Below are 112,136 nucleotides of genomic sequence, written 5' to 3' on the forward strand. Positions count from 1 at the left end.
GAGTCCCCCTGCCCTAGACTGTTTAATGGAGCTGGAGCGAATGGACTGTTGCCTGTGTGATTGGTGATCTCTGCACTGTTTGGGGAAGAACCAGGTAACAATGGGTAGTGCTACATTACGGGGGTAACGCTACATTAAGATGAACTCCTGGCCGATATACAAAACACACATTAAGGTAAGGTGTATTCATTATTACATCATTAAAGAAGAAGTCCAGGTATGGATATTTTTATGTAGTTACATTGTTCCAGCATGTAACTATGTATATACCATATATAAAGATACAGTGGAACCTTGGATTATGAGCATAATCCGTTCCAGAAGAATGCTTGCAATCCAAAGCACTTGCATATCAAAGCGAGTTTCCCCATAGAAGTCAATAGAAATTAAGATAATTCATTCCGCATTGACTTCTATTGCATGCAATACCGCATGTGGCCAGAGGTGGGGGGGTGCAGGAGAGCCTTGGAAATACTCGGGGATAGCTCGGCTGAACTCGGAAAGCCTTGGAAAGGCTCGGAAACACTCGGGAACTGAGTATTTCCGTGTTATTCCAAATATTTCCGAAATATTTCCATTAGCTTGAATTCTGCTTGTTTTGCGAGGCAACCGAGTCAGGATTTTTTTTTAAAAAGTTGCTCGTCTTTCAAAACGCTCATTAACTGCGTTACTCGTAAACCAAGGTTCCACTGTATAGTTTTTTGTGCTTTTGCTTTAAGAGAACTGTCAATGTTAAACAGTAAAACCAAAATTCAGTAATAAATGATTAATATAGTGAGAAAAACATGTAACAAGAATAGTCCATATAAGATGAATGTGCCGAGTAGAAACTGTATACACACTTGGCCACTTCAGTGCTTCCACCACCATAGCAATAAAAGCTTCTAACCGGAAGCTTAAGACCTCACAAACAAAAGGTCGTAAGCTCACATGAAACATCCTGAGGGTCCAATGGATCAACCACTGCACACTATGGATAATTACCTCTGTATGGTCCAATGCACAAACCACCGCACAGTAAGGATGAACATCTCCTCAGCAATATAACAAACAAGCCATGGAAAAGGTGAGGAGAGAACCCATAGTGTGAACTGGTATGGATAATGTTTATTAAGCAAAACAAAACGAAGGCCACACACAAAACAGAAGAGAAGTATACAGCATGTAAACTCAGAGACGCTGCCCGCTGGCATGCGTGATGACGTCAGCCTGTTAAGCTCCGCCTAACGTATTTCGTCAAGTGGGGACGTCAGCCTGTTAAGCTCTGCCTAACGTATTTCGTCAAGTGGGGATGACGTGAAAGGTCGGTGCATGACAGTAGTGCCAACAGTCGTGCAATGGCCTTTGATGATGATCCCTTGCTATGAAATGGTTGGTGGAACTTAGCAGGCTGACATCATCACACATGGCGAGTTTACATGCTGTATGCTTCTCTTCTGTTTTGTGAATACAGTTACTAAAACAGCCACTCTCAACCAGAGTTTCATGGTTTCTCCAGAAGTTGCTAGTGATTCCTTGAGCTGTGGTTGATTGACCATGCATTTGATGGTGCCTACATAGTTTGGGGGCCAACGCCACTTGGCAGAGCCAGTTGCATGAAGCCAATGATCTTTTTAGCTTTCTACAGGGGTTGCATTTTGACCACCACTGTAAGGGTTGCACTCTTTCCACTGACCATCAATTTACAAAGTATATAGCCTGGAAATGGTTCATCTTGCGGGGTTAGGATAAAGTAAATGAGTATCCAGTGGGTCTGGCCAGTCTTTTTGAGATACATTTTTTGATTTTGGAACTTATATACAGTAAGATCTCACTTTCAGAAAAAAACGAAAGGATCATTGGCTAAAAATTTTAATTTTGCTTGGGCCGGGGTTGATGACAGTGGTTGTTCGGTGGCAATGTTGGTTAGTGTTCTGATATCGTGAATGCCTTCATGTGCCAAATTTTGAGAATGGGTAGGCTTATAGATTGAGGAAGGTTAGCATTCTGCTTGAGTGAAAGAAAAAGATTTTTTCGAAATGTATAGAGTGTGCATTTTATCCCAGACAAGCCAGTTAGTATACAAGAGAGGATTCAGGCACATCTCCAGAGGAAAAAGCTGTTTATAAAGATGCAGAGCACATATTAAGGTGGCGTGTGGTAGCATACTTTGGTGAAGTCATGTATCAATATACACTATATTGTCAAAAGTATTGGGACACCTGCCTTTACACGCACATGAACTTTAATGACATCCCAGTCTTAGTCCGTAGGGTTCAATATTGAGTTGGCCCACCCTTTGCTGCTATAACAGCTTCAACTCTTCTGGGAAGGCTGTCCACAAGGTTTAGGAGTGGGCAGCACAGTGGTGTAGTGGATAGCACTTTCGCCTAGCAGTAAGAAGGGTTGCTGGTTCGAATCCCAACCACGACACTACCTGCCTGGAGTTTGCATGTTCTCCCTGTGCCTGTGTGGGTTTCCTCCAGGTACTCCGGTTTCCTCCCACACTCCAAAGACATGCTGGTAGGCTAATTGGATCCTGTCTAAATTGTCCCTAGTATGTATGAAGTTAGGGACCTTAGATTGTAAGCTCCTTGAGGGTAGGGACTGATGTGAATGTACAATGTATATGTAAAGCGCTGTGTAAATTGACAGCACTATATAAGTACCTGAAATAAATAAAAAAATAGGAGTGTGTCTATGGGAATTTTTGACCATTCTTCCAGAAATGCATTTGTGAGGTCAGGCACTGATGTTGGACGAGAAGGCCTAGCCCACAATCTCCACTGCATTCTATCGGGTTGAGGGCAGGACTCTGTGCAGGCCAGTCAAGTTCCTCCACCCCAAATTCGCTCATCCATGTCTTGATGGACTTTGCTTTGTGCAGCGGTGCGCAGTCATGTTGGAACAGGAAGGGGCCAAACTGTTCCCACAAAGTTGGGAGCATGAAATTGTCCAAAATGTCTTGGTATGCTGACGCCTTAAGAGTTCCCTTCACTGGAACTAGGGGGCCAAGCCCAGCACCTGAAAAACAACCCCCGAACCATAATCCCCACTCCACCAAATGATTTTGGACCGGTGCACAAAGCAAGGATCATAAAGACATGGATGAGGTTTGGGGTGGAGGAACTTGACTGGCCTGCTCAAAGCCCTGACCTCAGCTCAATAGAACACCTGTGGGATGAATTGGAGCGGAGATTGTGAGCCAGGCCTTCTCGTCCAATATCAGTGCCTGACCTCACAAATGCGCTTCTGGAAGAATGGTCAAACATTCCCATAGACACACTCCTAAAGACACAGTCCTAAACCTTGTGGACAGCCTTCCCAGAAGAGTTGAAGCTGTTATAGCTGCAAAGGGCGGGCCAACTCAATATTAAACCCTACGGACTAAGACTGGGATGCCATTAAAGTTCATGTGCGTGTAAAGGCAGGTGCCCCAAAACTTTTGACAATATAGTGTATGTTGAGGTGCTATGAATCCAATCCCTTTTACAGTATATCTACTAAGGGAAGTTAAATTAAGCAAGTCAATATCAGGCATATTAAACTCAACAACCAGATATGTAATTTCTTGCTAATTGCTGGTTCTTGGTGTGGTGATAGGATAGCCTATCTATCAGCTAGATCTTGGGCTAATCACATCCCAAAATGAGAACCACTGCACCAGAATGTTGCCATTATTTTCTCTCTATGTTACTGGCGTGGTTGGTCTATGCAAAGATTGTTATAACAGTCACTAAGTAATGTCTTCATTTTTGTTCCCTCCATTAGGAGACCATTATAAGACCATAATATGATAAAGATTTTTTTTTTTTTTTATCTCTATAGTATGTCCCCCTATGTTTGGCATACTAAGTTGTTACTAAACAGTCACTACTTACTGTATATGTCAAATTACAAACCAGCACTGGATGTGCCTCATCCCCCACTCTTGTGTTCCACATCTGTTGGGTGTTCTCCTGAATTCCAGAAGCTGAGTAGATTGAGGGTTATGAGGACGTGCCCTGCCTTTTTCATATTGTTTGTTATGACAGTACTGAAAACACAAACGAACCCTATTACGTATTTATATTATATTGCACAAACTTTCAGGATAACAATGGCATACCCTTAGTCCTTCTGTTCTTGGCTTTGTTCCTCCAACAAAGCAAACTGTAGACATATGTCATTATAAGATAAAGAACTTTTTTTTATTTTTATGATCTCCTCCATAGCGTGTCTCTACATGTTTCACACACTTGTCACCGAACAGTCACTACTTTAATGTCTAAGTAGAAGCCAGTGCTTAATGGGCCTCATATCTCACTCTTGTGCCACCTCCGTTGGGTGCACCCTTGAGTTCCTGAAACTGAGCAGATTGAGGGTTACGTGCTCTACCGTCTTCTCATTGTTTATTTTGACAGTGTTGAAAACACAGGCAAACCCTCATACATATTTCTATTTATTATATTGCACATACTTTCAGGATAACATTGGCCTTTTTCTGTTCTTGCCTTTTTTCCTCCAACACAGCAAACTGTAGACATATGTTTGATATTGGAGAGATGCGTAATAGTAGATAATAGGATTAAGACAACACCTGATGTTGCTCATACTGGCCGAAAGGATGTAGGTGAAATTCAGAGAGCCATCGCCGTTTTTAAACATCCTCAAGCAGTAAGTGAAAAAGATGACGTTGGTTGGGCCAAAGGAGAGGGCGAATACGAAAAGTACAACGGCGGTCAGGTAGACGGCTCGGGATTTCCAATGTGCACGGTCAACGTTGGCCAGACAGAGGCTGCAGATGATTCCGACGTAACACCACGTTATAATGAACAAAGGTAGGACAAAGAAAACTAAGCGGTAAGTAATGAAATAGTAAAAATGAAAGCCTTCAAAATTGTTAGAGTCCTGCACATCAAAACAAGTTGTGATATTTAGTGCAGTAAGGGGGAAGGTAAGTGTGTGTGTAAGAAGAGGCATGGTGCCAGCCAATGAGATGACCCAGATGACACCACATGCCAGCCAGGCTCGGGTTTCTGTGCGCAAAGAAAGAGACCGTACTGGATAGACTACCGACAAGAAGCGGTCCACGCTGATACTTGTCATGAACAGGATGGAGCAGTACTTGTTGCAGTAAAATGATGCCGTGACAAAGCGACACATCCCTTCCCCCATGAGCCAATCGTTTCCCATGAATCGATAGACAATACGGAAAGGCAGGATGCAAACGAAGAGGACATCTGCAGTGGCGAGGTTAAGCATGTAGACCACTGCTGGCTTCTTGACCTTCATCTTGACCAGGAACATGACGATCGCCATGAGATCGAGGGGAAGAGCCACAAGGAATACAACAGTATGGACCATTGGCACGAACCTGGTCAGCCACCAACTTCTGAGGGAAATGTCATCATTTTTTGAAAATAATTTGTTTTCCCCATAAGATGAGTTCTGAAAATTCATGGTCCATATAGGATGCACACCTGAAAAATGAAAAACAAAATATTAGTATAAATAACAGAATAAAATGAAATTATTCTCAGTCCTTACATGATTAAAATTGATATTTCACAGAAGTTCTGGAGAGAAGGATTTTGAAAAACAGGGATTGGAAACATTTGTCCCTTAACCACTGAAAGGGCTTTCAGAACACGCAGAACATCACTTAAATAACAGAAACGGTGGTTGCATCTTGCCTAGCATGACCAAAAGTCGGAATCTGTGGCTGATCAGATGGTTTCTTTGGAGATGGATCAGGGGCGTTGCTATGTGGGAAAAAGACCAAATTCTTCAGCCTGAAGTCCGAGCCCGATGCCGGGGTGGGGGGGGGGTGGGGGGGGTGTTGTGTGGCGGGGGGGGGGGGTAAGCTGCCTGGCTTACCAGTGCCCATCAATGCTGACCACTAAAAACTGACCTACCTGACCATTACACTGACCTACCTGACCCACACTGTCCTACCTGACCCACACTGACCTACCTGACACACTGACCTACCTGACCCACACTGACCTACCTGACCCACACTGACCTACCCGACCATTACACTGACCTACCTGACACACACTCACCTACCCGACCCACACTGACCAACCTGACCCACACTGACCATTACACTGACCTACCTGACACACACTGACCCACACTGGCCTACCTGACCATTACACTGACCTACCTGAATCACATTGACCTACCTGACCCACACAGACCTACCTGACACATACTGACCCACACTGACCTACCTGATGCACACACTGACCTACCTGACGCACACTGACCATTACACTGACCCACACTGACCTACCTGACCCACACTGACCTACCTGACATACACTGACCTACCTGACGCACACTGACCTATACACTGACTGACCCACACTGAGCTACCTGACACACACTGACCTACCTGACACACACTGACCTACCTGACGCACGCTGACCATTACACTGACTGACCCGCACTGACCTACCTGGCGTACACTGACCTACCTGACATACACTGACCTACCTGACAACATACACTGACCTACCTGACATCATACACTGACCTACCTGACATACACTGATCATTACACTGACCCAGACCCACACTGACCTACCTGACCCACATAGACCTACCTGACACACACTGACCTACCTGACACACACTGACATGCACTGACCATTACACGTGACGTCAGACTTCAGGTGACCATGACCTCAGGCTCCTCCTGCAGCTCAGCCATAGTGTGCGGCGCTGGCGCGCCCATCCCATGAGACAACAGGCAGCCAGAGAAGGAGAGGACAGAAGAGCCATCCGCCCGAGTGCCGAGAGGGGATCTTTTCATAGTGACGCGGCCGCATTGTAATTCCCACCTCCTGGAGCCTGCAGCGCCTATGATGGACGTCACATGTCCCGTGGTCCCGGCATTGGACCAGTGGGACGTCCATCATAGGCGCTGCAGGCTCCAGAAGGCGGGATCTGCTATGTCACTCGGTCGCGCTCAGAGTCAGATCGGTCCCCGCTTGGGCTCGGGGCTAATAAGACATTTGTGAATGCCCAAGACCTGGGGCTTTTTGGGTGCCCACTCGGGGCTCCAGCCCCCCTTAGCCCCCCTTCCCGATGCCACTGAGATGGATGTTTGAAGTTTATTAGTGATTCGCAACATTCTAAGTTGCATCATTTTGCTGTCATGCATGCATTTATTGCGACATTGGTGGTCCTCCTTACTATTTCCTCCTCAGAAACAGCTCTTGCACCATCTGCTGTAGCCTCTAGCCAATCAGCAGTGGTGAAGGGGTTGAACATATCAAACCTAAGGCTGCCATGGCACACTGTTTGGAAAGGGATGGGAGAGGGTAGTAGCTGCTTCCAGTGATGCATTTGTTTTCAGTGGTAGTTCTGTCCTCGAGAGCAAAATACTAGCCCAATTCTACCTCAAACAACACCTCATGTAATGCTAACACTAACCCTCTCAGTAACCCTAATACTAACTCTCACTATAATCCTACCACTAACCTTCCCTAAGTTTAACGTTCTCTGTAACCCTAGCACTAACCTTCCATGTAACCCTAAGGGCTCATTTACAGTACACTTGCTTCAAATTTTGGCATTTAACACACTTTTTTAAGCACTCTGTATGCCAATCAAAGCCCTGTCACTAAAAAAATGGTTACCTTACAGTCCTGGTCACCTGTTGTGTTTGCTTTGCTTGAAAACTTATACCCCATGTCGCTTTCTTGGTGCTTCAAAGCGTCCCCAAAGCCTCCATAGAAGTCTATGACAACGCTTGCTAGCAACGCCTGCAGCTTTTGAGAGGCTTTTATTAAGCTTTAGCTTCACTTTGTTTTGGAGGTATTGCAGGTATCACTGGGAAAACGAACCGGAAAGACGTCATCAGCAGTCACTTCCAGGTTCATATGTATATATTGTGGAAGTGTCTATTGCAGACATCACATCTGGTGTCATGTGCAGTGTGGAGCAGCAGGAAGGTAAGCGAGGTCCAGACTAGAGTGGAGCAACTAGCAGACGGCACGCGTAGTGTGTAATATGGGAATGCTATAGCAGAAAGTGATAGGGGATTGGAGAGAGAGGACTGAGGGGCAGAGGATCAACAGAGCTAGGTGACTGGAGCAGGAGAAACTAGCAATGTCACATGTGGTGCGCAGAATAGAAAGAGAGAAGAATCAGCAAACCAGAGGATCAGCAGAGCTGGGGGTTACTACTGAGTGGGGGATCCGCAGAACTGGGGGTTACTACTGAGTGAGGGATCAGTAAGACTGATGATTCCACTGAGTGGGGTATCAGCAAAGCTGGGAGTGCTACTGAACAGGGGATCTACTGAATGAGGGTACTAATAAGCTGAGGATCTGCTGAACGAGGGTACCAATGAGCTGGGGATCTGCTGAACAGGGGTACTAATGAGCTGATGATCTGCTGAGTGGGGCACTACTGAGTTGGGGTTGTACTGGGCCCCTTTAAAACAACACACACAGGGCATTTGCCAAGTTTCATTAAAGCTTCCAAAAAGCACCACCAAAGCATCATCGCAGCATCAAAAACGCACCAAAAAACATGTTGAAGCGGTACGCACTTTAATGTATTGTAAAGTCGAAACAAGTGTAAGAGAGAAACCAGAACAACAACCCTCTTTGCAACTATAGCGCCACCCCTGAAGAATTCTTAGGCTCTCTGTACTGTGTCTTGACTCTGAAACCCTTAGCCCCTCTGGCACACATAGTTGAATGGAAATCACCAAAAACCACCTAAACAACAAAGATACTTTTGACTGGGTAGTAAGCTAATACTAGGAACAAATAAACATACAGAAGATACCACAAGACTGAAATTTACAGCAAGATCAGTAGTAGACAGTGAATATAAACATTAACTGTGTTATGAATAAGGATATTGCAACTACTTGGGTGCACCCAAAGAAAATGACTAAGCCCTGTGTGATAGCCCTGGGTTATACCTCTGCACTAAGCAACTAGCAAAGGTCTCTATGTGGAAACTGCAACTGGGCAGTCTTTAGCCCTGGATCTTCAGCCGGCTAACATTGGGGCCCAGTTAAACCATTGGTGTACATGAGAACAGCCTCAGTAAGGCCTGCAGGCAGTAATGGGCTATTGGACAGCTGTGTGATCAATTCCTAAGGGCTCAGTCTTTCTAGTGGCTGTAGGTCCTGGCTGCAAAGCCCCTTACCAAACCCAGTGACCCAGCCTGGAAATCTCGCTATGTGGAAAGGAATCCTCTGCCCTGGTTCAGTGTGGCTCTGGACCTTGGCTCAACGGCTTTAGTGTAGGTGCAACGCTAAGCTCTTGGTAGTGGTAACACAGCCCCAGTCTCCGGGCTCTCCAATGCTCTCTCTCTGTGGTCTTACAGTGGTATGCCTGAGGCCTCATCTCTAGCTATAACTAACCCTCCTGGTAACAATAACCCTCCCAGTAAACGTATCCCTCCTAACTCCTGGAGAACTCTGTAGCAGCAGATTTGCTGGTATGTTATACTGATCAGCATATGGGCAAAACTGTTTGCTACTTTCAAAAAGCTGTTCATTAAGCATCCATTGCATACCTCACATGTACATGGTCCACCCTTGGGTCCAGTATACCTCACGTGCACATCTTCCAACCCAGGTCCAGTATACCTCACATGTACACGTTTTACCCCCCCAGGTCCAGTATACCTCACATGTACATATTCCACCCTCAGGTCCATTATACCTCACATGTACACCTTCCACCCCCAGGTCCAATATACCTCACATGTACATATTCCATCCCCAGGTTCAGTATACCTCACATGTACATATTCCACTCCCAGGTCCAGTATACCTCATATGTACATGTTTCACCTCCAGGTCTAATATGCCTCACACATGTACATATTCCAGCCCCAGGACCAGGACCCAGTTTTTTCACCCCAGGACCAGGTCCAAAATCACTAAGCCTCACTAATGTAAAAACAAAAAGACTAAACTAAAAGTTGCGAAAAACTCCCCATTTCATACAATGCAGCAAGTATTCTTAAAAGGAGAGTTATACAATGGTAGCCTTTTATTCTCTCACAAGAGATTCCCACTTCAATAACCAGGTGATGTTCCTCCAACGGAAATTAGATCATGTTTTTGGGTTCCGCTAAAACTAAACAAGTGAAGATGTGAGAAGGAGCCCGGGGCTAAACTTCCTGGATAGAAAGAGGTACACGTGAATCATTTCATTTTACAATCTATTAAGAAATATTGAGGAGGAAAGAAAGAAAGAAATGAAGGAAGGAAGAACAGTGCCCAAAATATCACAATGCCTATAGTGGCTTGCCATCTTCCCATACTGGATCCTGGTGTCATCTTTCCCCAGGTAAGCAACGCACACCCCTGGCCATCCATATGATGTAAAAGAAATCATAACTCATCAGACAAGGCCACCTTCTTCCATTGCTCCGTAGTCCAGTTCTGATGCTCACGTGACCATTGTAGACGTTTTTGGCCGTGGACACAAGTCAGCATGGGCACCCTGACCGCTCTGCAGCTATGCAGTCCCATAGACAACCTGCCATGCCCATTTTTTTCTGCTTTCGAAAGATCAACTTCAGGGACAACATGTTCACTTGCTGCCCAATATATACCACCCATTTCCAGATGTCATTCTAATGAGATAATTAATGATCAGCGATCTTATTGTTATGGCTGATCGGTGTAATGTCAAAGGGTGGCTCCTATATAAAGCTGAAGTTTCATGGTAAATGTAACTACACACCAAATTCTATTACAGCCTGAGTGATCAGCTCTGACCATCTGCTTAAAGCACATAATGGTTCACAGCCCTGACCATCTGCTTACAACACATGATGGTTCACAGCCCTGACCATTTGCTTACAACACATGATGGTTCACAGTCCTGACCATTTGCTCACAACACAGGATGGTTCTATCGGGTTGAGGTCAGGACTCTGTGCAGGCCAGTCAAGTTCCTCCACCCCAAACTCACTCACCCATGTCTTTATGGACCTTGCTTTGTGCACCCAAAAAAATGACTAAGCCCTGTGTAATACCCCTGGGTTATACTTCTGCACTAAGCAACTAGCAAAGGTCTCTATGTGGAAACTGTAATTGGGCAGTCTTTAGTTCTGGATGTTCAGCCGGCTAACATTGGGGCCCAGATAAACCATTGATGTACATGAGAACAGCCACAGTAATGCCTACAGGCAGGAATGGACTATAGGACAGCTGTGTGATCCAGGAATGTGTTCAGTATCGCTTCCCGCAGCAAAAGACTGCACATTTCAAAGAACAGCCCTGGAAGATACCGTTTTCCCCGCCTCCCTAGTCTCAACCTCTTCTGGAAGATGTAGTCCATTGGGTAATGAGGACCCACAATAAGTCTCCCTGTCTGGACTTCAATTCCTATCATCCATAATGGCCAGCTTAACAATCCATTTGGGTGCTGCCAGCACTCCCACTCCCCCTGCTGATGATAGTCAGTAGCGCATTGAAGTCCAGATTGTCTGTCTTTATGGACCTTGCTTTGTGCACTGGTCCAAATCATTTGGTGGAGGGGGGATTATGATGTGGGGTTGTTTTTCAGGGGTTGGGATTGGCCCCTTAGTTCTAGTAACGGGAATTCTTAAGGCATCAACATACCAAGACATTTTGGACAATTTCCTGCTCCCAACTTTGTGGGAACAGTTTGGGGATGGCCCCTTCCTGTTCCAACATGACTGCGCACCAGTGCACAAATAGAAGAGAACAAGAAGACCTGGACAGCCGCACACCGGAATGGATAAATCCATCTTTTTATTCAAAATACAGGATCATGGGGTGCACAAAACACGACTGTGGGGTGGTACAAGAATAGCTGATGCGTTTCGCACTTACACCAAGTGCTTACTCATAGCTGAGTAACACCAGTGCACAAAGCAAGGTCCATAAAGACATGGATGAGCGAGTTTGGGGTGGAGGAACTTGACTGACTTCAACCCGATAGAACACCCTTGGGATGAATTAGAGCGGAGACTGCGAGCCAGGCCTTCTCATCCAACATCAGTGCCTGACCTCAGAAATGCACTTCTGGAAGAATGGTCAAACATTCCGATAGACACACTCCTAAACCTTGTGGACAGCCTTCCCAGAAGAGTTGAAGCTGTTATAGCTGCAAAGGGTGGGCCAACTCAAAATTGAACCCTACGGGACTAAGACTGGGATGTCATTAAAGTTCATGTGTGTGTGTGTAAATGCAGGTGTCCCAATACTTTTGACTATATATATATATATATATATATATATATATATATATATATATATATATATATATATATATATATATATATATATACACATATATACACACATATATATATATACACACAGGCGGTCCCCTAGTTGCAAACATCCGACTTACAAATGACTCCTACTTACAAACGGAGGGAGACAACAGGAAGTGGGAGGAAATCTACCCCTAGGAAGGGAAATTTTCTCTTGTAAGAGCTATTATTGGAAAAAGGTACCTCCACTGGTGCTTTTTTAACCAAGGTTTGTTTCTACAACAACCCAAAATTTTCAAAATCCAATTGTCATTGGGACAGAAAGTGAAGTGAAGAGGTGCACAGACAGCAAAACATTTTTTTTTTGTCTGGAGCTACACTTAAAAAATGTACCTGTTCCAAATTACAAACAGATTCAACTTAAGAACAAACCTACAGACCCCATTTTGTTTGTAACCCGGGTACCACCTGTATATATATATATATATATATATATATATATATATATATATATATATATATATATATCATATCATATCATACAAAAATTGCTATAAATGCCATTTTGCGGTTTGCGGCTATTTAAAAAAAAATCCCTTTCAATTTCAATTTGTAGCCGCTGTAATTTTCTAAAACTTTTTGTCATTGGTGAACAACCCCAGAAATGTAATTTCCTGCTTTTGTGATCGAATCAATGGGGTGGATTTACTAACGACAAATAGACTGTGAACTTTACTCATGCATTTGCTCCAGAGCTTAGTAATTTAGGGGAAGCTTCATTTTGAAAACAATACCCAATCACATGCAAGGAAAATATAAACAAAACAAAAAAAAAAACAAAAAAACAGCATTTTTGCTTGCACATGATTGGATGATGGAGGTCAGCAGAGCTTCCCCTCATTTACTAAGCTCTGCTGCAACTGTGCTTGCAAAGGGCACAGTCTATTTTACCTTTAATAAATCCACCCCATTGATTTTCTCAGATGTCTGCATTAAGATACAAGTAACATTTTAGGCATCCTCTGTAATAGGAGTTTCATCTTTGGTAAGCGACCCTTTGAAGGTTAAATATTTCTAAAGGGATGCAGACACTGAAACTTTCCTTATTTTATTGGGATTTTATGTGATAGACTAACACAAAGTGGCACATAATTGTGAAGTGAAAGGAAAATTATTAATGGTTTTCAATTTTTTTAACAAATAAATAGGTTAAAAGTGTGGGGTGCATTTGTTTAGCGCCCCCTTTATTCTGATACCCCTAACTAAAATCTAGTGGAACCAATTGCCTTCAGAAGTCATCTAAGTAAATGGAGTCCACCTTTGTGTAATATAATCTCAGTATCTCAATATAAATACAGCTGTTCTGTGAAGCCCTTAGAGGTTTGTTAGAGAACCTTAGTGGACAAACAGCATCATGAAGGCTAAGGAACACACCAGACAGGTCAGGGATAAAGTTGTGGAGAAGTTTAAAGCAGGATTAGGTTATAAAAAAAATATCCCAAGCTTTGAACATCCCACAGAGTACTGTTCAATCCATTACCCGAAAATGGAAAGAGTATGGCACAACTGCAAACCTACCAAGACATGGCCCGAAAAATGCACCAGGTGTTTATAATGAAACAGACCCTCCCATTCAGGAATCAGCCTTGAAAGGACCTAATGGAAAAAACAGCTTTTCCTTCAGAATATAAAAGGGTAGAAATCTGGTACAAAGTTTGTTAGAATCCCTGCAATGTACATAAATCACCCAGATGGGTTTAACTCCATAAAAGTGGAGTTAAACTTTAAGGATTCTGACAAAAAGAATTCTCTCAGATTCAAACCCTTCTGGAGGTTTGCACCGCAATGCTGAAAAGTCTACACATTGGCAATGAAAGTTCCTTCTTATTCAGGTCATGAAATAGCGCATAACAATCCCATTCATCTATACCTGTTCTAGAATGTTGAAGATGTTCTGCTGCTTATCCAAGCATCCTTCCTTAGCTCTAATCAAAGTCAAGAACCTACCCTATAATTTATAGCCATATGGGTAAGTCACCTTCATCCAATCATTATGATGTCAAGAAATACAGATGTTGACTGTTCAGGAACAGGATGGGAGGTGCGAATGTTTATGTACACCACCCTGTCCTAATTACATAATCCAATTCCAAGGTATCCTGAAGATAATAATCGGTTGAGTCTCATGGATGAAGGTGTTAATTGTTTTCCGGGGTAGAGATGATAGAATGCTCTTATACAGTGCCTTTCAAAAGTATTCACCCCCCTTGGATTTTTACTTATTTTGTTACATTACAGCCTTTAGTTCAATGTTTTTTAACCTGAATTATATGTGATGGATCAGAACACAATAGTCTAATGCCCCGTACACACGGTCGGATTTTCCGACGGAAAATGTGTGATAGGACCTTGTTGTCGGAAATTCCGACCGTGTGTGGGCTCCATCACACATTTTCCATCGGATTTTCCGACACACAAAGTTTGAGAGCAGGCTATAAAATTTTCCGACAACAAAATCCGTTGTCGGAATTTCCGATCGTGTGTACACAAATCCGACGGACAAAGTGCCACGCATGCTCAGAATAAATAAAGAGATGAAAGCTATTGGCCACTGCCCCGTTTATAGTCCCGACGTACGTGTTTTACGTCACCGCGTTCAGAACGATCGGATTTTCCGACAACTTTGTGTGACCGTGTGTATGCAAGACAAGTTTGAGCCAACATCCGTCGGAAAAAATCCTAGGATTTTGTTGTCGGAATGTCCGATCAATGTTCGACCGTGTGTACGGGGCATAAGTCAGTGAAGTAAAATTAGAAAAATATATACATAAAACTATTTTTCAGAAATAAAAAACTGATAATTGGCATGTGCGTATGTATTCACTCCCTTTGTTATGAAGCCCATAAAAAGCTCTGGTGCAACCAATTACCTTCAGAAGTCACATAATTCGTGAAATGATGTCCACCTGTGTGCAATCTAAGTGTCACATGATCTGTCATTACATATACACACCTTTTTGAAAGGCCCCAGAGGCTGCAACACCTAAGCAAGAGGCACCACTAACCAAACACTGCCATGAAGACCAAGGAACTCTCCAAACAAGTAAGGGACAATGTTGTTGAGAAGTACAAGTCAGGGTTAGGTTATAAAAAAATATCAAAATCTTTGATGATCCCTAGGAACACCATCAAATCTATCATAACCAAATGGAAAGAACATGGCACAACAGCAAACCTGCCAAGAGACGGCCGCACACCAAAACTCACGGAATACAAATGTACACCACACTTTTCAGATATTTATTTGTAAAAAATGTTGAAAACCATTAATCATTTTCCTTTCACTTCACAATTATGTGCCACTTTGTGTTGGTCTATCACATAAAATCCCAATAAAATGCAATTACGTTTTTGGTTGTAACATGACAAAATGTGGAAAATTTCAAGATGTATGAATACTTTTTCAAGGCACTGTACATTGCTGCTCCATGTACAGATCCCTGTGTTGTTAGTAAACACAGGGCTCTGTACTGTGACTTGCTAAGCCGATCAGCAGGTACTGGACATAAACTGTTGTGAATAGCCAATGACAGCATAGATGGCTGGGCAGGCGTGTGTGCATGCCCCCTACCTGGAAATGCTGGTTAACGCACATGTACGTGATCCAGCTTAGTGGGCCGCCCTGCTGCAGTAAAAAGTCAGTGAGCAGTCTGTAAGTGGTTAACCACTCCTAACTAGCAGACACATTGGGAGGAATTCATCAAACCATTTACAACACTTTTCTGGTGGTAGGGTGTCTTTAAAACAAGTGTCACCTAATTCAGGAAAGCCTTGCGGCAGTTTTGTTAAGGTTTCCAGATTCATATAGTTCTTGTTTGCACCACTTTAAGGACCTGTCCTAATGGCTGGGACAAATTTGTAAAGAGTTACCACCCGTTTGCATATTCCGAAACTGGTGGTAATTTGGAACAATGTACAGTGCCTTGCAAAAATATTCACCCCCTTGGCATTTTTCGTGCTTTGTTGCCTCACAACCTGGAATTAACATGGATTGTTTGAGGATTTGCATCTTTTAATTTACAGAACATGCCCACAACTTTGAAGATTTTTTTTTATTGTGAAGCAAACAACAAATAGGACAAAATAACAGAAAAAGTCAATGTGCATAACTATTCACCCCCCTAAAGTCAATACTTTGTAGAACCACCTTTTGCGGCTATCACAGACAGCTCCAAGTTGCTTTGGATAAGTCTCTATGATCTTGCCACATCTTACCACTGGGATTTTGCCCATTCCTCCTTGCAAAACTGCTCCATCTCCTTCAAGTTGGATGTTTTGCGCTTGTGAACAGCAATCTTTAAGCCTGACCACAGATTTTCTATTGGATTGAGGTCTGGGCTTTGACTAGGCCATTCCAACACATTTCCCTGTTTCCCCTTAAACCACTCAAGTGTTGCTTTAGCAGTGTGTTTGGGGTCATTGTCCTGCTGGAAGGTGAACCTCCGTCCTAGCCTCAAATCACACACAGAGTGGTACAGGTTTTGCTCACGAATATCCCTGTATTTAGCACCATCCATCTTTCCCTCAAACCTGACCAGTTTCCCAGTCCTGACTGCTGAAAAACATCCCCACAGCATGATGCTGCCACCACCATGTTTCACTGTGGGGATGGTGTTCTTTGGGTGATGTGATGTGTTGGGTTTGCGCCAGACATATTGTTTTCTTTGATGGCCAAAAAGTTAAATTTTAATCTCATCAGACCAGAGCACCTTCCTCCATACATTTTGGGATTCTCTCACATGCCTTTGCACAAACTCAAAACGTGCCATTTTGTTTTTCGCTTAAAAGTAATGGCTTTCTTCTGGCCACTCTGCCATAAAGCCCAACTCTATGGAGCGTGCGGCTTATTGTCGTCCTATGTATAGATACTCCAGTCTCTGCTGTGGAACTCTGCAGCTCCTCCAGGGTTACCTTAGGCCTCTGTGCTGCCTCTCTGATTAATGCCCTCCTTGCCCGGTCCGTGAGTTTTGGTCTGCGGCCGTCTCTTGGCAGGTTTGTGGTTGTGCCATGTTCTTTGCATTTGGTTATGATAGATTTGATGGTGCTCCTAGGGATCATCAAAGATTCGGATATATTTTTATAACCTAAACCTGACTTGTACTTCTCAACAACATTGTCCCTTACTTGTTTGGAGAGTTCCTTGGTCTTCATGGCAGTGTTTGGTTAGTTGTGTCTCTTGCTTAGGTGTTGCAGCCTCTGGGGCCTTTCAAAAAGGTGTGTATATGTAATGACAAATCATGTGACACTTAGATTGCACACAGGTGGACATCATTTCACTAATTATGTGACTTCTGAAGGTAATTGGTTGCACCAGAGCTTTTTATGGGCTTCAAACAAAGGCGGTGAATACATACGCACATGCCAATGATCAGTTTTTTATTTCTGAAAAATAGTTTTATGTATATATTTTTCTAATTTTACCTCACCGACTTAGACTATTGTGTTTTGATCCATCACATATAATTCAGATTAAAAAAACATTGAACTAAAGGCTGTAATGTAACAAAATAGGTAAAAAGCTAAAGGGGGTGAATACTTTTGCAAGGCACTGTAGATGGACTGTAACATGATTCTTGCAAACCAGTTGCCCTCTCTGTCCAAAAGTTTGTCCTCCTATGTTGTAACCATTTTATGGTCTTTGGATATGGTGGTTGAGTTACCTGTGTGACTACAAATGCATTGTCCTGACACTTAATAGAACTGAGGAAGTCACTTGGATGAACAGTGAAACATCTTTAACATTACATAACAAGTACAGTTGAGTGAGATTAAACAGCCCTAACTAGCAGACAGGTGGGAGGAATTCAACAAACCATTTACAACACGTTCCTTGTGGTAAAGTGCCTTTAAAACAACCTACACCTAATTCAGGAAAGCCTTGCAACATTTTAACTAAGGTTTCCAGATTCTTATAGTGCTTGTTTGCACCACTTTACAAATCTGTCCCAATGTAAACAGTTATCACCAGTTTGCATATTCCAAACTGGTGGTAATTAAGATCATCTCTGAATAGGCTCATGGAGAGAAGCTCAATGTGGAGTATGTATGTGCTGCAGAGGAGTATCTGGTGAAAATGGCACCTATGGCAAGCACTGAAACTGCGCCCCTGTCAAAACATTTGAAACCCAACTTTCAGATAATATTGTCAGTATATACAGTTGTATAGGGAGAACAGTAGGTTAGTGGATGGCACTTGCCTCACTTGGTTAGAATCTGGGCCAGGAAGCTATCTGCATGGAGTTTGCATGTTCTCTTGGTGTGGGCATCCTTCAGGTACTCCATTTTCCTGGCATACTCCAAAGCCATGTTGTTAGGTAATGGCCCCCTGTCTGTATGAAGTAGCAAGGTACATGGGTGATCACATTCTGCATGCCACCCCCCATGTCCAAAAAATGATCCAGGATGAGCGCTGGCCCAAAATCTGCCAAGAGCTGCACAGGACTGAATGGAAGTATACGTAGATATGGAATGAAAGGTTGGTCTGGTTCATGGTACAACACCCTTCAAACAGGCACCTCATCCCTAATAATCTTGAAACAGAACTATGGGGTTGAGGGGATTTTTGCGGTGCCAGTAAGAGTACAAGAAAAGCTAATGACTTAAAAATAAGCAATCAGTTTTATTATTACAAAGTTAAAAGATACAGAATAAATGTTTACAATAGTAACAATAGTAAAGTGGTCATATTGATTGATAGGTTCAAAAGAAAGTGAATACATTGCACACTAGCCCAACATGTTTCACTAATTGCTTCTTCAGGGAATGTGCAATTCAGAACAAAATCCACAAAATGAACTAAACAAATATAGAAACAAAACGTTTATGAATATTACATTGATTATCAGAAATGATACATTGTAGGTGAGCATGATCTCTAGAAAAAACACCACAGATAAGACCACTCACCCTAGCAAAAATTGCCACCAAAAACAAACCAAACCAGATTCAACAGTCCTCTAGAAACCTCCAGGTAAGAGGGAGATGGTCAGAATTGTGGTCATAGAGGACAGAAGGGCGAGACTATAGAGCAAAAAATCATCACAGCATTATTAACTGATCTGAAACAGGTATCTGGATATACTTTTTTCGTATATCAAGAATACAATTGTTCTCCTTAGAACTATTGAAGGTATTTCCCTTCCCCCAAACACCTGGCTTGTTGCCCTTGATGTAGAAAGCCTCTACAATGCTATTCCCCACGATAAAGGAATTAAGGTGATACAACATCACTTAGATGAAAGGGGTCTCTCTTTCGCCAAATATAATACATTTGTACTGGATTTGCTTGATTACATTTTGAAACATAATGTATTCCAATTTGATTTTTCCCACTACCTCCAGGTACAGGGAGTTGCAATGGGGACCAAATGTGCCCCCTCTTATGCAAACCTGTACCTGGGGGGGTGGGAAAAGGAAGTTTTCTCTAGAGAGGATTTGATTCATCTTCATGACAAAGTCATCGCCTGGTACCGTTATATAGATGATGTCCTTATTTTCTGGTCTGGGACTCAATCTGAATTAAATGACTTTATACGAATAATTTCAGTTAATAATTTTAACCTGAAATTTACCATGCACTGTAGTCAGAGCAATATTAGCTTTTTAGATTTGGTCATCTCTATTGATGCACAAGGCAAACTCGATTCATCTCTATATAGGAAGCCCTCAGCGGGAAACACTATTCTCCACGCTCAAAGTTCTCTCCCCATTTCTTTAGTAAAAAGCATCCCTTGTAGCCAGTAATTGCGGCTGAAAACAAATTGTAGCAACGACTCTGATTTCTGAATTGATGCTAGGGACCTCTATGATAGATTAAAAATTAGAGGTTATAGCCATGCTTGTCTCAAAAAAGCGTTTGATCGGGTTAATTCCAAAAATAGAAGCTCATTGATTTTTTCCACCAAACAGGCTGCTAAATCTGACACAGTAAGAGTTATTACTCGCTATTCAAGCCAACATAAAGAAATTAGACAAATACTGACCAAATTCTGGCCACTTTCAGCAGACCCAATTGCTCGGAAATATATCAAAGACTTTCCTGAGATTACCTTCAGACGAGCTCCGTCCCTCAAGGATCGTCTGGTCCAAAGCCATTTCAAAACTATCCCTGTATCCATAACTCAAACTAATTGGGGCACCTTTCCCTGTGGGGCCTGTGATGTTTGCCAATTTGATCGAAAAACCAAATTTAAACTTCCCAATGGTAAATGGCATTCCATCCAATGTAGGGTCACTTGCCAGACACCAGGGGTTACTTATATGGCCCAGTGTCTGTGCGGCGGCTTCTACATTGGTAAGACGAAGCAACAGTTTTTTAAATCAATAAGAGATCATATCAAACCAATTAAGAAAAATAAGATGGATACGGCCATCAGCCGACATGTTGGCACACATCATGATTTTAACCCCAAATTTATTAAATTTTTGGCACTTGAACATGTCCCCCTGGATTCCCGTGGGGGCAGTGTTGATCATATTCTGCTACAGCTTGAGGCTCGTTGGATTTATGATCTCAAAGCTACAGCATTTCCTGGATTCAACGAGAGCCTAAGTTTCAAGTCCTTCCTTTAACCACTTCCCTACCCGCATATGTACATATAACGTCCACAGATGGGATCTCCCATGCTGGGTGGACGTCATATGACGGCCTCGGGTTCCCGGCCGTCTAGGGGGCGCGCGCCCGCCGCGTTGCTCGGGACCCGGTGCGCCCGCAATTGCCCGTTAACCGGGCCGGACCGTGGATCTGTGTGTGTAAACACACAGATCCACGTCCTGTCAGGTGAGAGAAGACCGATCTGTGTTCCCAGTACAGCGGAACACTGATCGGTCTCCTCCCCTTGTACGTCCCCGCCCCCTACAGTTAGAAGCATTCCCTAGGAAACACATTTAACCCCTTGTGTCCCCCTAGTGGTTAACCCCTTCACTGCCTGTCACATTTACACAGTAATCAATGCAATTTTATAGCATTAATCGCTGTATAAATGTGAATGGTTCCAAAAATGTGTCAAAAGTGTCCGATGTGTCCGCCATAATGTCGCAGTCATGAAAAAAAATTGTCGTTTAAAGTGCGACAGCGCTGAAAACTAAAAATTGGTCTGGGAAGGAAGGGGGTGAAAATGCCCTGTATTGAACCGATTAACTTCAATGAATGTCTACCTCCTATGCATTATTCTCCATGGGTTTGTTTCCATGTTCCCCCCTTTTTTTTTCAGTTAGTTTGTTTGTCTCCTCTCCCCTTATGAGCTATTGGCTTATTATATTATTATTTTATTATTTTCTGTTTTTTGTTTATTCAAGTATCATGCCTATTATCAATATTCATATTACACATTTCTGACTGTCTTTCATTCATGAAATTAATTTAATTAATAATTCATTATTTGTTATTAAGGTGAGCTTGGTTTTTTATTTTGACATCCAGATGGGCCAGAGTTTTAGTGGTCCAGCTCTTGTGCCCCCTGCCCACCCTCATTGGTTTCCTTCCCAACTCTTTCCTGCCGGTTCTCAGTTTCCCTTTTTTCCCCCTAAAGGATTTGGTCTTCAGTGGTCATACGGACGCCCAGGGCATGTATTGATATTATCAGTGCATGCCCGCTTCACGCCTAGCTGCGCCTCCAGGATTTCCTAATTCCTTGGGTGACACTTAGTGTTGCCCTATATTGCACTTCCATCAGTGTCAATTTTCTATCTCCACTACACCCCCTGGGCTCTTGCTATGGTGCTGGGTTCATTCACGTCCGTCCTAAGGTCGCTGCGGACGGATCTGACTCCTCCCTCCCCTGCAGAGCCTTATGGGTAGTGTAGTTTTAGGGACTCCTCGGCCTCTTGCGCATGTGCTTCGGCGTTTTTTCTGTCCGCATCGAGCCGGTGTAGTCACACGCCGGCTCGTTGGAGGACAGATAAGACCGGCCTGTCTGGCTGCTCGTTCAGCCAGAGCCGGAGGGCTAGACTTCATCGCGTGGCGCTTATGACATTGGTAAGTTAGGCTGCTGCTGACTACTTGTACTCTACCTTTCTTGACTAATTCACTGTTTATCATATATCTCCTCTATAAATTCTACTATAGCATTTGCTTCTTGGCCAAAAAAATTCATTCTTATAAAGCAAGGGCTCCTTAACAATCGGCGCCCTCTTTCTTATAAATCAGGCTTTATTCGAGAAATTGTCTTTCTATGTACTTTTTAACAAACTTGCCTACCTCCTTGATTCTTGGACTTTCTACTTTCTTATATCAGAACTCCTATTAAAATTCTATTCTTTGACAATAGATATTTTAAAACTGTATTTCTTTCATTGGAATTTAGGCATTTCCTTTCTTGTGTTATTTTAGCACCACTCCCTGCATTTAACACCGTGCAGGTATTTCAAAAGCTGCTTTAAAGTAGCTCTCGATCCCACGGGTCTAAAAATACATCACTCTATGTAAGTATTTATTGAGACTTTTGTCCCCCTTTCCATACCTACTCTAACCAGATACCTGTTTCAGATCAGTTAATAATGCTATGATGATTTTTTGCTCTATAGTATCGCCCATCTGTCCTCTTTGACCACAATTCTGACCGTCTCCCTCTTACCTGGAGGTTTCTAGAGGACTGCTCGGTGTCCGAGTTGGTGGCGTTAGAGACGGAGCTGCTGGGATCACCGAACAGCCGCGGTTGGAGGCTGTAGCAGAGCCCCATGGCTTCAAAGATGTACACGGGCTGGAGTTCGATGATCAGTAGCCACAGATCGATGGGCAGAGATCGGGTGAGAGAGAGAGAGATCGGGGGCAGATTCGGCGATCGGCGCACCCTGGATGAATGGAGATACGTTCTTAGAAATGGCAGTGCGGGGCGGCCTAAGGACCCTAACTGCCGCAGACCGATAACAAGCCTTAACACCATTTCCAAGATTATGGAAAAAGAAGTAGTACAACAGCTACAATGCCACCTGGACACACACAAACTCTTGGACCCCCTGCAATCAGGATTCCGCCCAGGCCATGGCACAGAAACGTCACTCCTCAAAATATGGGAAGACGCCCTCGAAGCAGCAGATGACGGAGAATCATGTCTCCTGGTACTGTTGGACCTCAGTGCAGCAATTGATACAGTGGATCACAATACATTACTCATCCGCCTCACAGAAGTTGCAGATGTCACAGATTCAGATCTAAAATAGTTCGCCTCATTCTTGGGAAATCGTTCTCAGACAGTGAAACTTGGAGCCTTCACCTCTGAAACCTGTGCTATTTCTTATGGAGTCCCTCAAGGTTCACCCTTATCACCAGTGCTCTTCAACATCTACATCCGCCCTCTCCTCAAAATCATCAGAAAATCAAACCTCTGCTTCCACTCATACGCCGATGACACTCAACTCTACTTTCGCATTACTGGACAAAAAGACCAATATCACCAACTAGAAAAATGCCTCACATTGATAGACGACTGGATGACCACTAGCTCCCTCAAACTCAACGGATCCAAAACAAAGCTTCTTCTCCTACATGCAAACCGAAATACTGGAACCAAGACCCCGTGGACACCTCTCACCATCTTTGGACAGACTATCCCCCAAAGCACCAAAGCCAAAAGTCATTTGGAGTCATCTTTGACTCAGAAATGTCTATGGATGCACAAATAGGATTAGTAGTCAGCGGATCTCACCATCTTCTCCGCCTGCTACGTAGACTCATCCCCTTCATTCCCGAAGAAGACAAAGCAGCAGTAGTTGGTACAATCATCAATTTCTGCTCGACTACGCAAATTCCCTCTACATAGGACTACCTAAATATCAGATTGCACGCCTACAACTCATCCAAAATACGGCAGCAAGACTGGTAACAGGAAAAAACCCTGGGAATCCATCTCTCCATCCCTGAGGAGTCTACATTGGCTAACTGTAAAGAATCGGATCACATTCAAGACCTTCTGCCTCACCCACAAATGCACACAAGGAAACCCTCCTCAATACTTATGCGAAAAAATAAAGCACTACACACCTAATTGCAATCTTCGATCTGCGAACCAAAACCTACTCTTCATTCCCAAGTCCCACTACAAATCGAAGGGAGACCAAAGATTCGCAGTCCAAGGACCATGGCTATGGAACGCTCTACCAACTAACATCCGCTTTGAAGAAAACCATCAGGCCTTCAGAAAAAAACTTATGACCAACCTCTTCTAAGGAGCTGGACGACACAGGACGGATATGTTGTAAGTTATTCCTGCGCTACCGTGGGAGAGAGATCTATAAAAGGAACAGCTGCAAGCACCGAATGGGGTCAAACGAGGCCCAAAGATAGACAAAGAAAAAAGGGGGGTGGGTGCTGCGCTATCCAGAGAGAAATGCTGCTAAAGGTAGCAGTATGAGGTAAAGGCTGCAGTCAGAATAAAAAATACATAAAAAATAAATAATAAAGGTTGCCAGCTGCACGTAAGATACGATGAAGTATAAAAGAAAATAGTGGGTAATTACAAGAGAATGTGCAATATCTAAAGGATAGCGCAAAAACGGGGTAATGTGCAAAACATAAATGATCACATTTGGATGTTAGTATGCGGTCCTGTGCTTATATGAAAGTCCCTTTATGTGCAAAAGACCGCAGAAATAATATGATATAAAACAGCAAACTAGTAATACAAATAAATCATAACATCATAAGTGATAATATAGCAATATGTGTAGCTCTAGGCATAAAGTGCAAATAAATAAATGTGCAAACCACAGCAACACATAAAAAAATTCTTGTGAACCATGCAAAATCGCATAGAAAGTGCAAGTGTGTGTGACATACACACTCTAATCACATCGCAATCAAAAAAGTGCCATCATAATAGGTCGATCAAATAAAACATAAACCAAAAAAAGTCCAAACAGCAAACAAGCATGTGCACCAGTGAAAACCTGGAAATGCTAAAATGTTCAGTGGTGATAATCCTTCTTAGATTAAAAACAGTCCAATCTGCAAAATGACAGAGTGGGGTGCCAGAGAAGGGAGAGTGTATTCTCTTCGTGCATAAAACACACTCAAGTGAGCAGTGGCTCCTTACCTTGCGGTAATGGGAAAACCACAGAAAGACAAATACAGGTGGGGGTTGTCACTCCTTAGGATCCCTGGATCAGAGTGGATGTTTTCTCTGTTTTGGTACCTCAATGTTGGTGGAACAGATGATAAGAAAACAAAGGGGTACCGAATAGTGTAGTATTTCCAGCAAGATTAAATTTTATTCAAGTCAAAGGATGTACTCACATTAAGTAATCAAGCATAGCATATATCTCCTACGAGCGGCGAGCTCGTCAGCCTTGGTCAGTGTCAGTGTAGAGTGCCTATCCCATCCCTACGCGTGACGTCACCAATCACGTGACTTCATCAGGGCCGGTAAGCTCCTTGAGGTTATTCATTTCGCATTTGCAGCGCTATACAAGTCTTTCATTCATTCATTCACAGATCGATGGGCAGAGATCGGGTGAAAGAGAGAAAGATCGGGGGCAGATTCGGCGATTCCGTCACATTGCCAGTGGACCATTTTCTCCGCTCAGCTCTGTACACACAGCACAGCACCGATCACCTGACACCGCTGGGGACCTTAGCAGGCCGGTCCACCTTACCGTAATCACCGCACACCACGCGCTTGACCAACACTCAGCTTGCACAAGGGTGACACCAGGGGCAAAGCTTTTCTGTGCAATACTATACCGTACTTGCCATATGTGCCATACGTTAGATACGCCACTGATGGGCTGGGAAGATGCCATAAGTTGCAGCTTTCTGCAAAGAGCTTGTGGTTGCTAGGACTCCTTCCCAGTCCCATTCAGCTACTGACCAGGAGATTCCCTGAGTGTAAGCAGAGGGTCAGGGATACTTGCTGACATCATTACTCTAACATATATACATATAATATAGGCCATATTTGGGTATTGTGACGGAACCAGCTTGGGTGCTTCCGTCAAGATATACTGTATATAGCTAGTTCCAGTCTGGACCTAGGAACCAGATATTATAGCTGAGCATCCACGACTAGCTGACAATAGCTTAGATGCAAACTGGAAACTCACACAGAATTGATATATCATACGTGACCAGGTAGGACCTGATCACATCACCACAACAATACAAATTGTAAACAGGAATGTAATTAACATAGCTAAGGAACAGCCAACATAAACAGTATGCTAATGTACCTCTAGCAACTAATAGCTGACAGTGATCTAATTAACACAAATTAGTCACTTAAACCAGCCTACAACCCTGGATACAAAGTACAATACACATTATTATAAGCATAAACACATAACATCCCACAATGGTTCCATAACAAGGTAAAGAGGTCACAATATTAACCACTTAAGTTCCGGAAGGTTAAGTGACCGACCAGTCCACTTTTTACCATACGGCACTGCATCAATTTAACTGACAATTGCACGGTCATGCGACGTTGTACCCAAATAAAATTGATGTCCTTTTTTTCCCAAAAATAGAGCTTTCTTCTGGTGGTATTTGATTGCCTCTGCGCTTTTTATTTTTTGCGCTATTATTTTGTAATTTCTGCTTTAAAACATTCCTAATAAAAAAAAAATAAAAAAATCAAATTTCTTCATCAATTTAGGGCAACAGAATAAATTCTGTTACATATTTTTTGTGAAAAAAATCCCAATAAGCGTATATTGATTGGTTTGTGCAAAAGCTATAGTATCTACAAAATTGGGGATAGATTTAAGGACTTTTTAAAAATTTTTTTTTACTAGTAATGGCGGCGATCTGCATTTTTTGCGGGACTACGACATTGCGGCGGACAAATCTGGCACTAATTGACACTTTTTGGGGACTAGTGACACCAATACAGTGATCAGTGCTATAAAAATGCACGGATTACTGCATAAATGACACTAGCAGGGAAGGGGTTAACACCAGGGGCGATCAAAGGGTTGATGTTCCCTAAGGAGGTGCTTACTAACCGTGTGGGGCAGTGTCACACTGAAGGAAAAGAGAGATCCGTGATTTAGCTTAGCTGAATTACAAGAACTGTCTTTCCCTTCCTGACAGATCCCCTGTTTGCCTTGTTTACACAGGCAGACGGCTCTCCTGTGAATGATCAGCGGATTGCGGCGGCCATCGCGGCCACCAGACCCACTGATTGGCTCCCGCTGTGTCCAAGCACAGCAGGACCAGCGTGCGCCCAAAACCACGTTCACGAAAACACATACTTGTACGTGTTATTGCGCAGCCGGGCCGCCCTGCCGCAATAAATATGCGGTAGGCGGTCCGGAACTGGTTAATCACCTCTCCAAGAGATGAGCAGACAGACAGAAACAATAGGTGACTCAGTTAATAATGGGAATGTATACCTAGACTAGGAGGCACACAATGGCACGAAGACACACATAACAAACAGTGGTCCCACCCCACCTCAGACTGTACGGTAAACGTCTACAACAGTCTATGAGACAAACTCATACAATGTTCCAGTAGTTTGAAAAGGTGGAAATTATTTATCTTCATAGATCTCTTGAGGTATATTGTTGATAAATATTTCTGTCCCAAGTGAAGGAGCCTCTCCAACCCAGTCTGCAGGAGGGCCACCATATTTCCTCTGATTATTAACCCGTACAACATTAATATTACACATTTCCGTCTACTCCAGAAGGGAAGCTCTATTGTACTCAGAGAATTAATCAAAGCCTCGCTCTCAGCATTAATCACGTGGTTGTCCATCATTAGAGAATGATCTGCTCTCTCCATGGGCCATAATCAGTGAGTAGGAGGCTTGCCCTCAATCCCCTCCAAAAGCCTCTGTCCCAGTGTGGTCTCTCAGACTCCTCCACCTAGTCTGGACCTGCATTAGTCAGGCAGAGTGAACCCATATAGTTGGTCCACATGATTTCTGTTCTTGGCTGCAGGGAATAGTTGTCATCAGTGGGTGTCGGGCAGAGGTCGTTGACTCTCTGTCCTGCTGCCAGTGCTTCAGCTGGGTGGTCTTTTACGTTCCAGAGCGCAGTCTGCTGCTGGGAAAAGGGGCCAACTATCATGGCTCCCTGGAGCCCTAGAGACACTGTAAGTTCTAGGCAGAAGCCAGCAGCGCTCTGCCTTGTTGACAGCGTTTCAGCTGGGAGTAGGAGATTCGCTACATCAGCTTGTTGCTGGGGAGAGGGGCCACCTGCCTTGGCTCCCTGGAACTCTGGAGTTGTTGCCGGTGCTGGGCAGAGGTTGGTAGCACTCTGCCCTGATGCAAGCGCTTCTGCTGGGGACCCCACACTATCTGCTCCGACTAACTGTTGGGGATGGAGGCTGGCTTCCTCAACTCCCAGACTGTGGATCTGCCACTGGGGAGTGAGGACAGCTTCCTCCGCTCCCTAGTCCTTTAACTGCTGCTGGGGAAATGAGCTGGCTGCTCCATCTCCCATACTCCCATCCAGCTGCTGGGAAGACGTTTCTCTGGTACTGTCTCCCAGGTACATGGATCCTTGCTGGGGAGGGAAGACAGTTTCCTCCTCTATGGATGACCTTGTTGGGGAAGGAGGATGCCTTGCTTCAGGACTGTGGATCTGCCTCTGGGGAGGGAGGACAGCCACCTCCTCTCCCTGGTCCTAGGCCTGCTGCTGGGGAGGGGACATGGCTTCTTCCTCTCCCTGCATCTACTCCAGATGGGAAGCTTTATTGCACTTATTCAGAGAATTAATCCAAGCCTCACTCTTAGTGTCCATCATGTTGTTGTCCATCATTAGAGAATGATATGCTCTCTCCATGGGCCATAATCAGTGGGTAGCCTGTAGTCCCCACCAAAAGCCTCTGTCCCTCTTTGATCTGTCACAGGTATTGACAGGAATCTCCGGGCCAGGAGCTGTAAGGGGGTCGCGGATGCGTCATTAATTGATACAATGCTGTTGGCTGCACAGCTGGTGGAATCTTAATCACCAATGATGCTGTTTTCCCATACTGAACATGCCCTGAGGACAGGAGTGTCTGCGGTAAGGAAATTTCAACCTCAGCGCACCTGACACTTACATAGTTACAGAGCTGTAAAAAAGAATTGACCCCCTTCCCGATTGTTTTTTTTTGCATATTTGTCACACTTAAATGATTCAGATCATCCAACACATTTTTATATTACACAAAGATAACCCTAGTAAATACAAAATGCAGTTTTTCAATGATGATTTCATTTATTAAGAGAAAAAATTCATCCAAACCTGCCTGGCCATATGTGAAAAAGTAATTGCAACCCCCCCCCCCCTTGCTAAATCATGAATGAGCTGTGATTAACTAAATTTTTTTGAAAGCTGAGTTAAATTTCACTTGCCACACCCAGTCTTGATTACTGCCAGACCTGTTGAATCAAGAAATCACTTAAATATAAGCTATCTGACAAAGTAAAGCATTGATCTCAAAAAGCAACACATCATGCCACGATCTAAAAAAATTCAAGAACAGACAAGAAACAAAGTAATTGACATGTATCAGTCTGGAAATGGTTACAACGCCATTTCTAAGGCTTTGGGACTCGAGAACCACGGTGAGAGCCATTATCTTCAAACAGAGAAAACTTGAAACAGTGATGAGCCTACCTAGGAGTAGCTGGCCTACCAAAATTACACCAAGAGCACAACGAGGACTCATCCAGGAGGTCATAAGAGAACCCAGAACAGCATCTAGAGAACTGCAGGCCTCACTTGCCTCGGTTAAAGTGGTCCTAAAGGTAGAAGTTTTTTTTAACTTAACCCATTCTAAAAAAAACCTTCAGTGTGATGCAGGCCCCCCTCAGCTTCCCTAATACTTACCTGAGCCCCATCTCTATCCAGCGATGTTGCATGGGAGCCTCAGGTAAGTATTAGGGAAGCTAAGGGGGACCTGCTGCACACTAAAGGCTTTTTTTAGAATGCATTAAGTTAAAAAAAAACTTCTGCCTTTAGGACCACTTTAACCGAGGCAATTGAGGCCTGCAGTTCTTTAGATGTTGTTCTGGGTTCTCTTATGACCTCCTGGATGAGTCCACAGCTGCTTGCTGTGGGGGCACATGGCAGGTGGGAGGGACCAGGAGCGCCAGCGAGGGACCTGAAAAGAGGAGGATCTTGGCTGTTCTGTGCAGGTAGGTATAACATGTTTGTTATTTTTAAACAAAAAAAAACAAGACTTTAATATAACTTTAAGGTCAGTGGGCAAAAATGGCATCCATGGGAATGTTCCAAGGCGAAAGCCACTGCTGACCAAAAAGAACACAAAGGCTCGCCTCACATTTGCCAAAAAAAAATTTTGATTATCCCCAAGACTTTTGGGCAAATATTCTGTGGACTGGTAAGACAAAAGGTGAACCTTTTGGAAGGTGTGCATACCGTTACATCTGGCATAAAACTAACGCAGCATTTCATAAAAAGAACATCTCACCAACACTCTCACATGGTGGTGGTAGTGTGATGGTCTGGGGCTGCTTTGCAGCTTCAGGACCTGGACGACTTGCTATAATTGATGGAACCATGAATTCTGAGCTCTACCATTAAATCCTGAAGGAGAATGTCCGGCCATCAGTTCCTGCCCTCAACCTCAAGCGCATTTGGGTTATGCAGCAGGACAATGACCTGAAGCACACCAGCAAGTCCACATCTGAATACGATTGAGATTCTGTGACATAACCTTAAACAGGCCATTCATGCTGGAAAACCTTCCAATGTAGCTGAATAAAAACTATTCTGTAAAGATGATTGGTCCAAAATTCGTCCATAGTGACATGCAGGCCCGGACTGGCCACAGGGCACACTGGGCATTTGCCCGGTGGGCCAGGGCCGCCGGGCTCAACCTCAGGGCTGCGGTCCGATGCCTGTTGTTGATCGGGCCGCACAGCGGGAGGTAAGCGGCGACCGCGGCCTGGAGAGGGTTAACACAGGCTGCGGTGGCCGCTCACCTCCCGCTATGCGGCCGTGCCTGTGTCTCCTCTCCGGGCTCTCCTGCCCTGCCAACGATGTCATCTATCAGCAGGGGCAGGAGGAGCTAGAGGTCTGTACACTGAGCCTGGGCAGCAGGTCGGATCCATTTAAAACACTGATCGCTGTCTGCGGCCGGTGATAACTAGGCAATGGGGGGCGCTGCCAGGGCTGGGGCCGCCAATGTCATGGAAACGTATGACGTCAGGAGACCCCGCCCACCTAGGCAGATTACGTCCATTCAAAAAACCAAGGGGAGTGAAGGAGACAGTAAATGTGAGAAGTGAAGCCATCAGATCGGGACTGCATACAAGGAAAAGAGACACAGAAGGTAAACGAGAAAAGGCAGAACAAGGAGTACTGGAGGACACAGAAAAGTGTAAATTAGATAAAGATGAATGGTGGCAAAAAATAGATAAGGAAGGGGGAAGAAGAGAAAGGAGAGGAGAACAGATAGAAAAAAAGGGGGGATATATATAAAGAGAAAAGGAGAAAGAGTGAGAAAAAAGAAACAGAAAAAAAGAGACAAAGGAGAGGAAAATAAGAAAAAAATACAAGTGAAAAATAAAAAAGGATAAAGATAAAGAAATGACAATAGGAAAAAGGAAGAAATGAGTGGGAAAAGGAGACAAATTAAGAGGATAAGGTGCAACTGAGAAAAATGTTGGAAAGTAAACTGAAAAAAAAACAAGTAAAGAAAATTACCCAAGTAAGAAAAAAATAAATAAAGTGTGAACAAAATAAATATAAATAAAAATATAAAAATAAATAATAATGTAAAGAAGAGAAAAAAAGGAGAAATAAAAAATAAATAAAGGATTAAAATGAAAGAACATGAAGAATAAAAAACGCCCTGCTAAAGGTAAGACTGTGCAGGGGAGGCAGAGCATAAAAGGAGCCACTGTGATTACAGAGAAAAAGGGTGGGGGCATGACTGTAAGGGGCACTGTAATGGGGGGCTGTGATTGATAGGGGCACTGTGATGAAAAGGGAACTGCACTGTAAAGGGGGACTGCAATCATTAGTTTCCTTTACAGTGCAGTCCCCCTTATATCACAGTGCCCCATTACATTACAGTGCGGAGGACCGACTCCGTGATTATTCCGTCACCAACCGCCCTTGCGAACGGGCGGTTGCTGGAAAATTGGCAGCTCAGTCTAAATTGCCGGGGCCTATTTTTTGTCCCAGTCCTGGCCTGGTGACATGAACGACTCATTGCCAGTTATCCAAAACGCTTTATTGCAGTTGATTGCAATTCCTTTTTCACATAGGGCCAGGCAGGTTTGGGCAGCTTTTTTCCCTTAATAAATAAATCATCATTTAAAAACTGCATTTACTCTGATTATCTTTGTGTAATATTAAAATTTGTTTGATGGTCTGAATCACTTAAATGTGACAAATATGCAAAAAAATTACAAATCAGAAAAATCAGGGGGCAAATACTTTTTCACAGCACTGTACATAGTTACATACTGGATTTGGTAAGGTTGAATAAAGACACCAGTCCATCCAGTTCAACCTGTGTGTGTGTGTTTATGTTACTATCATTTCCCATATCACTGTATACTACATTCGCCCATCTAAGATGCTCATCTTTTTTTAAATTACTGACACTCCCCGCTGACACCACCAACTGTGAAAGGGAGTTCCACATCCTTACCAACTCTGATATGTGGATACATTTTTTGCAGGCACCAAATTTTGTTGTGCGGAGCCATCACAGATTTCTAAAGAGTGTTATAGACTCTCTTTTTGAATTCTCCAGAATTTGTTCTCTCCAAAATGTCCATGCCCTTGTTGGTATTCTTTCATCATTACTGTCCATATCCCTCTCAGTAGTCTCCCCAATGCCAGGTGCTCTTTGCACTCCTCTTAGCATGTAAGCAGGTGCTAATGGGGTACCATTGAATGTGTTTTTGCTGTTGTATTATTTGCACTTTGTAGCTATGCAGATAGGTCAGGCAGCCTGGTATGGCAAGGGGTTAGCTGTGTCTCACATTTTTTCCTGGGTTTTCTTGGGTCCTCCCCCCTGTTGTAAGTCACATAAATACAACGGGAGGGTTCAGGGCCTGGGTCTTCTTCCACATGGGATTACAGAGGAAGGACTGCTGCATCATGTAGTCCTGCTGGAACATGTGGGCCCCCTTCTAGGTCACCCTGCTGAGGTTCTCCCTGGAACCAGGAACCTACCACTATTGGACTTGAGCTAAATGGACTGTTCTGTTGGGCAAGGTATGAGCTGGGCAGGTTGGACTCTGCTTTATGAATGATGTGCTGTTGAACTGTGTTACTGACTGCCCAGTAAAGTTTCATTAACTGTTCAATGCCTGGTCTGAAGTGGTCTGAAGTTTGTCCAAAGGGGTGCATGAAGGTTGATCCAGGGAAAATCTGATTGCCTCTCGGGATCAGGAATCATTTTTTTCCCCTGCTGTAGCAAATTGGATCATGCTTTGCTGGGGTTTTTCACCTTCTTCTGGATCAACTGTGGGTGAAGAATTGTGTGTACGGGATAGTATTTTTTTCTTTTTTTTGGTTGAACTAGATAGACTTGTGTCTTTTTTCAACCTGACTAACTATGTAACTATGTAGCTATGTAAGGTACATGGCATATCTACAGAACATGGCCTGTAACATCAATGGGGGTGAAAAGGAGAAGCAAGAGGGCCACCAAGAAAAGAGTTAACCATGCAGAGGAGTTGATGGGAAATCATGTCTAACATGCGGTTGCTATGGGTAACCAGGACTGGTGAGACTGCTATAGCAGCCTGCAAGTGAGAAAGTGGTACAGGGCATGGGTGATGGGTCCTTTGGTTAGCAGGGTCGATGCTCTTGCTGCCTCTCTAGCAGTTGGTGCCGCGCAGCATTCGTGACCAAATACATGGCACGGAGGCCCCATGGACCTAGCTACAAGTATGGGAACTATATACTAAGTACTATCCCAGCTTCCATTCATTCACAATAGTTATTTTTGCAGCCCCTCCCTCATGCTAGGAGCCAAGTTAAGTTTGGCGCAAGTGTGGTCTGTACTGCTTGTCTGGGAGGGCTTTAATCAGAAGGGTTACTGGGAGGCATGTGTAAAACCTCACAACTTAAGGTGCCCACCGACCCCCCTACTCGCCGGGCACTTACCGTCAGGCAGCAGTTCCTCTCAGTGCACCAGAGCGGCGGCGACCTCAGCTCCTGCGCGTCTCCTCCGCTCCTCTTCCTAAGCGCCAGGCATCCAATAGGGTGGCCTGGTGCTTTGGCCAATCAGGAAACAGATCTGACGCCCCTTGCCTCCTGAATGGCGGGGAGGAAGGTTAGTGTGAAAATAGCAAAAATGAATTTGCGATCGTCACACAATTGGGTGGGATCAGGGCACACTCTCTGTGCCCCGAGCCCACCCTATTTTGAAGCCTATTAGAGCCTCTGGCTGTAATCAGGTGCTTCAAAAAGTACCACCCCCTCCCGCCATAGGAATCCATGCATCTGGCATCCTGAAAGGGGCCGGGCGCGTGGATGGGGGGGGGCGGTGCCCGTGCGCCCACAGTGCGCGGGCCGCCACTGAACGGAGGTTTAGGGGGGTGGAAGAGGATTTTTTCTGAGAGGGGTACCGGGGGGGGGATGATTTGTGCTGTGAGGGGGAACGATGGGGCGTGGGGATAAGTGATAGGACAGGGAAGAAGGGGGAATTGTGTGGGGACTGAGGCTTTGGGGAGGGTGGAGGAGGACTTATGCTAAGGGAGAGGGAAGAAGATTTTTGATAGGAGTGGGGATTTGTTCTGTTTAACCGCATCCCCTAAGCCCCTCCCACTGTTAAGAGTTTGGCCATGCCCACATTTTGTCATGGCATGCTATGCGCCTGGTCTGTGTACAATGCTTGGGGTAAAACGGCTGTTATTAACTCTTGGTCTGCTGTAAGGGTTTGGCGAGCAGGAGGCGCTGTTTGGTGGAAGCAACCAAGCGGGGTGCCAAGCGTTCCGCCACAATCAGTTTGCACTGATCTTTTCCTCCAATCACCAGACAACAATCACTCTCATCTCCTTTCTCTCCAGCTCCCATTCTACCTCCCTCTTCTGCATCCCACAATCCTATCTGCCTTTGCCCCTGACCATATTCTGAACGATTTTCCCAATGGTCCATGGTCAGATCAGGTTTAGTCTCCTCTATCTCTTGTTCACAATCAGAGCTTCGCCTGTCTTCTCTCAATGCGCCTTGTCCATAATTACCTACCACTCTGCCTCCTGAACCCCCACAGTTCCATAATCAGCTCATATTCCTATGATAAAGTAAAAAGAGATGTCAGACTTGTGGTGTATCCAAACTCAAGAACAAACATTTTTATATATTGAAGCTCACCAGTTTTTAGTTGTGGTGACTGCATTCATTTTCTTTTATAACAGATATAACAACATATCTGTTACATATACAAACTTTTTAATCAAAGGGCCAGACTACTGTTCTTCAGTATTAAGGGAGGCTGGACTGTAGCTGGTGAGAGTATAAAATATCCCGGTGTCAGTGGGATTAAACAATGCCCCAACATTGATGTCAGTGGGAGGAATAGTGCCCCATCGTTGGAGTTAGTGGGAGGAATAGTTCCCCATTGTTGAGGTCAGTGGGAGGAAGAGTGCCCCATCGTTGGAATCAGTGGGAGGAATAGTGCCCCATCATTAAGTTCAGTGGGAGGAATAGTGCCCCATCGTTGGGGTCAGTCAGAGGTATAGTGCCCCATCGTTGGAGTCAGTGGGAGGAATAGTGCCCTGTCGTTGGGGTCAGTGGGAGGAATAGTTCCCCATTGTTGAGGTCAGTCAGAGGTATGGTGCCCCATCATTGAGTTTAGTGGGAGGAATAGTTTCCCTTTGTTGGAGTCAGTTCGGGGAATAGTGCCCCATCGTTGGAGTCAGTGGGAGGAATAGTGCCCCATCGTTGGAGTTAGTGGGAGGAATAGTGCTCCGTCATTGGGGTCAGTGGGAGGAATAGTGCCCCGTTGTTGGGGTCAGTGGGAGGAATAGTTCCCCATTGTTGAGGTCAGTTGGAGGTATAGTGCCCCATCGTTGAGTTTAGTGGGAGGAATAGTGTCCCTTTGTTGGAGTCAGTTCGGGGAATAGTGCCCCATTGTTGGAGTCAGTGGGAGGAATAATGCCCCGTCGTTGGGGTCAGTGGGAGGAATAGTGCCCCGTCGTTGGGGTCAGTGGGAGGAATAGTTCCCCATTGTTGAGTTCAGTTGGAGGTATAGTGCCCCATCGTTGAGTTTAGTGGGAGGAATAGTGTCCCTTTGTTGGAGTCAGTTCGGGGAATAGTGCCCCATCGTTGGAGTCAGTGGGAGGAATAGTGCCCCATCGTTGGAGTCAGAGGGAGGAATAGTGCCCCGTCGTTGGGGTCAGTGGGAGGAATAGTGCCCCGTCGTTAGGGTCAGTGGGAGGAATAGTCCCCATTGTTGAGGTCAGTTGGAGGAATAATGCCCCATCGTTGGAGTCAGTGGGAGGAATAGTGCCCCATCCATCATTGGAGCACAGGTGTGTCAGGAGGATAGTGTCTCTGGAGCTGATCCGTGTGAGAGGGGAGTGGTGGTGAAATCTCTCCCAGCTCTCCTGGCCCCTTTCTGGGGAAGCCATAGAGGTCAGCAGGGCCTCTCCTGCTGGAAGCTCTCAGCCATCTCCTAGGCCATCAGTTGACATGCCTGCCCCTGTACAAGCTGATCTCTCTGCCCCTGGTGAGGATGAAGGTTCTGAGGCCATTCGGGAGCGAGTGGTTGCTGGGATTAAGGTCCTGAATAGGGAAAGGGACAAGCTCTACAAGCTCAGAGCGGATCTGAAGCGTTTGAGAAGGCAGCGTGAGGGCTTGCACAGCCAGAAACAAGGATCCATGGATTCAGAGATCAAACTGGCTAAAGTCCGGGTGGAACACCAGGAGACCATTGTGGCCATGATGGAAGGAAGAGATGGGCCCTTCAAGGAGAAGTTTAGCAATGAGCAAAGGTTTGGAAGGATGGCAAAGGTGGAGGAGGAGACCCCCAGTTCTGACCCCCTGCCCCCTCAGGGAGAGGTAAGCAGCCCCATGCCTTCCCAGGACTCAGGAGGCATGCTGAGGGCCATCCAGGTAATGGAGTCTCCTGTGCGGGGGGATCATCTGGCGTTTGGTGATGAGGACATAACAGATAATGTGCCTGAAAATGTCAAACCCCAAGCAGTGGATGAAACTGTTTTTGTACCATCTAACACCATGAGCAATGTTGAAAGTGTGCCCAGTGACAATCAAGTTTCTAATGCTATGTGTATAAACCTACATTTGCTCAGGTGGTAGGCTCTGATCCTGGTAGCTCCGCTCCCAAGCAGTTTTTCCCCCTGCAGCCTACCACTTTGAGCACCCCGGGATCTGGTCTTGGGTCTCTGGCTTCTGCAGGGGGTCCAAGAAGAAATGTGGTAATTCTCAAATGGGAAGGTGGTGCAATCCCTCCAGCACGGCGTGCAGTGCTGGACATGATTTTGGAGATGGGTTTTGGGGCAAACGACCTGTATGCCCTAATACATGTAGCTGGGACACGGGAATATATTATTAGCTTCACCAGGCCAGAGGGTCTTGACCTGTTCTGGGAGCGATATGAGGCTCGGTGCAGGTCAAGACCTGAATGGGAAGGTCTGGTCCCAGTTGCAGTTTCTTAGAGGTCAACGGTGAAAAAGATCACAATTATTCTGACTAATGAGTGCGTCCCAGCTCGGGATCTAGACGTCTGTTTAAGGAACTATGGTGAGGTTTTGACTAAGTCCAGCAAAATCCTTGATGAGCGTAACATCTGGACTAGGGGTTGGTCAGTAACAGTCAGGTTGGCCAGGGATGGGAATGTTGTCCATCACCTGCCCTCCTCAGCTTTTATAGGGAGGGATAGGATGACTATTTTCTACCCTGGTCAGCCGAAGCTGTGTCACCGCTGTGGAGAAAAGGGGCATTTGAGCTCTTCCTGTTCAGCTTTGATATGTTCAGTGTGTCGGGGTCAGGGTCATATGGCTAAGGACTGCACCGAGATGATCAGGTGCAACCTGTGCCTGCGCCTTGGCCACCCCTACAGCAGATGTCCTGAAGCCTGGCACAATATGGAGAAGGAGGTAATTGATGACATGTCAAGGCTGGACAGGATGGACTGTGAGGCCCCTGGTGTACCATCCTCCTCTGCGGTGACTGACTCCCCTGGTCCTGGTCAGGATCCCTCCCCAGTTCCTGTGACCACCCCTCCTGTGTCTGTAAGTATTCCTTCTGTATCTGTCTCTGTGTCCCCCCAGCCTACTGTACCCTCTCCTCTTGTGTCAGAACCTTCCAAGTCTGTGCCTCCCGAGTCAGTTACCCCCCAGGAGTCTACCCCTCCTGAATCTGATTCAAAGGGAGCACCCCCCCACCAAGAGTGGTAGCGTGTACTAAAAAGGTTGCTTCTTCCTCTCTAAAGGAGTCTTCTGTAAAGACTTCAAAGAAAAAAACAAGAGATGAGGGCATCTCTGAAGCAGACCTGCAGTACCTGGAGGAGAGAAGGAAGGTTGGAAAGCAGAAGAAGCAGGTGGTGAGGACGGAACAGGCTCCAGTGCCTGTCTCCAACCGTCATAGGTCCTCTAAGTGGGATATTTCTTCATCTGGAGCTTCTTTGGACTGAAGTTCCGATTCTGATATGGAGTTTGAGGCGGCCTCAAGAAAGAGAGGCTTCTGGTGATGGGCAGCAGAGGGGAGCTAAGAAGCAATCCACCCAATAACCCAAATGGCGGTTCCCCCTCCATTAAAAGTGGTGACAATAAATGTTGCCAGCATTAAGTCAGTAAGAGCTCGTTCTATGGCCTTCTTTTTGTTCAACCAATTAGACACTGAAATTTTATTTTTGCAAGAGACTAGGCTCACCTCCTTGGCAGATATTCATATGGCCAAGAGAGAGTGAAGGTATGGTCCATCTTACTGGTCTCTTGCGGCCGAGCCGGCGGTGTGGCGGTGTTGTTTAAAACCGTCATGGTAACTGTCCGGCGGGTTATTGAGGTGGAGATTGGGAGATGTATGGTCTTAGACATCCTTGTGGGAGGGCAGGACCTGCGCCTAATTAATGTCTATGGGCCGCATACAAAGTGGGACAGGAAGTGCCTTTTTACAAGGATCAAGCCATTTCTTTTTACATCTCGGCAAGTGGTCTTTGGAGTTGACTTTAATACAGTAACTAGGCCCAAGGACAGGAAGGACTTCAAGGACAGGCTGGGATATGATAGCATTTTTTTAAATAGTATGGTTAGGGATGCTGGTCTTGTGGATGTGCACATTAAGCACCTCCCGGATGACACCGGGTTCACCTTTCATCGAGGTAATAGTCAGAGTAGGATAGATAGGTTTTTATTTGAAGGAGACCTCTGCTTTCTCGCCCCCAGTGGAGCAGGCAGTGGAGTTCTCTGATCACTGTATGCTATCTGTGGTCCTGAATGCTTCAGACGCCCCTCAGAGGGGTAAGGGCATCTGGAGACTGAATTCGACTCTACTCAAGGAAGAACATGTTAGACAATCCTTTGAGGAAATCTTTCAGGCACAGGTGACCATCCTGGACTTTTGTAGCAGCATGACTGAGTGGTGGGAGCTGACCAAAAAGAGGATCACTGGATTCTTCAGGGGCCTAGCCAATAGAAAGCAGTTTAATAAATACATGACCTACCAACGTTTACGGAGGAAGCTGGATATTCTTGTCTCGAGAGGAGGAGATCCTGGGGCAATCTCCGAAGTGAAACTCCTTCTCAGGAAATGTCAATATGACCGGCATGCCTCTTTGGTTCAGGAGAGGGACTATGGGAAGTACCACTCGCCTGACCCTTACCAGAACTGCAAACAAGGTGTAGCTGTTAAAACGGTCGTTGGCCTTAAGGACAGTAGAGGTTCCTTGACAAAGTCCAGGTCAGGGATTCTGGAGGTCGTGAGGTCCTTATATGCTGACCTTCTTGGGAGGAAAGAGCTTGACCGTGACAAGATGGAAAGCTTTTTGGACTCTACTCCAGGTCTAAATGATGAAGATGTCCCATTGATGAATTTGACAGAGGAGATCACAGTTGAAGAGGTGATGAGGGCAATTGAACAGCTTGCCATCAAAACGTCACCTGGACCGGATGGCTTGACGGCTGAGTTTTACAAAGCTTTTAAGCCTATTCTGGCCCCACATTTGGTAGAGGTTTTTAACAGTTACCTTGCTGAGGGGGTACTTCCCCCTTCCATGAGGCACTCGGCTGTGATTCTTCTTTCAAAGGGTAAAAATCTTTCAATGATTGAGAATTGGCGCCCCATCAGCCTTCTTAATGTCGATAGAAAGATACTGGTAAAGATATTTTTCTGGCGCCTATCGTCAGTAGCAGAGTCTTTGCTTTCTCGCCATCAGCACTGTTCGGTCCAGGGTAGGAGCACCTTCACAGCGGTTTTAGCTGCCTGGGAGGCCTTGGAGCGATGCAGGGCTGCAGGCTGGGGAAAGTATTTGCTGAAATTGGATCAGGCAAAGGCTTTTCATCGTGTTAACCATGAGTACCTGTGGTTGCTCCTTAGTAAGTACGGTCACCGATTTTGGTGGTTTTGTCGATTGCTTGAAAGTCTTGTATAAGGGGGCAGAAAGCTTTCCTCTTGTTAATGGTTGGGTTGGGCAGTCCTTTGAGGTTGGCTCTGGAGTGCGTCAAGGTTGTCCCCTGAGTCCCCTGCTCTATGTGTTTGCAATTGACCCCTTCATCAGGAGGCTAGAGAGCGGCATGTTGTGTGGGGTGCCAGTGGGGCTCCCGGGTGAGCCGCCTTTGAGGGTTGTTGCCTATGCGGACAATGTGGCGGTGATTGTCACTGGGGCGGATGAAGCAGAGGAGGTGGTCTCTCTGACATCACAGTATTCTGAAGCTTCAGGCTCCAAGATCAATCAGGAAAAGAGTGAAGTTTTCTGGATGGGAAAGGAAGTTGAGGGGTTTGATCTCCTGGACACCTTTTCAGTGCCCCAGGAAAGAATTAAGATTCTAGGCATTGAATTTGGACCCGGGGATTATGGCCTCAAAAACTGGGAAGACAGACTGGAAATTGCCAATACTAAGGTGGTCAGCTGGAAGAGATGGAAGTTATCTATGAGGGAAAGGGTTGATCTGATTAAGACTTACCTGATTGCGATCTTCTTGTATGTCAGCTTTGTCTGCATCTTGCCATTGTCTCTCTATGCTAGGGTCAGTAGTGTGTTCTTCCAGATGTTGTGGGGGAACAGACTGAACCCCATCAAGAGGAATGTCACCTATCTATCCAGGAGGGAGGGTGGCTTAGGTATGGTCAACCCAGTTCTTTTCTTTTCACTGCTTTTTCTCAAGTTTAACATTGGTAATATGCTTGCAGTGGAACCTCCTGGATGGGTAGGCATTTTTAGATCTTGGTTTAGGCTTTTTCTATGACTTTGGGAAGAAGGTAGCCAAGTGAAGAATCTCAGGGGTCATCGTGGTCAGCTACCAGCCTATGTCGCTCCATGCCTGAAGTTACTACGGCAGTGGCGATTGTCGGCTGAAGATCTCAGATCAGTTCCGAGGAAAGTCCTTATGAGTCGAGTCTTGAGGGAAGTCTTTCATGACCCACTGGCCTTAAGGGATTGCCCAGGCCCAGTTTTGAGGGCAGGGTTAAGACTTAATTAATTTGGACAGAGTACCCCCTAAATTTAGGGATCTGGCCTGGTTGTGCTTCCATGGGAGGCTCTATGTTAGAGGCAATTTTAAATTCCACAGTGGGATGGATCGTAGCTGTCCTCGGGAGGAGTGTGCAGGTGAGGAGGAGACTATGGGCCATTTTCTGCTTCATTGCCCTTTTAACATAGAGGTGTACAAACAGGTGGGGCGGGCCCTCGGTGTTCCTTTCCTCTCCAGGCTGGGTTATGCTGAGTGGGTGTATGGAGCATTCAATACTGGTGGTGTTTTTTGTTTGGATACACTTTTTTTAGTTAGCCTAGTAGTCCGTTATTTCCCCAGGAACGCACGGTGTCAGGTCAGCATTTGACGTAAAATCCTTCCTGTTCAGGTGGTGGTGTATGAAATTTTGCATGAGGTGGAGAAGATTCAGGGGCTTGAGAGAGACAAGCGGAGTCGGGGGGCTTGGTTGAAGGCGTGGAGGGGTTTCAAGCCTCCCTGACTGCCGGGAGTCTCTTTCCCGGGTGTGGCTGTCTGTCTCTTATCACCCTAGATTTTTATTTTTTTTAAATTAATTTTTGATAAATGGCTGCGTACATAGGTGATGGGTTGTGCCTCTTAGGCCCTCTCTGCTGCTTTATGTAAATAGTTTTGGTAGTGGATTATGTATATATTCTGAACATGGATGTGTATTCCTTGGATTTCTGTTGAAGTTTTGTACTATGGTTTTGTTTTTTACTTTTGTATAAAATTGGTTGCTTGATTCTTTTTAATAAAAGATCAATAGTGCCCCGTCATTGGTGTCACTGGAAGAAATTATGCCTCATTGTTGGTGTAAATGGGGGGAATAGTCCCTTATAGCAGTGGGAAGAATAGTGCCCCAAGGGCCAAAAAAAAAAGACGACGAGCAAAGAGCTGCATCTGGTCCCCACGGGATACAGTTTGGAGACCACTGGTTTAGTCAATAGACCAAAAAAAGGACACTTTAGACTAATGCCGCGTACACACGGTCGGACTTTTCATCTACAAAAGTCCGACAGCCTGTCCGACAGACTTCCGGCGGACTTTCGGCGGACTTGCAGCAGACTTTCTAACGAACGGACTTGCCTACACACGACCACACAAAAGTCCGACGGATTCGTACGTGATGACGTACACCGGACTAAAATAAGGAAGTTCATAGCCAGTAGCCAATAGCTGCCCTAGCATGGGTTTTTGTCCGTCGGACTAGCACACAGACGAGCGGATTTCGGGGTCCGTCGTAGTTACGACGTAAAGATTTGAAGCATGTTTCAAATCTAAAGTCCGTCGGATTTGAGGCTGAAAAAGTCTGCTGAAAGTCCGGAGAAGCCCACACACGAACGGATTACCAGCCAGCTTTAGTCCGTCGGCGTCCGTTGGACTTTTGTAGACGAAAAGTCCGACCGTGTGTACGCGGCATAACTTATTGTTTAGGATGCATTCACACTTGTGAACGCACTCTGCCGGGGATCATATGAGAGAACCCCAGCGGGGGCCCCCGCGGTTAGCTGCGAGTAGGTAGCTGCATTTAAAGGAATGGGAGACTGCTGGTTCTCACAGCAAATCGCACCCACTTACATGTAAATGTTCATGCTGTGATCACATGCGAGTGGTCAGCTCTGGACGCAGACTGCCTGCACCCAGGGCAGATTACTCACATGTGATCACAGCATGAAAGATTACATGCAAGTGGGTGTGATTATCTGCGAGAGCCAGCAGCCTCTAGTTACTTTCAATGGGGTTGCCTACTTGGATGGTATTACGGAAACCCCCTGCTGGGTTTCTCTCATGTAATCGCCAGCAGAGTGCATTTGCAAGTGTGATTAGACCATAAGATTTACATACACTTTAACTATACACTATGTGTACAGTTTAGCGTTGCATTATAGGCCAATACTGCATACCAGAGTGTTATGAATCAACTATTTAGCCTACAGTATATTAGTATATTTACCCTTTTGTTGATGGGAACATACTGTGTGTGCTAATTTTGTTAAAAAAAAAAAAAAACTGCATGATGCTTGAGAATGCAAAAAAGTAATTCACAGCAACCAATCAGATGTTATGCCGCGTACACACGACCGGACTTTTCGGCATCAAAGGTCCAACGGAACGAATGCATCGGACAATTCGATCGAATGTGGGCTTCATCGGACCTTTTCTGTCTTAAAATCTGACAGACCTTAGAAATAGAACAAGTTTCAAATCTTTCCGACGGACTCGATTCCTATTGAAAAATCAGTTCGTCTGTATGCTAGTCCAACGGACCAAAAACGACGCAAGCTATTGGCTACTGGCTAAGAACTTCCTTATTCTAGTCCGGTCGTATGTCATCACGTTCGAAAGGATCGGAATTTGGTGTGATCGTGTGTAGGCAAGTCCGTTTTATCGGAACTCCGTAGGAACTCTGTTGAAAAGTCCTTCGGAGTTCAGTCCGACGAAAAGTCCGCTCGTGTGTACGCGGCATTAGTCTACTACATTCTTATGCCCCGTACACACGGTCAGATTTTCCGACGGAAAATGTGCGATCGGAGCGTGTTGTCGGAAAATCCGACCGTGTGTAGGCTCCATCTGACTTTTTCCATCGGAATTTCCGACACACAAAGTTTGAGAGCAGGCTATAAATTTTTCTGACAACAAAATCCGTTGTCCGAAATTCCGATCGTGTGTACACAAATCCGACGCACAAAGTGCCATGCATGCTCAGAATAAATAAAGAGATGAAAGCTATTGGCCACTGCCCCGTTTATAGTCCCGACGTACGTGTTTTACGTCACTGCGTTTAGAATGATCGGAAAATTCCGACAACTTTGTGCAACCGTGTGTATGCAAGACAAGTTTGAGCCAACATCCGTCAGGAAAAATACATGGATTTTGTTGTCGGATTTTCCGATCAATGTCCGACCGTGTGACCAGTAAAACAGAAATTGTGATTGACTAGTTATTGTTACCCTTAAATATAAATCTATTTATATAAAAAAAAATTGCATAAGCATTCATCCAGCGAATCTGCATTGTATGAATTGAGCAAAAATGCATGTTTATTTAGGCTACATGTATCTATTATTTACTTTATGGCTACATGCATTTGCTAATTCCCTCTATTTAAAATGAAATAAAATAAAGAATTATTAAAAAAAAAAAAATCCCGCTAGTGTTCTCTAGAGTTACATTGTATCTCTTGTTACAAAGATGTGTGCTTCCTATGCTCCTCAGCTCCATCTAGTGGCTATAATGTGGTGTAATAATTATACTGCTCATAATAAAAGGACATTAATTCAGAAGAGAAAAGTGCCTAAAGAACATTTGTTTTTGCCCAGAATTAATGTACATGGAGATTCGTTGGGATAATGGCTTTCAAATTTTATTTACAGTATAAATAGACCCCATATTATTGCATGTTTAGAAAAGCTTTTTTTAGCCCTGGATTATCCAGCTAACTTCCTGTGTCTAAGGCATGTTTGCTAAACTTGGTTTTAGATTTAATTTGTGAGGTCAACCACATTTTTCAACAGCAGCTGTGTGGTGTATGGTCCTACCCGGCTAGTGACGATGTGAGTGGATTGCAAAAGATAGGAGCCCACTCTGTTGATCTATTTTGTTGACCTGGTGAAGTCCAATTGGTAATGTCAAAGCCGGGTACTTACCCTCCATCTGATTGTCGGCACTCACTTGGAAGAACAAGGTGACCCCATGTAGAAGGAAGAGAGGTAAAAGTAGACAGACCTCCATCCTCACCACAGGCTAAGCACTGAGCAATGAAGAAAGATTCCTTCTGAACTGATTAACATGATGACAGAAGATTAATTCAGTGAATGGGTTTGTGCTTTTATCAGAACTGGAGGAAAAACTATCCATAAAGGTCATAGAGCTATATATAAATGGTATATAAATACAATGTGATTGTTGTAGCACTACACTAGTAAAACAGGGTGAGCCTTTTATCTGTGGGTGGCTCGCTACACTCAGAGTGCCATGTGGGGATCTAGAACAATGACATCCTCTAATAGGTGATGGAGATCCTACTTTCTGACCATTGACCAAGGTTCACCGTCTTTATTGACCATATGCATTGAAAGGGAAGGGCTTCACCTCCTCTGTTCCTGCTCTGACCACCCCTTGATGAAGCTTTCGGTATGCTTTTCAAAGGAGGATCAGTTTTGTTCTTAGAAGAGAAACATTATATACTGTAACTTGCTTAAAGTGATTGCAAAGGATCGTTTTTTAAATGTTTTATACTTAGATCCAGTGTGCAGCTCGTTTTGCACAGAGTGGCCCCCGAACATCCTCTTTTGGGGTTCCCCAGGTGGCTCTCGCCGCTCCTCCCCGCATCAGATAACCTCCTAGGAGAAGAGCTCTCCCTTGGGGGGTTACCTTGCGGGTGTGCTCCCGAGTCCAGCATTTGCATCCACAGACACGAATGCCGGACTCGGCCACGCCCATTGGATTTGCAGCGGGAGCAAATGGCTATGCTGCTATCAATCTATCCAATCAAGAGCCGAGAACCCCCGTGGAGAGAGGGACAGCGCGTCCCCGCCGAGGAGATGAAGGGGTTCAGGTAAGTAAAACGGGGGGCCGGGGGGCCAGTGACTGCCAGGAGTTTTTTCACCTTAATGCATAGGATGCATTAAGGTGAAAAAACACGAGGGTTTACAACTCCTTTAATTGTAGCATGTGTTCTCAGTTGGCTTCCATCTCCAGATTACTGCTGACTATTAGACCCATGTCTTGCATGCAGATAATAACACTTTTTAAATGTCTTTCCCGCAACAGAAGAGCAGAGTAGATTGAAATATTCACCGTATTTTTTTTACCCAAGAACCTTCTTTTGTTGCTTTGCAGCTGGTGGCAGATCTTTCAGGAATGTTCAGAGGAGCACCCAACACCTTAATGGGGAGTCTCCAGGATAGACCCAAGCCTTGGAAGACCCACCTTGAGAATTTTGCAGCTCATAGTACCCAACTTGTGACCAATAACCCTTGTTAATTTTTGTCCAACTACAAACTCCTTATTAGCCCAGAAAAGTCTACTGCAGTCTACACCCAGCCTGTCCTCAGCCCCCTTCACACCACAACCCCCCTTTACAGCACAATCCCCCCTTTATATCAGTGTCCACAGCTCCCCTTTACATCACAGTTCCCCCTTTAAAGCAGTTCCACAGTGTCCCCAGTTCCCCTTCACATCACAGCCCCCTTTACATCACAGTGCCCCTTTATAGTGCAGTCCCCTTTACATTAATGTAACGGGACTGCTCTGTAAAGGGGGCACTGTAATGTAAAGTGGACTGGACTGTAATATAAAGGGGACTGCACTGTAAAGGGGGTCTGTGATGTAAAGGGAGCACTGTGATATATAGGGGACTGCACTGTAATGTAAGGGGGGCTTTCATATAAAGGGGACTGCACTGTAAAGGGGGCACTGTAACAGTCCCCCTTTACAGTGCAGCCCCCTTTATATTACAGTGCCCCCTTTACATCACAACCCCCCTTTACATTACAGTGCCCCCTTTACATCACAGCCCCCCTTTACATGACAGTGCCCCCCTTTATATCACAGCACCCCTTTACATTACAGTGCCCCCCTTTACATTACAATGCCCCCTTTACATCACAACCCCCTTTACATTACAGCACCCCCTTTACATCACAGCCCCCCTTTACATTACAGTGCCCCCTTTACATCACTACCCCCCTTTACATTACAGCGCCCCCTTTACATCACTACCCCCTTTACATTACAGTGCCCCCTTTACATCACTACCCCCTTTACATTACAGCACCCCCTTTACATCACAGCACCCCTTTACATTACATTGCCCCTGCAGTCTACCCCCTCCCCTCCTTTCTAACATCAATCTCTGCCTCCCTTGCTCAGGACTCCTACCTGCAGGGCAGAGGCTGATAACAATCCGTGTGTCCTCTCCCTGCTCCTCTGCCCCGCCAACCCGGCCCACAATGTCATCCTATCAGCAGGGTAGGGGGAGCTCTGCATTCCAATCTGAAGTCTGCCCTGCAGACAAGGAAGACAATGTGGGCCGGGCGGGCGGAGGAGCCTGGAGAGGACACACAGGTGTGGTCACACAGCAGGAAATAACCAGGGACCCTGGTCTGTGATAGACCTGTGCGGACCGCGGTCACGGCTCATCTTCTGCTGTGTGACTTGGTCAGCGACAGGACACAAACCGGCACCGGTCCGCGGCCTGGGGGTTGGGGACCACTGATGTGCATTACCAAAGCCTATGGACTGATGTTCTTTGCTGAAGAGCTTAGAATGATGGTCTACTACAGTGGTCTCCAAACCGCCGCCTGGGGGCCGGATGCGGCCCTTTGCTTGCTTTTATCTGGCCCTTAGGGCACTCTTTCATCCACAGATACCAGCAATGGGGCACAATCCCCCCGACAATAATGAAGGTGCACAATTCCTCCCACTGACACCAACAATGGGGCACAATTCCTCCCAAGGACACCAACGATGGGGCACCATTCCTCCCAAGGACACCAACGATGGGGCACCATTCCTCCCAAGGAAACCAACGATGGGGCACCATTCCTCCCAAGGACACCAACGATGGGGCACAATTCCTGCCAAGGACACCAACGATGGGGCACAATTCCTCCTAATGACACCAACGATGGGGTACAATTCCTCCTAATGACACCAACGATGGGGCACAATTCCTCCCAAGGATACCAACGATGGGGCACAATTCCTCCTAATGACATCAATGATAGGGCACAATTCCTCCTAATGACACCAACGATGGGGCACAATTCTACCCAATGATACCAATGATGAGGCACAATTTATCCCAAGGACACCAATGATGGGGCACAATTCCTCCCAATGACACCAATGATGGGGCACAATTCCTCCCAATGACACCAATGATGGGGCACAATTCCTCCCAATGACACCAATGATGGGGCACAATTCCTCCTAATGACACCAATGATGGGGCACAATTCCTCCTAGTGACACCAATGATGGGGCACAATTTCTCCTAATGACACCAACGATGGGGCACAATTCCTCCTAATGACACCAATGATGGGGCACAATTCCTCCCAATGACACCAATGATGGGGCACAATTCCTCCCAATGACACCAACGATGGGGCATTGTTTATTCCCACAGACGTTGGGACCGTTTCTACTCCCACTGGCCACAGTCCGGCTCCCTTAATATCTGAAGGACAGTAAAGTGGCCCTTTGTTTAGAAAGTTTGGAGACCCCTGGTCTACTAGATAAAGACAGATAGATTGGCAGACGGTCATGTAAAATAAATACCACTCATTTATGAATTTGAACGCTCTCCAAATGGTTCTGGTTTGCTAAGTGATTAAATACAGTAATAGCATACCATTAGTCTCGTACCAACATGCCCACCAAGACTGCGGTATGCAATCTATTTATTTTATATTTAATGATCCAGACAGGGTTAAACGTGTTTTTGGATGGACCAGAATAACCTGTTTGCTATTTAACAGATACAAAAAAAACAAAACATTTTGTTACATTGTAGCCCTGTAGGCTTTAGAATTTGGCAAACTCTGGGAAACTAAAACATTATACCTTGCCGTGGGGCTGGTCCTGCACATCAAGGGTTAACTGCTTGTCTAATGCCGCGTACACACGGTCGGACTTTTCGTCTACAAAAGTCCGACAGCCTGTCCGACAGACTTCCGGCGGACTTCCGGCGGACTTTCGGCGGACTTGCAGCAGACTTTCTAACGAACGGACTTGCCTACACACGACCACACAAAAGTCCGACGGATTCGTACGTGATGACGTACACCGGACTAAAATAAGGAAGTTCATAGCCAGTAGCCAATAGCTGCCCTAGCATGGGTTTTTGTCCGTCGGACTAGCACACAGACGAGCGGATTTCGGGGTCCGTCGTAGTTACGACGTAAAGATTTGAAGCATGTTTCAAATCTAAAGTCCGTCGGATTTGAGGCTGAAAAAGTCTGCTGAAAGTCCGGAGAAGCCCACACACGATCGGATTACCAGCCAGCTTTAGTCCGTCAGCGTCCGTTGGACTTTTGTAGATGAAAAGTCCGACCGTGTGTACGCGGCATAACTCTTTCACTGCTAGAGCTGATTTTGCATTTATTTTTTTGTACACGTTTAAAAAATCTGAAGGCCCGAAGATTAAGGAAACGCCACAAACATCTATTTTCTAAAAGAAGACACCCTAGAAAATAAAATAATTATTATTATTATACCAGATTTATATAGCACCAACAGTTTGCGCGGTGCTTTACATAATTAGGGCAGACAGTACAGTTACAATACAAATCAATACAGGCGGAATCGGAGGGCCCTGCTCTTTAGAGCTTACAATCTAAAAGGGAGGGGCAAGTGTAGGGTTGCCACCTGCTTGGGATTCACCCGGACTGTCCGGGTTTTGAATCATGTGTTCGGGTTACAGGCAGACTGAAACCCAGACATATTATTCAGACCGGGCTGCAACTCCCCAAGTAAACAAGATAGTCGCACACAAATCTGTTGCTGTCCCGAAGCTGCGGGCGGCTGTCTGGGCGCAGGTTCGGCATAACTGGGGGGGGAGGGGGGGGGGGCGATTATGTCAGCAAGAGCAATTTGGCCACTATGCACACCGCATTACTACCCAAAGGTGCCCCAGACTGCTAAAGACTTTGGCTTGAAGAGAAGGTGGCAACCCTAGTCAAGTGATACAAAAGGTAATTACTGTGGAGGATGAGCTGTTGAATCAAATAAAAGTACAGTTGTTAGGTGGGGCCGGATAGGCTTCTCTGAAGAAATGCGTTTTCAGGGATCACTTAAAAGTGGACAGAGTAGGAGATAGTCAGACAGATTGGGGTAGGGAGTTCTGAAGGATGGGAGAGGCTCTGGAGCCTGAGCAAGAGCAATTTGGCCACACCCATGCTATGCACACCGCATTACTACCCAAAGCTGCCCTAGACCGCTAAAGTGTTTGGGTTTGACTTTAAGAAAAGGTGGCAACCCTAGTCAAGTGATACAAAAGGTAATAACTGTGGAGGATAAGCTTATGAAGAAAATAAAAGTAGAGTTGTTAGGTGGGGGCAGGATAGGCTTCTCTGAAGAGATACGTTTTCAGGGATCACCTAAAAGTGGACAGAGTAGGAGATAGTCGGACAGATTGGGGTAGGGAGTTCTGAAGGATGGGAGAGGCTCTGGAGAAGTCCTGGAGGCGTGCGTAGAAGGAGATGACAAGGGAGCTAGAGAGAAGGGGGTCTTGGGAGGAACGAAGAGAACGAGTAGGTTGGTATTTTGAGACCAGGTTAGTGATGTAGCTGGGGGCAGAGTTGTGGATGGCTTTGTAAGTTATTGTTAGTATTTTGAATATTTGAGTGGCAGCCAATGGAGAGATTGGTAGAGAGGGTTAGCAGATGCTCAGCGGTTTGTAAGGTGGATGAGTCTGGCACCAGCATTCATGATGGACTGAAAAGGGGATAGTCTATATAAAGGTAAGCCCATGTGTAGGGAGTTGCAGTAGTCAAGGCCAGAAATACCCCGGGAGTGAATTAGGAGCTTTGTGGTGTCATTGGTTAGGAAGGGGTGTATTTTGGAGATGTTGCGGAGGTTGAGGTGGCAATCTTTGGAAAGTGATTGGATGTGGGGCCAAAAGGAGGATTCAGAATCCAGGATAACACCTAGCACCCTGCCATGTGGGGACGGGTTGATGGTTGTGCCATTACTCCTGACAGAGAAGTCAGAAGGCACGTGGAGGAGGAAATATTATGAGCTCGGTTTTGGACGGGTTGAGTTTGAGGAAGTGAGGTTTTTGGATGAGGGACTCTATAGGCACAACACTAACTACATAGTTTTGTAAAAAAGTATATTTATTTATTTACAGAAACATATGAAACAGTTTTAAAAACATTGACTATCCACAGTTGTGCCTTGAAGCATACAACACACCACCTATGTATCGTAGAAACTAGAATACTTAGTAGTGAGAAACCCAAAGGTCACTCTCCAAGGATTTGATGTAGTAATTTAGGTCAGTGGCGGCTGGTGCTCAAAATTTTTTGGGGGGCGCAAACAAACTGAAAAATTCTGTAAAAAAACATAAATTGCAGCCTCACTGTACCATCAAACGCAGCCACTGTGCCATCAATTGATGCCATTGTGCCATCAATTGATGCCATTGTACCATCAATTGCAGCCACTGTGCCCATCAATTGCCGCCACTGTACCATCAAACACAGCCACTGTACCATCAAACACAGCCACTGTGCCATCAAATGCAGCCACTGTGCCCATCAATTGCCACCACTGTGCCCATCAATTGCCGCCAGGAGAGGAGACAAAGGCATGGCCGCATAGTGGGAGGTGAGCAGCGACCATGGTCTGTGTCACTCCTGTCTAAACCGCAGTCACTGCTTACTTCCCACCGCGTGACCCAGTCATCAACAGGCCACGGGCTGGTACTGGTCCATGGCCCAGGGGTTGGGGACCCCTGCATAGCCAGCTCTTGTTAAAACAAGCGGCCTGGCAGCCACAGCCCACCGGGCAAATACCTGGTGTCCAGCCTTGGCCTGATTGTCCCCTACTGGATGCCGCATGACTACTTTTCTCTTCTGTTTTGTGATCCTGTTAGCACAGTTCTATTTCATTCAGGGGATCTTGACTACTTTTATGGAGAGTTCATTAGTGACTGTCAGCGAGATCCACAGGGTATCTAGGCTAATTTTCTTCTTGGGGAAGTATCACTGAACTTGGTTCTTCTGGTAGAGTAGAGACTTGTGACCAGGTGTCAAAGAGGCACTTGATCTCTTGGATACTGAAGCATCCACACATAACAGGGAAATTTACCGCCATATTTTCAGTATATGAGTTAGGAGTTGTCTTGCCTGACTGTCTGGCTCTTAGCAGCATCGCGTTCTAGTTTAAAGGCTTCCTTTGCATTTATTTAGGGCAGTCCCTCAGATGATAGTCCATTTCTTGGCAGCCCCAGCACAGGCAGGGTGACCTTACTTGCCTTGGTTATCTCTGAAGAACTATGACACTGCTAAGAGGTCCAGATGCAACTTTATTCCATTAAAAGGCAGGGGTACAATCCAAAAAGTAGTCAACATGTTTCCAAAGGCTGCTAAACAAGCTGCCAACAAGATGTGCTTGAAATTACACTGTAGAAAAAAAAAACATTGCAGGTCCAGTTCACTTCTGGTTTGTGCACGTTGTTGTCGATTAAGCCCTGAAGACAGGGGTAAAATAAAAACCAATAAAAGGTTTGAAGTTAGCCCCTATCTGTGAGCCTGTAATGGATTCCCCACGATTAAGCTCAGAGGGGAGGAGTGAAACATGTTAGATGCGTGGCCTGGTGGGAATCCAGGCTGAAATTGCCAATTCATTTCAATACCAGTGGGTCTGCATTGATGTGCGGCTTGTTGAGATCCATTGTTTGCTAACCATTATCTATCACCAAAAGTTATATCATGTGCTTCTATGTGTTTCTACCCCTTATATCACATCAAACATATTTAAATAAAAAGTCGTACATAAAACATCGAACAAAATATCAAATAAAGACTCTTTTTAAAAAAAATCTATAGAAAAAAGTCTCTTTTAAAAAAAAAAAAACTTTGTGTGCCTCTCCTATCCACCACTTCAGTGCACACCACCACTCCTCCACACTGCAATGCTTCCCTTCCACCAGATGTGCTCTCACCTGACAACTATGACCCCCAAATATATGGCAGGTCATATAGGGCGTTTGTCCCCTTTAAATGGGATCCTTATGTATTACGCATCATCCATAATGACCTCCTTCAAATGTTAAAAACCATTTATCATTTTCCTTCCACTTCACAGTTATGTGCCACTTGGTGTTGGTCTATCACATAAAATCCCAATAAAATGCATTTACGCTTTTGGTTGTAACATGACAAAATTTCAAGGGGTATGAATACTTTTTCAAGGCAATGTATAATGGCATTGACCTCATCCTATAGGTATACCTGTTATCGTGGCTTTTTTTGTTCAGCTGGAACCTGGTGGAACTCAGTTCCACCACCTCTGGCTCAGGCCCTCTGCTCCCTGCTCACCACTATCACTCGTAAACACAGAATTCCGGCTTCCGTGTTTACAAGTGACAGCTTGTCTCTCAATGGCTCCCACAGATCTGATCTCCTGAGTTGCCCCCACTGAATGCAGGATGGGGACAAGGGAGATTCTGGTGCCTGGGGTGCAGTGTGGATGACGACACCCCCCCTGGATAATCTCCCCGCAAGTGAGAGCGGTGGAGCCAACTACAGTGTGTGGGGAGGTACTAAAGCAGCCTGGGTGCTTCAGCCTAATACACAAACAAAAGTAAGACATGGGGAAGACGGTGGAGCTTTTAAGGAGGTGGGGAGAAGATGGGGGGCAGAGGAGTGGGGGGGGGGTATTGCATGCAGAGGTCAGAGCTGAAAAGGGGTGAAAGTTAGATGTGGATGGGTGATGCAGAGTGAAGCAACTGTGGAAGAAGGCTGAACTCTGCACTCTGTATTCAGGTCACCCCCAAACACTGCACTCAGTTTGTAACCCCGCCTTCCCAAACTCTGCACTCTGTATGTATGGCACTCCTTTAAAACCCTCCCACTGTTAGTGACCACACCCACTATTTGATGCGGTGTGGGGGGAGGGGTCTTTTGAGCGGGTCATTTTAGAGTTCCTGTACCTATTTTCTGAGAAAAAAAGGTCTGCCTGTTATGGTCATTTACATACCTTTTAAGCTAGTGAATTCACCTGAAGATTTGAAAATTGATAGATGAGAGGACAGAAACTAAGAATGGAAAACAATTAACCAGGCGCATGGACAACTGTCCAAGTGGATAATGTGATGTTTAGCTTTGGCCACTGCTTTTCCAAACCCCTGAACCAATGAGATCAAGAGAAAAGAAAACAGGAAGGTGGGGAAAGGTGCTGTGCCATGATCAAATCGTAATGAACATAACTTTGAAATAATAACAATAAATAGTTTATCCCTTGGGTAATGAAGCATAAAAGTTCCAAGAAGTGGGCAACCAATCAATATTCCAGGACCAAGTTAACCTGGATTGTGGTGTACCTGAGTCTAGAGCCACATGGAAGATGAAGGAACTCCTGTGTTGGATGAAATATCAGCTGGACCACGGGCAGGTGGTTCCGAAGAGGTGTCTCATGTGCAGCCTAGTAAACCGAGAGGACCAGGGGTAGACTCCTGTGTGGACCCTGGGGGGGGAACAAGCTGGTGACCAGGATCCACACAAGGGTCCAGCTTGTTTTCCCCCAGGATCCACACAGGAGTCTATCCCTGGTCCTCTCGGTTTACTAGGCTGTACATGAGACACCTCTTTGGAACTCCTGGCTGAGGCTATCATCTTCCACCTGCCCGTGGTCCAGCTGATATTTCAACCAACACAGGAATTTCTTCATCATCCATGTGGCTCCAGACTCAGGTACACCACATGACTAGGGTACCAAAGAGGCTTTGACCCATTGCCTGACCACCACTCCACCAACCCCTTATGATATATTAACCAAACATGACACCAACTGGAGTTTAATGGCCATAGCAGGCTTTTAATAACAAAAAATAACATAACATATTAACCACTTGCCGACCGCCTCACGACGATATACGTCGGCAGAATGGCACGGGCAGGCAGAATCACGTACCTGTACGTGATCTGCCTCCCGCGGGCGGGGGGTCTGATCGGACCCCCCCCTGGTGCCCGAGGTGGTCGGCTTTTGTCCAGCGGTGATCGGAGGTGAGGGGGAGGCCATCCATTCGTGGCCCCCCCCTCGCGATCACCACCGGCCAATGAAATCATTTCTCTGCTGCTGTATGCTAAACAGCAGCAAAGGAAATGATGTCATCTCTCCTCGGCTCTGTATTTTCTGTTCTGGCACCGAGGAGAGAAGACTGTAATGTGAGTGCACAACACACACACACACACAGTAGAACATGCCAGGCACACAAAACACCCCCCTTTACCCCCCCGATCCCCCCCGATCACCCCCCAATCACCCCTCCCCCGTCACACTGACACCAAGCAGTTTTATTTTTTTTTTCTGATTACTGCATGGTGTCAGTTTGTGACAGTTAGTGTGTTAGGGCAAAGTTTTAACCCCTTGATCACCCCCTGTCGCCAGTGTCACTAAGCGATCATTTTTCTGATCGCTGTATCAGTGTCGCTGGTGACGCTAGTTAGTGAGGTAAATATTTAGGTTCGCCGTCAGCGTTTTATAGTGTCAGGGACCCCCATATGCTACCTAATAAATGTTTTAACCCCTTGATTGCCCCCTAGTTAACGCTTTCACCACTGATCACCGTATAACTGTTACGGGTGACGCTGGTTAGTTCGTTTACTTTTTATAGTGTCAGGGCACCCGCCGTTTATTACCGAATAAAGGTTTAGCCCCCTGATCGCCCGGCGGTGATATGCGTCGCCCCAGGCAGCGTCAGATTAGCGCCAGTACCGCTAACACCCACGCACGCAGCATACGCCTCCCTTAGTGGTATAGTATCTGTACGGATCAATATCTGATCCGATCAGATCTATACTAGCGTCCCCAGCAGTTTAGGGTTCCCAAAAACGCAGTGTTAGCGGGATCAGCCCAGATACCTGCTAGCACCTGCGTTTTGCCCCTCCGCCCGGCCCAGCCCAGCCCACCCAAGTGCAGTATCGATCGATCACTGACACTTACAAAACACTAAACGCATAACTGCAGCGTTCACAGAGTAAGGCCTGATCCCTGCGATCGCTAACAGTTTTTTTGGTAGCGTTTTGGTGAACTGGCAAGCATCAGCGGCCTAGTACACCCCGGTCGTAGTCAAACCAGCACTGCAGTAACACTTGGTGACGTGGCGAGTCCCATAAGTGCAGTTCTAGCTGTTGAGGCGGCAAGCACAAGTAGTGTCCCGCTGCCACCAAGAAGAAGACAAACACAGGCCTGTCGTGCCCATAATGCCCTTCCTGCTGCATTCGCCAATCCTAATTGGGAACCCACCACTTCTGCAGCGCCCGTAATTCCCCCATTCACATTCCCAACCAAATGCAGTCGGCTGCATGAGAGGCATTTTCTTTATGTTCTCCCGAGTACCCCTACCCAACAAACCCCCCAAAAAAAGATGTTGTGTCTGCAGAAAGCGCGGATATAGGCGTGACACCCGCTATTATTGTCCCTCCTGTCCTGACAATCCTGGTCTTTGCATTGGTGAATGTTTTGAACGCTACCATGCACTAGTTGAGTATTAGCGTAGGGTATAGCATTGCACAGACTAGGCGCACTTTCACAGGGTCTTCCAAGATGCCATCACATTTTGAGAGACCCGAACCTGGAACCGGTTACAGTTATAAAAGTTAGTTACAAAAAAAAGTGTAAAAAAAAAAAAAAAAAAATATATAAAATAAAAAAAAATAGTTGTCGTTTTATTGTTCTCTCTCTCTCTATTCACTCTCTATTGTTCTGCTCTTTTTTTACTGTATTCTATTCTGCAATGTTTTATTGTTATTATGTTTTATCATGTTTGCTTTTCAGGTATGCAATTTTTTATACTTTACCGTTTACTGTGTTTTATTGTTAACCATTTTTTTGTCTTCAGGTACGCCATTCACGACTTTAAGTGGTTATACCAGAATGATGCCTGCAGGTTTAGGTATCATCTTGGTATCATTCTTTTCAGTCAGCGGTCGGCTTTATGTAAAAGCAATCCTAGTGGCTAATTAGCCTCTAGACTGCTTTTACAAGCAGTGGGAGGGAATGCCCCCCCCACCGTCTTTCGTGTTTTTCTCTGGCTCTCCTGTCTCAACAGGGAACCTGAGAATGCAGCCGGTGATTCAGCCAGCTGACCATAGAGCTGATCAGAGACCAGAGTGGCTTCAAACATCTCTATGGCCTAAGAAACCGGAAGCTACGAGCATTTCATGACTTAGATTTTGCCAGATGTAAACAGCACCATTGGGAAATTGGGAAAGCATTTTATCACACCGATCTTGGTGTGGTCAGGTGCTTTGAGGGCAGAGGAGAGATCTAGGGTCTAATAGACCCCAATTTTTTCAAAAAAGAGTACCTGTCACTACCTATTGCTATCATAGGGGATATTTACATTCCCTGAGATAACAATAAAAATGATTAAAAAAAAAAAATGAAAGGAACAGTTTAAAAATAAGATAAAAAATAATAAAAAAAAAAAAAAAAGCACCCCTGTCGCCCCCTGCTCTCGCGCTAAGGCGAACGCTAGCGTCAGTCTGGCGTCAAATGTAAACAGCAATTGCACCATGCATGTGAGGTATCACCGCGAAGGTCAGATCGAGGGCAGTAATTTTAGCAGTAGACCTCCTCTGTAAATCTAAAGTGGTAACCTGTAAAGGCTTTTAAAGGCTTTTAAAAATGTATTTATTTTGTTGCCACTGCACGTTTGTGCGCAATTGTAAAGCATGTCATGTTTGGTATCCATGTACTCGGCCTAAGATCATCTTTTTTATTTCATCAAACATTTGGGCAATATAGTGTGTTTTAGTGCATTCAAATTTAAAAAAGTGTGTTTTTTCCCCTAAAAAATGCGTTTGAAAAATCGCTACGCAAATACTGTGTGAAAAAAAAAATGAAACACCCACCATTTTAATCTGTAGGGCATTTGCTTTAAAAAAATATATAATGTTTGGGGGTTCAAAGTAATTTTCTTGCAAAAAAAAATAATTTTTTCATGTAAACAAAAAGTGTCAGAAATGGCTTTTTCTTCAAGTGGTTAGAAGAGTGGGTGATGTGTGACATAAGCTTCTAAATGTTGTGCATAAAATGCCAGGACAGTTCAAAACCCCCCCAAATGACCCCATTTTGGAAAGTAGACACCCCAAGCTATTTGCTGAGAGGCATGTCGAGTCTATGGAATATTTTATATTGCGACACAAGTTGCGGGAAAGAGACACATTTTTTTTTTTTTTTTTTGCACAAAGTTGTCACTAAATGATATATTGCTCAAACATGCCATGGGAATATGTGAAATTACACCCCAAAATACATTCTGTTGCTTCTCCTGAGTACGGGGATACCACATGTGTGAGACTTTTTGGGAGCCTAGCCGCGTACGGGACACCGAAAACCAAGCACTGCCTTCAGGCTTTCTAAGGGCGTAAATTTTTGATTTCACTCTTCACTGCCTATCACAGTTTTGGAGGCCATGGAATGCCCAGGTGGCACAAAAGCCCCCCAAATGACCCCATTTTGGAAAGTAGACACCCCAAGCTATTTGCTGATAGGTATAGTGAGTATTTTGCAGACCTCACTTTTTGTCACAAAGTTTCTAAAATTGAAAAATGAAAAAAAAAAAAGTTTTTTCTTGTCTTTCTTCATTTTCAAAAACAAATGAGAGCTGCAAAATACTCACCATGCCTCTCAGCAAATAGCTTGGGGTGTCTACTTTCCAAAATAGGGTCATTTGGGGGGGGGGGTTTGTGCCACCTGGGCATTCCATGGCCTCCGAAACTGTGATAGGCAGTGAAGAGTGAAATAAAAAATTTACACCCTTAGAAATCCTGAAGGCGGTGATTGGTTTTTGGGGCCCCGTACGCGGCTAAGCTCCCAAAAAGTCCCACACATGTGGTATCCCCATACTCAGGAGAAGCAGCTGAATGTATTTTGGGGTGCAATTCCACATATGCCCATGGCCTGTGTGAGCAATATATCATTTAGTGACAACTTTTTGTAATTTTTTTTTTTGTCATTATTCAATCACTTGGGACAAAAAAAAATAATATTCAATGGGCTCAACATGCCTCTCAGCAATTTCCTTGGGGTGTCTACTTTCCAAAATGGGGTCATTTGGGGGGGTTTTGTACTGCCCTGCCATTTTAGCACCTCAAGAAATGACATAGGCAGTCATAAACTAAAAGCTGTGTAAATTCCAAAAAATGTACCCTAGTTTGTAGACGCTATAACTTTTGCGCAAACCAATAAATATACTCTTATTGACATTTTTTTTACCAAAGACATGTGGCCGAATATATTTTGGCCTAAATGTATGACTAAAATTGAGTTTATTGGATTTTTTTATAACAAAAAGTAGAAAATATCATTTTTTTCAAAATTTTTGGTCTTTTTCCGTTTATAGCGCAAAAAATAAAAACCGCAGAGGTGATCAAATACCATCAAAAGAAAGCTCTATTTGTGGGAAGAAAAGGACGCAAATTTCGTTTGGGTACAGCATCGCATGACCGCGCAATTAGCAGTTAAAGCGACGCAGTGCCAAATTGTAAAAAGTGCTCTGGTCAGGAAGGGGGTAAATCCTTCTGGGGCTGAAGTGGTTAACATATTCACATATTAACACATTAACACATAAACATCAGACAGTATTCCAGAAGCCCCCGAGGTCCTTATGGGCATACATTCCAAGTACCTGCAAAACCAGTTTATAGGCCTCCAGCCTCAGAAAGCATTGGCTTGGAGACAAACCCAACATTGCAGGTGCCACCAGCCAGAATAATGGGAGCCGTACCTCAGATGGGTCCCTACAAATGTACCTTTTGCCCCTAATTATAACCATCCAAGGACCTCGTGCCCCGCCACCAATGCACAAACATGACACCTTATGTTTGTGCACCCCTCCACACCCGCAGGGCCCTCTGAAGGCCATCCTGCAGACTCAGGCACCACATACCAATCCCAACCACATTGAAATGCACCCCATCACCCCTAAAATACTGCCAAGATTCCTGTTCCATGTCCACATGCAGAACAACAAAGTTGTTCTTTTCTCACAAAGTGAGACCCTTCCCTGTTGATCTTAATCCTTGCCTTATCCAAACTAACAACCGAACCTGCCATGCACCACTGAGTGCGAGCCACCATATGAGACCAAACAAAAATTAAATCCGGATAAAAAAGACATAAACTGAAAGCGAGAAAGAGAATCAGCTATGGAGATGGTGCAACCTGGAACATGCACAGCGTGCATAAAAGCATTAAATCTCAAGCAGGACAGAACCAAATGTTGCAGCAATCGAATCACCGGTGGAGAGGAAGCCTACCACCCCCATGTTATCACAGTTAAAGTGTACCCTCTTGTTCTGGAAAAAGCCCCTGCCAAAGGCAGCCCAGGAGATAAAAATTATGGGGGGTGAACCGGCAACAAATGGAATGTGGTTTCCATATCAGTCTTAGTTAAAAGAGAACCCTGGCCATACTTACGAACCCAGCTAACAGGCACATTAAGTGAAGTATAAGAAACCGAACACAGATTCGGATCAATGGCTTTATTTACGGAACCCCCTTGGGGGTAGGATAAGTGAGTTATGAGGTGGAACTTGTTAAGTTCCTTCTTAGGAACCACAACCAGAGGAGAAACCACCAAACCATCCAAAGGAAGGGCCTAAAAGGATCAGCCATACCCCCCAACTCAACCTCCTTCAATAGTTTCGCTGAAACCACCTCAGGGTACAACAAAGCTTAACACAAATTGTCAGACGGAATAGATCGAAGACGGCATGGAATAGAAAACCCCTCTGAAAACCCCAGTTCAAGTAGGAAAGCCACCCGTCTATCTGGATACCTACTGGGATAGGGCCGCATCCTTGCTGCTTTCACCGGAGTCTTCCCTTTTTCCAACAGACTCTCTCAGCTGTCCCTTACCTTTGTTGAAGCAACAAGTGACTGAATGTGAGCCCCCGCAGCTGGAGCATTCATGCCTAAAATGACAGGAGGATCCAAATTTACAGGTGCCCTCGTTGAACTGCCAGCAATACCCCTTTCTTTTATTGGCCAAAAGTCCAGAGGCTGCAGGACCGCTGGCCCCGGACTGAAATGGCGTGCTGACCATCACTGAAGTCATCAGCTTCATCCAAAGACCTATGTCCTTGTGATCCCAGCACAAGGATAGCCGAACCGCCTTGTGCTGGCGAAACTGCTCATCGTACCGCATCCAGGCTGTACCACCGTACACTCGGTACGCCTCGCCGATGGCATCCAAGTAACAGAACAAAGCATGCTCCGGAGCCTTATTCCCCACGACACTGGCCAGAATCGCAGAGGCTTGCAGCCAGTTAGAGAACGTCCACAGAATCAAGCGATACCTACGCTTCTCTTCCTTATTGGTCTCATCCGGCATTACCCTGTCCAGTTTGAAGGGAAGCAAGGAAAAAATCTCGACACACTCACCCCTACTGATCGTCTCCTTAACTTAGGGCTTATGTATGTGGTTTCCCCTTACGGGCGGGACTTTAAAGGCATGGACTCGTAGAACAAACAATATTATAAAAAATATAAATTTTATTAAATACTATACAACATATAAAATTGATACATACACATGAAGAAATCTCTGTACAAAATGGCTCTCAAATGCACAGTGTTCCAGAAAAGTCATAGAGGACTCTTCATGCAGAATATAAATATATAATTAATTACAACAATGCATAAATGTTTCCTACGCGTTACGGAGACACACCTCCTTCTTCAGGGATATTCAGATATGCATTTAATTAAAGTACGATGATCTAAAATAAAACAGACATATCTTCAATGGCAAGTCACACCTCATAGTGTTCCTCCATCCACCCACCCAGTAGCGAAAAACAAATCAAGACAAGGCAGGCATATACATGTTGTTCTATACTCACATGCTCAAAGGTAGCAGCCGAGAGCAATGAATCACTGGAAAGTGGCCAGATGGCCAAAGGGAGCAGGTGGATGGAAAAACAAAGAAAGGTTGGAAAGAAGGGGGAGAGCTTCCTGATTGCTGAGGGGGGAATTGCGGACGCAGCGATCCCCTGGATGCAGCCCGGGACCACGGCAACAGGAGCCTGGGAAATAGAGTGGATAAAGTAAAAAAGCTGACCATAATAATCAACATATATATTGCAAAATTCATAAAGTCATTCCAGGTAAATCCACTATAGCCAACCTTCCTCATATATGGAGGTAGAAAGCATATATATATACTCTATTTCCCAGCCTCCTGCTGCCGCGGTCCCGGGCTGCATTCAGGGGATCACTGCTTCCGCAATTCCCCCCTCAGGAAGCTCTCCCCCTTCTTTCCAACCTTTCTTTGTTTTTCATCCACCTGCTCCCTTTGGCCATCTGGCCACTTTCCAGTGATCCATTGCTCTCGGCTGCTACCTTTGAGCATGTGAGTATAGAACAACATATATATGCCTGCCTTGTCTTGATTTGTTTTTCGCTACTTGGTGGGTGGATGGAGGAACACTATGAAGGTGTGACTTTGCCATTAAAGATATGCCTGTTTTATTTTAGATCATCATACTTTAATTAAATGCATATCTGAATATCCCTGAAGAAGGAGGTGTGTCTCCGTAACGCGTAGGAAACATTTATGCATTGTTGTAATTAATTATATATTTATATTCTGCATGAAGAGTCCTCTATGACTTTTCACGAACACTGTGCATTTGAGAGCCATTTTGTACAGAGATTTCTTCATGTGTATGTATCAATTTTATATGTTGTATAGTATTTAATAAAATTTATATTTTTTATAATATTGTTTGTTCTACGAGTCCATGCTTTTAAAGTCCCACCAGTAAGGGGAAACCACATACATATTCTAGTTTGGGATGTTGGCTGGCCTTTACAGCAGATACGGTATTTGTGAGTAACCTCCATTCCTTTGACATTTAACTTAGGACTTAAGATGTGTCCCCCATGGTCCTTTGAAGCACACATACACCTCACACTTTGCCGAATCCGCCAACCGCATGCCATCCACCTCCTTAACAGCATCCTTATCCCTACCTTTCGGATCAGCTTTTTCAAACTTGACCGCCACAGTCGGAGATGTGGAATTCCCTGTCTCAGTTGCCCCAGTGGTCCCCGGCGCCACGGTAACAACAGGAGGACGAACAGAGGGAACCCCAGGGGTCTGACCACTGGACACCGCCACCAGCCGCCCCCGACACTGTACTGGGAATGACAGGACCCCCAGACACCCACGCCACAGTAGGCGCACTGGGCATTGCAGACCCCTCCAACTGCTGGATAAGCTGCCGCAAACTCCCCAACAATGCCCCCAAAGCTGTCACATCCCCACCCAGGCATTGCAGCACCCACAACCCCCAAACCGCTGTCCACTGCCAACACCCCACTCACATCCGCAACCATACTGTTTGAGCCGGACACAGCAGACAAAGCAGGATTTACCAGGCTGCCTAGGATGCACCGATCCCCCAGTCGCTGGGCCAGAATCCACCGCAGACCGGACTACACCATCCTCCTCTTCAGAAGCGCTCAGCTACGCCTTCAACCTTGCCGGGCTTGCAAGAGCCACCATGTTGCCGCGGCGCACCCTGGAGTCCACTGCCAAAGACGAGGCATGCCCCCCGCTGACATCACCCGCAGTGCCATCTTGCCGTAGCCAGAGCTGAAGCCGGGAGGGAGGGACTCCGGCCGCAACAGGCCAGGTCCCACTGGAAATACTCTCCCGCGTCAAGCACCACCCGCCTGCGGACTTGCCAGCGGTGCTGCCCTCTGGTCCGGGTGAGCAGTAGATGCAGGGGAGGTGGCGGGAGCAGGGAGCTCGTCACACGGGTTCCCCCGTGGGTTATCGCCGAGGATGGGGATTACTCTCAGGGCACCCCTGAGCCACAGCAGGCCGGCGTTTGGGGGATGGCCCTGGAGGGTTCAATGAAGGGCTCCTGGAGTGGCGCCGAACCCTGGGAGACATATCAGGACTCAAGCGCACCGAAGGCCTTGACTTCCCAGCACGTGTAGAGGCGGGAGGGGGTGAAACTGGGTCCCCCTGCCTAACTCCCTCTGGCAGCCCGGTCACTTGTTCTTTCAGCCAGTCCTGGCCATCGCTCGCTGCTGCAGCAGCCCTGAGCTGTGACATCAAGCTCTCCAAGTCACTCAGGGCAAATTGTCTTTTTCTTTTCATTTTGCAGCATCGGGAGACAGCAGGGTTGAAGATGTCCCATCTGAGCTCTCTTCCGACTAAGCTCCTCCCAGACCCTTACCACATACCAACTCTTGAAGCCACTCCTGCTCCTCTCTTTTATCAGTCAGGTAAGTGCCCACACTTACGTGCCCCACCTATTGACTACTCCTCCTATTCTCAAACCCCTTCTGACCCAGTCATGTTGACCCTCCGTCTAGTCTTTGCCTCTACTCCAGGCTTCTGTATCCAGGTTAACTTGGTCCTGCAATGTTAATTGGTTGGCAACTTCTTGGAACTTGTATGCTTCATCACCCACGGAATAAACAATTTATTTTTATTATTTCAAAGTTATGTTCATTATGATTTGATCATGGCACAGTGCTTTTCCCCACCTTCCTGTTTTCCATAAACTAAGAATAAAGCCATTGAGTTATTTGATTTTATTCTTATTTTTGTATTATTTGCTTGAGTTTATTGGGAACATGACTTTTCATGTATTCCAGTAAAAAATTATGTGAATTGATGTTATTTAAGAAATTTAAATAGAAGCAGGCAGTCCCTGAGGTCACTGTATTTTTCCCCAGAGGTCACTGATGTCTTAGATGTCTATTTTGGTATTTTTGTCTTAGAATGCGTGGAAGTGTTTTCTGGGATGGGTAAAAGTCTGGTTATATGCTGAGCGAATTTCATCCAATTTCTGATCAGCCCAAATTGGCTTAGTGCAGGGGTGTTCACACTGTGGCCCATGGGCCACATGCAGCCCAGGATGGCTATGAATGGGGCCCAACACAAAATCATAAACTTACTTAAAAATATTTTAACTTTTTAAAACATTTTTGGTAAAAATGCGTTTACACTTAGAGAACACATGCAGCCGAAGAAAAATTTGACAATGTCTCTTTACTGGATTTTTATAAGTTTTATCTTACCAAAGAAAAATCTTCCACTCTTCACAATCACGCCTTATTCATGTCATCAGTTTTCGGCAACATCTGTATTTGTGAGCTACTGTTTTCAAAGATGAAGCACATGAAGGGCAAAATCAGGACCAAAATATCTGAGGAGCAACTTGAGAATTCATTAAGAATTGCTACTACATCCATCCAACCAGATACTGATGTGTTAGTTTATCAACTATCGCACTCGTTTTATGTTGCCCTCTTTTATAATAAAAAATATTACTAAAAAAATGAAGTTTTATATCTCAGATAGGTATTTGATAACTTGTGATCTGCCCAACTGTTTCTACTCATCAGCTATCATTATTGCTAGTGTATTTTATGTGTGGCCCAAGACCATTCCTCTTCTTCCAGTGTGGCCCATGAAGGTCAAAAGGTTGAACACCCCTTTCTTGGGTGACCCTGCCAGCCTTTTTTTTTCAAAGGAGCCTGCTGGAAATTTTTTGGGCGATCAGTGGCTGCATCCAATCAGACGCTGATGCTTTTCGAGCATTCTGTTCAGTTAGTTGTCTAATTTTTTTATTTGCAGTTAGCTTATCCAGCAGATTGCTGCAAAGCTCTCAGTCTTTGATATTTTTAACTGCTAATTTTAAAATAAACACTTGCACAGAAAATGGCTAGTCCAGTTTGTTGTATGTCAGTGGTCTCCAAACTGTGGCCATGCTTGCTTTTATCCTGCTCCTCGTTCATTATTTCCCCACAGACAGCAACAGTGGGGCATAGTTCCCTGTCCTGCGGCACAGCGCCGTGTCCTCGGTGCCACTGACACTGACACCAATGATGGGGTACTATTCCTCCCACTGACACCAATGATTAGGCACTATTCTTCCCACTGACACCAATGATGGGGTACTATTCCTCCCCCTAATACCAAAGATGGGACACTATTTCTTCCAGTGACACCAATTATGGGACACTATTTCTCCCACTGACACCAATGATAGGACACTATTCCTCCCACTGACATCAACATAGGGACACTATTCCTCACAAACACCAATGTTGGGGCACTATTCCTCCCATCTACACCAATGATGGGGCACTATTTCCACCCCTAATATCAATTATGGGACACTATTCCATTGTCCTGCAGACACTATCCATTGTCCTACCGACACTGTCCATTGTCCTACTCACACTATCCATTGTGCTTCTGACACCGTTGATTGTTCTACTGACACTGTCCATTGCCCTACTGACACTATCCATTGTCCTTCTGACACTGTTGATTGTCCTACTGACACTGTCCATTGCCCTACTGACACTATCCATTGCCCTACTGATACTATCCATTACTCTACTGACACTGTCCATTGTTCTACTGACACTGTCCATTGTTCTACTGACCATGTTCATTGCCCTACTGACACTGTCCATTGTTCTCCTGACCATGTCCATTGTTCTACTTACCATGTCCATTGTTCTACTGACCATGTCCATTCTTCTACTGACCATGTCCATTGTTCTATTGACCATGTCCATTCCTTTACTGACAATGTTCATTGTTCTACTGACCATCTCCATTGTTCTACTGACCATGTCCATTGTCCTACTTAAACTGTGCATTGCTCTACTGACCATGTCCATTGCTTTACTGACCATGCCCATTGCTTTACTCACAATGTCCATTGCTCTACTGACACTGTCCATTGCTCTACTGACACTGTTCACTGTTCTGCTGACATTGTTCATTGTTCTACTGACCATGTCCATTGTTCTACTGACCATGTTCATTGCTCTACTGACACTGTCCATTGCTCTACTGACACTGTTCAATGTTCTACTGACCATGTCCATTGTTCTACTAACCATGTCCATTGCTCTATTGACATTGTCCATTGCTCTACTGAAACTGTCTATTGTTCTACTGACCATGTCCATTGTCCTACTGAAACTGTCCATTGCTCTACTGACCATGTCTATTGCTCTACTGACCATGTCCATTGCTCTACTGACCATGTCTATTGCTCTACTGACACTGTCCATTATTCTACTGACACTGCCCATTGTCCTCCTGACACTGTGTTTTGCCCTACTGACACTGTCAGTATAATGTATATATAGATGCACACACATGCATGTGTGTTTGAGATTTGGGGTACACACCATAATGCAACAGGCTGTGCACACCTGCGATTGCTAATTAGGACAGCACTCGTTGACTAACATGGGGTTTCACATTTCATGCCACTTGGGGGTCTCACTTGTCAGATCCCAAGCCGCGGCAGTGTGAGGGTTAAGAGGCAGCCCTTTGCCTTCTTCTCATTGTATGTGATGACAGTACGGAGCACACAGCGAACCCTGCCAAGTATCTATACATTTGTTGCATCACATATTTAGAGTTGCAGCACAGCATGTCGTAGATATATCCTTGACATTGGGAAGAATAAAAATAGTAGAGAGAAGGATGGAGGTGGCACCTTAAAGCGTATTTTCACTTTTGCAGTCAAATTTTAGAACCCCCCAATCTATGTTTGTTATATGTTCTCATTTACCCAGCATGCCTAAAAAAATAAAAAAATAATAATTTCTTACCTTTTTAGATGTTTCTAAAGAGAAGGTGTCAAGGCAGATTCTAAGAATTTCTGGACAGTTTCTCCTTGTCCCGTCCCCGCGCATACTGAGCTATCCTTTATTCCCATACAATGCAGGAGGGCGGTTTCTAAATGTTTAACCCCTTGTTAGGACAGACAATCTTCAAATCTAGTTTTCAGCTGATAATGAAGAACTGCATACACAGTGCAGGCAGGGAGAATTATGATACTAAACACACACTGTTTAATTTACATTGTGCCTTCTATTTCTGTATGTAGATGATGGCACCAGGGTCGGGACAAGGGGTGGGTGGGAGTGACAGCTGCCCTGGGCGCAATGGTTTTTTGTAGGGATGCGGGCGCCTTTCTTCTGTTACAAGGCTGACAGGAGTAGCGATAGCCAGGGGCGTGCCTAGAGCATTTGGCACCCGGGCGGATCCTATATGTGGCACCCCCCGTGGATCCTATATCTGGCACTCCCCTGCGGATCCTATATCTGGCACCACCCCGAGGATCCTATATCTGGCCCCCTCCTGCGGATCCTATATCTGGCCCCCCCACCCGGGAATCCTATATCTGGCATTCCCCTGCGGATCCTATATCTGGCACCCCCCGCAGGGGATCCTATATCTGGCACCCCCCTGCGGATCCTATATCTGGCACCCCCGGGATCCTATATCTGGCACAACCCTGCGAATCCTATATCTGGCACCCCCCGTGGATCCTATACCTGGCACCCCCCCCGCGAATCCTATATCTGGCACCCCCATGGATCCTATATCTGGCACCCCCCGTGAATCCTATATCTGGCACTCCCGCGGATCCTATATCTGGCACCCCCCTGTGGATCCTATATCTGACACAACCCTGCAGATCCTATATATCCGGCAACCCCCACCCGGGATCCTATATCTGGCACTCCCCTGTGGATCCTATATCTGGCCCCCCCCGTGGATCCTATATCTGGCACCCCTCCGGAGATCCTCTATCTGCCCCCCCAGGGATCCTATATCTGGCACCCCCTCCGGATCCTATATCTGACACCCCCCGTGGATCCTATATCTGGCACCCCCCCGTGGATCCTATCTCTGGCCCCTCCAGGGATCCTATATCTGGCACCCCCTGTGGATCCTATATCTGGCACCCTCCACGGATCCTATATCTGGCACCCCCCGGATCCTATATCTGACACCCCTCTGCGGATCCTATATCTGGCACCCCCCGGGAGTTCTATATCTGGCACCCCCCTGTGGATCTAATATCTGGCACCCCCCCGTGGATCCTTTATCTGGCACCCGCCTGTGTATCCTATATCTGGCACCCCCCCGGGGATCGTATATCTGGTACCCCGGGGATCCTATATCTGGCACCCCCTGCGGATTCTATATCTGGCACCCCCGCGGATCCTATATCTGGCACCCCCCTGTGGATCCTATATCTGGCACCCCCCGGGATCCTTTATCTGACACAACCCTGCGGATCCTATATATCTGGCAGCCCCCACCCGGGATCCTATATCTGGCACCCCCGCGGATCCTATATCTGGCACCCCCCAGGGGATCCTATATCTGGCACCCCCCTGTGGATCTTATATCTGGTACCTCCCTGTGGATCTTATATCTGGCACAACCCTGCAGATCCTATATATCTGGCAACCCCCACCCGGGATCCTATATCTGGCACAACCCTGCAGATCCTATATATCTGGCAACCCCCACCCGGGATCCTATATCTGGCACCCCCCTGTGGATCCTATATCTGGCTCCCCCCATGGATCCTATATCTGCCCCCCCAGGGATCCTATATCTGGTACCCCCTCCGGATCCTATATCTGGCACCCCCCCGTGGATCCTATATCTGGCCCCCCCGGGGATCCTATATCTGGCCCCTCCAGGGATCCTATATTTGGCACCCCCGCGGATCCTATATCTGGCACCCCCCAGGGGATCCTATATCTGGCACCCCCCTGTGGATCCTATATCTGGCACAACCTTGCAGATCCTATATATCTGGCAACCCCCACCCGGGATCCTATATCTGGCACCCCCTGTGGATCCTATATCTGGCACAACCCTGCAGATCCTATATATCTGGCAACCCCCACCTGGGATCCTATATCTGGCACCCCCCTGTGGATCCCATATCTGGCTCCCCCCCATGGATCCTATATCTGGCACTCCTCCGGGGATCCTATATCTGCCCCCCCGGGATCCTATATCTGGCACCCCCTCCGGATCCTATATCTGGCACCCCCCGTGGATCCTATATCTGGCACCCCCCGGGGATCCTATATCTGGCCCCTCCAGGGATCTTATATCTGGCACCCCCTGCGGATCCTATATCTAGCACCACCGCGGATCCTATATCTGGCACCCCCCGGATCCTATATCTGGCACCCCTCTGTGGATCCTATATCTGGCACCCCCCTGTGGATCTAATATCTGGCACCCCCCGTGGATCCTTTATCTGGCACCCCCCTGTGGATCCTATATCTGGCACACCCCTGCGGATTCTATATCTGGCACCCCCGCGGATCCTCTATCTGGCACCCCTCAGGGGATCCTATATCTGGCACCCCCCAGGGGATCCTATATCTGGCACCTCCCAGGGGATCCTATATCTGGCACCCCCCTGTGGATCCTATATCTGCCCCCCCCAGGGATCTATATCCGGCACCCCCTGCGGATCCTATATCTGGTACCCCCCACGGATCTAATATCTGGCACCCCCCGGATCCTATATCTGACACCCCCCTGCGGATCCTATATCTGGTATCCCCTGGGAATTCTATATCTGGCACCCCCCCCATGGATCCTATATCTGCCCCCCCCCCCAGGGATCATATATATGGTACCCCCAGGGATCCTATATCTAGCACCCCCTGTGGATCCTTCAGTGGGGACGGAAAGTATTCAGACCCCCTTAAATTTTTCACTCTTTGTTATATTGCAGCCGTTTGCTAAAATCATTTAAGTTCATTTTTTTTCCTCATTAATGTACACACAGCACCCCATATTGACAGAAAAACACAGAATTGTTGACATTTTTGCAGATTTATTAAAAAAGAAAAACTGAAATATCACTTGGTCCTAAGTTTTCAGATCCTTTGCTGTGACACTCATATATTTAACTCAGGTGCTGTCCATTTCTTCTGATCATCCTTGAGATGGTTCTACACCTTCATTTGAGTCCAGCTGTGTTTGATTATACTGAATGGACTTGATTAGGAAAGCCACACACCGGTCTATATAAGACCTTACAGCTGTAAGCACAGTGCATGTCAGAGCAAATGAGAATCATGAGGTCAAAGGAACTGCCTGAAGAGCTCAGAGACAGAATTGTGGCAAGGCACAGATCTGGCCAAGGTTACAAAAAAATGTCTGCTGCACTTAAGGTTCCTAAGAGCACAGTGGCCTCCATAATCCTTAAATGGAAGATGTTTGGGACGACCAGAACCCTTCCTAGAGCTGGCCGTCCAGCCAAACTGAGCTATCGGGGGAGAAGAGCCTTGGTGAGAGAGATAAAGAAGAACCCAAAGATCACTGTGGCTAAGCTCCAGAGATGCAGTTGGGAGATGGGAGAAAGTTGTAGAAAGTCAACCATCACTGCAGCCCTCCACCAGTTGGGGCTTTATGGCAGAGTGGCCCAACGGAAGCCTCTCCTCAGTGCAAGACACATGAAAGCCCGCATGGAGTTTGCTAAAAAATACACCTGAAGGACTCCAAGATGGTGAGAAATAAGATTCTCTGGTCTGATGAGACCAAGATAAAACTTTTTAGCCTTAATTCTAAGCGGTATGTGAGCAGAAAACCAGGCACTGCTCATCACCTGTCCAATACAGTCCCAACAGTGAAGCATGGTGGTGGCAGCATCATGCTGTGGGGTGTTTTTCAGCTGCAGGGACAGGACGACTGGTTGCAATCGAGGAAAAGATGAATGCGGCCAAGTACAGGAATATCCTGGACGAAAACCTTCTCCAGAGTGCTCAGGACCTCAGACTGGGCCGAAGGTTTACCTTCCAACAAGACAATGACCCTAAGCACACAGCTACAATAACGAAGGAGTGGCTTCACAACAACTCCGTGACTGTTCTTGAATGGCCCAGCCAGAGCCCTGACTTAAACCCAATTGAGCATCTCTGGAGAGACCTAAAAATGGCTGCCCACCAACGTTTACCATCCAACCTGACAGAACTGGAGAGGATCTGCAAGGAGGAATGGCAGAGGATCCCCAAATCCAGGTGTGAAAAACTTGTTGCATCTTTCTCAAAAAGACTCATGGCTGTATTAGATCAAAAGGTGCTTCTACTATATACTGAGCAAAGGGTCTGAATACTTAGGACCATGTGATATTTCAGTTTTTCCCCCCTGATTGCCCCCTAGTTAACCCTTTCACCAGTAATCACCATATAAGTGTTAGTTAGTTTGTTTATTATAGTTTCAGGGCACCCGCCGTTTATTACCTAATAAAGGTTTAACCCCCTAATCGCCCGGCGGTGATATAAATTAGGTTTTAGGGTCAGATAGGGTCTGCGTCGCCCCAGGCAGCGTCAGGTTAGTTCCAGTACCGCTAACACCCACGCACGCAGCATACACCTCCCTTAGTGGCATAGTATCTGAACGGATCAATATCTGATCCGATCAGATCTATACTAGCATCCCCAGCAGTTTAGGGCCCCCAAAAACACAGTGTTAGCAGGATCAGCCAAGATACCTGCTAGCACCTGCGTTTTGCCCCTTGGCCCAGCCCTGCCCAGCCCACCCAAGTGCACTATCGATCGATCACTGTCACTTACAAAACACTAAACACATAACTGCAGCATTCGAGTCAGGCCTGATCCCTGCGATCACTAACAGTTTTTTGGTAGCGTTTTGATACAGTCGCTAACAGTCAGGAGCTGTTTTACCTGTGAGTCTCACTAGTGTACAACTAAATTTAGAGCCCAAAATGGCAAATGGAAGGTACACTAGTGAAGAGGCCTACACGTTTCTGAGCATGACAGATAGTGAAGAGGAAGTCACTCATCTGTCAGATTCAGGCTCAGAATACGATCCTGTAGAGGACAGCGGCTCCATGACAGTGTAATGGAAATATGTAAGTTCTGTATATAATTGTATTCTATTTTGTATGTATTGCACACTGCCCTCACTGTGCACACAGCACTAATAATGTTTTCAGTGCATGTTTACATTTTTTTGAGTCCTGATTAGAATTAGCCTGCCTATGTAACGCCCCTTGTTACCATAAACGTACAATTGTAATATTAATGTGATACCTACGTAATCATGTGTATAAAAACCTTCACTTGCGTCATAATAAAGCAGAACAGTTATTTGGAAAGATGCTGAGCGTATCTTTTGTGTCTGTTCCCTACTGCAGTAGTTATTAATTTGGAACCACTAATCAATATGAGGATAGGAGTTGCCTATCATCAATTTAACCGAGTCAACAGATAGCTCTGATGACGGAGTTGTGGTCCCTGCCAAGGTCAGGCATACCAGACCCCGAACTTCTTCTGCTGTAGATGTGCAAGAATCGCGGGTCCCTCGTATGGAGCAGAGAAGTACTAGTGCCACTATTCCTTCTGGTGAACTGGCAAGCACCAGCGGCCTAGTACACCCTGGTCGTACATCCAGCACTGCAGTAACACTTGGTGACGTGGCGAGTCCCATAAGTGCAGTTCAAGCTGGTGAGGTGGCAAACACAAGTAGTGTCCCGCTGCCACCAAGAAGACGAACACAGGCCCGTCGTGCCCATAGTGCCCTTCCTGCTGCAGTCGCCAATCCGAATTGGGAACCCACCACTTCTGCAGCACCCGTACTTCCCCCATTCACTGGCCAACCCGGCATTCATGTGGAAACAGTTGATTTTACGCCACTTGATTTTTATTCGCTGTTTTTCACCGAAGATCTCTATAGATCTATTGTGGACCAAAGCAATTTGTACGCTGGTCAACACATTGCCACTATTCCCCAGTCCTCCCTTGCCAGAGATTGGAGACCAATTACGGTTTCTGAATTTAAGATCTTTCTGGGCCTTTCCCTCCTCATGGGCATAACCAAAAAGAGTGAGTTGCGGTCATATTGGTCCACTGACCCAATTTACCATATGCCCATGTTCTCTGCTTCCATGGCCAGGGCACGATACGAGCAGATTTTGCGGTTCATGCACTTCAACAACAATGAACTCTGTCGTGCTCGTGGAGACCCTGGATACGATCGGCTCTACAAAATTCGGCCCCTCGTAAACCACTTCAACCAATGTTTTGCAGACTTGTTTACTCCCCATCAAATTGTCTACGTTGATGAGTCCCTGATTAAGTTTTCTGGCCGCTTGTCATTCAAACAGTACCTTCCCAGCAAGCGTGCCAGATACGGGGTCAAGATGTATAAGCTCTGTGACAGGGCCACAGGCTATACATGTAACTTTATGGTTTACGAGTTATCACGTAGAGCCGACAAACTGCCCTGACTACATAGGAAGCGCTGGCAAGATGGTGTGGGACTTGGTGTCACCCTTATTCAGAAAGGGGTACCACTTATATGTGGACAATTATTACACGAGCGTGCCACTTTTTAGTCACCTTTTTGATCATCAGATTGCAGCATGTGGCACCGTGCGACCTAATCGCCGGGGCTTTCCCCAGAGACTTGTAGATTCTTAGGCTGGGGGAGAGAGCCTGCTTGCAGTGTAATAATTTGTTCGCTATGAAGTGGAGGGATAATAAGAATGTTTTCGTTCTTACCTCCCTTCATGCAGACACGACGGTCCAAATTACTACGGCGACTGGTGTTGAGGAGAAACCCCTCTGTGTCCACGAACCTAACATCAATATGGGAGGGGTGGACCTCAACGACCAGTTGTTGGCGCCGTACCTAGTTGCCCGTAAGGCCAGACGCTGGTATAAAAAAAGTGTTTGTATACTTATTTCAATTGTCTTTGCTGAACGCTCATATGCTATACAGAGCTTCAGGACGGACTGGATCCTTCCTTAAATTCCAGGAAGAGATCGTCAGAGCCCTTCTGTTTCCAGACGGTGCTCCACCTCACCTTCCCAATCCAAATGCAGTAAGCCAGCTGCATGAGAGGCGTTTTCCTTATGTCCCCCCGCGAACCCCTACCCAATGAGCCCCCCAAAGAAAATGTCGTGTCTGCAGCAAGCGCGGATAACACCCGTTATTATTGTCCCTCCTGTCCTGACAATCCTGGTCTTTGCATTGGTGAATTTTTTGAACGCTACCATATACTAGTTGAGTTTTAGCGTAGGGTACAGCACTGCACAGACTAGGACACACTTTCACAGGGTCTCCCAAGATGCCATCGCATTTTGAGAGACCCGAACCTGGTACCAGTTACAAAAGTTAAAGTTACAAAAAAAACTGTAAAAAAAAAAAAAAGAAAACTGTAAAAAAAATAAAAAAATAAAAATAGTTGTCGTTTTATTGTTCTCTCTCTCTCTATTTTCTCTCTATTGTTCTGCTCTTTTTTACTGTATTCTATTCTACAATGTTTTATTGTTATTATGTTTTATCATGTTTGCTTTTCAGATATGCATTTTTTTTATACTTTACTGTTTACTGTGTTTTATTGTTAACCATTTTTTTTGTTTTCAGGTACGCAATTCAGCTGCAGCGCAGATTTATTTATCTTGACAGCAACAGCGTTTGCTCCCACGATACATAAAGCCGTGACTCCAGCGCTGTTGGAGGTGATTTCACCACCACAGTTACATACTTCAGCATATATGCCAAAAGCATGGGGGCAGCAGGGGCGGAGGAGCGATTTGCTCCTGCCTTTTGCGGGAGGATGCCCCCATGCTTCGGCATATAAATATTTTAGGCACAGGTTGCGTTAAAAAATGTTTTATTTTTTACTATGTTTTTATGTATTTGCTTTGCAGGTATGGTAAGTCTTACTGTTATACTGTAATGTTATTTTGTTTTATTGTTAACCATCATTTGCTTAGCAGGTACGCTATTCAGTTGCAGCCCGTATTTATTTATCTTGACAGCAACAGCGTTTGCTCCCACGATACATAAAGCGTGACTCCAGCGCTGTCGGAGGTGATTTCACCACCACAGTTAAAAAAAAGAGCATATATATAAAAACATTTTCTTGTCTTTCTTCATTTTCAAAAACAAATGAGAGCTGCAAAATACTCACCATGCCTCTCAGCAAATAGCTTGGGGTGTCTACTTTCCAAAATGGGGTCATTTGGGGGGGTTTTGTGCCACCTGGGCATTCCATGGCCTCCGAAACTGTGATAGGCAGTGAAGGGTGAAATCAAAAATTTACGCCCTTAGAAAGCCTGAAGGCGGTGATTGGTTTTCGGGGCCCCGTATGCAGCCAGGCTCCCAAAAAGTCCCACACATGTGGTATCCCCGTACTCAGGAGAAGCAGCAGAATGTATTTTGGGGTGTAATTCCACATATGCACATGGCATGATTGAGCAATATATCATTTAGTGACAACTTTTTGCAAAAAAAAATAAAATAAATAAAATTTGTCACTTTCCCGCAACTTGTGTCAAAATATAAAATATTCCATGGACTCAACATGCCTCTCAGCAAATAGCTTGGGGTGTCTACTTTCCAAAATGGGGTCATTTGGGGGGGTTTGTGCCATCTGGGCATTTTATGGCCTTCAAAACTGTGATAGGTAGTGAGGAGTGAAATCAAAACTTTAAGCCCTTAGAAATCCTGAAGGTGGTGCTTGGTTTTCGGGGCCCCGTACGCGGCTAGGATCCCAAAAATTCCCACACATGTGGTATCCCCGTACTCAGGAGAAGCAGCAGAATGTATTTTGGGGTGCAATTCCACATATGCCCATGGCCTGTGTGAGCAATATATCATTTAGTGACAACTTTGTGCAAAAAAAAAAGTTTGTCATTTTCCTGCAACTTGTGTCAAAATATAAAATATTCCATGGACTCAACATGCCTCTCAGCAAATACACTAGAACTTTTTTTAAAACAACAGATCGCAACGGTTACATTCCAATTTCCAGCTGCCACCACCCCAAATGGAAGGAGAACATCCCGAAGGGCCAACTGATGAGGCTGCGTAGGAATTGCCATAAAATGGAGGATTACTACACACAAGCTGATAATCTGACTGGGAAATTTACTGAGAAAGGGTACCAGAGGGAATCCCTAATGAGACAGAAAAGGGAAATAGGGGATCTAGACCGAGATTCCCTTTTGAAGAAAAAGGAGAAGGAAAGCAGCTCCTCTGGGATGTAAATGGCCTTTATTACGGGATTTAATAATCAATACCGCTCAGTTGAACATATCATTAGAAAATACTGGCCGATTCTAAAATCAGATAGGGTCCTGGCGGGATTACTTACGAAAAAACCAAGATTCATTTACAGGAAGGCTCCCAATTTGAGGAATCAACTGGTACACAATGTGATCGACCCACCAAAGACAATAAAATTGTTCCCTGAAATGAAAGGCTTTTTTAGATGCCAAAAATGTCTCCCCTGCAGGGTGAGCAAAAGACAGCCGAGGAAAAAATTATCTTTCAAATCTAGGTCTGGGAAGGAGTACCAGATTAGGGAGCTGATCACTTGTGATAGTACTCACGTAACATATGTGATCGAATGTCCTTGCCGATTACAGTATGTGGGAAGAACCACTAGGCCTCTGTGTGTTAGGGTTAGAGAACATATCAATAATATCAAAAAAGGATTCCCAAAACACAATCTTTCGAGGCATTTTGATGAATTCCACAATAGGGACCCCACGGGACTGATTTTTTACGGTATTGATTTGATTAAGGATTACTGGAGGAGTGGCAATAAAAGAATAAAAGTATCCCAGAACGAAACCAGGTGGATATACCGCCTAGATAGCTAGGTTCCGAAAGGGCTGAATGTGGATATAGATCTCAACTGTTTTCTGTCTAATTTCTAAAAAAAGAAACTTTTTCAAAATGGGTGGCAGGTAGCACCACTAATAAATTAGCTACAGCTCCCAGCCGGTCTTAACCCCATCTAGTTGGTTTACATACCTAAGAATCTCACCATATGTTTTCCAGACATATTTTTATGCTCTTAGGCACTAACTCTATCCTATAGGATAAAAAGAATCTGTATGTCCCTCAGTATTGTCCCCAATACTTTTTTTGTATATATATAAATATATACCATTTTTTTCCCCATTTCAATTTGAATTTTTAACTTTTATTTCTCATACTGACTTCTATATACAGAAAGTCAGCATTCCTCATCTCCTCAACATGCCATATAAGATATTTAAAATTATGAGCTTATGGCCTTAAAACAAAAATATATTTTATTACCCCTCGGTAATGTCCTTTACTATGTGGTTTTATTAGTATTGTGTCCCATATAAGAAAGGGCATTTTTATATAATTTATTTTAGTAAGTGGTCAATTTATTCACACATCCCCTTTAATTTAAGGTCACTTTATTCACATCCATTTTTTCTGATTTCAGCTTAATGGCTCACCTATACCCACGTTATTTTATATTTTCATACTTATTTTTATTTTTCTATTTTTTTCATTTTTTCTTTCATTTTTTCTTTCTTTTTTTTCATTTTCTCTTTTTTAGCAGATGTCTTTAATAAAAAGTATTTCCTAATTTATTTTATTCCAATTTATGTTTATATTTTTTCTTTATTAATTTTCTTTTTCTAATTTTTTATTTAATTCTCAAATTTATTTATTCTATTTCTCTTGGGATTACTAAAGAACACATTGTTTAGATGAAGATTTTTATAGAATTTTTATAATAATTTTTTAGAATTTTTTATAGTTATATATTACAAATAAATTGTATGATATTAACTGGTGTCACCAATAAGTTGGAATGTAAGGAGTTGTGTCATCGTTGCAGCTGTATAATAGGCTGCTTACCACTAGAGGGCCCTTTAGGGGGGTTTTTCTATCTATCTGAATTAGATTCAAATCTACCTAGCAACAAATGTGCTAATTCCCACCGCCGGATTGTGATTGGAGCATCCGGGAGGTGATTGGCCGCAGCGATGATTACACCTTGAATAAATAGAAGTTGGGAGTGCCAAGATGGCAGCGCCTCCGATGACGTCCGTATGACGAAACGCGTAAGGCGGGACTATCTTGGCACGCACAACGTCATTTCCGCGTATCGTGGTTCCGGGAACCAGGCCGGTGGAACGCAAGCGGTAGTTTTCCAACAGCGCTGCGTCCCCGGACTGTATGGAAAGGTAGTGAGCCTGCCAGCTCCCTCTCCTCTTTATTAAAACGTTCTCTTGAAAATTTTTATTTGGTTTAAGTGGATCCAGTCGTGTTGGTGGACTGTATTATACAATAATAAATTTATAGTTACCAACAAAGTTACGCTATGAAGCTATTCTTTTTTTCTATTTAATACATGCAAGTGGAAGCCTGGTTGGGATATGTGCTGTAGCAAGGGGCAGTGAATCCTCCTCCCCCTCAACGAGTGGTTCACCTTGATTGAGCTAAGTGGAAGGACATTGGCAATGGTGGGATCGGAGCGATTAGAGGCAGAGGACCAACATCACACGCTCATACCCCTGCAGGGGCAGGGAGCTCCGGTGAGTGCAATCAAATTGGGGGAAATTGCTAAAAGTACTGCACGGATCTCCATTGATAAGAAGATTCCTCTGGGAAAGCACTATACAATCTATTGCACTGTGTATGGTACCACTATATGAACTATTTGGGACTACACATATATATTTTTTGATACACTTTTTTATGTAAAATTTTTTTTATATATATATATATATATATATTTTTGATATATCTTTGATACACATTTTTTGATACACTTGGTTTATGGACTGGTTTTAATTATTTTTTTAATTTTTAAAGTTTTTTCGCACAAATTGTAGTGTGTGTGTTGCACTGGGGTCTGACAACCAATTTTTTGCAGTTTTTACACTTGTCAATTTGTAGTTTCATTAACACACGTTTTTATAATAAGGATTGAGGTTGTTCAATATACATATTAATGTATTAGGAATATAATTATCTACATTTTAATAAGTATTTATCACTTTATAATATATAGTAGTTTCTGGTCCATTCACTTCCTTTATTATTATTTTTTCATTTATAAATTATTTTTATTTATATAGAATTGTATCACGCACCATAGCACTTGTCACTTTAAAAATACTCACTTTCACATCCTTTGTTCTACACAGCGCCATCCCCTATACCTTGATTTCATTTCCTCTCAGCAAATAGCTTGGGGTGTCTACTTTCCAAAATGGGGTCATTTGGGGGGGTTTGTGCCATCTGGGCATTTTATGGCCTTCAAAACTGTGATAGGTAGTGAGGAGTGAAATCAAAAATTTACGCCCTTAGAAATCCTGAAGGTGGTGCTTGGTTTCGGGGCCCCGTAGCGGCTAGGCTCCCAAAAAGTCCCACACATGTGGTATCCCCGTACTCAGGAGAAGCAGCAGAATGTATTTTGTGGTGTAATTCCACATCTGCCCATGGCATGTTTGAGCAATATATCATTTAGTGACAACTTTGTGCAAAAAAAAAAAAAAAAAAAGTTTGTAATTTTCCCGCAACTTGTGTCAAAATATAAAATATTCCATGTGTGAGCAATATATCATTTAGTGACAACTTTTAGTAAAAATTTTTTTTTTTAATTTTTTTTTTTTATCATTATTCAATCAATTGGGACAAATTTTTTTTTATATTTTATGGGTTCAACATGCCTCTCAGCAATTTCCTTGGGGTGTCTACTTTCCAAAATGGGGTCATTTGGGAAGGTTTTGTACTGCCCTGCCATTTTAGCACCTCAAGAAATGACATAGGCAGTCATAAACTAAAAGCTGTGTAAATTCCAGAAAATGTACTTTTTTTTAACCAAAGAAATGTGGGCGAATACATTTTGGCCTAAATGTATGACTAAAATTGAGTTTATTGGATTTTTTTATAACAAAAAGTAGAAAATATAATTTTTTTTCTAAATTTTTGGTCTTTTTCCGTTTATAGCGCAAAAAATAAAAACCGCAGAGGTGATCAAATACCATCAAAAGAAAGCTCTATTTGTGGGAAGAAAAGGACGCAAATTTCGTTTGGGTACAGCATTGCATGACCGCGCAATTAGCAGTTAAAGCAACGCAGTGCCAAATTGTAAAAAGTGCTCTGGTCAGGAAGGGGGTAAATCCTTCCGGGGCTGAAGTGGTTAAAAAGATGACTTGGTTTGGGCCAAACAAAAGATTAAATATACAGGTGCATCTCATAAAATTAGAATATCATCAAAAAGTTAATTTATTTCAGTAATTCAATTCAAAAAGTGAAACTCATATATTTTATATAGATGAGTTACAGGGGTAGGCAATCTTAAAGAGGAGGAGATCTACCTGAACAATATGGGAGAAGTCAAAGATCACCTGGCACAGTGTCTCCTCCTCACACCTAAACCTCTAATTGCTGTACTACCGTATCGTAATTGCATGCTTTGCACAGCAATCATGGGTTTAAATCAGGTAGTGAGGAGGCAACATCTTGCCTCCCCACTACCTGTCAAACACACTCGTATCACTTTTCAGAGGAGCAGGAGTGCCTGCTGCACTTGTAAATGAGCCCTTAGATGCAATCAGCAGCAGGACCCTTAGGGCTAATTCATACATAATGTTGGGAGGTGGTAAAACCCTGCGGTTGAGTCCAGGTTTTACCACCCGAAATCCTACCCTCATTTGGTATACACATGCCGCAGCAGGAATTGAGCCCCCTGTTGCTTTTGGTGAGTGCAACTGCCTGCCAATCATGACCCATTCAAGTAAATGGGGCCACTCTGTAAGTGCCCCACAGCTAAATGCTTCCGCAGGGTCCAAGGGGTTAAAGTAGGTGGGGAGAAAGCAACACAATGCTGCTATTATGCTCAGTGTATTGCTTCACATTGACCTGAAGATCTCCTCTTTCCTGCTGCTAGCACCACTCTGGAGACCGCTACCCTGTATAAGAGGTGGAGTTGGTATTACTCCGCATGGGGCAGGAGCCAGCACTACAGAGGAGGCATTGGCTTATACGGCTCCTGCTCCCTACTACAGCTCCAACTTTACAGGTAGTCCCTCTGCATTGCACTCTGATGCTCTGAAATGGCGGGTCAGCAAGCCCAGACTGCGATCTACAAGTCACCTGTCCACGATCTACTGGTAGATCGCTAGCTACAGGTTGCTGACCCCCGTGTTACACACACAGTGATATATTTCAATCATTTCTTTCTTATAATTTTGATGATTATGGCTTTAAACCAAAATTCAGTAACTCAGAAATTTAGAATATTACATAAAACTGATAATAAAAAGGATTTTTAATACAGAAATGTACAATATAGTATGCACTCAATACATGGCTGGGTACTTTTAGCAGTGTGGGCAGGTGCCAAGTCCTGCTGGAAAATGAAATCAGCATCTCCATAAAACTTTTCAGCAGAGGGAAGCATGAAGTGCTCTAGAATTTTCCTGGTAGAGGGCTGTACTGAGTTTGGACTTGATAAAACACAGTGGACCAAAACCAGATGACATGGCTCCCCAAATAATCAGTGACTGTGGAAACTTCACACTGGACCTCATACAACTTGGATTATGTGCCTCTTCGCTCTTCCTCCAGACTTTGGGACCTTGATTTCCAAATAAAATGCAAAACTTTCCACGGTCTGTGATGATTTGGGGAGCCATGTCATCTCAGGGGCGGATCCAGGGGGGGGGCAACGGGGCAATTGCCCCCTTCGAGAGATGCGGGTGACAGAGAGCAGGGTGTGAGAGAGAGCCCGCCGGCGGGCGGCTCCGTAAGTGAGAGAGCCGCCAGGCGGCTCCGTGAGTGAGTGACAGAGCCGCTGGGCAGCTCCGTGAGTGAAAGAGCCGCCGGGCGGCTCCGTAAGTGAGAGAGCCGCCGGGCGGCTCCGTGAATGAAAGAGGAGCCGGGAGGCTCCGTGAATGAAAGAGGAGCCGGGCGGCTCCGTGACTGAGGGAGCCGCTGGGCGGCTCCGTGACTGAGGGAGCCGCAGGGCGGCTCCATAGGTGAGAGAGCCGCTGCTGACATGTGCCGCTCAATGTGGGCGGGCTGCTGCCCGCTGGCCAATCAGGGAGCCGGCGGGCAGGGGAGCAGAGAGATGACATCATCTCTCACCGCCCGGCGCCCGCCCTGCATCCCTTCAGTTCAACTTCCCCCCCTCCATGCAGGCAGCTGCGGCAGCAGAGAGATTACATCATCTCTCTGCTGCCTGTCTCTGGGACACAAGAGACCACCTTAGCAGGTGGCAAGTGACAGGCGACGTGGCAAGTGACAATCCGCAACATGTGGCAGGCGACGTGGCAAGTGACAATCCGCAACATGTGGCAGGCAACGTGGCAAGTGACAATCTGCATCTGGTGACAGGCGACGTGGCAAGTGACAATCCACAATATGTGGCAGGCGACGTGGCAAGTGACAATCTGCATCTGGTGACAGGTGACGTGGCAAGTGACAATCCGCAACATGTGGCAGGCGACGTGGCAAGTGACATGAAAAGTGACAATCCGCAACGTGGCAGTTGACGTGGCAAGTGACATGGCAAGTGACAATCCGCAATGTGGCAGGCGACGTGGCAAGTGACAATCTGCATCTGGTGACAGGTGATATGGCAAGTGACAATCCGCAACATGTGGCAGGCGACGTGGCAAGTGACAATCTGCATCTGGTGACAGGTGATATGGCAAGTGACAATCCGCAACATGTGGCAGGCGACGTGGCAAGTGACAGTCCGCATCTGGTGACAGGTGACATGGCAAGTGACACACTCGGGGCTCCCACTGATTCTGCATTATGGTGAGTTAAACTATTTAATTTTTTTATAACAATGTAATTATAGTAATAATGCGCTTCAATCATCCTGACACCATAACAACCATGGTGCCGTGATGATTGAAGCGCCAACACCAGCCATTTCCCCGATAGATGTACCCCAAAAAAATATATTTTCTGGCAGTGCCCCTCCCGAGACTAGGCTCTGGATCCGCCCCTGTGTCATCTGCTGGTGTTGGTCCACTGTGTTTTATCAAGTCAAAGTCAGCGCAGCCCTCTACCAGGATTGGCCAGGTTCCACACTATATATGATGGAACTTGGCCATCCTACACGCTATCCAAGGAAGGGAGTGTGGGTCTAGAGAAAAGTAATATAGAGGCCTTTCTATAAGTAATGGCAATAAAGTCTACGTTGCAGATCTGATGTTCACCGGCTAGTCGGATCTCGTTAACTATAATCTGTTTGGGTGTCGTAGGATCCATAGATTCCTTGTAGTGAAGAAGGTGTCCGAGCAGAGTGTTCAAATAATGCAGTACAGTGTTCTTGGAGTAAAGACGACTGTGCAAAGTGTCTCAATGTAACAGTGGCAAAGAATAAATGAAGGTCAAGCAATTTGCCCTCTCACCAACAACCAGACTGTCCCAATGTCCTCCAAACAGGAACCCGTGTAGCGACACTCAGCAGCGGATCCGCTGTCTCGATCACCTGACATGAAGCTTGCCACACACAAACACCAGAGCTAGGCCCCTCAGGCCACGGGTTGGAAGTAAAACTCCGCATGGTAGGCCGCAACCTCTCTCTCCCTGTTGCACAGAGAGGTCCGTCTTGCATCAGGCCCAGGAGGAAGAGACTCTTCGCGCAGGCTTCTGCTGCTTTTATAGCTACTCCCTGCAATCTTCGCATGGCAGCAAGGATTCCTGGGATATGTAGTCATGGCACACAATCATGCAAAGCAATTATGTGACGGGGTAACTATTCATCCCACGATCCTTTTATGTGGCACACAGATATGATGTCACTGAATACATTGATCACTAAAGGGACAGGAAATACCTCAAATGCTAGAAGGTACGGTGCTTTATAATTGTAGTCAATATTGCTACATTCTCCCCCCACTTGAAAGTCTTTGGTCCCTAAAGACAGATCACAACCTGGAATCACTTTGCTGCATTGTGGGAGCTAAACAATTACCTATCTAATAGATTAGAAGTTGCAACAGCTAATAACTGTGAGCTGTAAGGTCTTATATAGACAGGTGTGTGGGTTTCCTAATCAAGTCTAATCAGTATAATTAAACACAGCTGGTGTAGAACCATCTCAAGGATGATCAGAAGAAATGGACAGCACCTGAGTTAAATATATAAGTGTCACAGCAAAGGGTCTGATTACTTAGGACCATGTGATATTTCAGTTTTTCTTTTTTAATAAATCTGCAAAAATGTCAACAATTCTCTGTTTTTCTGTCAATATGGGGTGCTGTGTGTACATTAATGAGGAAAAAAATGAACTGAAATGATTTTAGCAAATTGCTGAAATATAACAAAGAGTGAAAAATTTAAGGGGGTCTGAATACTTTCCGTCCGCACTGTACCTGGAAAAAAATAAAACAAAATATTAGAATAAATAACATAGACACTTTTATTTGTTCTTTTTTCAAACGAAACACTAGGTCTTCAACAACTGAGAAATTATACCCACTGAAGAAAATCACGGAAATAAAAGAAAATCTGAATTCTCATTGGAGGCAGATTTTGTGGCTGATTGGATGTCTTCCCTTGAGAAGAATGGTCACTGACAGTGAAGGACTGAGAGATAATATTCAAACACAAGCAAACTCACGGGCCCATCATATCTCCACACTTTATTTTGTTGCGAAATCACTTTGAAAAACACCCCCCCCTTAGAATTTCTAGCTGTGGCCATCTTGAGAAAAGGGCAGATGATTCATGTAACAATTACTTCCTGGAATCTATCTGCCCTTAGCTCAGGCACGCATACAGGGGGGTGTGCTTAGCTGAGAAAACTCATCTTCCCCTCCTACAGTTGAAAGAAAACCAAAATGCCCATGAAGACTCTTGGAACGTATGACATAATTTTGGACTAGGCCAGAAACCAGGAAGCAACTGAAGAAATGTAAAAAAAAAAGGTTCACACAAGCAAACATAATATACGTTGTACCTTCCTATCTTTTTAACTAAACCTAGCAGTATAAGGATTACAAAGAGTTATTTTTGATTCAAAGAATTTAGTTCTGCTTTAAGCTAAATCATCTGGTGCTCATCCAATTCCCAGGTTCTCATGTTAGTCGGTGAGAGAACACAGAAACTCCCAATAAGGTTATGACTGTTAAATATATGAAGAGAGCTAGAATTTTTTATAATCAGGACAGCACTGTACACCATTCAGGTCTAAGGAATTGGAAACTGGCACTTAGACCTCAGGACTTCCTTTTCCATACGGCACAGACGCAGAAGACCTCCAACCCCCCAATACAAAGCCAGGACAGGGAGCTCATCCCCTTCAGCTTGGACACATGACCTTATTTGGACAAAGTCATTGACCAGATATGGTCATGATCCATAGGGCCAAATATGGCCCTATGGATCATAAAAGAATCAAATAATATAGGATAATATCTTTGCATAGAATGTAGTTTAAGAAAAACTCATATACAGTATATTGTAGTGATTTCACAGATGAAAACATTCCGAAAAAGATTTTAAAAACAAACATAGACAGGACTGTGTCTCCGGACTTTTCCGCACAAGGTAGCTGCTCTTATTGATATGCTTAAGTAGATTGTAGATTGAATAATTGCAAGTAAGAACCAAAATGCCAAGGCGCCCCAAGGGTCATAGAGCAGCTAGGAACCCTGAAGCCAAAAAACAGGCGTCTCTCTATGGGTAAAAATAATAAGAGTAAAATGTATGGCAAAGGATGAGCAGAACTGGGCTTGATTAGTTTAGAAAAATCTTATAACTTTTGATATGTATCGATAATGCATCCTACCTGTACCAACATGGGGACAGGTTTAGTATGTAAGGATGGTTTGCCGATATAAAGATGGTATGTACTGAAGAAGTAGTAAATGCATGACAGTGAATTAGTGATCTGGGTGTAGAATCGATATCTTATATATCTAAATTTCCATCAAGCAGATGTTTTATCATTTATATTTTATTACTAAATCACATAATTGTGTTTCAGATGGTGCTGCAAAGTATAGAGATATAGAAAGATATATATAGATAGGATAACCTATATGCCCTGTACACACGATTGGACATTGATCGGACATTCCGACAACAAAATCCATGGATTTTTTCCGATGGATGTTGGCTCAAACTTGTTTTGCATACATACGGTCGCACAAAGTTGTCGGAATTTCCGATCGCCAAGAACGCGGTCACGTACGATGAGACTATAAAAGGGCAGTTCAGAACCAAGCGCGGCACCCTTTGGGCTCCTTTTGCTAAACTCGTGTTAGTAAAAGTTTGGTGAGAGACGATTTGCGCTTTTTCAGACTCGTGGTTTTCAGATCGTTTTCTGCTGTTCAGTTTTGCTTGTGGGTTTGTATCTGTTCTTCAGTGTGTGCAGTGAGTTCGTATTTGACTATTCAGTGCGATCTTGTCCGCTCATTGCTGTTTTTCAGGTCGCTCTTCACAGGCCTTGCTGTTCTTCAGTGCGTTCTGTTACTTCGTTTTGAGCAGCCGACCGTTTTCTAGCCATGTTGCGTATACATACTCCTCGTAGATTTCGTGTTGTGCGGGGGCTTGGTGTTGGGGTCCTTACCATGACACAAGTCCAGTCCATGAACAGGGTGGGGAGGAGTTCATGGACCAAGAATTGGTTGCTCCAGCGTGACCAGTTCTCTCACATGCCTTTGCTCCGTGAGATCCGTGAGAATAATCCTGACGATTTCAGGAACTTTCTCAGGATGACGGACCCGGTATTTCACCGTTTGTTGGCTTTGCTGATCCCCTATATCAGCAGGCAGGATACCTGCATGAGGCAAGCCATCACTCCGGAGCAGAGGCTCGTCGCCACCCTGCGGTACTTGGCGACGGGGAGAAGCCTGCAGGACTTGAAGTTCTTGACAGGCATCTCCCCCCCCAGGCTCTGGGGATCATTATCCCAGAGACCTGTTCTGCCATCATCCAGGTCCTGCAGAAGGACTATATTAAGGTAAGATTTTTATCCTTTAATCCCAAATTTTATTGTATTTAATGTTTGTTAATATATTGTATTTCTTTCCTCATTCCCTAATTAACATGACTGTAATATGCTGTGAATGTCCCCTTTGTCCTCATGCATGCTGGAATTTTAGGTTTTATTTTTTGTCCTTCATGCATATTTGCCTTCACTTACCTCCCCAGCATGCTCTCCTGGCCCTAGATCCACCTCGTGTAGTCACTTAACAATGTATTTTGTCAGCTCCATAGTAGGGCTTTACCCTAAAAACCTCCTAAAATTTCGAAAATTGTGATGTGTGTTTGAAATTCAGGCACAGTGCCAGAGACTTTTTTTTGGTGTCCCAAAATCATTTGGAACCCTCCCTCCCCCCAACTGCTAACTCAGCTGATACCAATCCTCTCTCTGCTGACTTTGCCAAACCCATACACACTATACCCACCTCTTTAGTGGTCATATTTATGGATGAATTACCCAAAGCATGTAGTGCAAGGGCCTGCCTGAATACTTTCAAATAGTACTGTTTAAAGTTTTTGGATCCTATTATTATCTTGATAGGTAATAGCAGAATGTAAAAATGTGCTAAAATGTGTACAGTGTGTATTTATCTCTTTGTATTATGACATTTCTTACCTGTCCAGTGGGCTGCCAATAGTGTAAAGTAAGGTGGGGCTGGCCAAAGTAATACACCTTATTTAGGCATTCATCTCTCAATGAAGTGGAGATGGTTACCTGTCCAAAACATCTCCCCCCCTCCATAAAATTTTACAAATTGCCCCTAAAGGGGGGGGGGGGGGATTTGATAGTTGGACCTTATACCTTTGTCTTTAAACACTCCCTAAAATAAATGTTATACTGATGTTGGCCAAGAATGTTTGTGTCTAATCTGCTTGCAATGTTTCTGTGCAAAATGATTAATTTCTTTTTCTTGTTTGACTCCATAGTTTCCTTCCACGCCACAGGAATGGCAGACTGTGGCCTCCCACTTTGCCTAGCGGTGGGACTTTCCTAACTGCGGAGGGGCAATTGATGGGAAACACGTCCACATCGTCCCGCCACCCAACTCGGGGTCATACTATTACAACTACAAAGGGTTCAATAGTATTGTGATGTTGGCAGTGGTGTCGGCTACTTATGAGTTCCTGTATGTGGATGTGGGGAAGAATGGCCGGATGTCCGATGGTGGAGTCATCGCCAGACGGAGTTCTACAGGCGTCTCCAGAATGGCAGCTTGGACTTGCCACCTCCAGAAGACAATGTGGAAGGACTCCCATTCGTCTTCGTTGCGGATGAAGCGTTTGCGCTGGGGGACCATCTTATGCGGCCATTCCCTAAGAAGACCCTCACCCCGGATAAGAGGGTTTTTAATTATCGGCTGGCCAGAGCCAGAAGAGTGGTGGAGAACACGTTTGGAATCCTGGCCAGCCGGTTCCGCCTATTTCTTACACCCATACACATGGAGGAGTATAAACTCAATCATATCATCCTGGCGTGCTGTGTTCTCCACAACTTTGTAAGGCGAACTTCTGCCAACTATGCTGCCTCGGTTGGGCCTGAGGCCGGAATTCAAGTAAATGAACCAACCCTGACGGCGCAGGCTGGCCATCCTGGCTTGCCCCCCCCGAGTGCCCACGAGGTCCATCTTAGATACCTTGATTAATTTGCGGGTAGGGGGGCCATCAATATGCCAGACAATGTCTGATACATTTTTCGAATAAAAAAAAATTTTTAACTACTAAAATCTTTGGTGACATTTACTGCTTGTGTTTCTTTTAGCTGACCCTGACAGAAATGTAGGGAGTCCTGAAAATGGTGTGATTGTGTAACCTTAAAAAGCACTGTTGGGTGTTATTTACTAAAGGAAAATACACTTTGTGCACTTTTCCACAAGTGCACATGAGACTGCACTGAAACTGCACTTGCAGTGCATAGTGGATTTTCCCTTAGGAAATAACCCCCATTGTCACTGAAAACACCAATTTTACCACAACTAAATTTTAGGAGCATTGAAACAATAATTCACACATTCTTGAGTATCAATCTTTTTAATACCAGCACAATCACATGTGTATTTATAAAAGGTTTTTAAAACAAACCAACATGTTTGTTGTATACAAATTTTTTGGGTCACATTAATAAAAGTAGAAACGTCCATTTAAGGTAAAACAGGCATGTTTCAAACAAACAAGAAAGACACAAATCTGGAACAAAGTTCAATATTTGTAGAAATTGAAGGCAATATCAGACATGAGTATTTATAAACTGTGTTTGATATTGCGTTCAGATGGGGTGATGTCACCCCTGGAAAAGCCAAATTTTGAAGATGCACACAAATTGCCGAATGTCAACATGTGCTAGCTGCCATCACGGGTGATCAAGGGACATGTTTTGGGGGTGCAACCCCTTGCTCACAGCTACTTTATTATTGAGGAAGGGGTTGCACCCCCAAAACGCCTACATCGATCTCCTGTGATGGAAGATAGCACATGTTGACACACTGTGTGCATCTTCAAAATTTGGCTTTTCTCGAATATGTCCAAAAATTTTCTATTCAAAAAACAAAAAAAAAGGAAGGGATTTGGAGTTGTTTTAAACTCTCCCTAAAACATCAATGATGTTCTTCATTTTGTTTTTAACATCATTGATGTTTTTCTGGATGTTTTCCAAGTCCCTATTACACCCCATGATCTCCCCGATCAGGATCTGGGCACTCTCACTGGTGAAATGTTGTTCAACCACAACATCACGACCACCTAAAAATATAGAAACAAAAACACTTTGACCACTTTCGCCATGATCTTGGCCTTTCTGACATTGGGGTTGGGGTAAGGTCCATACTTCCCGTCATAGTCAGCCCTCTTCAGTATTTCCACCATCTCCAACATCTCCCCAAAGGACATTTTTGAGGCCTTAAATCGTCTCTTCCGGGATCGGGGCGTTTCAGGCTCCGGGCTTTCCTCCTCCTCCTCATTGCTGTAATTAGCACACACCTGCTGTGTCTCCGCCATGTGCTCTTCCCCCACTGCGCCGAACGAGAAGGGGCGGGGAATAGACTAGAAAGAACGTCAGGGGCGGGTGGAGTTTCACGCATGCGCAGTGTATATAAAGCATAACACGCGTGCGTAGTATGTACGATCTGTGAGCGGAGGAAGGAGTATCGGAAAAGCCGATCGTGATAAGGAAGGTAAGATCTAAACTTGGGCCTATACTGCTTCTAGATTGAGGCCTATATTGTAACAAGATTAGGAAAGTTTCGCCTGACATTAGGGTTTGTATTGTGTTGTGTCTTGCAGATAAAATGGATGGCTTCAATGACCACAATTTCCTCCCCCTGTTCATAGACAAGTACAGGGAGCTGCCCTGTCTGTGGCAGGTGAAACATCCACATTATAATCATAACAAAAGAGGCAGGCAGCGCTGGAGAAACTGCTGGAGTTGGTGAAGCCGGTGGTCCCCACGGCAACCATCCCTTATTTAAAAGCCAAATTTGGTGGCCTGAGGAGCACTTATCTTAGGGAGCGCAAGAAGGTCACGGATTCCCAGAGATCAGGAGCTGCAGCAGATGACGTTTATGTCCCCAGGCTGTGGTACTATGAGAGACTGCGATTTCTGTCAGACCACACTGAAGTCAGGGAATCCCTCTCTGCTCTTCCTTCCACCCTATCTTCCACCCCAGCTGAGGCTTCCGATGTCCAACCTGGGCCTTCCAGCCAGGAAGAAGTGGAGGAGCCCAGCTGGAGTCAGGTATAGCATTGTTCTACAGATTTATGGTCAATAAATGATGTTTACTAGATGTTATTATTGATCACTAATTGCTGATTTAAGAAAGTGTTTTACATATCAATAGACAGTAGTGGGCAAAAATAATAGGGACAAGAATGAAAAATGCTGGGCTCAGAATGATCATCAGTTATATTTCTGAACATTCAATTTGCAACAGTCATGAGGTTAAAATTGTGTGTGATTGATGAAGAAAAAACTCAAAATATGTCCCTTTTTCATACACAGGAAGACCTCAGCCAGGAGGAGGCTCTAGAATGTGGCACACAGGAGGAGGCGGGGGTAAGTGGCAGCCAGGAGGAGGCGGGGCTAAGTGGCAGCCAGGAGAAGCCCGGGCTCAGTAGGAGCCTGACAGAATCGCAGGTCCCTCCCCTCCGCCTTCCAACCAAAAGACCCAGGAAGGGGAGTAACGTGCAGGATTCAGCACTCAGGCTGATACAGGAGGCTTCTGCGTCCCTCAGAGCCTTCCCCACTCCTGAAGAGGCCTTTTCCTCCATGGCTGCCACAAAACTGCAGGGCATGCAGGAGGGTCAACGCCTCATGTGTGAGGTACTCATTCATCAAACCTTAAATAAGGGGTTGAGGGGCGAAATCACACCCAATACCCACCTGAGTGAGTTGGACCATCCTCCTCCTCCTCCTGCCACAACTCCACCACCAGAGCCACAGCATGGAAGGAAGCGTGGAAGAGAGTGATGACCTGGGTTCAGTCTGGTCTGACAAAAGATGCAGGCTCTTGTATGACCACAGCCTGGGGACAATACATGTCATTTGCCGCTGTTCAGGATCTCTTGGACTTCTGGACCAGACTGCACTCCCTTATATATGGACTCCTCAGGCCACCAATTTTTCTGTAAAATAATTGATGTGTGCCCTGGGGGTCAAAGGCTTTGCCGATTTCTGCTGTTTCTCCAGTGTTGCCTCCCTCTTTGTTTGGTTCTGATCCCTTAATAAAGGATTTTGTGTTTCAATTATACTTGCCTATGTGTTTTCCTTCAAAAAGGACAGTTTGTTTGTGAGGAGGCTGGTACATTTCAAAAACACAATGTGAAATTAACAAGAGACACCAAGCAATCTCCTTGAGATTAAATAATACAAGATAATAATTGTGTTGTGGTAACTTAACACACAAAACACACACAAAAATATTCTGGATGTAAAATCAAAAACTAAAAAAAAATAAAAACACGATCAGGCTTGAAAACAATACAAACCAAAAAAAAATAAAAAATATCTTTTTTGTCAGATGTGACAAATCAAAATATATTGATGAAATCACGATAAATAATAAAGAAAGAAGTTTGTGAGAACTCTGTGTGAATACAGCAGCAAAACAACTTCATTCTTCTAGCATTATAAAGAAGAACAGAGTGCGCTGCATTAAACAATTTTAAACATTGCAGCCTGACAAAAGTGCTATATCCATTACGAACGCTAAATTTACCAGACCGAGCTGTTCTGTCTCAGAATTTCTTCTGCGCATGCGTGGCACTTTGTGCGTCGGAATAGTCCACACACGGTCGGAATTTCCGACAACACGCTCCGATTGCACATTTTCCGTCAGAAAATCCGACCGTGTGTACAGGGCATTAGTCTTAATACCCAGAGTGAACAAATTAATAAATGTTTGGCTTGGATTGTATATACCATTGCCAAAAAAATACGTTTTCACTGTATTAGTATATTAACTGCTTGCCGACCAGCGCACGACGATATACGTCGGCACAATGGCACTGCTGCGCAAATGGGCGTACAGGTACATCCCCTTTAAGACGTGGCATTGTGGGCACACGTGTCATCGGGAGCAGTGATCGCTGTCATGTCCTAGGTAGTCCATCGCCCCCACAGTTAGAAACACTCTCTAGGACACACTTAACCCCTTAATTGCCCCCTAGTGTTTAACACCTTCCCTGCCAGTGTCATTTACACAGTAATCAGTGCATTTATACAGCCATTGAAGATTGGCTGTGGAGAAAGGGTCACATTCCACCGATTCAATCGCAACCCAAACGGGAGTTTCTTTAGTGGCGTGGTATTTGGGTAGTTGAGCTAATTGGGCAGCATATTAATATTTAGAGAAGTTGGGAACACTTAACCCACCCTGGGTGCGGGGTGTGTATAGGGTAGGTTGTGGAAGACGGGGTTTAAGTTTTCCCCAAATGGATTGGGAAGCTTTTTTCTGTAGGATTCGTAGAAAATATGCTGGGACCTGTATCAGGAGTACTCTAAAAAGATTTAGGATCTTAGGTAGTATTGACATCTTGATTACAGTGAATCTACCCATCCATACTAATGGTAGGGAAGACCAGGTTTTCATTAGGGTGGTGAATCGAGTTAGCGTGGGTGAGTAATTAGCTGTATATAGATTTGCTGGATTCGCTGTAAATGTGATTCCAAGATATGTACCGTATTTATCGGCGTATAACACGCACATTCATTTTAAAAGGGAAGTTTCAGGAAAAAACTTAAATTTTAAATAAGGAACTTTGAAGCAAAATAAGGGTCAGTGCCCATCTGCAGCCTCACAAGTGCCATCAATGCAGCCTGATTAATGCCCACCTGCAGCCTCACAAGTGCCATCAATGCAGCCTTATTAGTCCACATCAATGCAGCCTCGCCATTGCCATCAATGCAGCAGCCTCGCCATTGCCATCAATGCAGCAGCCTCGCCATTGCCATCTATTGACTTCCTATTACAGAGGCCGCCAAGTAAACAGGAGATTCTCACTGTACGTAATCTGACGGCACTCGTCCCCCCCCCCCCCGTTGCCTCCGAGGCAGCTGAAATTGAAGTATTGGCGTATAACACGCACACACTATTTGCACCCGATTTTCATGGTGAAAAAGTGAGTGTTATACGCCAATAAATACAGTAATTTGTGTTATCGACCAAGTGAATGGGAGGGATTCCTGTAATTGTGTCTGTAAGTCAGGTGGTATAAAAATGTTTAAGGCTTTGGATTTATGAGGGTTTATTTGAGTCCGGATATTAATCCAAATTTGGTTAGGGTGTCAATGAGGTTTGGAGCCGAAATTAGGGGTGAGGTGAGGAATATTAGTACATTGTCCACAAACATACATAATTTGTGTTGATGACCTCCTAATTCAAGGCCTTTAATATTCCTGTTGGAGCGTATAAGACTTTGCCCGGCGGACGGGATTTCGTCAGACAATTCGATTGTGTGTGGGCTCCAGTGGACTTTGTTTGCTCAAAAGTTGGATGGACTTAGATTTGAAACATGTTTTAAATCAATCCGTCGAAATCGAGTCCGGTCGAAAAGTCCGCTCGTCTGTATGCTAGTTCGACGGACAAAAAGCCACGCTAGGGCAGCTATTGGCTACTGGCTATGAACTTCCTTGTTTTAGTCCGGTCGTACGTCATCACGTACGAATTCAACGGACTTTGGTGGATTGTGTGCAGGCAAGTCCGTTCATTCAGAAAGTCCGTTGTAAAGTCTGTCGAAAAGTCCGCCGAGCAAAGTCTGCCGTAAAGTCCGCTCGTGTGTACGCGGCATTAGGCTTATTGGCTTTCATATAGAAAGTGTGGGTGGATTTTCCGAGAATCTTTTCAGCTGAGTCCGTCAGGAATAGATCAAGTTCCAGTCAGGTAAATAGAGATATGTGGCGCTAACTCAAAGTGCATAAATGTGATAAAATAAATACAATCCAATTCTTCAAGTAAAGTGCATATGCGTAAAGAGCAAAATCACATAAATAAAGTGACTAAACATCCATTAAATTCACATTAAGAAGTGACATCGGATAAATAACAGTGAAAATTCATGAAATATGACATCAAATAAATAAACAAATCCAAATGAAGGTGAATAAATCCAAAAATAGTCTAAAGCTGGCCATACACCTATAGATTATTTGCAGATTTTCTATGGTTAGATGGAAAAAGTGCAACAGATTTCTCCATGTTCGCTAAACTGGGTGGGTGGAGGAATCTCCCACTTTTTCCATCTAACCATAGAAAATCTGCAGATAATCTATAGGTGTATGGCCAGCTTAAAAGTGCATTAAGATAAAAAAAAAAAAATCACAAATTTAGAAAAAAAAAAAAAAAAAAATCGCCTGAGATAAAAAAAGTCATATGCAATAACAAAAATCACATAAAGTGCAAAAAAGTGCAGAAACACTATAAAAATAGCCACAAGTCGATCCAATTAATGTAATACAGCTCCAACGTGAACAAAGTGAGTCTTCCTAAAACAGTTTGTGCAAAAAAATAGATGAAAAAAGTGCAAGTGCAAACGATGATAGGTGACAGATTCCTCTTAATAACCGTACTCCGTGGTGCGCCACACCTTTCCCCCAGCCTCTCACCTCTAGCAAAGACCCCTAGGGTCAAGTCGAGCCTGCAATCAGGAAGTGGATGAAACACCATCCATCAATCAGTCTCCTCCGATCGTCACAAATAGAAGGCCTCAAGTTCAGCAAGTTGGGTGGAGGCATGCAATAGAAAGGAGTATCCCCATTGTGCAATATTCAAAATAGGTTTATTCAAAACAACATAGTAACTTACATATACAGCATAAAATGAACAGCACAGATCCCAGTACTTCCGGTCTCGGACGCTGCTGCGGCCGGAAGTGATGACACCTGACTCTTCCCTGACGCGTATCGTCACCGCCCACGTGACTTTATCAAAGGGTAATGGAGTCAGGCATCAGGTGTCTAATTATATAGCCAGTTCTTAATCAGCAAAGTGGATTATAGGTGTATCCTCACTCAGTAGATTGGATTGGAATACTAATAGGTGTATCCTCACTCAGTAGACGCCATAAATAACCATATGAGGTTTAAGCAATTATAATAAAAAGACCCCCTTATAACAGATCCAAATAAAAAATAAAAAAATGTAAAAAAAAGACAAAAAAAGGAAAATAAAAACATACATACTAGCCTATATAAAATCTCCATAGGACAGCGCCATCTGGTGGTGATTAATCAAGAAACACCTTAAAACCCAACAAACAGTGGTAGGAAAATGGAATCTAGTAAATGAAACGTAATCATAAGCAAAGACACTTGTTCAAATTCGCCTATATTGCCATCTTGTGGATAAATAGTGATAATGATAAAAAATTCCACACTATAGGTAAATGTGAGGAAATAAAAGCATACGACACAAACAAAGGAGGTAAGTACAGGAAACCAGATAGGGCATAACCTATGGTTATTTATGGCGTCTACTGAGCGAGGATACACCTATTAGTATTCCAATCAAATCTACTGAGTGAGGATACACCTATAATCCACTTTGCTGATTAAGAACTGACTATATAAATAGACACCTGATGCCTGACTCCATTACATAGTTACATAGTTACATAGTTACATAGTAGGTGAGGTTGAAAAAAGACACAAGTCCATCAAGTCCATTTATCAAATTACCCTTTGATAAAGTCACGTGGGCGGTGACGATACGCGTCAGGGAAGAGTCAGGTGTCATCACTTCCGGCCGCGGCCGAGACCGGAAGTACTGGGATCTGTGCTGTTCATTCTATGCTGTATATATGCTGTATATGTAAGTTACTATGTTGTTTTGAATAAACCTGTTTTGAATACTGCACAATGGGGATACTCCTTTCTATTGCATGCCTTCACACAACTTGCCGAACTTGAGGCCTTCCATTTGGAGATTTGCCAGACCTGTGACGATTGGAGGAGATTGATCGATTGATGGTGTTTCATCCACCTCCTGATTGTAGGCTCGTCTTTACCCCCGTCCACCAATACATGATAGACTGTGCTGACGTCATCGCGGTCTATCGTGTATTGGTGGACAAGTGTCTGCGAGCCGGCCGGCATCTTCTTATTGAGCTTTTTTAATCCTGTTTTATGTACGTGCAATACATCTTTTTTTCAATAAATGAATTTAATGGATTCACACTATGGAGAGTCTCCTTTTATGTCCCCCTAATATGGATCGCTGGTCCATTCTTTGAGCCTACATCCTCTGGAATGTCCTCATTGCCATCAAGCAATCCACCGCTGGCTCTGGTCTGATGTCAAGATATTGATCCCAGCTTATAGGCTTGCTGTCGCCTGCCTTTTGGTAAGCGTGTATTCCTTACGGTGGAGGTTTATTGTCACTGGTGTTGTTTTATGCACACAAGAATCATTATATCAAGATTCACTTCACTGTATGTCATTTCTGTATAGGACATTTTTTGATGGTATCCCCTTTTAAGTAGGGATTTACCATCGTATTTCACAATTTATGGACTGTTATAATATGCTTATTCAAACAATTCTTTTCCCTTTTTTTTCTTTTTTAGCGCAGTCTCCTTCTTCTTTTTAGTTTATCGCATATTAGTTTATTTGGAGGAGAGGGTAAATTTAGAAAATTCTCCAAAGCTTTATAGAAGGCTTCATCTAGTTGCTTATGAAGTTGTTTCTTTAGTTTACGTTGGTATGATGCTTGGCTGATGCAAACCCCTCTGATGGATGGTTTAAGGGCTTCCCAGTGTCAGGGGATCTGTAACCGTGGGATAATTGTTTGTAAGAAAATCTTATAATAATAGCGTTTTCTATGTCTTGTCTATATTTAGGATTGGTTAGTAGACTGTCACTAATAAACCAAGTTCGGAGATTAGGTCGTGGGACCAGTGAGGAGAAAGTCGTCATGACAGCATTATGGTCTGACCAGGAACATGGTATGATTAGAGAATTAAGGATGAGGGGTGAGGTACTAATGCTTACAAGAAGGTGGTCTATACAAGAAAATTGTTTGTGAGGATGAGAGTAGTGCGTGTATTGTCTCCTTGTAGGGTTTTGTTCATGCCATGTATCGAGGAGGGAGTGTTGGTTGAGGAGTTGTTGGTAGGAGAGGCGCTGGACATTTGTCAGGGATTTATCTAAAATGCAATATATTACTTGATTAGAGTTGCCACATATCATGAGGGTACCATTTTTATTAGATTCCACTATGGAGACCAAGTGGGAGAGGAATGACAGTGGGTTTTTATTGGGGGCATAGTATGAAACAATAGTAACTTCATTGTCTAGTAAGAGACCAATAAGTAGTAGGTATCTTCCCTCAGGATCTTTGATCTCTTTATGGAGAATGAACTGTGTAGTGTGGCGGAAAGCAGTTAAAACCCCTCTCTGTTTGGTGGAGGCCGAGGCTGTATAAACCTGGGGGTATTGTCGGCTAAAAAATTTAGGGGAAGATTGTGAGGAGAAATACGTTTCCTGTAGGCATACCACATGTGCTGTGAGTGTGGAAAAGGAGTGGAAAGCCTTGGTTCTTTTTGGAGGGGAGCTGAGATCCTGTACAGTGAGTGTCAAAATATTTAAAGACATCACTATGTAGTGTACATAGGATCAGGGAGTCCCGTAGCTAATCGTTTGAAGATTATTAACTGGGGGGGGGCCTGCGCGGGGCAGCCGCGTCTGAAGAGAGCTCAGTTCTTCTCAGGGCTTTCAGCCACAAAAACGGGGTCATTATCATCCGCATCCCCGCACACTAACTCCTGTGCATGCCTACATCGCAGAAAAAGAGGAGAGGAGGACAGCAGAAGTCCCTCACACACTACCTCCTTAGGTCAGTTGAACGGGGCAGCATGGCTAAAAATGGCACCGGCTCCCTGCCCACCTCATCAGCGTCTTCCTCTCCTGTGAAAGAAAAACCGCTGCAGAACACTGAGACACCTGGAAACAGTGAGTACATTCCCCTTTCAAAAGCTGAACTGGTCATCAGCTTAGACACACTTTGTACCAAATCACTCACTAAATTCCAGTCAGAATTACAGAAATTTACTTCTAGTCTAGGGTGACCAGGTGTCCCCGGTTTCCAGGGACAGTCCCCGGACTGAGGACACTGTCCCCGGACCAAGCCTGTCCCGGGTTTTGTCCCCAGATTAAGGGGGGCGCTAGATTATCTAGCGACTCCCCTTAATCTGGGGATAGACTTGGTCCTCGGTCCAGGGACAGTGTCCCCAGTCCAGGGACTGTCCCCATGTAGATCCTTACAGCTTTCAAACCATATGGGAGTGCTCAAGCACTCTCACAAATTCTTTAAGCACCCCCAAAATTCACATACCAGTTCTTGTAGGTGTCACAGTGTTTTTTAAATCTTATTCTACCTGTAAATCCTGTACTGATGCCAGGAAGCTGGGGACTCTTTTTCCTGTGGAGGGATACAGCGGCTCCTGCCATATAAGCCAGTGATCTTTAGCTAGGCCCGGAAGGCACATTTCAGAGGCGAATTGATATACAGCCTCTTTGCTACCTTCTCAGCCAATAGGAAAGTGCTGAACCTGCCCCCTTCTCCAGCCCGCCTTCTTTGAGTTCTAAGATGCATGTCGGTAGCTAGATTGGAGGGAGAGGAGAGAGCACAGCTCAGCCCAACCTACTACACTACAGGGGATGGAATAGAACAGAGAGATTCTCCAGCTCCTGGCTGCAGTGAGTTTTCTCTACACTTGGTCCAAAGAGAGAGAGGAACAGCTTCTGTCAGCTTGAAGAGCACATGCTAATTTCTCAGCGTGGCATAGTGGAAGTTAATAGGGCAGCTCCAGAGAACAAGACCATTCAGGCTGTGTTCTGACATCAGCAAGGCTTTTGGTAAAGCTCCTCCATGGGGCAGACAGAGCACACACATCCTGCATTACTTTCTGCCAGCACACGGCTCATGGCTCATACAGAGACTCTGACAGGAAGAAAAGAATGCTGGATCTCTGTGTGTTCTGTCTGTCCATCCAGCCATCCATCCGTTTCCCTTATCTTTGACATAAACATTGCTGGTATCACAATACAAGATAAATAGATTGTAAAAAGGATTTTGTACTCTGGTGTTATTCTGTTCCCCACTCTTTAGAAACAAGCCAGGTCTCTTGCAGACAGGTGGCTGAGCCCATTCTGTGTAATTGGAGTTGAATTCCCTCCATCCAGGCAGCCCAGGTGCAGCGTACAGCCTGTTATTGTCATGAATGATTTTATGTAGTGATGGTGGCACCCCTCTGCAAAAATATTTTGAGAAATTGCAGAGCTTCAATATACAAATAATGGTGAAACCCCCTACATACAATAATAATAACAGAGATACAGTGTATTAGAACATAGTAGTGATGGTGTCACCCTCTCTGCAAAAGGTAAGAAATATTGCAGAGCTGCAATGTGCAAATAATGGTGAAACCCCCTATATATATTAATAATAAAATGTACAATATGTACATCAATTGTACATTTTATTATGGTTATATATATATATATATATATATATATATATATATATATGGGGTTTCACCACTATTTGCACATTGCACCTCTGCAATATTTCTTACCTTTTGCAGAGAGGGTAATACCATGACTACTATGTTCTAATACACTGGTTGATTTGCATCTCTGTTATTATAATTGTATGTAGGGGGGTTCACCATTATTTACACATTGAAGCTCTGCAATTTCCCAAATATTTTTGCAGAGGGGGTGACACCATTACTGCTATATTGCAAAAGATTGGTTGATTTGCACTGGATATTCATTTATAGGCTTTAATTGTATAAAGGAAATGTAGGGTTGTGCTGCATTTATTGGCTTTTTATTGATATACAGAGGCCAGGACATACTGATCACCATTGTACGCCATGAAGTAATCTCCACTTGGTGACCACGCCCACTTGCTGGCCACAACCACTTTTGTTTTGGCCACGCCCACAGGTGCGCGGTAGCAGCGCTTTTCATGCCGTATTAGCAGCCTCACTTTTACCTTAAACACCACCATAGCACCCCCCAAAAAATTGTCTGGAGCCGACCCTGCCCAGATTGGATTTGATAAACACATACCACATACACTGCATATATAATTTGAGGAAAATATGCTTATAAAATAGTTTAACATTGCCAAAAAAAAAAATATGTCCCCGAATTTCATTTTAAAATTCTGGTCACCTTATTCTAGTCTATCTCAAGAAATAGCAGCCTTGGGCACACGTACAGACCTACTTGAGAATAAACATGATGAACTTCCAATAGTATTTAATGACTTATCCAGGGAACCCCCCACCCCCCCCAAATTTTTTTTTTTTGGGGGGGGGGGGCGCAAACAAACTGAAAAAGTCTGAAAAAACCCCCATCAATTGCAGCCTCACTGTACCATCAATCACAGCCACTGTGCCATCAAAAGCAGCCACTGTGCCCATCAAACACAGCCACTGTTCCGTCAATTGCAGCCACTGTGTCCATCAATCGCAGCCACTGTGCTATCAAACGCAGCCACTGTGCCATCAAATGCACCCACTGTGCCATCAATCGCAGCCACTGTGCTATCAAACGCACCCACTGTGCCATTAAATGCTTCCACTGTGCAATCAATCGCAGCCACTGTGCCCATCAATTGCTGCCACTGTGCCCATCAATTGCTGCCACTGTGTCATCAATCGCAGCCACTGTGCCCATCAATCGCAGCCACTGTGCCATCAAACGCAGCCACTGTGCCCATCAATTGCAGCCACTGTGCCATCAAATGCAGCCACTGTGCCCCATAAAATGCAGCCACTGTGCCCATCAATTTCCGCCACTGTGCCCATCAATTGCCGCCACTGTACCATATCAAATGCTGCCAGTGTGCCCCCCGCACCGGCCCGCCATCTGCACTTACCTGTCTCGGTGGGACAGCTCCTCGATGTCTTCTTCCGTCTTCTCTTCCCATCCGCTATGATTGGACGCCTGTTGTTTCAGCCAATCAGGTGATGGGTTACAGATCCGAGCAGCTGATTGGCGGAGAGGCGGTTTAGTGTTAGGAAAGCGAATATTCATTCGCTTTTCTAACACAGCTGAGTGACCTGCGAGCGCCCAGCATGGCACTCGCAGGTCATGTTTTTTGATGCCTATTAGAGCCTACGACTCTAATCAGGTGCTTAAAAAACCCTGCCGCTGTAATTCAGGCGCCCGGCGTCCGAAAAGGGGGTGGCAGTGGCGGCCATAGATAGATTTGTGCAATGCAAGAACCTATCTATTGGTGCTAGAGGGGGGTGGCAGGAGCGAGGGGGCGGCGTCCGTGCGCCCTTAATGCACGAGCCGCGACTGAGGGAACCTGAAAGTCTATCTTCAGCCTTTACACAGGTACAAGCACACGTGGAGGATTTAGACAGCAGAAACAGAAGAAATAATCTCAGGATTAGAGGGGCTCCAGAATCCATTACTAATTTACCTGCATATACCACCAAACTATTTTTGTTCCTGTTACCCGACGAAAACCATCAGTCCTTCACATGCGATCGCATACATCGCACATTAAGGGCTAAACCCCCCCTGCCCCTGACAAACCCCCTCGGGATATAGTCCTTTGCATGAAAGACTTTCTTGTGAAGGAAGAAACAATGAGAAATAATGATGAGCGGCACGTAGCCTTACAAATATCACTCTGGAGGGAGTTCAATTACAGATATACCCGGATATTTCACAAGCAACACCCTCATGAAACTTTACCATTAATGTATTAATCCTTTTTAATTTTTTTTGCATGCTTCTGCAGTTTTTCTCTTCCTCTTTTTTTTGGAGTAGATATTAGGTCCACCATGGGATACAAGATATACAAGTCATATTACACACAGCTAAAACAAGTAAAGTCCGCTATACTAACTCAATATGCTAAATTATTTTCTTTTGCAGTTAAAACTGTTATCATTAGCTCAATAGGAATCCAACACTGACATCTTCAGCCTTAAACTGGAACTGTAAGTATATTACATCCACTATGACCTAATCTGCTCAACAAGACTTTTTGACGCCTCAAAGTTGACATCTGGAGGCATTGACTGGAACTACAGATTTTTCCAAAGAAATAGAGACTACTCTCCATTTTCCGCACTAATATCTTACAGCTCACAACCAATATAGAAGCACTGCTAACCATGAAGGATCTAGACAAGTTTTTTTTTTCCTTTAAACCCAGACAGAAACTTCTCCTATGTTTATTACGTTAAAATTTAGTTGTGGCTTTGGTTTTCCCTAACTGAAATATGACACATTTTTTTCAATGGCTCTGATACCGGAGGAGGTATATAGCCATAGACGGTCACATACTCGCTTAAAAAACCTCCTTCACAATTGCCTTTCTCTATGGTTATACAAAATGGACACCAATATACCTACTTAAGTTCATATAAGGTTAATATACAGGCGTCCCTCTATAGAACACTTGCACTTCTTTGATGTTTGATATTCTACCAAAATTACAGTATGTTTACTTCAGTTACTATAGTTAAACATATCCCAGTTCTTTAAAACAAGTTATTTTGTTATAATTGGCTTTCTGCCCACATGCCGACATGAATCACCCCCACTCAGTCGCTATCCACCTTCCTTTATTATGGATTCAATCCAATTTGTTTAAATATATTTACTTATATTTTCTCAACTGGTTCACTTTTCTCTTTTTTTTTTCACTTTTATTCTTCTGGACTCAAATACCATTAGACTGAGATTGAGACTTGGAGGTCTCACAAGTATTCTCTTTCTCCTTTCTCCCAACCCAATAATCCTTTCCTATCATATTTTCATATTTGTTTCTACATGTAATAATATATATATATATATATATATATATATATATATATATTTTTTTTTTTTCTTCTTCTTCATTTATCCATACCTTTTCCACTTAGCTTTACTCAATTTTTCACTCATTTTATTTATTCTCATCTTTTCACACATTTTTTCACAGATTTGGGTATATGTTCCTGGTGTACAAGCCTCTCATTTTGGAGCTGCGTCATGGGTGTCCGGCCCGCTCCATGGCTGCCATTTTCCGTGGCCCCCCTCTGGTCTCCTATGGACGCTGGGGGCGGGGTTTGTCCCCACCACAGGCGGCTCTAGACTTTGTGAGGCCTTAGGCAAAACTTAGACATGAGGCCCCACTCACTCCCATAATGGGAAAAATAATTCAAGGGATGAAAATGAACTGTATTAGGAGGGTACAGTATAGGCAAGTGGACAGTACAGGGGGTAGGTGAGTGGGCATAATAAAGATATATTTTCCTCAAACAGAGCTGCACAGGGAAGCTGCTCTCACAGATCCTACCTATTCTGGTAGGCTGTCACAAAGAGAGAAATAAAAGGGGGATGGGTGGAGAAGGAAGGAAGGAAAGAAGGAAGGAAGGAAGGAAGGAAGGAAGGAAGGAAGGAAGGAAGGAAGGAAGGAAGGAAGGAAGGAAGGAAGGAAGGAAGGAAGGAAGGAAGGAAGGAAGGAAGGAAGGAAGGAAGGAGAAAAAAAAGAGAAAGAAAGAGAAAGAGAAAAAAAGATGGAAGGAACGAAAGAAAGAAAGGGAAAGAAAGATGGAAGGAAGGAAAGAAAGAGAAAGAAAGATGGAAGGAAGGAAGGAAAGAAAGAGAAAGAAAGATGGAAGGAAGGAAGGAAAGAAAGAGAAAGAAAGATGGAAGGAAGGAAAGAAAGAGAATGAAAGATGGAAAGAAAGAAGGAAAGAAAGAAAGAAAGATGGAAAGAAAGAAAGATGGAAGGAAAGAAAGATGGAAGGAAAGAAAGATGGAAAGAAAGATGGAAGGAAAGAAAGATGGAAGGAAAGAAAGATGGAAAGAAAGAAAGATGGAAGGAAAGAAAGATGGAAAGAAAGATGGAAGGAAAGAAAGATAAATAGGTAGATAGATAGATAGATAGATAGATAGATAGATAGATAGATAGATAGATAGATAGATAGATAGATAGATAGATAGATAGATGGATAGATGGAAAGAAGGAAAGATAGATAGATAGATAGATAGATAGATAGATAGATAGATAGATAGATAGATAGATAGATAGATAGATAGATAGATAGATAGATAGATAGATAGATAGATAGATAGATAGATAGATAGATAGATAGATAGATAGATAGATAGAAGGAAAGATAGATAGATAGAAAGAAAGATAAAAAGGGGGATGGGTGGAGAAGGAAGGAAGGAAGGAAGGAGAAAAAAAAGAGAAAGAAAGAGAAAGAGAAAAAAAGATGGAAGGAACGAAAGAAAGAAAGAAATAAAGAAAGAGAAAGAAAGAAAGAAAGAGAAAGAAAGATGGAAGGAATGAAAGAAAGAGAAAGAAAGATGGAAGGAATGAAAGAAAGATGGAAGGAAAGAAAGAGAAAGAAAAGAAAGAGAAAGAAAGATGGAAGGAAAGAAAGAGAAAGAAAGAAAGATAGATAGATAGATAGATAGATAGATAGATAGATAGATAGATAGATAGATAGATAGATAGATAGATAGATCGATAGATATATAGATAGAAGGAAAGAAAGATAGATAGATAAATAGATAGATAGATAGATAGATAGATAGATAGATAGATAGATAGATAGATAGATAGATAGATAGATAGATAGATAGATAGATAGATAGATAGATGGATAGATAGATAGAAGGAAAGAAAGAAAGAGAAGGGGGTGGAGACGGAAGGGAAGGAAGAACATCCCCTACATCAGTGTACTCACTGGGAGGCAGGAGGGACTGGATGGATGGATGGATCAGACTCCTCTTGTCCTTTTCTCTTTGCTGGGGTTCAGCTTGAATCTTCCCGCCCACACATCCCCTTCTCTGAGGCAGAGCAGAGAACACTGCCGAGGAGAGTGGGCGGGGCAGACACAGGAGGAGAGGGCGGGAGGAGGAGGAGCAGAAGCTCTCTCTCCTCTTCTGTCTGGCTGTGCGGGCAGCAGGGGGAGGGGGGAGATCTGTCAGAGCTCTACACTGAGCGGCTCTCCCTGTCTGTGATCCGGAGCTCCGATCACATGTCTCACTCGCAGCCCGTATCTCTCCCTGTAGCAGAGCGAGGGGCTACAGGACTGTGTGATGGCGGAGATCTCTGCTGCTGGAAGGGCGGCTCTCTAACTAGGTAAACTAGCCAGCTGTGCGAGGCCCCTATGACTGCGAGGCCTGAGGCCACCGCCTATTTCGCCTAATTAGAGAGCCGCCTCTGGTCCCCACCTCAACCCCGGGGGAGACAGCTCATTCAGGGCCACCGTCCTATTCCATCATGGGAACTGATGGGTCATACCTATGGATTGTTCCATAGGTAATGTATAAATCGCTACCTCCAGCTCTCTTTTAGAAAGCATAGTATATTATCTTATTTACCCATCTGTCTATCTTTATTCAATTTTGTAGCCAAAATCTATGCATCCTACTCCTGATGATTGACTGTAAACACCATGAAACGCGTCGAGTCCTCACTCAAGGGTGTCAAGTCAAGCCTGCTTTTAATCATGAATTTTGTCATTGCCATTTTTCCCTATTAGATTGAGCTGCCATCTTGATAAGGCGATCTCTCAGAACAGCTTTGTGTGCTAGCCATAAAGTAGTAGGGGACATATCTGGTGAAGTATTTAATGTGAAATAATCTTTAATAGCCGAAGCTATTTCATGTTAATGTTTGGAGTCTGTTAACAACTTGCTGGGCGTACCTGTACATTTAATTGAATGTGACAGACTCACCTGGGACAGAGGCTTTTGGAGAGGACTGAATGCTAGCCTCTTGCCTACCGATTATGGGCCCTGGCATTTTGAGGAACGGTGCTCTTTGTGAGCTGTATGCCTGGGGACCCTTGAGGTGGTGTTACTTTAGATTCAGGTCCATTTCCCCCAAGACACACAAACTCTGGGAACCCTGTATATGCCATATTAGAAATAGTGACTGATTCATACTATTGGGACACATACTGTTTGATGCTAATGTCATCAACTCCAGCCACCTGTCTGTTGTCTTCTGTAATGTAAATGAGTCTAGTCTGGCTTGCCACAGCTTTTAAGAGTATTTCACCAATTGTTGTTTGTACTAATTAACCTTGCTATTGTATGAAGGAGTTCTGTGTTGATGTTTATGATAATGTATAATCTACTGTGTGAAGCTCGGTGACAACAAGTTTGACCTGTAGTGAAATCCTGATTAATCACAACAATGCTCAGGAGGGCACGGAGTCACATCGGCTGCTTTAAGGGATTAGTTAATTAGCTCTTGTTAATTCTGTTTCTGGTTACAGTTGTATTGTCAGAGTAATATGAGCAGAAGGTAGGGACCTCCTCCTCTTTAATTGAATGAATGAATGAATGAATGAATGACTTGTATAGCGCTACAAATGCGAACTGAATCACCTCAAGGTGCTAGATATACTGTATATAAGACTTGTATTTTGGTTCTAATGAAAGAGTCCATGTTCAGCAACTAAATAAGTATAGTCTTGTTTTGTGCTTGTGACCGGTTTGAATATCTGATATCTATATTCAGACTGGGAGGAAGCGGTATATGACGAAAGCACTCAAGCTGAGTGTGGGACGTTTCGTTACAGCAGGGCTAGCATGCGCAGAACGGGGAGATGCTGATGTAAACAAGGCATTTCCCCGTTCTGCCTTGTGACATGACAGAGATCACTGCTCCCTGTCATCGGGAGCAGTGTTTGCTGTCATGTCCTAGGTAGCCCATCCCCCCACAGTTAGAATCACTCCCCAGGACACACTTAACCCCTTCATCGTCCCCCTTGTGGTCAACCCCTTCCCTGCCAGTGTCATTTACACAGTAATCAGGCATAAAAGGGGGGAGTTTGGGACTTTAAATGAGGCGCACTTGTCGCCTCCATCCCGGAATCAGGTATATACAAACAGGGGAGTTGGGACTTTAAATGAAGCGGTTGGATTGTGGAGGGTTGAAAAATATTAATTTAATAGTCATAGTAAATAGAATAACAAGGATTTCACATATATCAACACACATATATGTTGTTGCATAAAAATGAAGCATATAGTATGGAAAAATACATGCAGTAGTATTGAAATACTAATGGTACGACAGTAACTGGAATTAATCACATAGCCAAGATAATAATCATAATCCTGGTAGCTGGGGTATAAAACGCATGGAAATAATAATGGTCATAATAGGTACCCGAGATGGTGTGCCCGGGACCTGGTATGAAAAGGGCACAATGATGTAGGATGTTGAAAAATAATGATGACATCAGAGTACAAATAATTAAGGTTGAAGCATCAAGTGTAGCTCGATGCGTTTCGTGGATGAAACGCGTCGAGCTACACTTGATGCTTCAACCTTAATTATTTGTACTCTGATGTCATCATTATTTTTCAACATCCTACATCATTGTGCCCTTTTCATACCAGGTCCCGGGCACACCATCTCGGGTACCTATTATGACCATTATTATTTCCATGCGTTTTATACCCCAGCTACCAGGTTCCGGGCATGCCATTTCTGGCACCTACCATGATCAGGATTATGATTATTATCTTGGCTATGTGATTAATTCCAGTTAATGTCGTACCATTAGTATTTCAATACTACTGCATGTATTTTTCCATACTATATGCTTCATTTTTATGCAACAACATATATGTGTGTTGACATATGTGAAATCCTTGTTATTCTATTTACTATGACTATTAAATTAATATTTTTCAACCCTCCGCAATCCAACCGCTTCATTTAAAGTCCCAACTCCCCTGTTTGTATTTACACAGTAATCAGTGCATTTTTATAGCACTGATTACTGTATAAATGACAATGGTCCAAAAATATTGTCAAAAGTGTCCGATGTGTCCGCCATAATGTGCCAGCACCGCCATTACTAATATTAAAAAAAAATAATAATAAAAATGCCATAAATCTATTCCCTATTTTGTAGACGCCATAAATTTTGTGCAAACCAATCAATATACGTTTATTGCATTTTTTTTTACCAAAAATATGTAGAAGAATACATATCGGCCTAAACTGAGGAAAACAATTGTTTTTTTATATATTTTTGGGGTATATTTATTATAGCAAAAGGTACAAAATATTGCTTTTTTTCAAAATTGACGCTTTGTTTTTTGTTTATAGCGCAAAAAATTAAAAACCGCAGAGGTGATCAAATACCACCAAAATAAAGCTCTATTTGTGGGGAAAAAAAAGGACATCAATTTTGTTTGGGTGCAATGTCGCACGACCGCACAATTGTCAGTTAAGCCGACGCAGTGTCGTATCGCAAAAAGTGCTCTGGTAAGGAAGGGTGTAAATTCTTCCTGGGCTAAAGTGGTTAAAAGTTACACGGTCAATGTAGTGAAGCTTTTTATAAATTAAATTGATCCTATTCCATATTGATTTAAAAAGCCATAGATAAATACATAGATAAATAGTATTGTCCATGACTAAATTATTCTACTTGTGTATATATATATATATATATATATATATATATATATATATATATATATATATATATATACACATACCTCCCAACATTTTGAGATGGGAATGAAGGACACCTACTAGGAAATGTGTGTAGGTATAGGACACACCCCCTGCCACACCCCCTTAAAGGAGAATTAACCAAAAAAAAAAGGTTAATTGAATCCACAAGGGACTTTTTTTTACCACTACTATTGCTTTATATTGGCTTTTAAAATTTATAAATGTAGCAATTTATAATTTAGATGAAAGGTTTAGCACTGGAAACACTTTTTGAAAGATAAAAAGTACATTTTATATACATCTATATAGATCAGACCAAAATGAGGGGGAAAGAGGGACAGAGGGACATTTCTCCAAATCAGGGAGCGTCCCTCGAAATCAGGGACAGTTGGGAGCTATGTATATATACAGTAGGGCAAAAAAGTATTTAGTCAGCCACAAATTGTGCAAGTTCTCCCACTTAAAAAGATGAGAGAGGCCTATAATTGTCATCATAGGTATACCTCAACTATGAGAGACAAAATGTGGAAACAAATCCAGACAATCACATTGTCTGATTTTGTAAAGAATTTATTTGCAAATTATGGTGGAAAATAAGTATTTGGTCAATATCAAAAGTTCATCTCAATACTTTGTTATATATCCTTTGTTGGCAATGACAGAGGTCAAACATTTTCTGTAAGTCTTCACAAGGTTGTCACACACTGTTGCTGGTTTGTTGGCCCATTTCTCCATGCAGATCTTCTCTACAGTAGTGATGTTTTGGGGCTGTCGTTGGGCAACATGGACTTTCAACTCCCTCCAAAGGTTTTCTATGGGGTTGAGATCTGGAGACTGGCTAGGCCACTCCAGGACCTTGAAATGCTTCTTGCGAAGCCACTTCATCGTTGCCTGGGCGGTGTGTTTGGGATCATTGTCATGCTGAAAGGCCCAGCCACGTTTAATTTTAATGCCCTTGCTGATGGGAGGAGGTTTGCACTCAAAATCTCACAATACATGACCCCATTCATTCTTTCATGTACGTCCTGTTCCCTTTGCAGAGAAAAAGCCCCAAAGCATGATGTTGCCACCCCCATGCTTCACAGTAGGTATGGTGTTCTTTGGTTGCAACTCAGCATTCTCTCTCCTCTAAACACGACGAGTTGTGTTTCCACCAAACAGTTCTACTTTGGTTTCATCTGACCATATGACATTCTCCCAATCCTCTTCTGGATCATCCAAATGCTCTCTAGCAAACCTCAGACGGGCCCGGACATGTACTGGCTTAAGCAGGGGGACATGTCTGGCACTGCAGGATCTGAGTCCCTGGCGGCATAGTGTGTTACTGATGGTAGCCTTTGTTACGTTGGTCCCAGCTCTCTGCAGGTCATTCACTAGGTCCCCCTGTGTGGTTCTGGGATTTTTGCTCACCGTTCTTGTGATCATTTTGACCCCACGGAGTGAGATCTTGCGTGGAGCCCCAGATCGAGGGAGATTATCAGTGGTCTTGTATGTCTTCCATTTTCTAATTATTGCTCCCACAGTTGATTTCTTCACACCAAGCTGCTTGCCTATTGCAGATTCAGTCTTCCCAGCCTTGTGCAGGTCTACAATTTTGTTTCTGGTGTCCTTCGACAGCTCTTTGGTCTTCACCATAGTGGAGTTTGGAGTGTGACTGTTTAAGGTTGTGGACAGGTGTCTTTTATACTGATAACAAGTTCAAACAGGTGCCATTAATACAGGTAATGAGTGGAGGACAGAGGAGCCTCTTAAAGAAGAAGATACAGGTCTGTGAGAGCCAGAAATCTTGCTTGTTTGTAGGTGACCAAATACTTATTTTCCACCATAATTTGCAAATAAATTCTTTCAAAAATCAGACAATGTGATTGTCTGGATTTGTTTCCACATTTTGTCTCTCATAATTGAGGTATACCTATGATGACAATGACAGGCCTCTCTCATCTTTTTAAGTGGGGGAACTTGCACAATTGGTGGCTGACTAAATACTTTTTTGCCCCACTGTATATATATATATATATATATATATATATATATATATATATATATAAATGAAGTCTACAGCAGAGATA

General features: G+C 44.4%; 1 protein-coding gene and 1 long non-coding RNA gene across 2 annotated transcripts; one reads left to right on the plus strand and one right to left on the minus strand.

Annotated features, from left to right (window-relative positions):
- Nucleotides 1–3,409: 3,409 nt before the first annotated feature.
- LOC141134874 (proteinase-activated receptor 1-like) lies at nucleotides 3,410–68,241 on the minus strand. Its single transcript, XM_073624306.1, has 2 exons — nucleotides 68,137–68,241; nucleotides 3,410–5,441 (listed from the first exon to the last, which is right to left on the minus strand). Exon 2 carries the CDS (start codon nucleotides 5,419–5,421, stop codon nucleotides 4,441–4,443), a length of 981 nt encoding a protein of 326 aa, XP_073480407.1. The 5' UTR covers nucleotides 5,422–5,441; nucleotides 68,137–68,241; the 3' UTR covers nucleotides 3,410–4,440.
- On the plus strand, nucleotides 22,046–22,851 carry LOC141134873 (uncharacterized). The gene is made up of 3 exons (XR_012243272.1): nucleotides 22,046–22,232; nucleotides 22,587–22,678; nucleotides 22,781–22,851. It is a non-coding gene; the product is annotated as an uncharacterized lncRNA (long non-coding RNA).
- Nucleotides 68,242–112,136: the final 43,895 nt, after the last annotated feature.

The sequence above is a fragment of the Aquarana catesbeiana genome, linkage group LG03 (genome assembly GCF_042186555.1).
Source record: "Aquarana catesbeiana isolate 2022-GZ linkage group LG03, ASM4218655v1, whole genome shotgun sequence".
NCBI classification, from domain to species: domain Eukaryota; kingdom Metazoa; phylum Chordata; class Amphibia; order Anura; family Ranidae; genus Aquarana; species Aquarana catesbeiana.

Coding starts and splice junctions, on each gene's coding strand:
- LOC141134874 (XM_073624306.1), bottom strand. CDS start 5,421: ATGAATTTTCAGAACTCATCTTATGGGGAAAACAAATTATTTTCAAAA.